This window comes from Atractosteus spatula, chromosome 1 (assembly GCF_055471065.1).
Source record: "Atractosteus spatula isolate fAtrSpa1 chromosome 1, fAtrSpa1.hap1, whole genome shotgun sequence".
NCBI classification, from domain to species: Eukaryota; Metazoa; Chordata; class Actinopteri; order Semionotiformes; family Lepisosteidae; genus Atractosteus; species Atractosteus spatula.
The window spans coordinates 2400627-2544805 of record NC_142706.1 but is presented as its reverse complement, the minus strand read 5'-3'; the positions used below and the strand labels follow the sequence as shown (position 1 = coordinate 2544805).

General features: G+C 39.9%; 4 protein-coding genes across 21 annotated transcripts; 3 read left to right on the top strand and 1 right to left on the bottom strand.

The window, feature by feature from the left end:
* The first annotated feature begins 81633 nt into the window (after positions 1 to 81633).
* On the top strand, positions 81634 to 89927 carry frg1 (FSHD region gene 1). 2 transcript variants are annotated; one of them, XM_088919845.1, is made up of 9 exons: positions 81634 to 81763; positions 82821 to 82885; positions 83080 to 83202; positions 85594 to 85651; positions 85901 to 86015; positions 87283 to 87387; positions 87782 to 87873; positions 89412 to 89522; positions 89774 to 89927. In XM_088919845.1, the coding sequence occupies exons 1-9, from the start codon at positions 81702 to 81704 to the stop codon at positions 89808 to 89810; spliced, it is 768 nt and encodes a 255-aa protein (XP_088775971.1). In that variant the 5' UTR covers positions 81634 to 81701; the 3' UTR covers positions 89811 to 89927. The 2 variants fall into 2 exon arrangements, with proteins under 2 accessions (XP_088775971.1, XP_088775972.1); XM_088919846.1 differs by having other exon boundaries at positions 81640 to 81763; positions 83080 to 85476.
* Positions 89928 to 93123: 3196 nt separating this feature from the next.
* Positions 93124 to 100251, top strand: asah1b (N-acylsphingosine amidohydrolase 1b). Its single transcript, XM_088924893.1, has 14 exons — positions 93124 to 93267; positions 93694 to 93740; positions 94021 to 94111; positions 94458 to 94544; positions 94866 to 94944; positions 95045 to 95119; positions 96465 to 96510; positions 97072 to 97216; positions 97368 to 97422; positions 97801 to 97882; positions 98225 to 98356; positions 98554 to 98677; positions 99386 to 99442; positions 99686 to 100251. The coding sequence occupies exons 1-14, from the start codon at positions 93190 to 93192 to the stop codon at positions 99773 to 99775; spliced, it is 1188 nt and encodes a 395-aa protein (XP_088781019.1). The 5' UTR covers positions 93124 to 93189; the 3' UTR covers positions 99776 to 100251.
* Positions 100252 to 101353: 1102 nt separating this feature from the next.
* pcm1 (pericentriolar material 1) lies at positions 101354 to 133093 on the bottom strand. Of its 17 annotated transcripts, none has more exons than XM_088915796.1 (41): positions 132875 to 133091; positions 130754 to 130878; positions 129032 to 129274; positions 128536 to 128805; positions 125159 to 125329; positions 124544 to 124660; positions 123978 to 124145; positions 123086 to 123365; positions 121941 to 122050; positions 121127 to 121340; positions 120729 to 120924; positions 120217 to 120408; positions 119977 to 120128; positions 119412 to 119641; positions 118470 to 118603; positions 118171 to 118300; positions 117014 to 117151; positions 115970 to 116142; positions 115449 to 115640; positions 114635 to 114860; positions 113319 to 113464; positions 112964 to 113145; positions 112160 to 112337; positions 111390 to 111748; positions 110696 to 110854; positions 110075 to 110131; positions 109475 to 109647; positions 108847 to 108978; positions 107975 to 108110; positions 107734 to 107868; positions 107481 to 107608; positions 106680 to 106814; positions 106367 to 106564; positions 106031 to 106084; positions 104692 to 104845; positions 104309 to 104460; positions 103814 to 103886; positions 103240 to 103454; positions 102679 to 102771; positions 102305 to 102428; positions 101354 to 102119 (listed from the first exon to the last, which is right to left on the bottom strand). In XM_088915796.1, the coding sequence occupies exons 2-41, from the start codon at positions 130853 to 130855 to the stop codon at positions 102094 to 102096; spliced, it is 6447 nt and encodes a 2148-aa protein (XP_088771922.1). In that variant the 5' UTR covers positions 130856 to 130878; positions 132875 to 133091; the 3' UTR covers positions 101354 to 102093. The 17 variants fall into 17 exon arrangements, with proteins under 17 accessions (XP_088771922.1, XP_088771999.1, XP_088772263.1 ...); XM_088915873.1 differs by having other exon boundaries at positions 114635 to 114857; XM_088916137.1 differs by having other exon boundaries at positions 123188 to 123365.
* Positions 133094 to 134838: 1745 nt separating this feature from the next.
* Positions 134839 to 142948, top strand: fgl1 (fibrinogen-like 1). Its single transcript, XM_088912577.1, has 7 exons — positions 134839 to 135083; positions 136877 to 137042; positions 138112 to 138271; positions 138507 to 138604; positions 140084 to 140172; positions 141791 to 141978; positions 142546 to 142948. Exons 1-7 carry the CDS (start codon positions 135024 to 135026, stop codon positions 142703 to 142705), a joined length of 921 nt encoding a protein of 306 aa, XP_088768703.1. The 5' UTR covers positions 134839 to 135023; the 3' UTR covers positions 142706 to 142948.
* Positions 142949 to 144179: the final 1231 nt, after the last annotated feature.

The window sequence follows — 144179 nt, the reverse complement described above, 5'->3', positions numbered from 1 at the left end:
AACAGAACATACTGCAATTATATCTTCTGGTTTATGCTGGACTGGGGTGTGTCAGTCAAAAAATATTAGAAATGTAGCACAGGCATTCATGTGGTCCAGAAAATCAAGCCCAATATTGTATTCTAAAAGCTTCCTACACACAAAACTAGCACAAGGCTTTTGAATTGATCCAAGACACGTCAACCTCTAAAATCAATTTCCAATTAATTGAAATTAGGAATGTTCACCATATTCTTGTACAAAGATGCTACAAAGTCAAAACCTGTCTGTTTCTCAATGCTATTTCTGAACAGTATTTTTTCACCACATATTAACTTCAGTAACTTTAGAAGGACGTGAAATTCAACAGGAACATTCATGTGGAATGGAATGTGCACAAACCAGCAGATTGTTAAATACCTAAGGCAAAACTGAGCAAGACAGATGACCAACACCTCTGAATAAACACTCCCTGTCAATGCATAACTTCAAGAAGTTAACATCATGCATTCCTGTTTTATAAAGATTTTGCTGTAATGTGTTAAAAGATACTCAAGAACAATAGCTACAGTAGATTACTACTGTTATCTCAATTGAAGGAAAAAAACATCTCAGATATATGTGCTGACTTGGAAATCATTTTTAGTTTCATGTTCTGATTCATTTCAAGGGTTGAACTTGACTGCCCCATACCCAGTATGAATTGTCCCTTTGGACTTCTGTTTTAGGTTCTGGGAAATTTTAAATTACAAATAGTTTTTGAGAAATGAATTTTTGAAAATTGAGGGATGGGTGTGTACTGCATGTTCTAAGTTGTAGGGCTCTTGGCTTAGTATAAACTCTGACTGAGGGACTTGTAACAGCAGAAAAATAGCCTGTGATGATCAGTGAGAGGCAGCTCAGGTCTAGTTTCATTATGAGAAACTGTTTTTAACTGAACAGAATTGGTCAAATGTATGAACAAAACACTGAAAATGCAGACCTTTTTTTGCTAGCTGTCAGCGATATAAAAACAGGAAACATCTACAACTGCTGCTCTTGCTCTTTGGCAACAGCTACCTGTACAAATCAAATATGTAAGTTTTCCATTTATTTTTCTACAAAGAAATAAACATTACAACAATCCTTATGAACCACAAGATTTGGTTTTTCATTTCTTAGATACAATAATTGCAAAGACCTTACTATAGTGTTCCAAAACCTCCTTTTGAGATAATAAAAATAAAATAAAATATAGTTACAATGAGACCAATGGTGGTCCTGCACACAAGTCATTTTTTATCACCTTATTTGTGCCAAGACATACCACTTGGACCTGTGACATCATCAAACTGGAGAACTGTGATTGGACAGAGGCAAAGAACCACAGGGTGCACTTGCTTTCAAGTGGACCAAACTAACAGGCTGAGGTTGAGAGTTAAGAGCAGCATTTTCAATTAACCATGGGTATGAATACTAACTCATTCTTTGTCCAATGACAACATTGCTTTAGATAAGAAACTTAAGACAGTTCTGTCTCCTGTGGTATCTAGAACAAAGAGCTAATTAATATTAATTATTTTATCAATTCATCTAGATAGATATGAAATGCATAATTAAATACAATATTTGCAGAATACAGACACCTGAGGTAACAGAATTCTGTCTTTAGTATTACCCAGAGGGGGGACACAACAACACCTACCAGTTAAGGAAAAAGACTTTCTTTTTCAATTGTATTAATCATTCTATAGTTTGATCTTTTCACCTTTAGTTAGTGTACAGCCATATCCAGTGGCTTTTACTGATATCTTCTTCTGTATGACATACTGATAATTCTTTTCCAAGACAAGGATTGCGTAGTTAGTACCATTAATCCACAGCTGAGGACGTGAATCTTCTCATTAGCTGTTTTTATCTGTGCCCTTTAATCCATAACCGTGGCTCTTAGCTGACAGAAAATTACAGTCCAGCACTTCTAAAGATAGCAAATGGATCCATACATCTACAGTATATATATATACAGTATAAAACGTGAGCAGAAAAACACAAGCATATTTTTAAAGGATACTTAATCAGTATAGTGCTTATAAAGGGTGTTACTGTGTACCTGGTATCTGTATTGCTCTGAGGCACCAGCTTTGTAGCTAAATTTGCAATATTATTGGTAGTACTGTATGTCTCCAACACTGGCAAAATGACGATTTTTAATTGTCAATCCAAACAAGTTGACATTGCTGATGTTATGAGAGCCCTTCTCTAGACCTTACATTTGGATAAATATCCATTTTTTTCGCACCAACGTGGACCCCAACATTCTTTTAGGTGTGGCAAAGATATGACGATAACTGAATAAAGTAATTTAAAAAAATGTCAAATAGATCTGAAACAAAGAAATGCACATGAAATGGTATGTGTGGATTAATCAGTCTTCTCCAAAGAAAATGCACCATTCCCCTCCTGTGAGAAGTCCCAGCTGCATTTGCTATAGGCATTGTGTCACACAGGTTCAGTAGTCTGTTGCTGCCCACTGCCCAGTCAGTTGTGACCATCTCCCAGATTGTACCAGTCGCCAACTTCTGACTGGACTGCTGTTTGCAATCAGACACACACCAGCCTGTCCTTCCAAATGCTCTGTCCTGAGGCTGTTGGCACTACATGAGGGAGAGCAGAGTAGTACTGAGCTTCCACATCCTGCCTGTCTATGAATATTGCTCCGCTCAGCCCTGTATGGGTGAGTAAAACACGGAGTGACTTGTGTTCATAAAAGCTGACATTTATGTATATTTGTAAAAAAATATATAAATAGACCTTTAGGGACTCTTGGAAGTTACAAAAGAGCCATGATAAGACATAAGGTTTTCAAATTCATTTTGTTTTAGCAAATGAATAAACCATATAGCTGGACATCTAATCATATGGGTATGCCACTTACACAACACTACTTCAGGAAATGGAATGAGGATTTTACCGGTAATGATCTGAACTTGGGTAGATGCATCTCATTTTGACATGTCAACATGCCCATGCCATGCAAGGAACAGTCAAAGCAAATCCTCTATAAAATGTTTTCCACTGCGTTTACAAGCATCAGTGATCACACACAATACATCTCTATCCATCTTTAGCGATAGAATGTGTTGGTCACTGTTTTGTGCAGAATGTCAGTCTTCCATTCATAGCAGCTCTTGCAGTTTCTCTCCTGGGCGAAAGATGTCGGCAACAGAAATGATTGATTTTGACATTGCACAAAAAAAGAGATAAACTGGGAAACCACCTAATGGTCACTGGATAGACACAATATGATCAGTAAATTAAAGGTTTCTAGGTCATGGTCATGTCACAACAGTCCGTTGTGAGTCAGTCAGTGTTTAGAGTCTGTTCCATTCTTAAAGATTTACTACATTTGTAAGCATGAAGGATATGTGTCAACCTGACAGGGGAATTCTTCTGGGTTTAAAAGAGGATAATTCCCCTGTTTTTGCTTATTACTGTTATTACTATTTTTGCTTGTTACTGTACTTGTTGTTTTATTGTTATTTATACTGAAGCTAAAAAACGACTTTGATGTTATTTCGGCATTAATACCATTTTTATCAATACATTTTTGGCATAAATACAATTTTTTTATTTTTTGAAACTTAATTGTTTTAAAAATAAAATATTTTTAAAACAAATTACCTTAATGTTGGTAGTGTGTATGTAAAACTCGGTTGTAAAAATCTTTAGGTCAAATGAATGATCAAAAAACATATATATATCTATACAGTATATATAATAAACAACATATATACAGTATATATAAGACATTCCCAAGGCTTCTAAATGTACTGTGACAGCCCATTTTAATTTCCATTTTTTAAATAGATCAATAGAAAAAAAACTCATTTGTATCACCAAGCCTTTGAGATAAACATGTCCATCCAAATGAAAATTAATGGTCTAAGGAAAAGAAAGTGATTTTTATTATCAAGATCTTTCCCAAGTTTAGTCATCATTGATTGACGTCTGAAACGTGGGAATAGTGGAGAAGAAGCTTTTTGGACAGGTGACGACACTTTACAGCACATTATCCAAGCTGGTATCAATCAGGCACCTTTATATTTAGCTTTGTGGGGAAAAAATGAGTGTAACTGATGGGCTTTCATGAAAACATTAAGGAACATTACAGATTTGCTGTGCTGAACTGCTGTGTTTGAAAACAAGATTCAAGACCGCCAAGAAGGAAGCAGTTCAAGGAGTTGCCATGGAAACTGGTTCTGGGAATATTTTTCAAGTCTTTAAGACCTAGGATAAATTCATTCAAATGAACTCTATCAGGAAATTGTACTCTTATTTTTTTTCACGAAGTAAAAAATTCAGTGATGGAATAGTGCATCACAGGAAATGCAAACTTTTATTTTGACATCAAGGCCTTTGGATTTTGACCTCCTTCTCTGGTGGTGTTAAAGGTCATTTTACCTGCTGCCTTACTTAGCAGGACTGTGCACTGTGCTTCAGTGTCTGTGGGTTAAGAATACAACTCGTCAGTCAATTCTGTCAGTCCTTCTTAAGTGATTCCTAAGGCAGAGCACACTAGCTTGTCTGAATGTGTATTTTAATATGAGCACCATACCATCCTTTTTTAAACACTGCATGGCAACAAGATTTAATGTGCAGAAGGTGTGGTGGAAAGCTTTGCTTGTGCAACTTGAAACAAACTTGACGTTTTCTCAAAAACATTCAGTTCAAGTTTTATCAAGGCTGAACGGACAAAACCCAATGAGAATACCCATCTAAAGCAAAGACAATAACCCTTATTCGAGGCTGATAAACTACCGATGTCTTGTTGCTGTTGTTGATTTGATGTATTCAAATTGTTACGACAGTGGTCCTGTGCATATCATCACTCACTTAAGGAAAGGTGTTTGAAGACCTGCCAGTTCGAGGCTGTCAAGAAATATTTATTGGGTCAACCCATGTGTTATATTTCAAATTCAGACATTTCCAAGGTCCCATTTTTTACTCAAGCCAAAATCCCTGACAGCATTACCCTATGCTGATAATACTAGATTTATTATGGCTGGGTTATTGCTGAGCACTTGTAATAAATAAGCAACACTGAGAGATCTGGTATAAAAATAACAAATAATAACAAATGGCAAATTTGCCAATAGTGGGCATAATGTGTGATGGGAAGATGACAAAAGACTTTTAAGTTATAGTCAGGATTTAAAACTCCTCTCTTATTGATTTAGAAGAATACGATACCAAAGCAGGCTGGATGCTTGCTGTGTATGGAGATGAGTATAGAGCCCTTAAGGACTGGGAAAAAAGACATGCAAAACTATTAGATTTGTCAGGGCTGTAAAACATGATTTAATTCTCTCTATCTGCAGAATATATACCTAACAGGGTCCAAAGCTGTGTTCTTCAAAGTACACTTGGATGAGACAGATTACAATGGGTGTTGTATTTAACATGCCCTGACAATCAAGACAGCTTGCTTGGCAGATATAAATCCAATTAATTGAATATTATTTGTCAGTGGGTTCAGAAGGGCAGGTTTCCTTCTGCTTTCGATTTCAAGCACTGGAAATTTTCCATGAAATGTGCCGTATAAAATTAAGGGAGACTTTGTTTTAGCTTTAAAAAAGACAGTCTCAGCTGAAAAAATGAGCAGCAGAAGCAGTTGGAATTCTGAGAAATTAGCCAAACATTGCCAAATCTTTCTGTGAACAACACAGTCAGTACTTTTCTTAATGGCTCCAAACCAGAGGATGTAGGGTATCTGTGTTGTATATTTATTCCTTACAGTATGAAGACACATAGACTAAGGCTTAGATCAACAATTTATGCATCAAAGAACTAAAAATATCAGATCTGTTTCATAGTTTTACAAATTAGTGGGCAGGAAATAACCAAGCTTTACACAAAGCTTTTTTCCCCCGGCACAGCAGTGATATTAGAACCCAAACCTAGACAAAGCAAACAAATATTTATTAACAAATAACAGAAGTACACAACAATTACAATACAGACAGATGTTTGGTATTAATGGGTCCCAGGGTCCCAATTCTTATAGACATAGAACAAACAGAATTCTGCCCCTGTGATCTGAATACCCACCACTCCAAAAACACAATAACCACGTGTTTGACCAGATAGAGAAATTACCGTAGACGAGGAAAATTGATTCTACCTGGGACTAAATACCCTTCTCCAAAATATGGACACTCGTAAGTGAGCATGACAGCAATGCTCAGACTAGCTAGCCAAAACATGGTTCCAAGACTGATGAGGAGAAATATCTTCCCCACAGCTCAAGATTTGGATAAAGGGGAGGTGGTGGATAATGATGATGATTTTCTCTTGTCCTCTATCTTTGTTACTGTACTTATCTATGGTCCATTTCTATGGAGAATGGTTTAAAGACCGCCCTAGGAATGGTTAGTCATCGTTGAATGTTTATTCTTCAATATAGTGGTCTTCATGAATTGTCACGATGAAACTGTAGATTAGATTGTAAGGATCAACCTTTGATCATCTGTGTCTTCTCCTATGTATACTCGCCTCTTTGCCCCAGGACAGCTAGATAAATACCACCACACAATACTTCTTGATCTCAGCCTTCTGTGTATGGCATTCAAGCTGGAAAGTGTGATCACCAGCTTCAGCTTTAATTCAGCCTCCTCCACCAGTCACAGCAGTAGTATTTTTGCTGCACTGGGAGAAGGAAGAAACACTTGTCTTTAGCGGTTTCCTATATATTAACTTAATTAGTGTACACATTTATTACTTTTTGGACACTTTAGTATCAATTTCATAGATTTATATGCCCAGATTCTTGTAGTGATCATTATGCAAGAAACCAAATATCAATTTCAATTGGAAGAGGTAAAGGTTTATTCCCTGCTGAGAGGAAAAGAAAAGAGACACAATGTTTAGGCATGGGAGCCCTCTTTACCTGAGGTACCTGTTCCTTTGCAGCCCACAAATGCTAACACAGCTACCTATTTCAATTTTAAACATTTGGATAGAAAAAGAAACAGAACTGTGAATGACTTTACTGTGATATGCTGTTGGTGTTAAAAACTCTGGTGCCTTATATAGGGTATAACCAGTATAATAAATGTGAAATGGATTGAATCTCTCTCTAAACTCTACCCAAATATCAGCTCCTGTGCATGGCTTTGTGTGTGAATAGGTGTGTACGTTTGGTGTTTGCTTTGGGACTGTTAGTGTCTTCATTGTGTATTGAAATTATCCTATCTTCTGTGTAACATACAGAGTATTTTGAGGATTAGTTATTTCAATACACATTTTACTGCATTGAGGATACAGTACATAGTGTGACCAGAGAGAAAATGTGATTATCAGACTCGGAAAGAATAATGTCGCTGTTAGGGAGGCACTTACAGGAATTGATTTCTGCTTTCCCTTATAAGTACTCAGACAATTGGTAAAGGGAAGCCTTTTTTGTATGCACAGGAACAAATAAAGGTTTCTATGCAGAAAGTAGAAAGAAGAAAAATAGGAGGGCTGGCTTTGGAGGCTTCTGCAGGCATGTATGTATCTATTTTTGTCCTTCATCTCTGTGCACCTTGAAGCTTGCCCTCCACATAACTTTAAAATATGTGTATTGAAATGTTATTCACCGCACCGTAAGCTTGGATTGGTGTGGTTGGACAACATTCAACAACAAGTGACTGCATTAAGCCAGCGCTCAGACACAAATTGAAATGTTTGCAGATGACACACAGGCCCTGTTGACAAACTGAGAAAAGGATTAAGGAATTTATACAGCAAACTTTGTGCAATAGTGCTCTAATATTTGTGTGGTTGTGTTTAAAAAGTGTACGAATTTCAGACACAGATGTCAAAATTATTGCAGAGTATCTAGTATCTACAGTATGTACTGTACAGTTACAATGTCCTCCAAAAGTTATGACAACGAAGTCAAAACTGCTCTTTTTTGTTTTACAGTCAAGCAATTTGAATTTGTGATAAGGAGATTAAGGTGAATTGTGAGCACAATGTAATATACTTTCTTTGAGGTTATTCCATGCACACATTTGATCAGTTTATTCCAAAAACATCCTCAGTAATTTCAAGTGACCAAAACGATTGGGACAGATTTCCTATAAGTAAATTTCAGAGTGTAAAAGTCAGTATTTGGTTGAATATCCCTTTGAGGCAATAGCTGCATGAAGTCTGTGACACATTTTGCTCACTAGATTCTTTGTGTGATCATTTGAGACATTTTGCTGCACTTTGAGGCCCTGCCTGTTCTTGGGATGTTCTGATTTAAATCTTTCCTCAGCATGTAAGATGCATTCTCAATTACATTCAGATCTGAAGAATGACTTGGCCAGACTATGAGTTTCCACTTCTCTTCCTGATAAGAAAATATTCTCCTCGGTTGTGTTGTGTTTCGGTTCCCTGCCATGCTGCACAGCAATGCTCCATCCAATCAGTACGGAAGTGATTTCTTCGACAAAATGTTCCTGTAAACCTTAGAATTCATTCTGCTGCTGCCATCTTTAGTCACATCATCAATCAAGATGAGTTCCAGCCATGTGGGCCAAGGCCAGGCCAGGCTTCCCAGACTTTACTTCTTCGGCCACAGTTGAACATTCCCACCACTTTGGTAAAGGTTATCTTGGTCTCCTCTGTCCATAAAACTTTGCTCCAAAACTTGTATTCCTGACTTAATTGTGAAGCATGAAAGAGGCAACGACATGGTATGAGCATTCCTATTGAATTTTCCTTAATATTATAAAAAATGAGAGAAATTATCATACAAATCGATACATTGTACAGCGAGCAGGTTTACACCGCCAGCCTTTATTAAAAAACAAATCCCTAGAATACAACAGGAGAACATGCAGACACAGCATTCACGTCTTTTGCAATATACTTCTGAAATCCCTGCTTTTTGTACTCCTGCCTTCAGTAGCATAACTAAAAGCTCCTGGGCTTTTAAAGTTAACAGCCAAATTCTGGAAAACAGATGGTTCACATAAAATGTCAGTCTTCCTTCATGCAAAGGACAGCCAAAAAAAAACTGACCTTGCTATCTTAAGTTTATTTTTCTTTCTTAGCATATACTCTATGTGATATTTCTTGTCCAGCTCAAAGCAAGTAAGTGCAGTATAAGATGCCTATCTGTATTACTTTTTTAAGTTAAAAAAGAACACATTGAAATTCATGCACAGTACCTTTAAACAAAAAAAAATCAGGAGTTGTTTATCAACAGAATGTTATCAAAGCCATTAAGAAAAGTCAATGTTTTGGGCAGGACTGGTTTAGAAACAATGCATGTATTTCTTTTTACTTCGATCTCAGAAAGGTCAGATTAAATACCAATAACATTCAGAACATCAAATGACTCCAGCTTCACATCACTTCAGGCAGTGTTATGGCCTGATCTGTCTTGCCCTTTCAGATTAAAGATAAAATTGTACTTTTCTTTCATATTTTAGCCTTGCAATATAATTCAACACATTCATGATATTCTTTAGGATTGCACTTTAAAGAATACCTTTCAAATCAAAGAAATGTCGATTACAAATGTACTGACATGCATGCTGTTTCATAAAATGGATTAAATACAAAAAAGAGCTTGTGTTTTCTCTTACTTACTTTTAAGAAGATACAAAGTTATATGTGTTGGCTAACTGTAACTTTGACATAATTGTACTTTTTAGAATACAGTTTTAGGAACTTAACCTAACAAACGAATTGAGAGAAGTGTTAAAAATGCACCAAGCTGTCAATATTCAAAGTAGGGAAAAATTAGAGCAAGATTTGGGAAGTCTTTGGGAAAGCTTGTTCACTCCTTTGATATCAGATTATAATGTGTTATCACGGTATTTGTCTTTAATTTGGCAATATAAGTTGCGGAATACGTTCCCGGTCAGAGGAACAGAAAAAAAAAAGATTTAAATGTGAAATACAGAATTATTATTATTAATTTATTAAACTAGAAAATTGTGCACTTTGGGTGTATTTGCTGGACATCTGTGTGCTTTGTTTTTTCAAGACAATATTGTACACCTAGCTGAGGAGTCCTCATGTCATTAAGCCCTGTTATTATAAACTTCAGTAACATGTGAGTCATGACATTTCGCAAACTATTGAAGACATACGACGCTCTATTTCTATTTATACAGTAGGTCTCTTCCTCCACATTTAAAAAGTCTCATTGTGTGTGCATATTTTACAACTGACAGCAAAGGAAGCTTTTTGAAACCCACAGATTAAATGGATCTTTGAGGGCCTGCTGCGAAATTATATATTGACCGTTTTTTGCTGTTAGATGAAGAGTAAATGGTTTGCAGTCTGGAGATAACCAGGTATCTGTTGCGAGGAACCTCTTAATGTATCCCCCAAGAATAGTGGGAATAACATAAGTCCTTGGCACAGACCTTCAGGTGATCGCTGGTGGAGCCACTGAAGTCCCCGCTGACTTTCTCATTGTGTGAGTGCGAGTGGGGAGCCACAGAGCCACATTCCTGTCAGAACACGTTACGTTTGGGAAGAGGCTAAAGTAATGCAGACAAGCACACTATAAAACATTTCAAGGATTTCTCATTGTCAGCTGTTTGAAAGACTTAACAATCATCAGCAGGCTCCATTGTTTAAGTCCTTCTTTTAACCCTCCATGCTAAATTGTTTGTTTGTGATTATATTTTCAACTTGGAAATAATTCGCTTCGGAGATTTACCTACATTATACAGTAAGTTTTATTTTATTTAAACACCTGTTACCTATTTTTCTCAAAGCAAACTCTATCCATTATTTTTAAGAAATTACATATCAAATAATTTCAACCTCAGACCTCATGACATAGACGGGATTTGCTCAACATTAAAATCTGTTCAAAAGCTTCTGTATCGACGTGGAATGTTAAGCTTTCTTGTTCTCTGAAGAACACCTTTCTTAGTGTCAAGAAGCATGATAGAAATTGCATATTATATTACAGCAAATATAGTAAATGAACTAACACAACTTCACATGTGCAAGACTAAGTGAGCGATGCATCTATAAATTGCATAATTACTGACTAGCCGGCAGAAGCTTTAAACCTATTTATTACTGGCTCTTGTGCTCAGAATTACGTAGCACGGTAAAAATTCCCAAGGAATGTCTTTTGCTGTTTAGAAGTTACAGCACAATATAATAAATTGAAGTCTCAAGTGAAGACAGAGAGTTAGATGTTCCTGTAGCTGTCAGAGCGAGGTTTACAGATACAGATTTGTATTTTTCAAGCAGAAGAGTTTAACATTTTGATTCCACTGCAGCTTTGAGACAGGCGAGTGTAAGATTTTTAACACCCCATCTACGAAGTCTTGATGTTTTCATCCCTCTATTCTAATTTTTACCTTTTACAACAAAGCTACGCTCTAATGTAGTGCAAACTACCTATTGTAAAATTAAACATTTACACCGCATCTGAATTTCCATTCGGGACATTTTTGAAAAAGACGGGAATCTCAATGAATTCTTTGATCTGCAACTGCATCAACATAAATGTTGATTTTGTGGAACAGCCTGGGGCTAGACTTCACTTAAGACAGAAATTAATATTGTCTTATTATAACTTAAAGGATCCTGGGGAATTCTCATTGTAATAAAATTAAAAAATAAAATGTGCCACAATGTCAGTAGTAGTTGAGGTCCCAAAAGAACTTTGATATCAATATTATACCTGTCACTCTGCTTTGAGAAACTATCATGTAAATACAAAAAAGACAGTTTCAGCTCTCTAGTAAATTGGCAGAAGCCTGAACCAAAGACACGAAGCAACGATTGTGCTGCCAGCTACAGAACTCTCTCTGTAAAGACACAGCAGGGCATCACTTTTTGTGTTTGAGGTTTTTTTTCTAGGAAATCTCCTACATTGATACTTTGCGTTTTAGATTTATATAACCTACTTTTAAAATTTTTTTTCAATGGCCGGAAAGTTTGTCTTGAAACTGTATTTTTCAAACCAGTGGTTCCCAAACTGCAGGGCACACCCCCTGCACAAGAAGTGTTTGAGATGGATCATGGAGGGGCCCAAATTTTAGGGAGGAAGCATCGCAGATTTGACCGACAGTAACAGCTAGAAATTCAGAGTGGATTTTATTACCGGTGGCTCCAGAGATGTACTGTAGATAGTGATGTGCAATGTGACAGATTTCTTTTCAAGTTCAGCTACTATTTCTGTACGTCCTTGAATCAGTTCATGAGATCTACTACGTGGTGAGCACGTGACTTGTCTATCTGTACTCATCGCTCACCATCGACCGTTTATTTTTAGCTTTCTTCAGTTAAAAATGGGTGGCTGGTTCAGTCGGGGGTGACAGTCAGAAAAGACAGAAAAAGCCCAAACAGAGACGGCAATAAGCCTGCTTCATTCCTGAAGCGGGCATGGATTGTCAGGAGGAGACACGGAAAAGCACGTCACACTTGCAGTGAAGTGGAAAAGAAAGGTCTTGACGCAGCAAGCTGTGAAACAGGGGAGGCATCAAGAAGAAGACATACAGTATGGTCTGCCTGCTTGACTGCTGAAGGTGAGCATCACCCACAGTGCGTTTTATGCTCAGAAGTGTTTGTGCAAGATAGCATGAAACAGTAAAACTGAAGAGGCATCTGCAGACTATGCAATCAACACACATCGAAGTAGAGTTTTTGAAGCCATAGGAAAAGTCAGTGGGATGTTATAAGTTGACAAATAGTAAATCCTTTGAAAAACACTTTGCATTTCCGATGATCTTTCAGATCTAATTGCTAAAGGCAAGAAAAACATAGTACAGCTGGAAAACACTGTTCTTTCTGCAGCAGTAGCAGTGTGCTATACTGTGCATGGAGATTTTGAAAGCCCACTTTGATGAAGGTACGTCATTGTCCATTGCCAGTTGTACAATACATTGATGATATTGCTTGTGTAACCTTCAAAAGGGTTCTGCTAATTGAACATGTGAAACAGAGCCCTATGTCGGCCTTGCAACTTGATGAGTCTGTTTGCATATAGTATGTGAGACACTGCTTTGGGAGGAAGCTACAAGATTTGATTTGCATCTAAAAAAAAGTGAAAGAAAGCAGTCAATAACTATTTTGATAGCTATATCATCATGATATATAATCAAATCTAAAAAAGGTCATCAATTTAATGTGCAAAACAGGGCTTCAGTGGGCATGCTGACCCACAGCCTTGACAAACACAAACTTCAATGCTGTTCTGCAAAATACAATAAATATGATGAAGTGTGTGTGATCTCGTCCCACAGGTTTAAACATTTTTGATTTTCACTATGTAAGATTTTCCAGTCTTGTAAAAGGAAATGGATGCAGAGCATGCACTGCTGCTTTTAAACACAGAAATGGAGTTATTTTCTTCAGGTAAACTCCTGACATGCTTGTTCGGGCCGAGACTTGAACTAGGACCTGATGAAATTGATCCTTCTTGACTCAGGATCACCGTACATGGTACATTACATCAACCTTAGTGTCATTAGCAGGCATTTCTGTAAAAATAAATGCACTGATTATCCTGCTTTAAGTTTCTGCCAGTAAGTAATACAACTGACGACTCTTAAAGAAACCAGTTTGATGCCTGGGAGGTAATTACTTGGAAATGTTTCCAGCATTTAATTGTTACAAGAAAATGAACTTCAGCTTGAAATATTGAAAATAATAGTCACCCTTTAATAGGCACCTGATAACAGTCACCCACATCACAGCCCTTGAACCTATTTTAAGAAATGCTTTGAGGATTTAACTCTTGATACAAATGATTTGATAACCTTTTGTAACTGCTTCAGCCATACAATACATCTGTTATCTGAAGCATCCTTGGACATGTTAAAATTATCTTGGTAAACTGGAAAATACTGTTTGAATCCTCCTTTGGATAAAGACAATATTAGTTAATTGTACTTTGAAGATATCCACATCCAAAATGGAGGGTATACTGGATTTTTAACTTTGGACTAAGTGTTTCAGGTTACAGCAAATGACACTAGTTTCAAATAGAGTTTATATTGCAAGATTTATTACAATAATGTTTATATACAGGTATGTTTAACATTACATAATTATAATTTGCTAGAATTTGCCATTTATATGAAACTAGCTGTGAATTAAAATAAATAGCTTTTATGTACTTCTTTCATGTTTCAATTATTTCAGAATGTATGTATCTTTATAATCTGTAAATTGAAAGTAATTCTGTAATACAGTACCTCCTGTAAAAATGTAATTTAAAACAAAATGCACTAGGGGATCTTGATGATGAATCATTTTTTGCTTCCACCTCCCTGAGTGAGTTCTGGTTGTGAAATGCTGGGGAGTATCCTATACAGTACTATCTGAAGAGGAACATCTTAATTTCCTTTGCCTCTACCTCTACCAGAAAGCAAGAACGCCCTTCGTGCTAAACTGTAAGATCTAAGACGTGTGGTGTTTAGATTTTACACACGGTGTCACACAGTGCTCGGGGTTGCTGGGAAGTTTGCGTTGCCCGTGATTTAGAAGGGGATGGGGGGTCAACTATTACAGAACAGCTGAAAAGGGGGGTACAGTCTGAACTGTTTGCAAGCCACTGTTTCACACACCTCATAAGAGTGGGTGGAATCCATGTGCTGGGAAAAATTCCAGATAAGGATGGCATATCAATCTCATCTCATAATCGCACTGTATGTCAAACACTGCAGAAACTTTTCCATTAACCAATTGATTAATTGATTCAATATTATTTAGAGTATCTTTTTTAAATATCATTATGAAATCCATTGTTCTGCTCCATTGTCATGGAGTGCCCATCCTCTGATTCTTCGACCATCTTCAAATCTAAACTCAAAACCCACCTTTTTACTAGGTCTGATTGCTCCACAGTTTATCCTGTGTATTCTTGTGTATTTTTGTTCTTTAACTTTATAAATCTTTATCCATGTAGGTTTGGAAATGTGTTTTATAAATAAAAGCTGTTGTTGTTGTTGTTGTTGTTGTTGTTGTTGTTGTTGTTAAAAATCAAAGCTTTACTACCTGTCACATTTTTTAATAGTCTACATTTTGATAACGTGTTCACCAAGAAATTAACAGTGCGCTTCATGTCTTGCTGTAATTAAATGGGAATTTAATGGGAATAAGTGATCTATACATCATTAACCTAGAAGAAGAAACAGAATTCTTCTTTATTGATATTTGTTATCAGTAACAAATAAAGTGGATTTTACACTTTATTGACCAAGCTTCCCGGAAAGAATGTCTAAACATACCAAACGGAGTACAGAGTCCCTTCAGAATAGATGGTAATTAATTCTCTGGCATGTACTTTCTCTTACTTTTCATACATCACCTCTTTAAAAAGAGCTGTCCAAAAGAATAGAAACAGGGATTGGAGTTTTTGTAGCATGTCTTGATGATCCTTTAAGACTTCAAAGGATGGAAATTCAAAGGCAATAGAGATGGACTTGCGTTTCAAGTCCAGAACTTTTTTTATTTTCTTTATCTTGTGAACAAGTGACCAAGATGGTCTGTTGCAGTCAGTGTATGACTGATAACATCTGTCCAGTAACAAGGCAGGTCTTGCAGGATGGACCATGGGACTTCAGGATCATTTTGTGGTGTTAGAGGCCTCATGTACTGTTACCCAGTTGAGAAACTCCAAAATGCCATAAGTGTCTGTGTCTCAGAAATTACAGATCATATCTTGAGAAGAGTCAGAGAGACAGGTCCGTAGAGAAGTCAGTTATTGTGTATAATGAGAATGCCTTGGAAATCACATGCAAAACAGACCTGTATGTCGAAAAAATGGTCAGTGAACAGGTATGAGATACAGTGTAGAGAGAAAATCCTTGTATATGTTTTGTGATCTTCTGCAGGTGCTATAGATGCCAAGGAGAATAGTCCATCGGCAGGCTGAACATGCTTTTAAAGTCCTCTAGAAACTGCTAAAATGGAGGGTATACTGGATCCAATAGCACTTAGTCCTCTAGTGGCTATTGAACATGTTGGCAGCATATTTAATTATCCATATCCATCGTTAGTTGATATGGTCCATCCATGTTCTTTGGATGAGCTCCATATTTCACCAAAAGAGGAGTGGAGGAGGCAGTGTTACACCCTTTTCTTCATTTTGAGTTTCAAGGATAATGGATGAGATTGTATGGGCAATATATAATCTCAATACTCATGCAATGTCTTGCCAAAACACTCTGTCCTGCTAAGTGGATTTATCTGCATCTCACCTCCTGCTTTTACTGTGCTTCTGCACAGTTTTAATTCCCTTCTGGACTCAGGTCATTCACACTACAGAGTGTATTGCTTTGTGTTTATTTCACCTGGCATTTTTCAATCACAGCACAGTGATTGCAATCAAAATACAGTAGCCAGCTAAGTAAGCCAATAGCATAAAGCAAGATCACAAAATCATCAAATAGACTTGTTTTAAATTTTCTCCTAAACACGGATTACAGTATCACAAAACATACTACTATCAAGAGGAAAAATGTTTTTAGCCGTGGCTCACAGTAACATCTGAAACTAATATTTCAACTGGTAGTGTTACATTTGTTTTCTAACCTGTTCAAATATATAATGAAGCTGAGCTCATGAAACATGTCACCTTCGACTTCATCTTTTGTTTTTCTCCTTTGGGACAGAGCCCAGCCAGCAGCTTGTATCATGTACGAGCACTGTCAAAGCATTATCAAAAACTGGGTGGCAGTGTTTTTGTTGTTGCTGTTGTAATTGTTCTTTGCTTTGTCTAAACCTGCTGAGTTTTCATTTATGAAGCAAATTCTGACATTTATTCCCTTGTACTACAGCATCAAGGATTAAGACAAAACAGTGGGGTTCACTCTATGTGAAAGGGTTTAGTCTAAGGCTGCCAAAGAAAAACTTAAGGTTTTTTTTTCAACCAGTCATGATTTGAACCATGCTTTTATTTCACGGTTTGCAAGATGGTTGACATGGAGACTAGCACCTCTTCCTATATCTACAGTATATGGGTTTCCTCCATATATTCCTCTATGATATATTTAAATTACAGATTAAACTGTTTTGTGTGTCTAACAAATAATTATGAAATTAATAAATACAATTTTTTTTCTTTCATTATGTAGATATAACATTCGATTGTAAACACTTCCAGAAGAGACTTCACAGCCCAGTTTTTCTTTGAAGCTCTCTGATGTTCCCCACCAACAAAAATAGATTAGTACCACAGAACAGTTATGTGCTATCTTGAAAATACCATGGAGAGATTGAAAGGACTTTAAACTGACAAAAAAATCAATAACAAGACAGTTATTAAATTTCAAGGGAAATTAAAAGTGGGACGTGTAAGTTGAATGTCCAGCAGGGAGTAGGGGATGGACACCCATTGAGGTTTTGCTGCGGCCAGCAGTTTCTCCCAGTCCAATAAAACATCCTTGGAAGCTGATTGACAACTTTATCAACAGCAGACAACCATAACTGGGCAACCACCATCAGCCGACTGCAGCAGTACAGGACAGGTGAAGGAAGATTGCATTGCTGTCCTTCCAGGTTGAGATCATGTCATGTCTGTCAACACTGCCAGGATTGTGTTAATGCATAGGGAGAGAAACACCAACTCTGTAAAATTGTCATTCCATAAACCTGGCACACTTCATACTGAAAATTATCTTGATTATTTCATTTATATGTTTTTCAAGTATTTCTGTGGTTTTATTTGATACCTGTGATTGCGACACTTGGTTAAAGCCATTAGATGTGATGTTTCATTCTGTGAGCCTGCAATTCATTTAAATATATCAGACACCGCTATGCACTGAAGCTTTGAGATTCAGACGAATAGAAATATTGAAAAACAATTACCATATGTTTCACAGCCCGCAGCAACTAACACCTCTGCAAAACCTCAAAGAACAATTAACTGTAAAGTAAATTAGAAATCCATTCTTTAATTGGAAAAGGCAGAGCTATGGATTAAGCTGCTGATTCATTGCAGATGTAAAATTGCCAAGGCTCAAGTTCCAAACTAATCACTGCTTAATTGACTGCTTGAGAATTTCATTGTGACCACTGAAAAGCTTAATAATTCTGTATGGTATTTTTACAGTGCATATAATGTGAAATTTGTAACTAAAAATTCATTTAAAGTTTCATGTACTGATAGTTTATGTTACTGAAGAGTAAAACATTAACGTCCTGGGAGAATATCCCATATCTGATCTACAGCACAGGATGTCAGCAGAAGTGTTACCTCTTGATGCAATTTTTGTGTTAATTATGACCAGAATGAGCTTGCTAACATTGCTAACATTGTTCGCACTGTTTTCTCAGTTACTAAAGTCCAATTACTTATAGAAGTGAAACAGTTCTCACACCAATCAATACAAACACCAAAACACCTTCCCAAATTGTCAACATACAGAAATATGGCACACACTGAAACACTAAAACTCTCTGATCCGACTGTGTTAAGCGGAGAGCCTTGTTTTGAAAACACTTTTCCGGAAGCTGTGGTTCACATCATGTGTTTCAAGTGTTAAAATGAAAAATCTACAAAACGAGCACAAAAAGCTGTGTCAGTATTCAAGCCACAATGGCTGATTGGTCCAGCTCTTATCCTAGTTTCAATGACATTCAGCAAACATGACTCGCGCGATGACTCCAGTCCATCACAGAGCCTGCTCCAGCAATGTGGGTCCCCTCTTCTACCGCTGGGTTGACTACAACAACTAGAGTAGAGGCAGGGACTTGAACCCACAACTGGTTAGGAAACCAGAGACCTACCCACTCATGCTACTCTGCTCTCATGCAGTATTATACTGTACTTCTGAAGTAATCGTGTAACCATCTGTAAATATGAAATTTTCTGAAAAAGAATTTCACAGATTTATTAACGACATAAAAAGTCCGAACAAATGCCATGTGCTGTCCGTTTTTGTCTAAGTCACTTTCTTGTTTTTAACTCTCAGGTACGTGCCAAGAAGGGAAATGAGGCAGAGTACACAATAATGTACACTCCCAAATGTACACTTCTTAATGTTTGTTTAAATGAACACAACCAATGTCACTAACAACCGTGTGATCCCCCACAAATTCTTTTTTTTGTCCGTAAATAAATTACAGGTTTTCAGTCTTCAGAAAACACTCTTCCTTGAGGGTAAGCAATATAGTAGAAATGTTTAGAAAAATAAAAACCTCAGGATTTCTGTAATTGCTGGCATTGTTTTTTATTCTCCCAAAATGGTGATCAAAGGGGATGGCTTATTCAAATCACAACACCTGGACAGTTCCTGGACAGAAACTGAGTTCTCAACAGAACATATTATGGGTGAAAGAAGTTAAATGTGATAGAGAGCTACAAAGGAAAATCAAAAACTATGTTATAAATAAATATATAAAAAGTATATTGGGTGAATATTTTTCCAAGCTACTGCACTGTATGTCACAACGTTTCATGAAAAATACACTTGAATCACATTTTTTTTAATTTTACATGTACTTTTAATATGGCATTAAAGCTCTCAACCTAATTACAATGCCTTTTTTTCAGTATTTCTGACAAAATGGAAAAATACATATATAAAAAGTCACACTGCATTCAGAGTTTTTATACCTGGTTTTGTCTTCGCTTCCATAAAAATTCACTCGTATCAAAAACTATAACTATTTCACTTGTATCAAAAACTAATATACTGTAAAAGCAGTTTGGGGAGCTGTGGCAGCATGTGAGCCTATAAGGAATAATTAGGAGTTAACTTATTGTGAAAAGTTCAAAGACGCTACCAGTTCTGGAAACAGAACAGTCTGAAGACAACTCCACAGCCTAAACCTCACTCAGGTACAACAGCAGTGTGCGTGACAGTGACTTGAGCCCCCAACTGCTTCTTTCTTAAATTTACCTCTTGAGATTCTAACACAAAATAATACAGTAAAAAAGTCTTTATTTATCAATTACTGGTCTCTTTGACTGTTTCTCCTACCCATGTCTGACCACAGTATTTTTCCCCATGTTTCCCACCGTGCTCCTGGGGAAGATGTCTGTGCCAATGATTTCACCAACCATAGGCTTCTGCCTCAATATCTCTGCAGGATCGAACCTCAACATGAGTGAGAGTGACCACTTCACAAGACACAGGAGTCGATCAGGCCGCCGTCCACCCCCCTCTGGGAGCAAAACCCGCGGCTTTAATCAGACAAGGAGGACTGAGAGGAGGAAAAAGCCATCAAAAATCCACCACAGCACCAGTTCTTCACGGTGAAAACGGGCTTTGTCCCGCTCCCTAACGAAGCCCATGGCGTTCCTTCCTGCACTGCTTCCCTGGCTGTCTGTTTCAGCCTGAAGAAGCCCCGTGCGAAGCTGCTTTCTCTGAGTTGGACCAGCCTGGAAATAAACCCCAGCTGTGGGTTATAAATGCACACACGCATCGCTCCTTCCACCTGGTGTGTCCAAAATAGCAGGATGCCAAATTATGGTCCTCTGACCTGCCTCATCATGGCAACCATATTTTGCAGGTTGCACGGAAGCGTGTAGCTCCATTGTTCCCTCTAGTAAATAGCCGAGATGAGATGACACACAAAATCACAACATGGGTCTCATAGAAAAAGCTCTCAAGAACAAACAGAAAAGCTGAACCCCAGGAATGCCCCCCTGAACGCTGAAGTATTATGTCAGGCGGGTCAAATGAGGGCACAGTGATATTATGGATCAATTGGAGCATACAGTGTGTTTCGAAGCATGCACATGTTCAACTATATAAGATATTTTATTTGACTTTAGCATATTAGTAACACAACTTCTTTTACTCTTGACTATTTCTTTCAAAGAGGATCGCACATGTGTTTTTCCTTGCTGGGTGTGCTTCATCAGAATTCTGGTCATGGCTAAGAAACCCTCATAGTGGTGTGATGTCAGAAAGCTGAAAAACAACTCCATAAGCCCGAAGAAGCCCCGTGGTGAAATTGTCCTTTATCGACAGGGTGACAAAAAAAATGCAGAAATTTCAAAACCAAAAACTACGGAGGCTTCCTAAACCGGGGAAATAGAGGCACACTTCAGAGGTGGTATGGAACTATTGAAATATAAAACAAACACAAAATATTAACCCATTGCCTTCAATAGTCAGCACAGGGTTTAAAAATTAACAGGTTTCTACAAGCTATTTTCTGTCTTGCTAAACAGTATATAATATAATATATAGTATATAATACTTCAACCTGTAACGCAGGTCATAGACTTCACTTTTAAAGAATTCAAGGTTCCTCCTACTTGTTCAGGACAATTACTTCTTGCTCTTTAAACCTGATGAAAACATGATGAGGCCCTGAAACAGCCGACAACACCAAGACAAACAACATTCACAGGCACTCCTGATCAGGATACAAACACGCAGGAAAACAACACAGAATTTGAACTGTGTTTACATAAGGCTCAGTTACAATAATTACAGTTTTGCGAGGATTTGTGTCCACGTATGTCCGTTTTGAGGTTTTGCTGCTAATTTTGATTGTGCCCCCCCCTTCTTCATCTACACTCCTTGTGTCGCAGAAATGAACACTGTAATGACAGTATAAGATTCTGGTTTCAAGTGAGCATGTTTTGCACGTGTCTGATGTTGTGTATGAGTAATGTTCTGTAGTTTTCTCCTTGACTCCATTGTCCCAGGCGGATTTGCTCACCTCCATTGTCACTTGACTTCTCTCAGGCAGACATCATTCCTAGCCTGCACCACAGGAGCAGTGGCGATCACCTGCAAACAGAACCTCAGACCATTGAGGTACAATATTATATTATACTAATCCTTACACTTACTGTATATAGCGCTTTTTTTCTGGACACTTCACTCAAAGCACTTTACGGGTAATGGGGATCCCCTCCACCAGCACCAGTGTGCAGCCCCACCTGGATGATGCACCAGTACTCTCCCCACACACCAGCTCTCATTGGGGAGGAGAGCAGGGTGATGAAGCCAGTTCAGAGATGGGGGTTATTAGGAGGCCGTGATGGGTAAAGGGCGGGGGGAAATTTGGCCACAATCGATGCAACGGATTAGTATTGTGCATGTGGTACAACTACAAGCCACAGACTCGTTCTTCGTCAAATCCCAGATTTTGCCCCAAACCCAGGTGAAAGATGTGAATGTTGAAAAATCTCCAATCTTCACTTCCCCCACTGTCCCTGCTAATCACATATGTTGCAACAGGAGCTGATAGTTGCCTTATAGTTGGCCCCCTAGGTGTCAGGGTCCTTTAAAGTGCTTTAGGATGGATGAATAGGCTCCCCTGTGCGTCCCTTTTGTTTGTGTCAACAAACAGGGACTGATTGTGATGGCGGAGGGATACCAGCACATGAAAGAGTCTGTCAGACATGTGTGTGTTTTCAGTTAGTTCGGTCAAGCACTAATCAAGACGGAGAGGAGCTGCGAATTCCTTGCTAGAAAGCTGCTGCAAGTGCTGCGAGAGAGAATTGGGGTGGAGGCAGGGATGGCGAAATGAAACTACAAGCTACTGTGCAAGGGTGATATTCACATGCTGGGAGGCAGCAGCCATAACTGTAAAGTGGGCAAGATGAGCATTTAACCTCCACAAACTATCATCTTAAACTTCATAATGAAATAGGATTTAGATCAATATAGAGTTTGTTACAGAGCTGTTTCCCTTGTTGGGAAACATTAGCTGGAGAAATCTGGGCCTACGGTAAGAGATGGCTTTCTGGTCAATGAGTGTGAGCAATTCTGTTAGAGAAGAAGCTCCTTCTGGGTCTGTGAATCGATTTCGCAACTCAGAAACTCCACACAGCACTGCATCTACTCTTGGTGTCTGGTCTGGTCAAAATTTTAAAACTGTAGCTGGAATACAAAAAATGTAGAAAAAATAAAGAAGAAAGTAAAACAGAAAGAATAGTGCGATAATGCTTTAGTGTCAAGGTCCAATAGTGTCAGAAAGGTTGTGTGAACAGCTGAGACATGGAGCAGACACGCAATGGGACACAGATGCAACACAATCAGCTGTTTCCGGTCTTTACAATGCACCATAGCAATGGTTGTCTACTGAAGGAGCCTTTCTGGAAAATGAAATGTGTTTTGAAAATACTGATACTCCTTTTTTCCCATCCTTGTTTATTTCTCATTTATTTGAATGAGTTTCACACTAGCAAACAGTACATTTGATCATGAACACACAATGCCCTGTTAGTCCTTGTTTGTAAAACAGAAGAAATCATTGCGTAAAGCAGGAAATTACAGCATCTACGTGTACAACTTGCAAATCACTTAGTGTTAAACAAAAACAAATTACTCGTCATTAAAACAAAGAGGTTTTGAATTTGCTGCCACAATACATGTGAAAGGTACCTTATATGTAATTAAGCAGTCTAATAATTCATCAATATGTAATTTTTGCTAATACGTTTCCTAATTCAAGTGCAAATGGTTTCCAGTCTTTTTCATTCACACTTATTTAATCTGCTCAAGCAGTTCAGGCACAGTCCCCTGTCTGAAAGTTAGAATCACACATTACCTCCATATCAGCTTCCTATCATTATATAAGTCCAGAACTTTCTTTAGTCAGTTTTTAAAATTCCGGACACGTGTCTTTCTAAAAGAAGAGTCTCAACTGTGAAGGAGAGAGAATCATTAAAAACAATAGCACAGTACATTCAAACAGAAGTTAAAGTACTTTCAAATATTCTAAAGATCATATTAAAAATCATTTCCTAAAATCCAATTGATACATCCATCACTTTATTTACTTTTGCTTATCGATCCAAAAAACACAGATTACCAAAATGCAGATTGCACAAGTAGAATTATCAGTCTCTGTAAGTAAATACATTTTGTGATTAGTAATTGCCAGAACATAATTCAAAGCATTAGAGTCTAAAACTTCATCTTCAGACTTCAAACATGTATATAATTACTGAATCTGGTATGCCATCTGTTTGCTGTTAAGAGTCATCTCTGTATTGCTTCATGCATTCTGCCTTTGAAATACAAATGTAAGAAGGCTAATGCACCAGAGAGAAGCATTAAAATTCTTTAGGAAGAAAAAACACATTTTCTGGCTAAAGCAGTGCATTAAGTGGGCTTTACAAATGTCCTCTCCTGATGTAATTAACCAGGTTTTAATGGCAGGAAGTGGGGTTAAACACCAAACAGATTACTTTTCTGAATTTTAGTGGTTTCTCAGTTAAATTGATTATGCGGGCATCCATATACAGTATAGACCTACAGTATATATAATATATCAAAATATGTATAGATTTTTTTCAGCTTCAGCATAAATTAATGTACTGTAGCATATAAAATCCTTAGTGTGAAAAATAAAGTTTCATCCAAGATTTTTTTTAGAAAGAAAGTCGAATGCATACTTAGGAAAGTTTCACTGCAAACTTTAATATGTTTTGTTTATGGGTGTGATTTTGCTGAGTTTTTTGTATTTAAAAAATCCTAAAATCCTAAAATTTCAATGACAACTGATCCAAAGATCTTAAGGAGCTGTTTTAAATGAAGCCAGGACATCAATTTCAACAACATGGCCTGAAATCCTGTTCGAAACTCTCATGTATCTTTGAGTAAAGAAGTGCTTCCTGATCTCAGGCCTTTTACAGGAAAGCCAAAAGATCTACGTCACCATATGCTGGATGCGTGCTGCCGTTTGGTGAATCCAAATCATAATCAGCTAATGACATAGCCCGCTTTCCAACCTGCAACCATGCGAATCATGAGCTGCTTAAGAGCTGCCCTTCCATAACACCTTCTGATAATCAGTGTGCTTTCTTTTTGGAGCTACACAACCCCTTGATCAGCTTAGCGGAGGAAAAAGAGATTTGAAAACTTGTCGTTTCTGAGGGGTGTGTGTTAAAGGAGTTGCTTCAGACGGCGCTGTCAGGTGTCACAAGGGCAGAAGGAGAGAATAAGACAAAGATCAAGGATTTTGATTGTTTTTGGTTGGCTCTAATCCCATGAAAATGTGCAAAAGTCTTTACAAATCTTTTCAATGCACTGCTCTTTCTTGTCCTGCAATTCAGTAAGAAACAGAACTGTAGAAACTGAATATATTTTTGGTTAATAATACAAATTGATTGTATGAGATATGCACATACTTAAAGGTAAAGCTGTGTTTACAGATCACATCAAAGACTGCACTTAAGCATTTTCCACATCAAAAGTGGAAAAGAGTTCCAGAGCTAACTTAGATTTCAGTTTGCAAATAATATACAGACCCTACTTCTGCCCTTCATCTTTGAAAAATATATTCTAGCAGTTGCACGTCCCCTGATGCATCACTGTTTCGTCAGCTTGTTATGGTACACTTATGCCTGTGAAGATGTGTCAGAGCAACTTTTAGGAAGTCATACCATATGATACAGCTAGTCTCTTAGAAATGCAAACAAGACTTCCAATTTACAGTAATGCATGCATACTGTAGCTACCCCCCTGAACTTAAAAAAAATCACAAGTAATATTTATGGCGTTCACATGCGTTTATTCTGACGTTCCATCTGCTTTCAACTGTAAAAGTATACCAATTAAAAGCTTTTCCATTTAAAAGTCTCTCTTTTTCCTTTAGTTAATTGGTTGCATGTGGGCAGAAGATGATAAGGAGGTGTGCTTCTCATAGAACAGCTCCCTTTTCCAGCTTTGGAACTAACATGAAAGAGGAAGTCTCATCTCGGCAAACAAGCCACGATAGCCTGTTGTAGGGATCACCAGGAAATTTAAATGGCACTGACATGAAATGTGAAATGAACAAAGATGCTGCGTAATAAATGTGAAAACAAAATCTGTCTTAAAAGAATAATATAAACACTTTCCAATGAAGCAATATGGTACATCCTTTTTAATATGATGTACAGACAAAAGTATTCACACATATAGTAGAACCCAAAGTGATGCACAGACAACATTATTAATGTGCAACGAACTAAGACCATGCTCCACTGTTTTTTTTATTGGGTGGCGTGAACATCTTTCTGTTGCTGCAAGTGAATATTGGCATTCGTCAAACTCTTTCCCGTTCTTGGATGTAAGCAAGTTTAGCGTCTTCAACGTGGCAGGTTTGCCGGAAACCAGTTTCCTCCAGATCCCCTGGTAAAATGATGGTTTTACAGTCAAGACTGCACCTGCAGACTAGCTTCTCCGAAAAGCCTGCTTATCAGACGTATCCAGCTAACAAGAAGTCTCCGCAGTGCCTTACAGGAGAGTTAGCTCTGATCGGTGAAGTGACACATATTTTAAAATGCCTAAAGATTAGTTTAATATCTTTTTTTTCTTAGAGTCAATTTCAGTGCATTGAGGCAGTTGTCTTTGTTGGCATGCAAAGAACGTGATTCATGAAACCCTCCCTAATGTGAGAAAGGACCCATAAAACCTAAAGGCTTTAACCTACTGTGGGTCCTGGAAAACAGCTGAGTCAGCAGTGAGGTCCTGCTCAGCCCTCAACCCCAGGATACGACTATGTTCTCTGTAGCGTAGAGCTGTGACAGAACAGGTGCAGAACAGATTAAGGTCCAGGAGAACATCCCACTCTTAGAGAATTTCTGGACTCTTATTGTCCTTATGAAAACATCAGTAAAATGTTCTATTATTGATACTGTAGCTCTGTGTTCAGTTAACATTTGCACATAGTAGATTGTTGATGTGCTTATACGATGTGAAACTGAAACATCATTCCTGAATTAGTTTTTTGATAAATCTGCTTATTAAACCAAAGATAGTGAAAACTGATCAGCAAGATTCTACTTTTTATGCATAAAACATGAATGCTCAGATTTAGGGATGGTATCTTTAATCATTTCTACCATCCCGCTAACTGAGCTAATTTCAAATGCATATAAAGTTGTTGTTTTTCCAAGTCTCGTTATAAAATTTCCACAAAAGTAAATAACTGAAAGTACTTTATCCATGATTTGAGTTTATCTTTGTCCTTCACGTTGCTTGAAAGTTGAAATATTAAACAATAAACTTTTTCCTTTGTAATTATACTTGTTTCACAGCAAAAAAATGAAGAACAAGCAAGAGCTGATTATGAAATTTTGTTCCTCCGTGTCATCACAGTTGCACGAATTACAAACCATGCATGGAATGTGCAGATGCAGCCATTCAAAATTACCCGCAGTTTACCGCGTTGTACTGCAGTACGTGATTGGCTGGCCAAAATGACCGACAGGGGCACTCATGGTGCATTGGCTGTTAGTGAAACGATCGTTTCATTTAATCTCTTTACTGTGCATGTTTTAATCCGTTTAAGATTGAATATTAATATGGAATTTTACAATTAAAGGGAAATTTTAGTAGCTGAGCATAAAAAGAAGGGGAGCATAACGTGTCTGAAGGTCATAAACGATATTAATTTAGGAACATAAACATATTATGCAAACTGTATATGGCTGGAATTGGTAGTTTAAATAAAAAATACACATCAGTATTCCACTTTCTTCATAAACATTGTAAGCATCAAAGTCTTTCATTCGGTTACATACTGTGGTTATTTTGGAAAAGTTTTTACGTGCTCCTTTTGACTATATTAAGTTTATATATCTCATAAAAAGTTATAATGTTTTAACCTTTTCTATGAATATTTGCGCTCGTTATCGCAGTAAAAAATGCATACCTTTTAGAATTTTATAAATAGGGAATATAATATGGAATCGCGTATCTAAATAAATTAATAACGATATAATTATATTCATACAGTATAGCTCAAAGTTATCACAGTAGTACACTTTCTTTGTAAACATCTGCATCAATTAGACTCATTCACTCGCGATTAGTTGGAAACGTTTTGCCTGCCCTGTTCAGTTATAGCTCAAGTTGAATGGCTGGATCTGTATATCTGAGCCTCTCTGTGCATCAGATTTTGCCATGTTCCCCAAACCTAAAGGTACGAGGGGGAAACAATCAAGAATGTTGATCAAAGCTCTTGCAATTAAATAAGTTTCAATAATGCTTGGTGACGACTTTTGATCCACTGACTCAATTTAGGGATACAACTACCGCGTGGTGCACCACGCCACCTGGGCCCCACAGAGTTTCTGAAAAAATAATTTCAGATAATACTACAAAACCACCAGTCCTAAACTTGACTTGGGCCCCAAAGTCATTTTTACGCGCTGAGCTTAAAAGTTGTCCAAGTAGTGTGTAAATGCTAACCCTAACCCTACCCGGGGTGTCGACTGAGCTTTTCCGTGATCTATATCTGAGCCTTTCTGGGCATTGGATTTTGACATGTTCCCCAAATCTATAGGTACTGCACCCAAATTACCCTCACACTGCCATAGTTTAACCTTAAACTAGCATTAGGGTCAGGGTTACAGCTGGTTAGGGTTGGTTACTATTATCATGGTTTCTAAAACCCAAGTTTGTTGTCAGATGCACAGAAACATTTACTTGGACCAATGGGTCTCAGAGGTACCTGCAATCATTTGGACAATGCATGTCCACCAAGAAATACTGTAATTGAGGTATCTGTACAGAATCAATACGGTTTATTTTTCGTATTAAGACTACTGCAATTAAGAAGAGTGTTTAAACTCCACCATAATAAGAAGAATAGCAAACAATGGAAACAAAAATTATTGCTGTACAGCTGGAATCTCTCATGACTCAAAATTAAAAATGTTATTGCTTTAATGCTGAAGGTCATTCAGTTGTGCTGAATGTTTCAGATAAGGTGCACAGCATCATATTTGTATGATTCAAACTCTCCAGCTGTTGTCATAATTATAATAAAAGTAATTTACTACCATACCACAGAGAGTACAAAAAAAGCTACATCATGATGAAAATTGTTAATACTGCAATCTGTAATAATTTTTGTGAACATTATTTTTTTATTGTTTAATAACATAATACAAATCAGAATACAGCAAGAGCATCTACCTGTAATACCAATGGAAAATTTTCAGATCCCAAGCCTCCCACACCAACCGTCCTCACACTGAACAGATGTACTAAAACCTAGCATAAACGAAAATAGATAACAGTAAGAAAGGTAGCCAAAGAAAGTTAGAGAAAGAGAGAGGAAAAATGATAAAACGTTACAGCATAACCCTGGTCATTATTATGGCAGATTCCCAACCTCTGGCCCCATGTTGTGAGGCCAAGGGGAGCGTCATCCCACATCAAGGCTGTGTCTCCAAAAAGCACAACATCCAAGAGCGAAAGATCCAGCTGATACAGGGGAGGAACAGCAGGAGATCTCCAGTGGAAGGTTTTCCATCTCCCAGGCTGCTGTAGTACCACAAATTGTTTTCTGTAGTATAGTCCCAGTAAGGTGTCATCATTCAACAGAAGTAACTGTGGAGACAAGGGATATTTTTCTCTCAAGTCTCATAGATAAAGTAGAACATTTTTTTTCTCCAAAACAAACTAACCTCTGTGCATTCCCAAACCTGATAGAATGAAGTTCCCTTCACGCCTCAGGGACAAAACACATACAGTATCATGGGGAATCTCTAAGTTTCATTAAAAACTAAGTTTCATTTTGTGTGGGGTCCTGGTAATAAAACTGTAATGGATCATTGCTGACGTTTTGAGGCAAACTTTACATTGTTCCTTATTCCTAACTTCCCATGAAATATTGTTCTCTTGAAGAGAGAGCTCTCTTGGACAAAGAGACGTAAGAGGTGTTTTATGAGAGTGACTAAGAAACTGAACCCAATGGAATACTTATTACAGATGAATATGTACATACACAGATTGCTTATTACAATGAACCACTTCTATAAAGAATGGCAAATGAGTAGTGTACCCCAGAGAACCCCAACTTCTCGCATAGTCACTTGTAGGATCCATATATAAAAGAAAAGGGAAGAGCAACTAAATGGAATGTCATACAACTTAATATTTTGTAATTAATGTGTGTAGCTTTCCACTATATCAAACATCGACAGCAGTATGTATCCCCCCTGATCCCCTATTATTGTGGGTGTACAAGCTAAACATGGCTGGGCTTGGTCTGTACTGGGATGGGTGTCCTCAGCCACAACAATTTTAAACAGCAACTGCTATTCAGCCTTTTTGTTTTCAAAAGAATCTCCCTGTGTGTGCGTGGGCTTCCTCTAAATGTTATACTAGTAGTTTAATTGGATTCTGGGAAGATTGCCCCTGGTGTAAGTAAGTGTGTGTGTGTGTGTGTGTGTGTGTGCCCTGTGATGGACTGGTGTCCCATCCAGGCTGTACCCTGCCTCATGTCCATTGCTTGCCGGGATAGACTCTGGCTCCCTAGCGAAGTTAGAAAGTGGCTGGAAGGATAGATGGAAGAATGTATTTCCTTATTGTCCATCTGGAGATATACTGTACGTATTACTCTTTAAACAGGTCTCACTTTGATCACATCTGATTTCTTTCAATAAATGACCACTCATTCCCAAGAAAGGAAAGCAGTACTGATCCTTATCACAACATAAACATTCTGCTTTCAAGTGAAACTAGCAGGGAAAGTTTACAGATGATTTCTTTTACCCTTTTCTTACCATTGTACTGCACTCTGTGGAGACTATGCTGTTTGGAAAACATGCAGAATACAAACTAAGCTGATCTTGGCTTACAGGAACACATCGACCTCATGAATTGTGAGGTCATTCTGTTACATTACTGCAAGGCAAGAAGTCTTTGTTCATTATTTTGTGACACCTTTTGAAAAAAGCTCAAGTGTTAATGCAAAATTGTAACAGCCTGTTTTATGTTTTTTTTCAAAAACTCCTCACCTTCTGAATCAATATTCAATATCAATTGAAAAAAAATCTCCTATTATCAAATAAAATAAAATGTGAAATATTTTTCTACTGATTCAAACACATTTTATTTGCTTGACAATTTGTCAATTTACCTCAGAGCATGTCATACTGAGGATTACATACTTTCACCAGAGAACTACAGCAAACATATACATTTGAAAATCAAGCCAAAATACAATACTTTTCAGTTTGAAATATACATTTTTCTGTTTTCAAATTTGTATGGAGGAACCAATCAACCCAAAGCCATATGATTTTTTTTTTCAGAAACATACAGTTGATGTTCTACTTCTTCCGATACTGTAAATGGAGAAATGGGACTATTTATCTTGCTAACAGAAAAGACTAACCTGACATTTTGTTACTGTAGGACTATATTACAAGGCAAAAAATTGCCTTGAAAATCCAATTTTGGTTATGTAAAACTGAATAAAAATGTAAAAAAAAAACACCTGTACAATAACTTTTAGACTAAAATAATCTACAAGGATTTAATCTCTTCTAAAGTTGGTAAGTGTTTTCTTGTTAATTGTGCTTTCTTTTGCTTTCTCTTAAATTATTTTTCTTCGTGCGATGATTCAGGTTCCACAGCTTTCAAGTATCCTCTCCTTACAGTCTCGTTTAGAGCAAAGCCTGTGCTCAGTTATAAGCTGTCTGTGACTGCACATATCAGGAAATATACAAGCATAGTGGCCAGGCCTTCAGGCCTTTGTTCCCTTCATTGCCAACTAGGTTTGTTTTAATAATGTCTCTGAAATGAACACTATAGAGTCTCTGACTGTAATTTGAATTCACTGAACTTGAAATGACCTTTTGGCATGAGTGTGCTGTTAGGTCAGATCACTGCTCCACAAGACAGGACCAGGAATTAAAATATATGTTTTTCTTTCTCATAAATAGGTAACGCAGAAGCCTCCTAAAAGCACTTCTTATTTTAAGAACCATTTAAACCAAGGTAGTCTGGCTTTATAATGGAATATGCCTTCATAATTTAAAATCTTTTCAAACATTCAGATTTGAGAAAAATCCTTAGATATTTACGCGTCAACCACGCCGCTGGGCAGAGTCCAGAAGGTCCAAGACAAAACAAACGTTGGAGCAACCCAGCCATGTTTAATGGAGTGTTCAGCTGGCTGAATAGAAACCCCATTCTGGTGCAGGCACCAGTCCAGAAACAAATCTGAACCAAAACAAGACTGTCGATTTGGAAGGACTTTAGAAATTGGAGCTACAGTAACAGGCAAAAAGCTACACATCTGAGAGAAACGCAGTATAACTTTAAATAAACAGCACTGATGGCATTCTCAATGCAGAGAATGTATCAGTTCGCAGTCATAGCTGATATTAGGCAGCACTGTAAGAGGAAAAGCAAAAGGAGCCTTGTGAGGCCTGTCTGGTTCAGTTTATAGTAGATAATAAAGAGCTCATCCGGACCTTTCTTGAAAAAAAAATTGTATTAACTACAACAGCATGACTGGGTAGTACTTTGGATAAAAATGAAATGACTCCTGTTTTCAGCAAGTAGAGATGCAATACTGTTCTCTCTGCTTTGTTTTTAGTTTTCAAGATGATACCGCATTCATTTGAAACCATTGTCGGAAGGGAGTAACACTCACAAGCCTGTCAAAAAGCTCCTGAGTTCAAAATGGTATTTTCCTGCCTGCAGTCTAACTGCAATCTTCTTAAGCATCTGTCTCTCCGGACCTCGCAAATTCCAATGGTCTGGGCTTACAAAGACATGTGCTGTGTGTTGTGTGATTGACAAATGTATGACTCTGCGTGGAGGCTGAGATAACATTAGCAACTTTTTTACTCTCCTGGAATACCTAATGGTATTAGCATACAGTATTACCAGCATTAATTGTCTACAGTATCAGTAGTACTTTCTGTGTGGTTTTCAGCAGGAGGGAAGAATTTTGCAATGAACGCCGGCAGAGAGATGACTGACAAAAAACAGCTACGATACTGTGCTTTTATATAATCCTTGTCTGAATATGAACTGCATATTTTAAAATTGTGTGGGGGGTCTTAACTGTTTAACCTTAGTGGAAAAAAGGCAGCCAAGGTTTGAAATGGAAAAATAAACCTAGTCTGTGTGGCCATCACCAGATGGAAAATTCCTTGTTGGAAAAATCTTGCATAAAGTGAGAGAACATGCTACTCTCTCTCACTCTAAAGTTTTTTTTTATCTTCTTGGATATCACACAACACAATTAATTAATAGACCCATGGAGATTCGACTGCCACATTATTCAGTCTGCTAATTTTCAAACTCTTCTCATAAGCATTTACTAGACAAAATAAATTAAAAAGGTCATTTCCTGTAATTAATTTTTTTTGATGGGCAGATCATGTGTCTTTTCTCATGAGTAAAAGGAAACATTTCATGTGTAAAAATCCAAGTTAATTTCTGTCGTCAAAGTACAGATCATTTAGTAAAAATAAGAACAAAAAAATGCAACCTTCAGGTATAATAGATTTGACCAGATTTGTTAAACATACTATACATAGCAAATAAAATCACAGAAAAACACAGGTCAAAGAATCAAAGAATCATAATATATTTACTGAATGAAAATGAAAAAGTTTACAGAGTTAATACTGAGTGAGACCTCCCTGAATATTATCTCTGTCCTGGCAGCTCTGATTCAGAAATGTGACGTACTGTAGACCACTGGGGGATGTTCCAATGTGTATCAGTGAGCAAAGGCTAACAAGTTCCAGTCGCCTCCAGTAGGTGGCGTTAGTGAGTTAGAACATAAGAACATAGGAAAGCTTACAGACGAGAGGAGGGCATTTGGTCCATCGAGCCTGTTGGGCAGTTAGTAGTTCGCTTACCCAGGGATCTCGGCCAGCCGGGTCTTGATGAAAGGAGCCGAGGTGTCGGCTTGAGCAACATGGCAGGTCCGCTGACGTTCCAGTCGGGAGCTGCGTCAGCGTGCGCAGGCTGCAAAGGAACAAGTTAAGATTTAATCCATTCTGCAAAGTAAAGAGGCACAAAGAGGTGTCTCTTTTCTTTTCAGCATGAAATAAACCCTTACTTGTTCCTTAGCTGGTCAGCTGTTTCGTGGTCCCAAAACCCTTTGGACTTTTAAATGCGGTTGAACTAAATTTGGTACCATTGATGCTCTACTGGACACAGGTTTGGGATACAAAAGCTGGATGGACCAAGATATCTCACCATAATTTTCTTGCCTTAATACCACTGTAATCCTAGCATTTCGCTGGTCTTGCTTTTCTGTGCCAGAAGAATCAAGATTTTCTGATGCGTCTCTGCAGGTTATTGCCCGTGCTGTGGCCACTGCGATCTGAGAAACGATCACGCAGATGAATCAGATGGCTGAGATGATCCTGTGATGGTGTGGCGGCCTTCTGCTTCCCACACTTGCCTATTTGTTCTCTGAGCTGGCCTGCCGATTGCTGCAGCAGAGCTGCGTCTCATTCTTGAAGCATCGGATCTTGGCCACCTCTAACTGTACTCCACTCGCAGATTCTGTTTATTTCCTTGCCGTTTCACACCACCATCCCAAACACTCGACATCGTCTCATGTGCTAGGGAAGTGGGAAAAAAACCCACGCCTGATGTAAAGGTATTGGAAGAAGGAATTTATTTTCATTTCAAGCCATAATGGCCATGATCTTTTAGTGAGCTTTCTCTACCCTCAAAATACAGGGTGAACAAGAAAGAAAGAAGGGTGTGGTTCCATTACTCTTAGAAGTCCAAAAGAAAAATGTTGCTACACAATGATTTGTAATTATGAGACACTTGGCACAGTACCATTTGGGACTGGTGAAGTGGAATCTTAATTAATCTGCCTAAAGCTTTGCAATTCTTGAGGTCTGGGTTTTAATCCTGTTCAGGCACACGTCTGAGGAAGTACTTAATTCCAATTACATAACCACCACACGTTCTGACAATTTTAACCATCTTTAGAGGTAAAAGAAAAAGAATGAGCAGGGAGGTAATCAATCTCTCTCTCTCTCTCTCTCTCTCTCTCTCTCTCTGTTTACAGTCACTCCTTGGGCGAGACTATTTCTGTCATACTCACATGAGGAGTGTCAAACTGTGGTCAGTTTAATTTCCTGGAAGGTCAAGCAACAGTCTGTTACCCATTCAAGCACTAACACCTTTATGGCAGTTAAAAGCTGTAAAAAATTATAAAAATGTACACAAGCAATTCTTTAGAAAAATGTGTTTTAATTATAATAAACTGAAAAATTATAATTAGCTGCATTACCTTGTGTCTGATTACAATTCTGCTGAATATAATCTGCTGAACAAAACAAAAAAAGCTAATGGACTTGAATCAATGTGATTTCAAGGTATCCTTTTATAATGAAGCCAGTTTCACTAATTTGTTCCTTTTGTTGAAGGCTCCACTTCTCAAGCCTGTGTACTGCAGCAGTCCGATTCAGAGTCCATCTCAGTTTTCGAAAGAAATGTTGGAAGAGCAGAATGATCATTTCTTCAGTACGGTGTGAATATGTTGCTTGCAATACATTGAAATACAAAAAAACAAAGAAAAGACGGAGCTGAAAAAGTAGAAGAAAATCGCAGAGAGGAGGCCTTGGCTCCAGTCTGAGGATGCTGATGAGGTCTGCTGGATGTTACTGTGCAGCAAAAGATCCTTTCCCCTTTCTCCCCTTCCAGTTTCCTCAATAATACCCTATTCGTTATACTTTGTAAGGTATATTAACTCTGGAAGTCAGCCTCAACGGACCAATTTAGAGGTTTAAATGGTGTCCATTCAGCTGTCTAATAGTGTAAGCATCCTTGTCAGACGCTGTTCTATTGCAGATCTATTGCCGTACCGTACAAAGCCAACTTAAAGGGCACTCACAATGGCTCGCAATCCCCTGTGAAAAGCATCTCTTTGAAACTGGTCACATTTTAGGTAAAGTTGTATTACGAAGCGTGATCTGAAAGTCTGACCCTGAGATAATTCTCAGAGACAGATTCTCCGCAATAGACTTTATAGTTTGTGTTCTTCTGTCATTTTTGGGATTGTTGGAAAGATCCTTGACAACGATGTATTATTAAAGGCACTATATAGTGAAGATTTCCTCCATTGCCACGTTCCTTTCCCCATGTGCCCCCTGTGTATTTCAAGTGAGATCAATGGATGGTTACAGATGCATTCCTCTCAACAGCACAAAGCACCCTTTATGCTCTTTATTTTATTTTGAATACGTTTATGCAGCTTTCGTGCCCAGTATCTCATGGTGGAAATCTCATAAGTGGAAAATGTGATGTGATTCCTGAATATGATGCATTGTGATTGTGTGCATTTTAATCAAGGTTTTGTTCTCCGTCACCTTGGTGAATTCCCTGTAACATTAGTGGTATGCGGACCACTATAACAAGAGCCATAGATTAAGTGTTCAGTTATGACTGACAGCAGCAAATGTTCATATGATCTTGATATCAAATATTTTTTTCAAGCACTTTTAAAGGTCTGAAAGCAGTGTATGCGTGGTGTATCAGTTTTAATGTCAGAAGACTAATAAAAGCACGAAGCTGGGTAGAAAATGAGCAATAACATTTTAGAGCCCTCATTACATTTTATGTATCCACAGCAAATGGAGAAATCAGCTCGAAACTGTTTCGTCCAGAAGCTTCGCTCGTGACTTACTGAAGTGGTTTCAGACCTGGGTTTTTATGATTAGCAATAATTATTGAGAAGAAAAGTGCCTTCATTTCAATAGCTGTTCCTATTTAAAAACGTCAGTCTCTTTAATTGGATTCAAGTAGAAAAAAATGCAAGAAACAATTTTACCACACAGCCTGAAGTCTTCAATAAAGGCTAATACAGAGAAGCCTTTTAAGCACTGTGTCTCACATCCATTTCTAAAGATATGGAAGGATTTTTGTGTTTATTTGGTTTACATGCAGTCACATACAAGAGAAACTTTCCTTTGAAGTGATTTTTCTGAGTTAAGAGAAATGGCAATTAGATAAACTTTGTACCTTTTCCTTTTGGTACAAATAGGAGCTGAAAATTATGCAGTTTAGAAGCCTGAAAGCATATGTGTTGAAAACATATTTCAAAGTTTGCTGTTTACTCTTGAGTTATTTCCACTTTAGAGAGGAATGTGTTGTAGATATTTGTCATGCTGAAATCTGAAGCTGTATTCAATCAGATCTTAACCACAAGGTACACTTTCATATTGTTGAAATATTAAGAATAGATTATCATATCACTGTAGTTTTATTTTTAATTTAAAATGATTTGCTTGTTTACTTTCTAAAATCAAAAACTTCAGTCCTTATTCGCCTGTTTCAGGGAGAGCTGTGATGATTATATTGTTCTTTAGCAAGTGGTTTGTTAGAGATCAGCCCAGAAGCTTAAGGACAGAGACACTTAATCATATGAAACACTATGTGGCAATACGACTTCTACTGAAAGTTGAAAGGTTCTTCCATGCACATTGCTGTGTAAATGCCGTCCCACTCCCACATTTCCATGCCCTGTCTCTTTAGATGCCTTATACTGTAAATCACCAGCCGTGAAGTTGATATTGTCTAGTATTGACTTTTAAAAAGGAAATTCATGCATGTTTTGCATACAAATAACCAGAAACGGTTTGGAAACATTAATTATTTCCTTGTTTTTTAAAAGAACAAAACGATTATGGGTTGTCTTGTTTGGGATACATTCTGTCTTTCTCCAGTGTTATACTGTACGTAGGTTGACCATCTGTCTCTGATCATCAGGAATCTCTGCAACAATACAGGGTTTTGAATTTGTTTTTGTAAACCATAAGAAACCATTAACATGCAAATTAAGCACTACTTCTTTGCAAACCGATATTGCAGCTTAATTACTGAGCACAATTAATGAGTAAAACTGATCATGAGCACCAGTGTTGCACATATCCCTGTATGCCACCCCTGATCAAGGTAATTAAAGTAATTAATAAGCTGATGTACCTACAGATGGACTGAAACCATGAGGTAAACAGGTACAGTATAACAAAAATCAATCATCAAGCCAGTGACTGACATCACAGGAGATCCGCAGTTAATAAAGAGTAATAGTACTTGTCCAAAACATTATGCTTACCAGCATGCCTAAAGATTGGTAATTATGAGATACAAGAACATAAAGACTTTAAAAAATCAGAGGAGGGTATTTGGCTTCTCTTGCCCTCGTATTTGGCCTCGCTCTCCTTATCTTCCAGCCCGGACCCCGAAAAAAATAGAGAATAGTCCAAGTGGGATAACGCAGTTTCTTTTTTCCCCAGACTGGACCCCATTAGATAGGGCCGGTCACGTCTGGACGCCGCTGTGCAAAACGGTGTGCTTTTTCTTTTGCCTTTTTTTTTTTGTTCGGTTTTCGCTAACCTCACGTCGGTGCCTACTCCCCCTCAGATGGGACATCGACTTTTATCACTAACTCACCGCGGTTCCTCCCACTCCCACACTGTTACCTTTACTAATGTGTTAGCTTTTGATTGAAATTATTAAATCCTGCCCTAAGAGTAGAATTTCCTTGCTGCTATTTTATCCCAAATTTCATGCCAAACATTTTCCAGCAAACATCACCTTCACGTACAGTAACCCCTCGGTTTCCAGTCTCTGTACCAACTTGCATTTAATCACTGACTGTTGATCAGTTTGTTAAAATTCGTCAGACACAATTTTCATAGCCCAGATAGTAAGGAGGTAATCACAAGCTCAGATCTACTTTAGGCAAAACAGATGGTTTAGTACTCGGTGCCTGTATTTTCTGTGCATGGAGGAATAATAGCATTGTCAGGGTTCTAACTCTCATAAATAGCTGAACCTTGAAGTTCTGCTTGCAGATGCTTGCCATAAAAGAGACGAGGGTAGAACAGAGATCACATCCTATTTCAATTCAAACAGTTTAGGTAAAGCAGGCATGACAGATGCCTGGGTGACAAAGGCTCGATATGGACTCTGATTCTGTAAATATTTTCTCTGGGAGATGACAAGATGAGTTGAATTTAAATGAGCACATTTAAGTCTCCACTAAATCCAGTGAAGAGACACAAAGGGCACCTGGGTGTGAAACACAAACACTAATATATTCAGTGATCTTCCAGTTTATTCATCTTAAAAAAATACATATACTGTAGTGTTAGCTTTTATCAATCTAAATGAATACAAAACAAAACAAAACCTTAGAATAATTAAGGCAGAATTAATTATAAGGCAGAATATTTCAAAACCTATAGTGAACTGAATGTTTTCTTGGTACTTCATCCATCCACTTCATCAATCCACTTTCAGTAATTGCTTGATTCTTAGTGTCATGGTGAACTGATACCTAACCCATCTGAGGCACCATCCTGGACAGGACACCAGTCCATCACAGGACACAAGACAGGACTACACCCTGGACAGGACACTTGTCCATCACAGGACTCATACATGTTTCTGGATAAATTTAAAAATGGCAATTAGGCTGAACACTATGTCTTTCGACGGCAGCACACAGTGTTCCACTAACATGCTTCTCCACTCTGGTACCTTAAAACTCTTTACTGTGGAACAAATCCAGAAGAAAAAAGTTGAAAATCTTCTCAGCTGTATAAATGTAAATTCTAATGCCATTTAATAACACAATGTCATTTGAAGTATAAGGTCTAAGAATGTTACACACAAGTGAGAAATAACCTCAAAGTGTTTCTGTAATAACCTGCAGTGTGGAGATGCTCTTGACAATGCTGGTGCATTCAGTCTTTCATCAGTGAGCACCTGTGGCCTCCTCTGGGCCCTGTGTTCTCCTGCCGCAGGTAGCCTGTCCCTCAAAAACTGTTCTGAAGTGTTTGACTTGTGAAGTGAAGTGCACTCCAAGCAGGATGTCAATTTGTAACGCCCAAGCAGTTCTCTGACTACTCCTGGGGGGCCAGGTTATCTGAGAGACATCCGTTTGAATCCACATCCTAGTCTGGGTGTTGATACCTTTCCATAACGCTGCCGCTTGCCCTCACCCTATGCCCTTCCTCTGTCTGTGTGACCCCAGGTCCACCTCCTCTCCAACCATTTTAATCAGCTGCTTGGGGAGGACAAGGAGATGTGTGGGACTTCTAGTGAGTGGTAGAGAATTTCTCTATTTCTGCCAGTCCTAGGTACTGGGTACAGGTGGGCCATACTGAACTATACCAGCTTTGACCTTGTTACACTGCTACCAAAATGGATATTAGATTTGAAGAGGATGATCATTATACCTTTAGGTTTAGGAACTAGCCTCTTGCTAGATATTTTTACCAAATCCTCCTTCTCTGTGTGTCTTCTGTTTTGGGGCTGTTTGTCTTGTTTACTCCCAGTTCTATTTTTGGTTATGCCAAAGAGAACAAAGCCATTGGCCCACTGGGGATACACAATACCATATTTATCTCGGCAGGAAACAAAACTCAGCTGATCTTGTCTGCTGCCCGACTTTTGATCCAAATCTGAATATTTGGATCTTTTGGTGAACAGCTAGCCTCAAGCGGTCACTATGATCTAAACATGAGGCTCATGCATTGCATTTACTTTCACTAGATTATTTTTGAACCCCATCGTCATGTTTACCGCCTTTCCTCTATTTTAGGGATTTTCAGCTCATGCAAGGCTGCTAGAAAACTCACAAAAACAAGTTGTCAGACCCTTCTTTTTTTGTTCTTTGACAAGGAAATGCATGCTTTCGCAAAATGATCTGGTTTATTTCAAAAGTCACTTCTTTGATTAAATTAAAGCCCAGCTGGAGAGCAGGGGAGTGTTCCTGAATAACTCGCTGAAAGACGACATGATGTCTAATTTAAGTTCTGAAAAAGCAAGAACAATACATAGGATCTGACTGTGGTAGAATGCTGACAGTGAAGCTGAAATAGACAGAAAACATGAATTCCGACTTAGGTGAAAAATCCTTGCCCAAGATACACTGAAAAACATTAAAAATGCAACACTTAACCTGTCTGAGCAGAATGTTACAGGATGTCATTTGCCTGCAGACCACAACTGTTGTTTGCAGTTTGTCCCGAAGACAAAATCACAAAAGTCCCAGCATTTGCAGATGTGAGAATGATTTACAAATGATTTACACAGAATGATTTACTCATGAAATGCAGTCTTGCAGCTTTTAATCACATTGCTACAAGGCCAAAGTTGAGTAATAGAGTAAATGTGACTTGGGAATGATACTGGCAGTTTCTATAATACCTGTCTATCCACCAGCATCTCTACTGAACAGTAAAAAACACGTGACCTGACCTGGTCAACTGTGTGTAATGATCCAGGAGGGACAAAATAAGGAACAGCTCTGGCACACAGCCAGGCATCATGCATTATGATTTCTGCCAGCTCAAGCCCCTAAAAGGCAAGGTATTGACTCAACCCCATCAGGCTGTATGGCAGCAGTTTGCAGACCAACATGGACGAGCTCTCTGAACGTTGGCAAAGCATGCTGTTTTCCAAAGAATCCTTGTTCTGTATCTTATTTGGAAATGATAGAGATCATGTGGACCACATCTGAGCACCCAAACCCCCTGCATCTATTAGATTCAGTAAACTGTCCGTATTTTGTGGCTCCATCCAGCAGAGCAATGATTTTGCTTGTGTTACTTAAGAGGCAGTAACACGAAATGTTCTTCCACAAGGTGATAAAAGATGACTACTGCTAATCTTCTTATCTCCTTTTTGCTTTCCCGCTTCTGTCAAAGGAAAAAATTATCAAAGCTGAGATATTAATGCCCATTATTTTTTTTTTTTAATTTTGTAAAGAAAGCTGGTTTTATATATAATAGGATTTGTGTTCTATTAAGCACTTCAAGTTCCATACTTGCTCACAAGTGTGAACTTGCTGTCTGACTGTCATGAAATTCATGTTTTGATGTACTAAAATCCTCTTTGTCATTTACAGCTCCTGTACAAGTCACCCCTCCTGAATGAACAGCTTCACTCACTGATACATACGTAGGAGAGCTCTAATTTTACATTTCATTAGAAACAGGTCTGTCGTGCTCCAGCCCTAGAATGTCTGGCACTGTGATTAACACTGTATCCTATTACAAACCTGTTTTTCTAAGTATGAAATATAAGTATTATATCATATAATAAGCAACACATAATATGATATCAGGAAAAAGCAGGAACATAATCTTTATCTGCACAGCCTATTTTTCACCATACCATATTCCTAAGAAAAAAATATGTATATTTGATTTTAGCTTTATATTCCCATTAAGGATATTAATCACAGCTAAATTGTTTATATTAGTGTAATCCTTTCCGTTTAATCTTATCTGAGCAAGTCTGTGCCTGTGGACATTGTGCCAGGGAACAGTGATACAGACCTGGTAACAATCTCAAGAAATTGAAAAAATAGCTACACTGAGTTTGAAAGAGAAATGTGATTAAAGGGTCATGACTGATGACCTATATTTGTAACTATACATTATGGGAATGAATATGAATTAGCATTTGTCCCACTGATTAGCCTTAATAAAGGAGAAACAGCTGTTCACAGTGGCAAAGTTACACAAAAGGTGGAATTAGAATTCTAATTCCAGCCTCCTCAGTATTGTGAGATGGCAAGAGTTAATTAATATTCATTCGCACGATTCACAGAAACTGTACGCTCTTAAAAAAGCCATCAAAATCTGGAAACCCACAGTGCCACGCATGTTCCTTGTAATACATGTGGAATTTTCACTGATGCTGTGCTTGCATGTCACCTGTTTAAAAACAGAATAAAAGTGCTCGTTATACTGGTATTTATTTATGTTGTGTCCAAAGCATGTATTTTAAGTGATAAATAACAATGAATAAATTATATTAAAAGTAAAAGAGCAAGAGAGAAAGAAATGTAACTCACCTGCATTATTTATAAGACAAATTGCATTATTGATGTGCATGGAGAACAGAAAACACTGTAATTTTGTCTGTGCTATTCTGTGTGTTCAATTAATGAACCAGCACTAATTTCACATCTTCCTTACACTAGGAATATCATTATATTCATTTGCATTGATTCATAATCATCATATTCTTCTCTATCTCACAGAAGGTCCTTTGCATCAAGGATTCATCTTCTTACTATGTGATCCATCTCATGCCTGCACTGTTAAAAATTAATACAATTGTAGTGCATTTGAATGTCTTTCTTACTTATACTACAATGGAGTTAATTCCTACGTTGGAGATCCAGGATGCTCTGTACTGGTGCTGCACACACTGGGAAGGGCAGTTCCTAGCCTGTTGGTGGCCCATGCTTTCAACCGCAAGAAGTATTTCCGAATTACTTCTACCACTTCAACCATGTGTGCCGATCCTGCTTTTTGATATCAACTGCGAACCTGACTAGATTATTCCAGTAACTATCATATCATGATACGACAGTAGTACTGCCTTGCGGGTACACCGCAGTTTGCAGTAGCAACCGACGGTAACCAATAAGTAACCACAGGTATCCAACAGTTACTATAGGAACGGACGCTTTCAACCAATGGTGTAATTCCTTTCATACAGTTCAATAAAACTAACTTGACGTTTACTTTCCCCAAATGGGCATTCGGTCATTTAACATGCCACTACCAGAGTCTTGCTCATTGATATGAACTGGGGCAATCGGTGGGTCTATTATACACACACACTAGTACTCCACTAATTAAAGTTTTCCAGCTGTTAAATACAGTAGTTCTCAGTCTAAAATGCATGCATTATTTTGAATCCCTTCCAACCGCATTTTGAGCATTAGTATATTATGGGGAGCTTCATCTCAAGCCTTCTGAAAATCTGTATACGTCATGTCATTTTCTCTGTAGCTGGTAGCTGGTTTGAAGATCTCTAACCAGGTAGTGAAGCAAAACCTATCTTTCCTGTTGCCTGTTCCTGTTTTCCTGTTGACTGCTCTGTAGGATCTTATTTCCAATGTTAGGCCCAATTAGCAGGCCCTGGGGATTTGTGTCTCTTAAGTTCTTTTCATGACCAGAACACTACTGATTCTTTGGCACTAATACTGTTTAATATTGAAAGCTGCCTTTGCTTAACCTGAGGCATATTGTAAGTTTCTTCTTTAGTAAAAAAAGGGGTGAAATATCCATTATATTAGCCATTTCCCTTTCATCATCCAAAACCCTTCCCATTATTATCTTTGAGACAATTTAATTCCTCTTTTACTGGTATTTTGCCTTTGCAGTGCTGAAAGAAAGCTTTTCTTATTTATTTTAGCCTGCAGTGCCATGTTCCTTTAGCAAGAAAAACAGTCAGAAAGCAAAAATAACTCATTGGTTCACTGAACAGCGATTTCAGAGCAAGATTCCCACTGGATTAAAAAAGTTTTGGACTGTGGTTTCCATGCTAAGCTGACCTCAGCAATCAGTCATCAGATCTTTAAACTAAGTAAAGCCACAAATGGGCTTCCTCTGGTACTGATCACTTCACAATTGGAAACACACAATGGAGTGGAAATAATACCATATCTTTAAAATCTAAGAAGCACAGCTTGTTTTCATTTAAACCAATTACATGAATTTGAAGAAAATTATTTTTATGAATATTTACTGCTTTCTTGTGATTGGACCTTTTCAGTACAAATAAGAAAAGTGTCTTGCATTAACTATTCCAATCAATGTGGAATCTCCCTTGAACTATGAGTTAAAGGTCATAAAATGCAGCTATTTTTAGCTCAATATTGATGTCATGTTTCACAGAGAGATGAAATGTTTTAAGTCTTTGATGTGAATAAGTATTTATTTGTCACACATTTTAAGCCAAAGTATTATTTACTGAATTATCGGAATTGATATGTTGTCAGTGAGAAAATAATGTACACTCTGCATTGCACTGAGGAATTAGAAAAAGTATTATTAGATCAATATTGCTTCCATTTCTACTCATTTGACCATTTCAAATTCAAAGGCATCTCTATTAAATTTATTTCCACTGTAACTATAGAAGTAGAATCATAAATGTTTCTTAATAATTAAAAAAGATTAATCTGAATTTCCATCTTAATTTAAATAATGACACTGTTGCATAAAATTATAAGTAGATTCATCACACAAAAAACACAGAAAAGCATGCACTGTATTTACAGTACTTGACACACAACCATCAAGCAGTCCCAAATATGCTAGCAAGTTCAGAAATGTGAAATGTGCTCACAGGTCCTAACTTTATAAAGTTACTGTATATGAGAAGCAAGATAATTGCAGGGCAATTTTCCATTAAGTTCTCATCTCCTGGCCAACACATTCGATGACTGTTAAGGTCACAAAGTCGTAACACAAAACCCTCATAGGACAACTCAAATGTATTATTGAATGCTGTTCTACTACAGTAGTTAAAACCCATATTGGAGAAAGCTGTAGGGAAAAATCAATAAAACAATTTTACAGAGGTAGATAGAAAAATTAATATGAACAATACAAGTTTTTTTATGTAATCCTGAATTCATCTTATCTGCCCTGTGAGGTTTATAGTGCATGTGAATTTTAGACAAATGTTTTCCAAAGGTCACTTTGCCTTTTACTTAACTCAGATGAGCTGCGTCCTTAACTGCACAAAGAATTGCAATATGAGAATTTTGTTGTAGGATGCTGAGTCATTGTTCTGCAGCAAATACTAGTGGTTGTACAAGTCTAAGAATTTTATTTTGTAAAACCAAAATTATTGCCCTTTGATTTCATGTTATATTAACATTCAGTTCATATATGAATACATTACATGTTTCTGTGGTGCACACATCTAGACTGTGTAATATTAACCTATAGCTATAATTCTATACATTGTTTCATTTCTGGAGACTATATTTTATTATAGATTGTGTTTTTGTGGCATTAATATATTAGAATCAATGGGCTCTAGCAAGTAAGAGTTTATACAACTTTTATGGATCTGTTTCCAGGTGTCCTCCGTCTCCTGTAAATCATTCCCTGCAGCCGGTATTGAACCCAGGGGCTGTGAGTTACAGAATAAGCTATTAACACTTTGTGGTGGGCAGCAGAAGACACTGCAGAGACCTGGAGAGAGTAGCCTGAGGTGAACTATGCTGACGCAGAAGTAGTTGTCACTTGATAACGTTTGCTAGAACTTAACTGATATGGATGGATTCTGAGCAAACCCCTCAAGATAAGAAGGAATAACAGCTGCGTTCATTGGTGGAAGCTCTGGGAGGGGAAAATTGGAGGGCCAACACCACACCAGTTGGACACCCATGGAAGGGTGGAAGTGGAGGGATAAAGCTTGGGAGGAAATCTGTTGACATAGCAGTAAGGCCCATGACTGGGGCAAGGACACCAGGGACATTGAGTGCTGTGAATGAGGAGGCCCAGAACCAGTGCTGACTAACACTGTGCACTCGCACCCTCAGTTTGCATTGAGTGTCAAAGACCAGGGGGCTCCAACGGGAACAGCCATTTGGAGGACTGGGGAAAGGGGCAGAGACAAAACAATGATAATAGGCTGGGGCTGTAGGTGCAGAGGGTTGGGTACTCATCCAAAAACAGAGACAAAAGGGGGGAAAGAGAGACAAAACAGCCACAGTTGCTCAGAGTTACGGGGAAGGTTGACGACAACAGGAAAACTGAACAGAAAGAGCAGAGAGCATGGCAGGTGCAGAGAACCAGTTGTTCTCCAGGGAGAAACTGAGGTTAAAGAGCTGCTTGTTCAGGAGGCAGCCACCAGAGAAAGCAACTCTGGTCTTACCTTAACACCACCGAGTGTGAGAGACATCTTTGTCTGCCAAGACCAAAGATCCAAGAGCTTTAAAAATATGCTTTAAAAAAGCTGTGTGCAGCCATTGAGTGTTTTTATGTAGGAGAAAGGAATTGCAAGATTAGATTCAGACCTCCTCCTGAACTTTGGTTAAACACCACCATTTCTGATCATTTATGGATGTATAAATGTTTAGAACAGAATGTTGTATAAATTGGAAATTGCTATATTTTACACATTTCACAAGTGCAATTACTATAGTGTATAATGGGCTGCAGACGTCATGTTTATCCAGCATGAGTGTTTGGCTGATATTTGTGAGTTTAAAATTGCTGCTCAATTTAATCATAAAAATGTACAGGTTAATTGTCACATTCCTTGGGCATGCTGTGTGTAATTAAAGTTGTTTCATTATTTATTAACAGAAATAGAGGGCTTTAAAATGCTAATGCCTTATACAGGGAGGCTTGTAAATATTAAGAGAAACTTTTGCAGCTCCTTTCATTTCGAAATCCTGTTAATCTGCAGCATGACAATGGTGCTGCAGAGGCTGTCAACGCAGACAAGAGAAATATTCATTTATTCATCTGTTAATGCAAGGGAAATGATTCGACTTGTTCTTTAAGTGGATACATGCAGTTTGTTTGTTTTTTCTATTTTTATAGAAATTATGTTTTGCTTATGCCACTGCAGCCAGAAACCAGAAAGACACAGTATTATAGTGAAGGGTATTTTTTATAGATTTTTGGTCATACATTCATTTGATTTTGAAAGATAATTATAATACTCCTTGCGTGTTCGTTGTCTGGTTGTTTCAGGCCAAGCTGTCTGAGACAACGCTGCTTGTCTGGGAGCTACAAACAGTGAGCCTGCATGTGGTGGTCATCTCAAACAAAGATGCTACAAGAAGGAAAGGCACATGCAGGGCATTATCATTATTTAAACTACATGGAGCCGGGGCACAAGATGAGCTGCGTCCTTAACTGCATGAAAGTAAATGCCAGCGAATAGCAAAACATTCAGTTTGGCACAATAAAAATATTCCTCCAGGGGATGACATGCTCTCCGTCATTCCAGTCAGCAGTCACAGGACAGGATTGGCGCCACTTTCATAATAATCATTTGGCAAGGAATCCATCCATAAAACCCAGGCTATCTAAAGAACTATCCACACAAAGCTCTTTTTTTTTCCTGTCAGGAAATGGAAGTTGTTCAAACGCAGTCATTAGGAAGATGTTGGATTTTAAACACATAGAAAAGATTGCATCCTATTGGTGTCCACTGCAGTGCTTGTTAGTCGTGTGTAACCATCCATAAAGAGAGCTAAATTCTGGAGAAAAAAAAATTGTCTGCAGCGCAGCTTTATCACACAACTTTATGGAATATTGCAAATGATTCATGATTCATGATTCAGAAATGATTCATTCTGCAAATTAAGTTTTTTAAGCCACTGCTGGTTGGCCTTTGTGTGTTTTGAAATATTTCCTTTCTGGAAATATTTGCTGGTGAGCCTAAGGTATAGAAATTAAATACTATATAGTATGACTGGTACATTTTACAGAGCAAAGTCCATTACTGCTCTTTGATAAAGAGTTAAGTAGTGGTATATACTTTCAAACCATGTTGGATTTCAGAGTAAATGAAGTGGAAACTAAAGACGAATGGTGCGATTTCTAACTGTGTCTTATGTATATTACATTGCACAAGCACAGATTATATATCGAGATCTAAAATGTTTCTCTCAGTCTGCTGACAGTTTCATTCTTCATCTAGATCACTTTTTGAGTTTTTTTCTGTTTGTTTTCAGTGCCTCGCTGGAAGTGGAAAATTTTGATGTACCGGTTGTTATCAACCACCACGCCAATGCAATTTTGTTCTTAAATTCTTGAACAGGCTGCCTGTGTTTTGTGAAGGGAGTCATCAAAGGATTATTTGAGCAGCTGGAGGTACTTATCTCTCAAAATTTTTTTAATTGTCTGTTTTTTTTTTTACCTTGCAATGAATTGTTAGTCCTTACAAATACTAGATCAACAGTCCAAAAGTCATCCATCTTGATTCCATACATCAATTGATTGCATACAATTAAGATGATTATTTTTCTTCTTGTTCCTATTAATACACTGTACATTAATGCACTGTACATTGTATAATACTAGTGCGTTTCTGAGCACTGTTGTAGTACAGTCCATTTGAGAAAAAACTAAAATTTGTAATTAATTTGAGTACATGGAGCAATAATTACTTGCTAATAAGCAAAGCTTATCTGTACTGTCAATCTCCATCAAAAGGAATACAAGAAATAAATGAAACAACAGTTTCTTTCGGTGTTCAGATGTGACAGAACGTGTAACTCCTTCTGGATTCATCCACATCCCTTCCGGCCCTTTCGAGTCTGTCTTTCTATCTGCCCAAGATTTCAACGCGAAGCCAGATCTCGTACCCAACCCCTACTATAGCTGTCATCGTAGTACAGATATATAACCGTCTGCATCTAAAGCTTACAGACTACAGAATCCATAAGAATCTGTCATTTACCATGTTTTTTTAAGGGGATAGATCAGTAATCTACACTACGAACAGTAGAAAAAGGGAAATTTCTGTATATGCGTTTTCACTTCGCTTATTAAACACTGTGCGTAGACCTCTCCTTACGCCAGGGGTCAGGGAAGCTTGCCTTTATACCGGCAATATCACGAGGCAAATGTACATGTTCTGTCTGGCTGACCTTTCTACCTGCAGTTTCATTGAAACCCTTTTAATTGATCAGAGAAAAGATACATAGAAAACAATTAGCACCTCTTTTCCAAAGCAGTGTGTACATACTGTACAAGTGCCAACAGTGTGGAAACTAAAGGAGAGAACAAAACAATCCAGCACACTCCAGCAATGCTGAAAAGGTCACCTTCTGGCAGATATACTGTAAGCAGACAATAAAATACAAAATGACTAATATACATTGGAGTTAGGGGGTGACATTCCTTTCTCTGCTGTTTTAATTGCCCTCAGATGTGTTTTTCCTTGTATTAGATGGGCAGAATCACAGACCTCTGGTCCAAGCCTCTGAGATAGATGGCTCTACTTCATGTCAGTGTCACCCATTAGTAGAAAAGTGATTAAAATATATCATAGCCATCTGCCTAAGACTGTGGATTCCCATAATGTAGATTTAAGTGATCTGTGCTGACAGTTCTTGTAAGCCATTTCAATAATATTAAGATGTGGTTTACATAGTTTCTGTTGTCTACATTTCAATTCCTGTGCTTGAAGCAATAGTGCAGTTTAACCTTTTATACTCCATTGTGGAGTGTAAAATGAATTAAAAGTATACACAAAGGTTCTCACAATTGTATTTCTTTTTAAAAATGGTGCCTTGGAGGTTATTGCTACAGTTTCCTGTGTTCAGTTCTGGCTTGGGTTGCCTATAAGTGTAGAGTTTGCATTTTCTCCCTATTTCCACAAGGGTGTTTGCTGAGTGCTGTGTAGCAAGCATGCTAGATTTGATTTGCTGCTTTTTCTGTCCCTTTCAGTGGATATTGGTTCCCAGTATGATCACTGCTGTCTATGTGACCAAAGCAGAATCAAAAGTTCATGACAGATAGAATGCACTCCTCTTTCTGGGGCTGTTCAGATATTCTTGAAGCCATGCAAATACAGAGGAAATGTTGAAGGTGCTGCTTTGGCCTTCTTTGCACACTGCAAATTTCAGCAGGTGTTCAATACAAGAAAAGTGGGTACTGAAATTAACTTTTCGTTGATTCGAGTTTAATTGTTGACTGAGAACAAAATACCATTATTCATGATGTCTTAGTGCACAGATACAGTATATCAGAGACGAGATGCGATTTCTCGCAACAAAAACAGATGGATGCAAATACTACCTTCAGCAATACTCTGGACACTCGCTGCTGCCCCTAGAGGAACATCCCAGTGTCTTCTCCAGTATGTACTGTGAAACTACCTGAATCATTACCTAAACTGCACAGCACCTTCAAATATGACTGGTTCTGCAAAGTGAATATATTACCTAAATAGTACTGATGTATCTATTTCCTTTTTCAGAAAACAATCAAAGGAAAAATACTTTTTTATGTTTTTCAGTATCATGAAACCTACTGTCATCTGTGCAAAAATAACAGAAACTACCACAATTTTAGAAAAATAGTCATACACAGTGGTTAGCACAATAAATGTTCATCATAATTTATGGAAAATAGATACCACAAATTATATTTTATACCAATGCAGTAGAATATATTTTTGCTCTTCATTCAATTCTTCATTCTTTCTGTGTTTTTGTGTCTCATGCAAGGACGCCCATAATCGTCATACAGGAACTGCAGTAAGCATGTAGATGAAGGCAAATCAAAAATAGCTCTTCTGCTTCTAGAGTCAAAACCCCTAGCGCTGTGGATGTAAAAATGGTTTAGTGGACTGTCTGTAGTCAAGGGGATGTTGTCCGAAGCGAGAGTATTCTAAGTGTAAAGTTAATCTGAGAATGAAAGCTGTTTTGTTTGTTATCATGTTACCATGTTAAAAATCATTAAGAACAAAGATGCTTAATACTCCACCACCTTCTATAAAAGCATCGATGTAGCACTTCCTGACACCTGTGTCACCAAATACGACATGTTCTTATTGATCTGTCTGTCATTAAGATCTCCAGAGTGCAGAGTGAGTACGTCTGCAGGGAAACCCTTAATAACTGAGGTGCACATCAAACAGGCTTTTCCATTTTCAGCATTTTTTGTTTCTTATCCTTTTATTTTTTTAGATTTAAACAAAACTGGTGTGTAGTCGTAAACATTATGGTGTTGGCATGCAGTTAATTTCCATATCAGTGAGCCTATCCCGGATTCAATGGCATTGAGTAGACAAGAGTCTTTTCCCACCCTGGAGGCAATGCCTATACCTGGATACTGGTAATTGTACAAATCTTAAATGTATGTTTCATTAAATAAAACTAAATCGTGATTGAAAACAGACTCCTCAATCATGTCAGCCTGTGTCATTCTCAGAAATGTCCGGACGTGACTTTACGCCCGCGATTTGGCCAGTAGCCATGTCTCCCATCCATCGCCGCCAACAGCTCACAGAGGAAATCCCACCCCCCACCAGCGAGTCAGAAATCCACCTGCAGGGCGCAAGACAAAACAGAGAAAAATACAAATTCACTGAGAGAGAGGAGAAATTTCCCCAAATTGGAACCACGTCGGTGGTCTGACCTTTAATCCGAAACCCTTTGGAAATCCCCATCACTTTCCACCATGCCTAGCAACTCTTTTAGGAGTAGAGGACTAATCCACAAAAACTGTCATTTAGAATTTGTTATCCCTAAATATTAGGCATCACTATTCAATTTGCTCTTTGCACACTTGATGAGATGTTGCTAACAGGTTTAATTGATAAAAAAACATGTTTTGAACCAGAGTGCGCAGGTGTCGTACTGTTTTCTCTGGTTCCAGGCATCAGCTGTTTTGTTTTATAGCAAGTTGTGCTCTCAGGCATTCTCAAATAAAAGATATGTTGCACAGTAAGGCTGAAAACGTAATTAAATTGCAAGCTTTTTCAGGACTACATCCTGGTAAACAAAGCAGAAGATGACGAAGTACTCTCTGTGTTTAATGGAGATTTTCATCTGTAAACATCGGCTCAAATGGGGTATCTTGACTTAGAAATAGCAACTGGAACAAGAAAGTTTAATGTTCGCATGTCTCACAGAAGAGCTACAAGGCAGCTCCCAGTGAGAGCTGTATGACAATCTCCCCAAGCCTTAAAGGATATCCTGGATAGTGGCGCGTGAAATTGGAGCTGGAGGTTCTTCCAGATTGAAAATTGGCTTCCCCTTTGTAACTGCCAAACACTATCAGTTCCTTATGTATCATTGTATGGAAAAGCTGCATTCGACTGGGATGGATCTTTCACAGCTTTAATGGAGTGGCCATTGTTCAATGGCTTAACCTCTGATACAGCCTGAATTATCACCAGAGAGAGGAAGCCAGAGATTCCGTTAATGTGATTTATTCATTGTAATCTTGTATTACTGCACAGCAATGAAAAAGTTTGGAATATTTTATTGTAGAACATTTTATTAAAGTATTTTTTTTTAAATAGGTCGACCATTATATTTGCTGGATAAATGGGATCACTATAACATTGAAAATGGCCATTCATTTTTCAATCATTAAAAAGTTAACTGTAGTAGTTTGGTCGAATTCTAATAATGACTATACAAGCTGATACATAAAAGAATAGAATGCTTAATACTTTAGATAAAAACCTATAGCAGTTACCTCCTCCACACAAGTGAATGTTAATGCAAATCATCTCAGAATGGACTACAGAGATGGTGACTGCCTTTGTTCAGCAGGGTTATCATAAAACAGGTTATGCTAAGACATATCAGGTTATGCTAAGACAGAGAAACTGGCTCGATACTAGTAAATGCCTAGAAATATCCTGTTTTTCTGAAGAGCTGTCTGGGGTAAAAGCAAAAATAATAAGCCAACAGGCCAATTAATAATTCTGTGAATTGCATTTACAACTGCATTTATGTCTTGCTTTTTAGAACATCTTGTTACAAACAAGAAGAGGCCATTGGGTTGTTTGGTAGTTAGTAGCTACATGTAATTGATCCAAAGATCCTATGTAGCCATTCCTAGAATGAACCCAGGGTATCTGCTTCAACAACAGGGCTGAAATCCCAAAGGCTCCCAGAATGTTTTACATGTACAGGAAGGGACCCACTTCGTTTATCACTCAGCCACACCAATTGGGTGACACGCAGCATCCCCACCTGGGAGACGCACAGGGGCCATTCTGTACCAGCAGCCCCACCTGGGAGACACACAGCAGCCATTCTGCACCAGCAGGCCCACCTGGGAGACGCACAGGGGCCATTCTGCACGAGCAGCCCCACCTGGGAGACGCACAGGGGCCATTCTGCACCAGCAGCCCCACCTGGGAGACACACAGCAGCCATTCTGCACCAGCAGACCCACCTGGGAGACGCACAGGGGCCATTCTGCACCAGCAGCCCCACCTGGGAGACACACAGCAGCCATTCTGCACCAGCAGACCCACCTGGGAGACGCACAGGGGCCATTCTGTACCAGCAGCCCCACCTGGGAGACACACAGCAGCCATTCTGCACCAGCAGACCCACCAAGGAGACGCACAGGGGCCATTCTGCACCAGCAACCCTAACATAGTGGACCAGGAAGAGAAGTGAGAAAATATTTCACCGTTGAATTAAGGAGGACTTTAGGTAGTTCAGGTTGTGCAAGCCCACAGTTCACAGAGTGGAGTTCAGCCAGGACACCAGGGTTGACACCCCTACCCTTCCAAGCTCTTTTGAACTTGCAGAATAAACTGGAAAACAAAAGGAATATTAGCAGGATGGACACATATATTGCATTACAGAACTGGAACTGGAGCCCCTTTGATGTGGTTGTCTGAACTCATGCAGAAAGCTGAAAGGTGACTGTTTCTGGGGATGTACTGTATGGGGGAATTCCATCTAAAGGTTGAATTAATTTACAAAGGCAGTGAATAAACAGCTAGTTCCAGTGTGGGGTTATCCTAGCCCGAGTGAGCAGCCACAGGTGGGATTCATTAAAGGTCAAACTCATAGGTCACTTTTTGGGGGTATCTCTGGCGTTTTTTTTCAGAAAGAGAAGCCGGCTCCTGCACTATAAAAACAACACCAGAGGGATGTGACCTCTTCCGAGCAGAGCACAGCAGATGTCATGCAAGTAGTCTTGCAGTGTTTAAAACTGTAGGGGGAAGAAAAAGCAGTCAAAACTGAAAGACATGATCGGAAGAACAGAGTGGAAGGCACTTGAGAGCCCTTCAGAGCAACTTGCAGAATTTACTCTCTTGACAATACAAAAATATATCTGAGGGCTGATTAGTCTATATTAATCCTACGAAGTGATTTAAATGAATGGGTATTAATTTTAGATTGTGATAGTTCCATGGTAGCTATTATGATAATTGGCTTCCCAGCCCACATTAACCTCCACCATCACTGACAGTTGTTCAAGATCCGTCTGCAGAGAGTTGGGGTTTCAACAACATGTCATGTGCTATCAGGGGCATCTTTCTAATTTGTCACCTACATGGGGAGGCATCTGTTCCCCTCCAGATCTGGCTTTTTTTCCGGGAAACAACATGGGCTCACAACTCCCCCCAACACATGGCGTTTCGTCTTTTTCTAAAGCTCAGATGCCAAACATCGGCATGGTTCTCTCCACGAAAACAAACCCCTCCAAATTCTTGTGGGCTGTGTGTACAAATGTGTACAGAAAAGCTGAATGTTTGATATGGCGTGTGGCTCCCCAAGTGATATACATGTAATCAGCTGCTGAAAGAATCCACATTTACTTTAGATTTGCAGTATTATGCTGGAAACGAAGCCAGTTGCTTTTTTTCCCCAGCATCGGATATACATGCCTGTGTACTATACAACCCAGGGTTCATAACGGCTCGATTTCTCAGTTTGACTTTAAAACTCTGTTAACAGCCTGAAGCTGAAGCAAAGGCAAGAGTCTTGCTAAAGACACAGCTGCTCTCTGGTGATATCGTGTTAATACAGAAGCTGATGCTTTAGGGGTAATGCTTTTTATTGCTTTTTACACAAATCCTCCTCTTTTTACTTCTTTGTAATTAAAAAAATGGGTGTATTTTGCCAAATTCGCTGCTTTGTGGATAGTTTTCATTTATTTACCTTTCTGCTCTGTTATTCATGGTTTGAATTTTATTAAATGGATCACAAATGTATATTAAATGTGAAGCACTGAGCTAAAAGGAGTAATCTATGAAAAAGCTTGAAGTTTCATTGATGATACATTATTTTTATTATTTATACATTTTTGAGAAAGTAATTGAAAAGGCAAACACGATATATACAGTTAAATGTGTAGAATTGAAATCAAGGGATGTTATGTTAGAATTGTAAAATGCACTAGTGATACAACATTTAGAACAATGAGCATAATTTTGTTCACTACTTTACATAACAGATATTATTGCTCTGGATTTGGCCCAGCGAAGAGCAGGTGCAATCCCAGGCTCGAAGGGATAATCTACTCCACTCCATTAGCAAAAAAGAGGTGACTAAAAGGGCACCTGACTCAAATATACATAATACTCAAGTGTATCTACAGTACCTTATAGGTGTAGGCAACACAGCAAACTTCTTCAGAATGAACAGTGAAAGACCAAGCAGACCATACCACTGGAAACAGCAACAGGGAATTGGATTTAAAACTGAAAACAGGTGGCTTTTTTATCGAGATGTAAAAAGGCATGAGGGGGTCTAGCACACACTTACAAGTTTTCAGAGCTGACTACTTGTTCGCTACCGAGACACAGCTGCATGAGAGCCCCCAGATCACTCAGCTACTAGCAACCAAGTGAGCAAGAGGAACCACATTGCCTTTTCCCATTCCTTATCTTCAGTTTTTGATTTTTAGATTATTTGTTTTTCTTTAAACTGTGTCTTTAACAGTCCTTTGAGTACCATGTAAGGTTCTTCCAGTAGGATGTCTCACAAAGTGTGATTCTGTATAGGAATGAATTTCAGCTCTGCTTTTTTCCCCCATCTGCAAGTAAGACCATAAAAAACCCACAGAATATGACATAAACAATATAATACCGACTTATGACTAAGAAGAAGCCTTATCAAGACAGCCAGCATTGGATCCTAGCCAATCAAGACTCCGTCACTGGCTGCCAGACAGACATGACAGGACACTGACGTGATGTCTGGGTTACACATTAAGATTAAAAAACAACACTGAAAGGCACCAGTTCCTAGAAAACAAACACTGGAAGAATTTAAATATCAAGAAAACAACATTCATGTTCTTCTTTCGTGAAATGAAATGTAAGATTATCGTCATTCAGCATCCTCAGATATATGAAAAAGATTATATGCACCTTATGGGGATACAAGAGAGATGTTGACATCTTCATTTTGGTTTGTAAATCAAAAGGAGCCTGCATTTCAAATCCCGTTCCATAATTCTTGGGTTCCAATATTTAGTATCTTAAAACTAACACATACACAGCCTTCCTCAGCTCTATGCAGGAGGGCAAGAGAACTGCAGAACGTGCTGCAGACATACCTCACATTTAAGACATGAATTACTGGTTGACCACAATGACGCATGCTTTTGAGAACTAATGTGTGTTGCTGTTTATTTTCTGTCTTATCATATTAATCCCTGTTGTGTGTGCCTGTGCAACATTACACGAAGAAAAGTCTCTGCGAGAGACAGTACACCGTGGTCTCAAGGTCAAACACAAAGTATGATGAAATAATAAGAAACATGGAAACAAACTATGGTGTGAACATTGTTAGACTGTGACGAGACATTCAAAACTCCCACTCTGAATTTGCCAAGGTAAACTTCCACGAGGGACTGAAAAAGCGTAATAAGAAATAAACTCAATGATGGAAAAAGCCCTTTACTTAACTGGAGGCTGTGATACAAATGTTAGGTCCCATCTTGAAACTGCGGTGGGAATTCACAGTGGGAATAACTGCATAACTAAGGAAAAAGTTTCTGGCAGCTCAGAAATTGCTACCTGCTTATACAGATTCATTCTTTTAAGAAACAATACACAGAACAGATTCAATACCTAACATTACAATACTGCAGAAAAAGTCAGAAAACTAAAACACTGCATCAGCTAAACAGCTAAGTTCATCTAATGTAGCTTACACCTGTCCCATTACAACACTTCCCCTCTAAGGTATGACCAGTATTTTGTACCTTGTCTTTTACACATTGCACAGCACAAGTAAGTTTCTGAACCTAAAACGTATTTTTGGTTTTAGGTAGATAAAAAAGGGTATCTAACCTAGAAACACCAGAGGGGAAACATTCTGACACTACCTGGCATGCCTATTGATGTACAGTAGATAATACTAAGTTCCTGTATAAAAAGATTTTTGGTGTAGAGATATGCAAATGTGTATCAAAATGCCAACTGCCAGAAGGCCTAAAGGCCAGTTAGTCTATTACATGTATGCTTTTATGAGCCTATAGCACAAACTGAAAAAAGTCCTGACACTTGCAGCAGGAACTAACACAGTGCCAATGTTATGGGATTCTCAGACAGTCACTGGGAAAAGAAGCTTCACTCAAGTGTGTGGTGTGTGGCTGCCGTTGAACAGCTTATGTCTGCAGCATCCAAAACAACCCCCTCACAGGAGTGAAAGAAAGATCTGACTTGAAAATCTGATGGAAACAACCTCTGATATCTGTTAACCGTGCTGGAACAAATCCTTACTCGAGGATGCAAGCGAACTCCGGCAGCTGTGGGGAAAGTCAGACTCCTAATTAGCAGAACCAGAATGCACTGAACATTCCTGCAAAGGAAACATACAAGGTGAAGCTCAAAGTCTTTCAGTTGTTCGTTCACAATGCCAAATCTTGCTGTGCTCCAGATTTGGTTTTCTCTTTTTTTTCTCATTTCTTATTCCACTTCCTCAGTTGGTATCACAGGTGAAATTCCAAAACTGGGATTTGAATCTACCTGTGTCTGTAGATGCTCATCTAAATCTGGCTACTATCTTTTTGGTAAGATATTAAAAGAAACATATTGGGCAATTAGAAAACTTCGGTCAGTTGTTGGATCGTGCCACTCACAGCTTCCAGAACAAAGTGCTCCAACTCAAATGGATATTAAAACCATTAAAAACACAGAATGATTTCTTCTTCTTCCCTAATAATAATGAAATCTAAACATCTCTGATCTTTCTCCTACATCTTGCTATTCTATTCCTGGTGATCCTTGAGTTGCTGTGAATTTCTTACATGAATTATAGCTGCCTTACTCTTATTTAATATGGAAAGAGCATAACCTGAGAATAAATACTGAATTCTTTAGAATCATACCTCAAACAGACATTTGATTGACAGTAAAGATGAAGTGCCTTACTTCTAAGTTACACACATACACACAAAAAAGAGATGAATCTAAACTCAGATGTTTGTTAAGGGACTGAAATGTGCTCTACCCAGACTTTCCAGGTTAGATTTCAATCTTTATCTGATGGTTTGAATAGGGCAAGAAAAACGCATCAGAAAAATAATTAGGTTCCCCTGGGTATTCGTTGCTCCAGAGAAGTCAATTTATTGATCAATCTCAAACAAATGTCAAGGTGCAAAACTTTCAGAACCATTTTACTTGTTTGTCTTTCACTTTGATTTTTTTGTACGTCTCTGCAGAACTCTACGTGAACAGTAAATGTTTAGTCAGAAAAGGCAGCTCTTCTCTTGATCAAACATATTCAGGTCTTGTCTTAAATACAGTCTTAGTACAAAATTCATCTTGCTTTCGTATTTTCTTGCTCTTTGCTTTTTCTCTTTTAATCTCCCTTTCACGTCATCTATCATATCATCGATTTGGAATCCGATTCATCAATATACCAAATTATACATCAAAGTCATCAACCAGTCAGCAAGTAGTACCTAAATAGAATCTGATTTAAGAGTAAAAAAAACATTCTGTGCCACACAAGGAAAACTGACATCATTGCATGTACATTCTTTGAGGGCTTGAATACACATCACTAAAGGGCTGTTTACCACTGGAAATGCATGAACAGCTTGTTAATATAATATTAATGACACTAAAATGTAAATGAAACTGCACTGAACATTTATCGATGCCCTCTGAAGATCAATTGCAAATGTGACCGTGCTTCGCTTGACAAAAAACTCATTTGCCAACCAGAATGACAGAAAATCTCAAACTATGAAAATATTAACATCACTGACATGGCTGTCAGACTGAGCATGCAATTTTATAAACCTCCTCTTGGTGATGGAGTTATCTCACGGAAGGCTGGGCGCCCTCAGTTCAGTGATAACCGTTCTTTATAACATTTCAAGCAGATTAAAAAGGAAAAGAAAAATAGAGAAATGTTATGCTGACTTTAACTTGAATTTACTTTATTTTTGCAAAATCATATCCAGGGAAAGAATAACAAGAACTGTCCTGACGGAAGACTAAAGTCACACATTTGTTATTCTGTATTTCACAAAGCCGCACTCTCATTTTCTGGTAGTTCGGTTAGATCTTAATGGATGTGATAGAGGATGAGACTGACAGAACTCTCCCCTCACTTTTGCAAGGAATGAGCCAGGGAGCTGCTACAGGGGTGTAGATGTGGTGGCAGGAGGGGTCCAGGAGGGGAGATATAATGTATGTACAAAAGAGAGTGGAAGGGGGCAAGATTAGAATATAACCTGGAGTTATAGTCTACATTTATGGCACTGAGCATTTTAAATTATATTTTCAACAGATATTTCATGTTTATTTTTGCTGACCACATACAGCAAATGTGAGTAATTTTCTGAAAAGAGGGCAAGGATTTGTCAATTTTCAAAGCAAGTTTTGAACTTGTTAAAAAGGAATGTTGCTAAAACAGAGCTGAGGATCTCAACAGGACACCTTTCCAGGTTCTTGGCGTAATCTTAACAGGGGGAGTGCCAAAAATTAATCCTTTAGTTTAACAGGGGAAAAGTTTCGTTGCATATTGTTTTAGGATAAAGAGGTTGGGGTTGTTTTTTGGCAAACATCAGACAAGATTTAACAAATGCATATTTTAGACCATGTTGAAACCGAATGTCGAGTACTTACAGGTCCCCATGGGTTCTCTAGGAGAATCTGTTGCAACAATAGAGGCTGCTCATTAGACAAAACAGCTGTTTGCTGATGCGAGCAGAATTAACAAAGACCCAGCAGGGGACGTCCAGCTATGTAGAGTTTCAGATTGATCTATAGCGTGCTGAAGATTTCCTAATTATGGGTGGCTGTTTCACAATGTTTGGTGCAATTGATTACATTTTACAAAACATCGTAAAAGAAAAGGTTCTGATATTACAAAAAGTGATGTTGAGCTTTTTAGATATTAAGTCCAGTGGAATGGCTAAGCTTAATTTTCCTTGCATGTGTTTGTTTGCCTTTTAGAGCTCCAAAACCTTTAATCGAAAAGTGGAGATAAAGGAATGCAATTGTAATAACCCATTTGCTGAAATATAGACATTTAATTGATACGATTTCAGGAACTGATATTAAATTTGCATATGACCTTAAAACAAAATCTGAAATTTTGACAGCACAGGAAAACATTTCAATTTCTCCCATTTGACAAAAGGTAAAGCGCTTGCCTGCTTCAGGTTTCTTCTACTTATCTATCAAAGTTTTGACAGAAGCACTCTGAATGAACTTCACACGCGGGCTGCGTTCTGAATGAACACAGGCGACTAGCTCAGATGCTAAGTGGCTATCCATGCTGTGTGATAATAACCATTTCCTCATTCATCGTCTGACATGTCATAATTCTGACAACCACGCTTCTTTTTTTTCTTGTCGGCCTAAGTTCTTTAGTATTCCAGAGATTATTTAAGGATGAATATTAATATCGAAACTGTGCTGGCAATTTAACCTAGACAAGCACTGCAGACTTGTAATTAGGCCTTAATTGGTCTCCTTGACTGGCTCATCCTCTTTCTTCAAAAAATTCCACTAGACCCCAAACAATCCCACCATGCAATGCAGTTCTGGCTTTGGAAAAATGTGGCTTTTCCCCATACTGAAGCATACTGGGGATTCCAGGGGAAAGGATCAGTGCCTGTTGGTCCTTACAAAATGGTAATAAAGCGGTATTTTTTCTTTATTTGTCAAGCACTTAACCATGTGTATAAGCATTTTTGGCATGGTGCTGCTGTCAGCACAGAAACAGGAAGTCAGATTTTGAATGCTGATTTGTGGCATTCGAAAAAATACCGCCAGTATCCCACATACTGAAATTTGGATCCAAATGAAAAAAGAAAAGCAAACCTCATTTTTAAAAATCCATGCCCTACTGTGAATCAGCTTAAATAAGCTCATCGTGAAGACCATTCATCACCATGCTTCCAGCATTTTTCCATGGTTCACAGACAATTAACTGAAAAAGTACTAATTGTAAAGTATATTCTATATTTCCAACTTTAGGAAGCAACAGCAGAATTTTTAATTTTATCCATCCATCTATTTTATAACCACTTCTTCCAGTTCAGGGTTGTGGGAGAGCGAGAGTCTATCCCAGCATGCAACAGGTGCAAAGTAGGGTACACCCTGGATGTGACACCAGTCCATCACAGGGCCCACACAGACACGCACACACACTTTCAGGCCAATTTTCCCAGAAGCCAAATAACCTACCAGTACGTTTTCAAGCTGTGTGAGGAAAACAGAGCACATGGAGGAAACATGCGCGAACATGGAGAAAATATACAGCTTGTATACTTTCAATGTCTCAATTGTAAAATGACACTAGACTCACCATTCCCATTAACTAATAAATTACAAAGCAGCTCTTCCAGCTTCACCCTCTTAAACAATCCTCTTTTTCCAGTACTAGGTGAGGCCGGGGATAGATTGCCTGAGGTTGACTCTTTTTATTGGGTTTGGCTTAACTCTCTCAAGTTAACCAGTTTGCCAGACCAACATTAAGTCCAACCATGGTCATGGAGAGCTTGTAGTGAAAGTCTTCAGTTTTTATTATCCTCTTAATGACCTAAGTCAGCCTGTTATTGGCTTAACTGGACAAATAAACAGCTTTTCCCAGCTCTTCAGTTGCCGGTGCTTTTGAAGAGACCTATAAAATTTGCAAACAAACTACCCATCTGGGCTCAGGAGTGGACAGATCTGCACTAAGGCAAAGTAGCTACGAAACACTAACATTTGGGAGCAAGAGGGAAGGGTCTTCTTAACTGACCAGCCTTGCTTTGGAGAAAGAAAGAGAGAGAAAGCAAGAAAGCAATGTTTTGTCAAGTCACCAAAATCGTTAAAGTGAACAAATCTAATGCCATAATGGATGTCCCAAAGGGACAGAGAAACGCAGCACTGACGGTTTATTTCAATTTGGGTCATTCACATTTTGTAGACCTTGCAGTGAGGTATACCTTTCAGCTTAAAGAATTAATGGAACTGCTCTTGTGTGGGGAAAAAAAGACACAATACCTACACCACACATCATCTTGGGTATTCCTCACATTTCCTTTGCAACTAAATCCTGTTCTGTGAATTTCACCATTCACTTTCTTGCCTGTCCCCGAGTGTGTGCGTGTGTTCGTGTGAATCGAGTGCAGGGGGCTGAATGTGTCGTGATGTCCTAGCCCAGTTAATCACATACAGTAACTCCAAGGAAGGTTCAAAAACATTTTATGGCTAACATGTGATACATAAATCCATTTACCACATATGTAGCTGTCTGTGGGATGAAGGCTCCCTCATATTGCATATTGCAGTTTTTACTAGTGTTGACTGCTAAATCGAAAATGAAAATGAAAACAGCTGCCCATGTCCAAAAGGATGTCCCTGGAGGTAATATATAAAGTATATTCATCATCCCTGATGTGAAACGGAAGTGTGATCTCTCCCTTCCTTCGATACCATCAAGCCGCAGTGGAACACAATCACAAGGCTGGAAGTGCTGGCTATGCCAGGGACAAAAATATCCCAAAAGCTGTACTTTCATGTCAGGATGAACTTTGTATCGGTTTTTGGCTTATTAATGTCCTAAAAAAAAACATAAAGTCCCAAGGTGGAATATTTGAAATCTCTTTGGAAATCATGTCGCAGTGCTGTGATGGTGGTCTGCCAGGTCAGTCCTTTGGTAATGAAGCTCAGAGAGAGGTCTAGGAGGCCTTTCAGCCCATTTAGCTTGTGTGTTGGCCAGTAGCTTCTCCTTGCTTTCCATCTGGTTCGTGTTTCACTGTTCATACTGAAGTCCACTGGGTTGTCCTTGTCTATGTGATTGAGGGTTTTGAAGACCTGAATCATGTCCCCCTTGTAGTCTTCGTTTTTCAAGACTAACAGAGGTTCAAGTTCATTTAGATTGTCGGTATATGTTACGACGTTCCTTTAAGCTCTGCAATCTATCTGGTCTTCTTCAAACTCAGGCTTTCCTCATTTCACATTCATAATTTACATTTTTGCCGTTTGTATATAATTCTCTATTCGTGTGTTAGATGTTACCTGCAAGGTGTTTTGCCGAGTCTGGAATTTTATCTAAGTACTTTAGAATTTCCTTTGCAGCTTCTATGTGCTTGCTAATCCTCTTCTTTTGGCAGTGGTTCTAATACGGATCCCTGTGGTACCCCACTAATATGATTAACCCCAATTTGAGCATTCACTTCAAAGAGCAAGTAAGCACAATCTGTGACTTTAGACATGGACATTTTGGTTTCAATTTAAAACATTGCTTGCTTATTTTTTACCTGACCCTGCTTGTTTTCTTTAACCCTGTGTGTATTAAGCTCCAGTACATAAGTGGTTAAGAACCCCCTTATTCTCTAATAAATAAACACATGCATTGAAATCGAGTATGTCTCTTGCAATTGCAGAGCTTCTGTCTTAAATCTGACAAGCTACCATATCTACTGTGATTCAAAGTTTAAAGGGCATTTACATATAAGAAATCATGACATCTGTTTATGAAGCAATATGTCTTCAGATCTGACTATTAACTGAATTGCACACATTTTTTTAATTAATTAAGCCGAACATAGCAAAGCTGATAAATGAATTCTGAAATGACAGATTCTTGAAAACTAAAATAGAAAACTAGCTTGTGGAACATTGTGAATGCATGGGAACGTTTAAAAACAAATATAGTTTAAAATATTTAACTCTAATGCTTTGTTTTTGACAAAAAACAACCTTGAAAATGGCTTTACCTTTATCAACAAATGACATACAGTACACAACTGACCATCTTTCTGTCTTTTAACCACTTACCAAATATCACATTCCAAAACACTGTCGTCTCCTCTGGCAGCCAGTCCTGGACAGTGGTTGAAGCTGCTGGGAGGCAGGGTGTCTTTATGAACTGAGTGCTGTGAAAACAGACAGCCGTAATAAGTCAACCTTACTTTTAAAGCAACATATCAGATACTTTCATGTCTCCTGAAGGTGTTTGTTTTTTGGGGTAAATATTTGTATTTTTGTATTTTTCATTGCTTCAATGAGAACTGTAAAGCCCTACAAATTAGAATAGTTTTTTTTTTGCTTTCAGGTATGTGTCATTACATATTTAGTAGGTGTTGACAGCTCTTGAATTTTAGCAGATGTGAGCTGATCTCAGAGGCAAAAAGTCAAACCATTTTTTCCTTTTTTTAAATAAACATATTGCTGTTTTAGACTGTTAATCACGCTTCAGTCAAAACTCGTGTTTTGAAGGCTGTTGTTTTATTGCAGCAAAAAATGTTCTTTTAGTTTACCCTGGTAAAAAAATAACAACATAACAACATCTTCGATGTAACAATAAAGTGAGACAATTAAAAGTCATCATAATGGAAGAAAAAATATGCACAAAAGTGTGGGTATATGGATGTGATATGTGGTATTTTTGTTTTATGAGTACATATCTCCCTCTTCTGGACGTGATGAAATACTGCGTCTAAGGTGTAGAAGAGGACATACTGTGCAGGGAATGATTCAGGGGTTTCTCTTGTGCATGGCCCATTGGAGTTGGAGAAAAACATGTGCAATTTATGTGATAAATGAGGATACGTTAATATATGCCACTGAGGGGACACAGCAAAATAGCCTGAGGTTGCTTGTGTAATGCTGTTCTTTAGATTTCAAGCTTCAGTAACATCAGCACAAGAGTTTTGTACCGCATTAGCCAAGGGAAAGGGACTTCACTGGAACATTTAGACCTATTTTGCATTATTTGTTGTATGTTTGGCACGATCTGCGAGGTCAAGTCAGCTTCCCTGTTGTTAAAATTGATTTGATTTCTTTTTCCCTGTAGCTCCTGGAGCATGAAACTAGGAATTCTTTGACATTGTGATCCTTTGCTTTGGCTAAGACAGCATACGGATGAAGAATGCACCCTAAGAACTGGAAAATACAGACACTGTTAAACCACTCTATTAAATTGGACAAGGGGAGAGTCTGTGGCTCATATGTCTTTCTCTCTGTCAGAAGATTGCACGCAAATTCACATACGACAACTGTCACCCCACTGGGTATTACTGGGCTCAAACCTGATACCATGATAGAACTGACTAATATAGGGCGATATCTGTAAAGTGAACGCAGTGTAATTTAAAGCATTTTTTTTAAATTAAATCTTGAAGTTGTTGCAAAACATGGTAGCACAGCAAGATCCAAATGAACCTTTGAACTCCTAACAAGTGGGTTGTGGGTTTGAGGCCCTGCTGTGGGCACTGCTGTTGTACCATGAGTCAGCTGCACACCAGTGGCTCCAGTCCCACAGCTGTACAGGTGGGGACCAGTATTGCAGTGTCCCATCCAGAGACATGGGAATCGCATTCCCTCAAGTCCGTGTATCACTACAGAAACCGGGATGAGCCATGGAGCAGTTATGGAAACTATGACAACACAATTAGAATGAGCTGAGAGAGGTCTAGTGTGCACTGCTCTATGTTATTTCTGGTGCCAAATGAGTCCCTTTGAGTTTGATGGATACAGTGATGAGCGCAGGAACAACCATCCTTCCTTATTCAGTGTCTGAAATTTTCTATCTGCAGGTAAAAGCCAAAAGAAAAGGCCATTTGTCATGACTGTAATGTTGCTTTAAGCCAGAATTTAGAATTCTGTGATTGTTTTCCATTGTTTAATTACTTTGAAGGCCTTGGAAGCATTATCAAAGCAATTCTGGTAAGAGCTGTACATTAACCTCCTGTAGAGAGTTAATTTCACAGGAGAGGAAAAAAACTGCACTCTGCTAAGCTTCAGCTGCAGGTGTGTTTGTTGCTATGTCTCCTGTTTTTTTTTTTGGCCTAATTTAGTGACTGTTTTTAATTATGCGCGTGTTGCCTCTGGTATGTACAAAAGAACGACCTGGGCAAGTTATCGCATAATTAGATATGTTCGCATAGCAAGCCTGCCAGTCAAACATTTGGGCAACAGAAGTGTTTCTTTTAGCAGAAGGGTTTGAGTTTAAACCTGGTAACTGGAAATCTGCAGCCAGATTAAAATTAAAGGTCGCCAAAGCGGTCCTCCTTTTACTCGGCGGACTTTGGTTTTATTGAAAATAAAAAGCACAAAGGGAAACTAGCTATCCTGTTCCATTAAACTCTTTATGGCAAGGAAACCGCTATTTTAGCAATAAATGAGAGTTAATATTAACTTCTGGTATGAAAGGAAAAAGTGCCTTTTCAGAAAGCTATCTAAAAATACATCTGTTTTCATAAACCTCTCTAATGAGTAGTTTCTCTGTTACTGACAGCACATAATTACATTATAGTGCACATTATGTTTAACTTAGCCTTTAAAAATAATTCAGCGTCATAACCCTATCGTTGACATGTGTTTGGACCTATTTCCCTGATGCCATTGGAGAAAAGGCTCATTTTAGCTGCTTATATGTTTTTATTCCATTTTAGTTCTTTGGAGAGGGTCATTTTTGTATATTCCAAACAGCTATAGTTTGCATTAGAGCCGTTTAGCAATAGTACTAAATAATGTTATGCTGAGAGCCTCAGGTCGATAAAAAAAACTTTCTCTGCCAGTAAATGGCTCAAAAGTCACAAGTATGGCACAGCCTGTCCTGTCGTTATGGGGGAACTGAGCAGCCTGTCTATTTCTATTCCTCCGGATTCTCTGGCAAAGTGACAGTGTGCAGAGAAACGAGACAGGCCATGATAATCAACAGTGCACAGAAGGGAGTGAACGTTTTCTTCTTAAATTGGTGCAGAATGGAGCTCCTTGGTAGTGCATAGAGAAAACTTTGGAAGCCAAAGATCTTAAAGAAAATTAAAGAGACGTTTGAGTTTTCAAACTCCATAGTTATGAATTTCTGGTTAACGCATAGATGGACTTCAGAGAGCATTAATAATGAGGAGTGACAGTCTGGTCATGTTTTTGCTTTAACACCCACCGTTTCTCAACACAGAAAAGAATAGAAATAATGAGAAATAATGAATTCTGAAAAAAAAAAAGACGAGCAGCCGTGTTCTCAAAAAAAGCCCTTAAGTTACTTTTCTCTTCCAGTCCCTACTGATTCCTCTGTGCCAAAAGACTCGGCACATTGAGTTCCAGGAAACTCCAACCCTATCCAGGCTCCTGGGGGCAGAAGTCACCTTCTGCAGCAGCTGAAGTGCCAGATGAGTCCTGTTACACAAGCAGCTAAAGCCTGATGGGCTGGGAGAGATCTGGGAGAGCCTGTGTGCATAACACTACAGGAAAATAGGTGCTGCAGCCCTGTCAGGAAATAACCACGTTTGGACACTGTTGGATGTTGTCTCTAATTGCAGTGGGGGGGGGGGGGGATTAGTAAAGATGCTACAAGTACGGGGTATTTCATTATAAGAGTCATGACCCCAGATTCCTGGAGTCAAATCTCAGCCATCTCATTAGCAATATGAGATAGTGGAGCCAGCACGGTTAATGATACATCCCATCCTGTTACTGATGCTATGTGTTATAAGTAAAATGAACTCTTTGAGCCTAGAGTGTAACCGACATCAGCGAAGGGTGTATTTGTGTGTTTTAAATTGTCCCCCTGAGTCAATTTAATGAGTTTCATACACACACTTGTGGTTTGCTGAGCTTTGCAGCGGTAGCTGTTTTCCGCTGTTTGTTAGCAGAATAAACACCATAATGGACAGATTGGACCTGGGGCTGGAATCTGAGTTGCTGTTGACTCATTAATGAACATGTCTGCATAGTGTGGAAAAGGTTTTGGGATGCATTGGACTGATCATGGAATTTAGTTCACCTTGTGTTATGATCTTAGATCTTAGGTTAAAACTTTCAAATGCACACCAAATGCACAAAATCTGACATCATTGGAAGGAGCTGAATACTTTTGCAAGGTGCTGTATATTTTGCCTCTAGAATTCAGTAGGCCTCTTCCCACTCTGGGCATTGCTGATGTTGTAGGAACTGGTCCACCACCTTGTTTACCTCCCTCAGGACTCCCGCTGCATTCTCGCATCTGGGAAAAGCATACCAAGCACAAACAAGACTTGATCTATCTCGGCACTGTGGTGGTGATTCACTCATGTGACATTCCAGCAAACTAATAAGAGCAATGTCTGTCCTCTCTTCCTGTGTCAGTGCACGTCTCTTCAAAACATTTCTGATCTTGGGTGCCGACTGTTGCACTGGTTAGTAGTAAACTCTTTACTGACTTCTCTCGGTCTTTGTGCTGTGGCAGGAGACTCTGTCACGCGAAGTGTTGTGAGAATATGGAACAAGCTACCCGGCCATGTGGCTGAAGCCAGTACTCTGGCTTATTTCAGAAACAGCTGGATGGGATCCTGGGCTCGTGACAGGCAGACACTATTTCATTCAAAGTGTTGTGAGAATATGGAACAAGCTGTCCAGCCATGTTGTTGAAACTGATAATTTCTGCAGCAGGCTGAGCTAATAGATGTGAGGGTCTCAGCACCAGTTCCTTCTTTCTCAAGCATCTGTTGCTCCCTTGATAATTTCTGAGACGGAGCCAGATCCAGAGGATGTTCTTCAGCGCTTGCTCGTTCTCCAGATGGATTTCTATTTTAGTACCAATTTTCCTTTTCCACCAGTCAGTGTCACGCTTCAGCTCTAATAGGGAAGGAAGTCATTACTTTTTTTTCCACAAATGCTTTTTTTTCCCCCCTTGTAACTCAGAAACACCGAACCAGAATCCGTGACCTTTGCTTCAAGTCACCCCTCTTCTCTTCTGAGGCTGCTTCTGCGATTTGGCCGTTGTGTGGTCAGCGCCCCCCCCAGATAAAACCTGCCAGCCACTCTGGCAGCTTCATTTCTTTTTACTAGTCATAACACAGAGTGTTCCAGCTGCTCAGGGACAATTAAAAAAAGAAGCATGAATGAATGAATTGTTTCTTTGCCGCTTTTTTATTACTGAAACTAATTTACTCGTTAATGGAACTGCTGGTGATGAAATGTTGTAAAACTGCTCCCATGGCACTGGAGGAGATTTTGAATCGCACGTCCAACGGTACATTCACGAAATACCAAGGCAGCATTTCATTCACGAGTCACATCATTTTTTTTAGAATTCCTGCCGAGAACTTTTAGATGTTAGGAAAAAATATTGGGATGGTCAATGATTGCCATTCTAATAAAAAAAAACCAAATGGTATATGTCACCGTTTTTAAAGCGCACCTTTAGGGGAAAACCACTCCAGGCCGATTTAAAAGATAAACCTAAGAACTGCTATCCTCTGCTGCTGTTGCAAACTCTTGTCATTAATGGCGGTTTAAAAGCCCCCAGAGTCTTAACCTCTAAAATAGAATACATCCGACTCTGTAGCCAAGGAGCCCTGCTGGGTTTATAATGCATGCTAACAGCTTATTTACAGTAGGTAAATTTGCACCATTTATCAATGCATTTCCACCTGTGCAGCAGAATTTAGTTTTGCAGGTTAATTGTATGGATTCGATCGAGAATCTAGGGAAATAACACAGAGAGATCGATAAAAGGATGTGTTACAGTTTAAAAACGGACATTGGGCTGAGAAGCACCAGAAAATAAAAACGGTTACGCAGAAGAGGAGACAGCCTAGGCTGTGTGGTTTCTAGTAGCTAATTGATCTCAGGAGCTCATCCAGCTGTTTCGTGAAGGAAGCCAGATAATCATTTTCACCCACATGGCTGGGCAGCATGTTGCAGACTCCCACTATTCTTTGTGCAAAGAAGTGCCTCCCGTTTTCAGTTCCAACTGCACTTCCACCAGAACCGCCCCTGCTGGACTGAGCATGTGGGGGACGTGATGTCGATATGCAATTGTCTCTGCATGAATGTTAATCTCCACTTACATTTGTTAGCAACAAGTGCAAAGAACACTGAATAGCAAAAGGTGTTTGTTTTGTGTTAAATTAAAAATATTACAACTGTTTTCAGATTGTTAGAATCATTATATTTATTTTAAACACCACCTCCTCAAGCTGTTTCCTCGGGGGAGTCTAATGACAGAGCTAACATGCAAAAAACTGAAGCTGTGGTGAAGAGAGCTTCTTCGTAGAAACAAAACTCAGAATCCTGGGCTGCTTCTTCCTGGTTTTTTTTAATTTGGGAATAAGTCCAAGGTTTATCTGTCCATCAGACCCCCCCCAACCCCACTTCATTGTTTTCTTCAAACATGAAAAGACACGGGTCTCTTAAGCTAATTAATGTAGTGACACTCGCTCCTTTTAGAACAGAAATCAATCAAAATTCTGTGATCAGAAATTGTCTGCCAAGGAGACCCAAAGGATCCCACAGCATTGTTCTGAACATTTAGGAGGGGACCCACTCCGTTCACCATTAAACTGCAGCCCCACAACTGTTTCACCAGTTAAATTAGGGGGATCTGTATGGGAAGCCAGATTGTCCAGAGTGGAATTTATCCAGGACACAACGGGTTGTTTACTCTTTGTAAAAGTGACTGGGGATATTTAATGAGCCTGTAGTCAGGCCTTCAATTCAACACCTCATTCAAAAGACGAAAACTTGGTAGACAGAAAATTAGATCTTGGACTGGTTAGGAGAGCCAGATAATTAGGTGTTTGTACACCCCCTTTAAACCAACTCAGATTTACTAATTTATTGCAAAACATGTAGGTTCTGTAGTTACCATCTTCAGGCAATTAAAAATTTGAATCATATAAAGTTTTTCTTTTATACTGTCTTCTGAAACATGTTGACAATACTCTTTCATACGGTGCACGAAATGATGGGCATGCAGAAAATATAAAGGCTTATGAGAAAGAATATATTATCTTTTATCTTTTAATATCCAGCTACTACAAAGACTCTCTTCCATTTTTCAGCTCTGAGGACTCTGCAGGACAGCCTGGGAATTCAAGCCCTGACACAATCCACAGAAAGCAAGTTTGGACGTGTGGAGGTGAACCATCAGTATTGAGTCCCACAAGATACTAAGAGCATAGTGCAAAACTGCAATTACATTGGATCACATTGCATTTCACATAAACAAAATCATAGTGTTTTGTTATTTGGTAATACAGAAAATGCTAAACCTTATAATACACTAAATATGTATACTTTCTTTCGGTCAGGGAACATGTGAGTATTGAAATACTTATTACTTTGAACTTAAACCCTATGTTTAATTTAGGTCAGTTAACTATCTACTGTACCTTATAAATTAATCTTAATTTGTTGATAATAATCAGGAACACATTTTATAATTTGCAGTGTTCCTTAGCTTTACCAAGTTTGATTTTATTATTTACTGTTTGTTGTTACCCTTGAGCTTGCTTTTGAGAACATTGGACGTACACAAAATTATTCTGTTTTTATAGCTTTCCTACCCTATCAAAAGCTTTCTCTGTAATTAAGATCTCTTCAATAGCACTTCAAACACCAAACACATTTACTTTACTGAGAAAAAAAGCACAAAGGAATTTTCTTTTCTTATCATTTACTTGTTTCCATTTGCAGACAAATCCAGTTTGTTTTGTGTGAGCACAGTGGGGATTATATATGGTTCAGCCTTTTGAAAATATTAGTAGATGAATTATTTTCCATCTAAATTCAGCAAGGATATTATCCTGTACCTGAAACGTTCTTCTGTGTCTTTATCTGTCTTTAAAAATGATGCCAGAGAGCGATAACTGATTCTCGTGTATACTGTATGTGTGAAGTATCTGCTGTGATGCATTTCTGTTGCATCAAAGAATCTCTGCCTGCAACTATCTGAAACTGTTATATGCTCTTGCCATTAAGTCTTGTCTGGGATTTAAGCATTTTAAATAAGATTAATCTCCAAAACGCAAAAAGACCTCTGTTAACCATGATGTTTCAACAAAAACAAACCAGGCTTTGTTGGGGTTCAGACCCTTTTCAGTGCTGAACAAGTATTAACAACAGAAAGAGTGAGTCATCTGAAACTTACTTTGCCAAAGGCTATATCCTACACTGCACGAAGTGTCATTTAAAATCTCAAGTACTGTAGAGCTTCTTGGTTAATTTATCTCGCCTGGAGTAATGGTAATGTTTTTTCCATTTTTTAGGACTGTAATATTTTCATTCGGTTTTGATGTTGCTTCAGCAGTTTTTTCACTTGTCTTTCATCTTCTTATTTCAAGTTCTTTTCAAATGTTTTACCTCATCAGAAGAGGCTTGACATTTTTTTCCTTAAAAGCTTGACCTGACACTGGGCTCTTTGATATTCAAATGACTCTCTTTACTTACTCATACCTCTTTATGAAATCATCAAATTTACTTTCATTCATCACTTCTTATCATCAAAGCTTAGATTCAGGAAGGAAGACCTCTTAAAAAAAAGAGGGGGGCGGAGCGGTGGCTCTGTGGATAAGGATCTGTGCCTGTGACTGGAAGGCTGCCAGTTCGTATCCCGCGGCCGGCAGAGGAATCCTACTCCGTTGGGCCCCTGAGCAAGGCCCTTAACCCCAACTGCTCCAGGGGTGCTGTACAATGGTTGACCCTGCGCTCTGACCCCAGGCTCTCTCCCTGTCTGTGTGTCTCATGAAGAGCAAGCTGGGGTATGTGAAAAGACAAATTCCTATTGCAAGAAATTGTATATGGCTAATAAAGTGATCTTATCTTATCTTGCCTGACTAAGGTATTTTTAATTAGTTCTTGGTGTTTCGTTCTACTCTTTTGTGAGCTGGTACATTTTTTTATTATTTCCTTTGCTATATCTGTAACCAGATTACCATGGGTGACATTCCAAACTCTCAGGTCGAAATTCAGTTCTGTAGACAAACCATACACAACTCTATTGTTCCTTTCCAGCTAAGAAATCTGTACACCTCACCCGCCAGCACCCTCTCAAAATTCACTTTTCCATACTGCACCTTGTCTATCCTGACACCTACGATTCATCCCCTACACTGTACTGCAAGTCCTGATATAATCTTGTGTGGATTCTTGTGATTCTTGATTATGTTTGAATGAGGGCACATACAGACAAATTGGATTTGTCTGCAAATGGCAACAAGTAAATGATAAGAGAAAAAAAATCCTTTGTGGTGTTTTTTTTTCAGTGAAGTAAATGTGTTCGGCATTTGAAAGTGCTATTGAAGTGATATTGATTGCAGAGAAATCTTTTGATAAGGTAGAAAAGCTGTAAAAATAGAATAATTTTGTGCAGGTCCAATGTTCTGAAAAGCAAGCTCAAGGGTAACAACATACAGTATATAATAAAATAGTACTAAAACTTAGTAAAGCCAAGGAACACTGCACATTTTATCTTGCTCTTTATTCTTCCCCTTGCAGTGCATAACTCACTTAGGTGCCTGTACATGATTTTCTGTAGATGACATGATGTTTGTGTGTCTGCTGCCTTGGAGCAGCCCTGGGCTGGCCTAATGAATGTTGAAAGAACTGAATGTGCAGGTGGTCTCCAGACTATCAGAAGCTGCACAACACATTAACACCATAGAGATTTCAAGTGGATGCAGAACTGGGAAAATAGTTTGTCTTTGAGCATGACTCCGTTTTCTGTTTCGTTCCATGCTCCTCTCATATCCTGTAATGACAATTCATCGCCGGCTGTTTTGCTAGAAATCTTCAATCCTTCATTTGTAACAATATTAAATTCCGCAGCCTGGATTTAAGTCAGACATGTTTCAGTGAGCCCGTTACCTTGTTTTTAAGTAATCTTCACTGGTTCCTGGTTTCTTGCAGCATTGATTTAAGGTCCTTTTATTGATACACATAAGCCCTGAAAAGTCTTTTGTGATATGATACAGTATTTCCGGATTTACAGTGGGTATATATTCCTACTTGAGCTTTCAGCTCTGCTGATTCTGCATTATTAAATATTCCATCTTTAAGACAGACAGTTGTTGAGTGTAGGGATGTTCAGTTATTAGGCAGTCGATTTGAGAACCCTCTCAAACTATCTATTAGAAATTCCTGTTCTGTGTCTGGTTTTAATTAAATTACTTTGAAAACAAATGATTTGAACCAGCATGTCCATCTCTGCTATCTGCATTAAGAGCATAAGAGAAAAAAAGAAAGGCCACAGGCAAATGAATCTCCTCAGCCCTTCTGACTCATTTTGCTGCTAGTAGCTGCTGTACCCGATGTACAGGTCTCACCCAGCTGTCTCTAGAAAGAAGCCAGGGAGCTGGCTTACACAGCATGGCTGGGTTGCTTGAGCAATGCGCCCGCAGATCTCTGTGTAAAAAGTGGCTCATGAGTTCAGTTTGAGATGCAGTTCCCCATAGCTGTTGCACTTCCTGTTTGTCAAAGCTTTTGTGGATTTTGAACACTTTCATCAGGTCCATTCTGGTCTTCTCTGTTTAGGACTGAAAAGGTTCAGGCTCTTGCAGCCTGTTAGAGTGGGACATTCTATATTCAACGGACTGATCCTGGAGGAGCAATAGCATTTTCTATCATGTGGTGAACAAAAGTATACACTGTATTCTAAAGGAGGTCTTACTCTGGGGTCCTGCTTGACTTTAATCCATATATTGTGTGCAGTAAAATTGCATGACATCTTGTTTTGCTTCACACCTCCGAAACGTTCTAGGAACTGCTATGTGATTACTGCTGGAGGTGAAACATCTGCTCTGATCAGAGGGTTTAATTGTGTTTTCGTTTTCACAACACCTTTAACTGCAGCCTCCTGGGCTTAAACTGAAATAAAAGGTCGGTTTCACATTCGCATCTTGGGAGGCAAGTGTAGATCATGAGGAAGTAACTCCAGTAACTATTAATGGGCAACACCAAGTTTAACATTTTCTTTCTTGATATTCTTATGCTGCAGAGATAGAGCACCAGAGCCTAAAACCAATTTCATCAACTTCAGCAAAGCCTTAAAACTAAATATACTGAATTTGCTGGAACTTAATGTGATAATTACTTTTACTTAACCGTACATACAAAAGGTTCATATACAGGCATTGACAAACACCCCTGCAAGCAAAGCAGCAAACCCCTGTGATCAGACATTAAAGCAGAGTCGAGTTTGAAATTGCAGTTTTCGATTACAAAAGTGCACATTCTCCAATGCTCTTCTGCTGGAATTTTAAAAACACCTTAGACATGATGAATTAACTTTCATTGATGTCTCTCAGTCCCCTAATTCTATAGCTCCTCATTACAGTCCTGTAACCACGCAGGATTGATGAAGACAACCTTCTGTAAATGGCCCTCTACTGCTGCCTCCACTTCTTGGAGAGGGGTGAAGCACCACCTGGTGGCAGAACGGCATACAGCAGCTCTTACAGGCCGCACAGCCAGCTCTTAGACAGCCAGGAGGGGGTGGTCAACCCTGGCAGATCTCGACCAATTCTGAGACTCTGTTGCACAAAACCTGGCTACTCCACTCAGCAGTAAGCAAGCGTGCGTAAGTTTGTTTAACACTACATTTACTTCTTACCTGTAAGAAATACAACTAAGTAATGAAGGAACAAAACTAAAGTTTCATCTCTTTGAACAAGTGCTGATTGTTAAGATCTGTGTGCAAGTGTGTGTACATTGAAATTCAGGCCAGTGTTCTTCGGGGGGGCTGTAAAATTCAGAATACAAAATGTGCTGTTCAGCGATCTAGCAATGTTTTGGACTTTTTAACAATTATTTTGTACATTTCGACTTTGCACTGGGCTTCTGTCAATCAGCTTACACGAGACTGGTTTTCAGATGGCCAGCACAACACTGTTTTTCTCAGACAGCCCACAAAAAGACATACAGCAGCTTTTGGCATTTCTTTCCACAATGAAGTGAGTTGCCAGGAGAGATTTTAGCTTAGCGTCAGAGGTAGCGAGTGAGGTTTGAACGGGTAATTTTCTGGTTCAAAAGTAGACACAGTGTCTCCCGAAAAAGGAGCCAAGCTGAATGAGCTCACCCAGCACACACACTCTTAAATGTCTAGCAACCCCAGGCTTAAAGGGTTTACAGTGCCACACCCTGGGGCTGAGCGGCCACAAAGAGAAACCTTTCAACCTGCCAGCCAGCACATGTGCGAAAGACATCAGGACAGGAAAACAGGGCAAAACGCTTGAATGACAAAGCGCTTCAGATCCAGTTACAGTCAAATACATTCCTTTGTTGATGGCACAATTAAGGCACAAGGCCTTGGTCGCAATAAGTCAACATTGATAATCAATATTGTAAATGAGCTTGGTTGTATTTTGTCCACATTGTTATTTTGAAATAATAGGGCACAATTGTGTGTAGAATCGGGTTCAAGATTGGAGATACAATTAGCTGTGATTGAGAATGTGAGTTTTTCTAGAAGTTCTGAAGTTTGCGAACAGTGGAAATAATACACAGTAATAATTTAATTATATCCAGTAATAAAATTTCATCCATAATATACAGCATCATTTTTTTCATTTTTTCATTGAACACTGAGATTTAGCAAGAAAGTGCCAGTTGTCATTTTCTCATTACAGTTCTGCAAACTTAGTCAGTTCATTTGGAAAACATATGGTTTTATTTAATTGAAAAATTAGAAGATAGTTAATGTAACTGTATATCTTGTATTTGACTTTGGAGTCTGGAGATCTTCATTTCAGCTATTATAAATAAGTGCCTTGATTTCAGCACCTGACCTCACTGTCCCTTCATTCACCATTTCTTAACCTCAGTTACAGAATGTAACATAGAATATGATGCATAATACAGCTATTGACTGTGACTTCCTGCAGACACGTGTCCTAAGATCTTTGCAATGATGACCATACTCTAAACACACTGCCAAAAAGGTTTTAGGATATTAAAACTACAATTCAGACAGATACAGTCTGTTGCAGAATGATATTATGGTTCCTGAGCTGACGTTTTATAGATCAAACACACAGATGACTCCTGAGTGGCTTGGCCCCGCCCCAGAAATTGCACTCACCCAATCACTGGCTGAGCTCTATGAACCTGGGTTTGAGCCTGAGCCAAGTCACTAGCTGACTGTGACTGGGATTCCTGCCAGGGACAGGCTTGAATTAGTTGGCCGGGGATCTCTCCAATCTTGGTAACTCATTGCCCCCTGCAGTCTCTGGTATGAGGCTGTGCTGCCTGTGACATGTTAAAAGCCAATTGACTGAAAGATAGGAGGGCTGGAGGAGTTGGCCTCCACATTGTCTCCCCTGTGTGCAGTCAGGAGGATTGCAGCTGGAAGTCAAGGTGTGTCAACACATATGACCGACTATTCCAGACTGGATGGGTCTATCAAAAATACTTCTAGATTCTAATTTCTTTTTTTAAAAAAAGAACTTAACACCTGTCGTTTTACAGTGCCATTCTCACTTTTGTTATCACAACCATATTAGCACTATAAAACAAGCAGAGAGTACATCAGATGTCATACGTAATTCTCAATATTTTCATCATGTCGCTCCAGGTGGCACTACATTTAATTAAATTCATGCAGCAGCTATTAAATTTACACGTGTTGCACGATCAAATGATGAATGTGTGATTGCAGAGTATGAATCTATTCGGGATGTTATTTCTCCAGGGAACACATACAGAAATCTCCCTGGTGCTTTCAAACAACATGTTTCTAAAGGCTGCATCTTCTAAATCTTCTCTCAAAAAATACATTCGTCTTTTTGTACTTAGAAGAAGCCTGTTCTTTCAGCCAAATTCCCTCTTAACAGTTATTGGCTTTTTATCCATCAGTTTTTAGAGAGCACGGTTTGAGTTAAAAATTAATTTGTCATTTTTTAACAAGCACATTGGAATTAGGGGAAAGACGCTACTTTCCAGTATAAATGCAAAACAATATATGACATTCAATATATATTTCATATGGATACCATAATAAACAAGAAATATATGCCATGTATACCATAGGAAATGTATAGGAAGAAGTAATAGGTTTATTCCATGCTGAAAAAAAGAAGAAAGAGAACACAACGTTTCAGCCGTGGAGCCTTCTTCAGGTGTCAAGGCTCCAAGGCCGAAAAGTTGTGTTCTCTTTCTTCTTTTTTTCAGCATGGAATAAACCTATTACTTGTTCATTTGCAGACTACGCATGCTGACGCAGCTACCCACCTGAACTACTATAGTAAATGTATATGTGTATACAATAGTAAACAAGAAAATGTGTAGTATGCAATGCAAAAATGCCACAATTGAACTGCCGGTTTTAGTGGCTTGATGTCATTCAGTTTGCAGTTAGCTATTAGCCATTTAAGACACACACTGCTGGGGGAGAAAAGCTGTTCCTGAACCAGGATGTCTGTGTTTTGATGCTGCCAGGCCTTAGAGGTGAGAACAGTTTGTCTCCAGGGCGGTCATAGTCCTGTGTTTTGGGAGAGGCTCTATTCAATGGTTGATATAGATCTCATCAATGGATGGTAAGTCAGATCCTATGAGTTTCTGTTGCAGATGTCACGGTGCTCTGTATGCCCTTCCTGTCCTTTGTGGTTATGACGCTGTTCCAGGGAGGTACAGGGAGTCAGAACACCCTCCATGGTGAGGCGATAAAAACTCAAGACCATTTGCTTACTCTTTCCAAAATTCCTCCGATGGCCATAACCAAAGGGGAAGTCTGAAAAAGTGAAGGCACTTCACTTGGGCTGGTGGTTTCTACAATAACACCTTAGCAGGAAGGCAGAGTTATTCAACTAATATCAACCAAGGTGACGATACTCTTTTTTGTGTGAGTTGTGTGAATTGTGCTGCAATGTTTTTTTATATTTACTTCAAAGGTTTGTTACTACCAGTCTGACTGTACAGTATGTGTAATGGATGCTGTGTCCATGAGGTAGAGGTAGGACCCAGTGCGTTGTTCTGAGAGCTTCAGGAGGTCGTTGGCTACTTTTCCAAATCGCTGGGCTGAAGTTGGAGTCGAGGGACGAAGGTAGGATGTCGAAGACCAGTGTCACGGATGTCTGAAGAAGGGACGAACCGTGGAGAGGCAGGAGAGCGGAAAAAGACCCATGTGCGTAGCGGCGAGACGGGGGTTAGCCCGGGCTCAGCAGTTCAGGAGTCGTATAGAAACCTATGCCCTCAGGCAGCGGACGTGGGGCGACCTGGTGCTAGGCAGGTCTCAGGACATCTGAACGTCAATACTGAGCGAAGCAGAATAAGTGACCCGGAAAAATATAGCCCCAGGGACAGAGAGACACCAGAAGGACAGCAAAGCACAGGAAACTAGGGACAGGACAGAGTAGGAGCACCCTCTGGCTGCAGAGGGCGCGACAACCAGGGTTTCAGTAAGAGGGGGTCGAAGGCTAGATATCCAAATCGCGGGGCTGAAGTCAGAGTCGAGGGACGAAGGAAGAATATTCAAAGAGCTGAGTATCAATCCGAAAGAGAATGTCTCAATAGCAATGTTGAGGTAGGAGCTCCAAGGATAGAGGCCAGTGAGGGTTTAAACATCCCGGGAAGTGGAGGGTTTGGTTACTACTGTGGTGACGTGATGGGATAATTGATCGGTGCGCTGGTGCTTGCTGGAATTACCCATAGCTGTGGACGTGACAGTACGCTACCTTTACATTAAATCAGCATGACTACTGATAGTGAGCCTGACTGAATGAAAAGTGCTTTTGATATGTGTTTCTAGGTTCTGGGGTTAAATGTAACAGCAAGTAATATCCACAGTACAGACCTTCAACGAAATATAACTGAATTAACAATTTGTTTTATATGTGATTAAGTTCTAATGTACCTGTTGAATTCTTCCTTTGCCTATCAGGGGTCAGAACCCAGTCAAGGTTTTACACTATAGTGTCTTCCTGAATATCTATCTCAAGGTCGGAATTTCTTAGAACAGTGAGCATTGGGATGAGAAGATATCAGTTTCAGCTAAGAGGATTTCCTCCAAACCAGCTAAAGAAATGTGGTTTGCCATCATCTCTTAAGAAGCATAATCATCTGGACCCAGACCTTTTGTCAGCATAGTACAGGGATCAAAGAATCCAATGTTTTGTCTTTTGTTGTTTATCACTAAAAGTAATACTCAGTTATTGCAGACCTTGAAAATATATTATTTATATATTTTACTAGAGACTAAGGCTAATACACTAAAACCAGTTCAGTGCACTCCTAGACAGTATACAGGGCTCTTAAGAAAAGCCTGCAGCTTAGGCTTATATTGCTAGTGAGGTCATTGCTGATTGGAATTATCTACCTCCTCACATTGTTACCGGTTTAAAGACCCAGATTAGACTAACTAACCTACAATCCCAACATGGAGTTTCCACAATCTCGTTAGCAAATGCCAGATGCAGGTTTATGAGGTACGTCCCTGACCTACATTGTGCATTCACAACTTACCAACCTTCCAGGTCTTTCAAGACGTCCTAAAACCAGTTTACTGTCTGGCCATCCGGATCATCCACCAGTAACCACCTCCATGAACACAGTATAGAGACTGGAGGACTTTCACTGATGGAATATTCGTTTTTTTACATAAACTTCTAATTTTCTTACAGTCATATATTAATACCATTGTTAGCTCTGGGGTCTCTGCATTGGGGCATTTTAGAACAGAATGCAATACAAACACTGACAGAAGAAATCGGCTTTACCAGGAGACCTCCTGGCTTCCCTTAATCACAAAAGATGACCATCTTTTTTTGCAGCAGGTGCACTATCTCTGCTTGCTACTGTAAGGAAATTAATTTGGCTTTTTAAGGTGGATCAGTCATTGGTGTTTCGGACTTGTAACTTCAAGGCTGTGGGATCAAATCCTAAGCGAGATTATTGTTTTTAACTTATTGCAAAGTAAACCAGTAATAACCTTTGCACGCAACAGGGCTGTTTTTGATGAAAGCCACAAGCTAGCAGTGTGTGGGGTTATGGCTGGAAGCCCTACAACACGCACGTTAGCAGAGGCCTATGTACCACCTGTTGTCTGAGCTCGTCCCTGACATGGTCAGTGGAGCTCAGGTCTAGAGCAGGGCACCTGAAAAAAGATACCAAAAGATTTACTCAACATCCAAAATTCGTAGACTTTATATTTCTAAAAACATGCATGCTCACTATATATTCACTATCAGGAGTGTTTGCTGAGTGAAGCCCTCAGGGAACTCGGTTCAGAATAAGAACGTAATTATTTGCTTTTCAGGTGTTATTGAGCGTCACAAACACAGCTGTTATCCTTGTGATAGCTCTGCAGTGCCCTTCTTGCCCGAAGAAATGTGTGTTGAAACACACACCTTTGCTGTTTTCTATGGACGTTAGTCCCGTAAAACAAACAGAGCACTTGAAACTCCACAAAGCAAAGCAAATGTTTGCTTTTGAAATAAATCACAGTCTCAGTGTACTGCGAGACTTGGCGAGTAATTCTTTGCCTTATGGCGACCTCCAAACACTTGGGGGCGCTTTTGCGCATTTGACTAACCAGAGGGTTCAGTCGCCCAGAAACTAGTTTGTCCCTATTCGGCACCCGTAACGTCCTGTAGTGGGTTTCATCTGGTTTGTTGGTTTTTTTTTTCCGTGTGTTTGCTCCCGTTTGTAAACATGGCAGAGTATTCGCGTGTAAAATCTACCAAATTGGTCCTGAAAGGCGTTAAGGATAAAAGGTGAGCTGGAGAGCCATACTGTGAAGTCACAGTATTGCAGGGGAGACTGGAGTCTTACCTGGAAAGCGTGCTCCTACGTAGGCCTCTTGCTTCTTACATTGATCAGATGATTCCTCACATTTTCAGCCCAAGGACTGCTCCTCGTCTGCAGTCTGTAGGTGTGCGGTAGTGAATCCAGCGCTATGAAATGTGGACATTTTTGCTGACCCGCTCCGACTGTTCGCTGTAACTAACTATTCCCGGTGTGGGACCGTAGCTCTTCAGTTGCTTTGTCTAATCTTCCTAAATTAATCCTTTTTTTTTGCATCTTATGTAAGATGTTTGAATGGTGTTAAAATGCATTTCGATCTTTGCGCCTCATGTACCTTTTGTTCATCTTACTCGGGTGATGAGAGTATGGCGCACAAAACAGCAGACACGGTAGAAACAGATTCGTGGTACTGTGGCACTGTTAAGGGCTTTTCATTATTATTTTTAAATCGTTCATTATTCACTACATCCCTTTTTGTTACTCTCGGTGTGAGAACAAAGTTTTGAGAAAATGCTCTCATAGGCATCGTAATCCCTCACTGAGATGATGTTGTGTCATCCCCACGCTGGAAATAACTGTTTTTTGAAACTAAATGCCGTCTTTCTATAAATGTAGTACATTAGCAACATTTTTTGGGGGTGGGGGGGTCTTTTTTTGGTCCATATAGAGTGTCATTAAAGTGAATTGTGGAATGGTAAATAAAAAAATAAATAAGAGTTTCAAGCCTCCTCACTCCCAAATACAGGAATACAAATCGTGTGCATGCATTCTCACTTGAGGTGAATTATTTGCTAGATGCAGACTGCACATCTCAATAGTTTAATTTTATGCTTATGTTTTTTTTTTAATGAACTAAAAGTTGAAATAGTTGTTTCAGTAATCAAAGTGTAAGGTTTTCGTAAACGAAATTAAATATTTGTTTGCTGTAAACGATACTGAGAGAAGGCATTGGGCAGTCTGCCGTGGGCATGTAGTTTTCCTGTTTTTGACATTTGTACAGTAATTGTGCATTTGTTTCACCTGCAGCAAGAAGAAACACAAAGACAAGAAGAGAAAGCGAGAGGATGAGAAGGAAAAAGATGACATTGTTGGTAAGACTGGTTTAAATGACAGCCTGTTTGTAGATTAACAGGATATTAACTATTTCTGTTTCTTTCAGGGTGGTAGTTAGATCTCATAAATATATCACATAAGAACTAATTATTTATTTTAAGACTTCCCTATTCAGCATCTTCAAAAGCCATTACTCTTAACCTCTGATGTATTTCAAACTCTTTGTTTGCAGGAGGCTGGTGGGCCATCAGTAACTTCGGGGAGATCACAGGATCAGTGGCCATTGAGATGGACAAGAACGCCTACATCCATGCCTTAGATACCGGGCTGTTTACTCTCGGCGCACCACATAAAGGTACAGAAAAACCTGAATGACTTGATTGGTCAGCACTGTTCTAGATACAGCTGATATATAATTATATGACGGGGAAAAAATACAGTACAAAAACAGGTGAAGCGCTGTGCCTTCTTTCCCTTTTAACACTTTCAGGCTGAAGCCTGACAAACAAATATTTCTTTGCACCTGTCAAAGAACATAAGGGCTTTTTAGACATTTTTATTATTCTTTTTTCTAACGTTTAACTTTAAGGTCCACAACAATCTGAAACATGAATATGAAACAATCATACTTAACTTGGGACCCTACAGTGTGTTTATTCAACTCCCAAGTGTTAGGTACAGATTTGAATGTTTGTATCAGTGTGAAATTTAGTGGTTTACCTGTGTATCCCTTTGAAGACTGAGTAGTGTTTTTTTTAATGATGTCTATAGAATGTAAGACAGTGTATAAGTGTCTCCTGTACCTGTCTTGCCATTTTCTTTCCTACCCTCATTAAGCTGCAGTAACAATACCAATGTGCTTGTTGCATCCCATAATTCAGTACAAGAGAAATGAGCTTTTCTCTTAGAGCACATTTGTGTATGTAGAAGCTGCTGAATGAATCTAACCCAGGATCATTTTTTAATATTACCTCTTTTTTTCCATTCTTTTAAACTCAATAAAATCTACACTGCTCCTGTTCGTCTGTCAAAGAATATTAATTCTGCAATTTCTCAAATAAGACACTTGTTGACAGGTTCTCTTTCTCAGATTGAGCAAGAAAATGGGATGGCAGTAATTGTTTCTTTTGAATAAATAGGAGGTCTCTTTGGAGTGGTATTTCTGTCATATCCTGGCCTGTGGTTTACATTCACTAATTTGCAGGATGTTATGAACTGTACAGTCACAGAAGGTGTTGCAGAATGCTACACAATTTTCAGCTCTATTGACTCTGAAGAACTTGGGCTAATCCCTGATTCCTTACTGTTCCACATGACGAGTTTGCTGAGTTAAGCAGTTTGCTGTATTCTCTAAGCAGGCAGTATAATTGGTTTGTGTATTGGGAAGAACACCATTACAAAAAAGGTTAACTTAAACATAGAATGCATTAAGTTTTGTATATAATCAATTTGCAATCTGAATTCAGGCAATAGTAATGGGAAAAAGATACTGTTTTGCAGCCAGTGTGAATTCACATAGAATATGCCTAGTTTCAACATGAGCTAGTAACAGCTTATTTCTAGAATATTTTATATTACAGCATCATAATAGTATTTATGCAAATATACTTAATCTCTTTCTCTATTATTTCAGAATTTCAATGTATCGCATAAACTTACAGAGGTATAAAACACATGCAGGCCTGTTACCGTCTGAAATCCACAATGATTTGAAGTCTTAAATGTATCTGTCACTGTTAAAAGTGGCACATGTGCAGATTCTGATTTTGATATTTCTGCATTATCCAACCCTGTGTACCTGTCAGGTTTACAATTTTGCAGTAAAGTTGGACCAGCCTTTATTTCCAAAATAGTAATGGTGTTAAAAAATAACAAATAGTTTATTAAAATAAGTAGGAAGGAATAGAGAGGAAGACAACTCCCAAGACAGACACGGGGATACAGAAAAAGTCAACTTTAATTACTGCAGCTGTTGTAGAGGCCACATAACTGTCTTTCCCTGGTCAATGTGTCGACACCTGGGACTACTTGCTTCTGGTGTCCACCTGCAGTGCTGCTTTGTTCTCTCATTCCCTGGCCAGTCATAGTTCACATGGCTGACGGTACTGACTCAGTAGGCGAATGATGAAGACACAAAGACCAATGAAAGTCCAAGCTGCAGAAATATAGCAGCGCTAAGACAGGCCATGGGCATTTACAAGACAAGCTGGCTCGTAAACGTGTCCTTTCACTCAGACTGCCTCCCTGCATTCGCATAGATGTTTTCCAGTACCTTGTTAGGTGCTTATCAATTAACTAATCATAAACACATAATGTCACACAGGCGTGTAATTAGAGAAATAATCGCTGCTTATGCATTTTAAAATGATGAACTTTGATCACTGCTCATTAGTTCTCCAAGGAGGATGACAAGTCGCGATCAGCACTTTTCAGTGACAGCCAGCCAGCGGGGAATTTTGTTGCTGTGGTGATGATATCACTTTTAAAATCTGAAGTATTACCACAATTCATATACACCGAATGTGCGTGTATTTATGCAGATACATTGAAAACTCTATTTTCTGTTTTACTTGGAAACCGGACCCGACTTCTTACATGGACTTTGCATCGTTCATCATCACACTCTCAGGTAAGTACAGCTTAAGGTTTCGGCCTTCCCACGCAGGGATGTACTGGCAGTGGATGGAGTCAGGACCTTCTCAGCATCTTTAGCCCAGATTTCTAAGGCGTCCGTTTTCTTTTGCAGAGGATGAGGGTCCTCACCCGCCTGAGCAGTTCACAGCCATCAAGCTGTCGGATTCCAGGTGAGTTTAAACATGAGGAGAACGTTTCATTTATGTTTTCCTACAGATTGTTTTTGACTTCCTCTAGCTCTGCCATTGGTGTCTGTTAAGGTGATGATAAGGGTTCCAGTTTTTTTCCATGGCTGTTTGCTTCCCTCAGAGGAATGTCACGGCCGTGTCGTTCGGGTGAGGTTAGCTTCCTGTGCCGGAATCATTGGTTTGGCCGTCGTGGCCCGAGTTTTTATTCTGTGTGTCTTTGTGCTCTGTGAGGATCGCCCTGAAATCGGGTTACGGCAAGTACCTGGGGATCAACTCGGAGGGGCTTGTCGTGGGCCGCTCCGACGCCATCGGTTCTCGGGAACAGTGGGAACCCGTCTTTCAGGATGTGAGTCGTTCCCCACAACTTCCTTTCCTTTCGTTCTCTTGACTGTTATCCCACATTTTCTTAATGAAACGTATCCCCGTGAAGCTGTAGGCAAACAAGGCAAATGTTTGTAGGTTCCATGCAAATGCATGCCTGTTAGATTCAGATTTTATATCAGTTAAGTGCTAGTCAAGTCCCCGAGAGATGAAGAGGATCCAAACCGAGTATAAGAAAGCTTCCTCTGTCTGAATGTTACCCAGCACTTTCTTGCGTCCTGTGCATTTTCACAGATTGCGACAGCGGTGTTCAAAAAGACATTGATTGTCGTAGACGTAACTGCAATGCCCTCTGAATACTTTCAGGGTGTCATAAACCGGCAGTATCCCTGGGTGTCCCTGGGTGCTGTTGCATCCAACTCAAGTTCAAGTTTATTGTCAGACTTACCTGAGTACAATGAAATATTTACTTGCGGGTTTTCCTCACGTGACAGATGACATAACGTCGAAAATGACACAACACATTACTTCACAATTCTTAGATACAGGAACAGGGTTGCAACTATGAAATTAGCCCGCATTTAGAAAGCAGTAGCAGTAGCAATTCAGCGGTAGCAGTATTTTCGGCTGCTTCTCAGCAGCTGTGTCCAACGGCGCAGTGGTGCAGTTGAGAACAACTCCTGCAGCTCAACCCAAATTGCAGTCCGAAGGATGTGAGATTCAAGCAGAAAAGCCCAGTGGTCCCAGGTGTGAAACAGCTTGCCGCAGGATGTGAAGACCCACGTTATAAGTATTCATTTTTGCCAGGCAGCCGCATGAGGCAAGCGCACACAGAATCTGACTATTAGCACTTGCGTCAAGGCAGATCAGTTCACTGTCTTCACCACTGTTGTCATCATATTATTAAGCTCTGACTTCGAAATCTTGGAACAAAGACTTTCATCATGATTAATATAATGAAGATTGACCATTGGGTGGGCATTTTGATCCCAAAGTCCTTGCCGATCTTTACAAATCCCTTCCATTTTCAAACTACAGTAGAGGCACCTTTAGTTGTTGACAAACCTCGGTGTGTCATTTATATCCACGCTGTCATCAGTCACGAAGCACTAAATGCACTGCTCTGGTGTTTATTGATGTTTTCTGCCGCTTTGCTTATATGTCTCTCCACTGATCGAGCCTCGGAAATGTGTCTTGACGTTACCGTGATGTTGCCCTTAATGAGTGTCGGTGCTTGTTTGCTCAGTGAGCGGTAGTAGATGCTTTTCTTGTGCTTTCGTGTTTTATTACAGGGTAAAATGGCACTGATGGCTGCGAATAGCTGTTTTGTTTCTTACAATGACGAAGGCGATATAGTAGCGAAGAACAGGGCCGCAGGAGAAGGTGAGATGATCAAGGTAAGAACGTAACAATAAGAGAGAGGTTGCAAATATGAGGGGGTCGGTTCAGCCCATTTACTCCAGTAGCTGTTTGATCATTAAAGTTTAAACACAGGATCTTATTCAGCTTTTTGGGGAAGATCCGATAATTGTCCGCTTGGCCGGGAGCTTTGTTCCACTCTTCATGGGAAGCAGGGCTTACTCTTCCCTATCCTAAATGCTCTGCCTCTTGACATCCGCTAGTATCCCTGGCCACTTGTGTTGTAAAGTGGGGCTTAAAAAGGCTTTAAAGGTCAACTCAAGATTTAAGGTCTGTATTCTTAAGATACTTTTTCCCCTTGCTAGCCTTGAACTTTGAAGTTTGCAAATTGCTCTAAAAACTTTTTTTTTCAATCTCATTAATTTCTTCAAGTTCCGATCGTGTGCAGAACGGGAAACCACAAAGAAAGAAGACATTGCAGATGAAGACAGAGGAAATGTCAAGCACTGTGAGATCAATTACGTGTATGTATTTCATTTTAATCAGCATTTAAGGACATAAAATGTGCCTTGCATTGACGTATGGATTCACTTCCTAAGAACCACAGTGTGCTTTAGGTGCATGAGGCTGCTGCACTGCAGATACTATAGAAAAGTTCAGATTACTAAGCTTAATTAACCTCCTAGAGCAGGAATGATTAAAACTGGGTCCCTTGCTGAATTTCCTATTCAGACTTTCTCAAAGTGTCCTCCTGTCGCCCATGTTGGGGCATTGGCTTTGGATTTCCAAAAGGGAAAAGTGCAACCTACTACTTTATCCGTGACAGAGCTTATAATGTCCAAGGCTCCAAGGCAGGACCTACAAGGGCAGTATTTTTAAGGTGCCATCTTCTAAAACACAGCTGATCTTTTTTAAGGGATCTCCCATTCAAGTACTGACCAGGTGCTTAGCTTCCACAATATATTAAGACCCAGCTTCAAGTTAGTATAGCCAATGGCAAATCTCTACATCAATCTTATATGGAATATCCATCCATCCATTTTTACTCCTCTTTTTCTGGTGAGGGTCAAGGTTATATGGATTATATCTCATTAAATTAGTTTTTAATGAATTGTATTCCAGTGAAGCTGTTGGCAGATGAGGCCAATGTTTGTAGGTTCCATGCAAATGCATGCCCGTTAGATTCAGATCTGAACTGCTCTCTATTTTCTTAAACAGGGTATTGAGTTGTCTTATATATGTGATAGATTCTATATCAATAAGTGTCAGTCAAGTCCCTGAGAAATGAAGAGGATCTACAGTGCATATAATAAGAAAGCTTCCTCTGTCTGAATCCGTCATGCTTACCAGAAACCAGAGTGTGATGAGAGCAGGAGCCCAGAAGCCTGATAGCAAAATCAGGATCAGGCTTAATTTTAATATCAAGTGCATCTGTCAGCAGTGAAGAACGGCATGCCATTAGGGAGCTGAGAGGTCATTGATTTTCTCAGTTTTCTAAACTGCAGCCATTTCACACCTGCAAGGATCTGACATGCGAAATCATGGCTTGTATATGTAGATGATGGACTGAGGAGCACATAAATCTATATCGTAACGGTGGATTGATGGGCCATTGAAGCTGAACTGCAAGGCGCGAGATGAAATGCCCCTGCAGTCCACTGTTTATGGATCATTAATTGCCAGACAGTAAAGATGAAGCTTTCTGCGTGCCATTGTTTTCTTCTAAAAAAAACTGTAACGCTACCCTCACTTTTCAAGGTGTCGGACAGAAGCAGAAATAAGTATGGAAACTGTTTTGTTCTTGCCTTCCTGCTAAAAGAGTCCCAACAAAGAGTAGAACAACAAATTCAGTTTTTCCCCACGTTTCATTCATCTTGTATGCATTGAAGGGAAATACTGAATATGTTTTTTATGCTTTTGAGTTCTAAAGGATTGCCTTAGCTACCTTCAAAGTCTGTGTGGTCAGGTGTATTTAATGTTGGACCCTTAGTTGAGTAATTTGCATTATTTAATCTTTATAAATGTTTTGTTTTAAAAATACATGCATCAAACTTTTTTTCAGAAAAAAGTTCCAGAGCTTCCAAGATCGCAAGCTGAGGGTCAACAGTGATGACAGCAGTTCGCTGAAGAAAGCCAGAGAGGAAGGAAATTTCCATGAAACTTTGTTAGATCGGTATGAAGATTAAAACATCTTTTTTCCTCTGAATGCAACAGTCAGTCCGGCAGCTATAGAACTGTGCAATCATATTAAACTCTCCTAATTTTCAGTACAATTTTGTTCAGTTTATATCAAAAACAGATCTTAAACTGAAGGAAATAATTCAGAAAACAAAACTGTCTTTTGGCTCTTAACACAAACTTTGTTTCTAATTGTTAAAATCTTGTTGCCTGTGTAATAACCAAACATCCTTCTGTCTGTTACAGGAGAGCCAAGATGAAGGCAGACAGATACTGCAAATGAAGATAGAAGAAACAGATCTTTTTTTCTTTTTTTTAGATTGAGTGTTGTAATTTTGTTAACAATTTGAAGTTCACTCTGATGAAAATTTAAAATTAAATTTAATGTTTTATAAGAAAAGGGTTATTTTCTGTGTTTTTTTTTAGTTTTTAAGTTATGAAAAGAAAATGTTCAGATATCTGAGAGATGTGTATTATTTAAATAATGATTCCACTATTTTTATTTAGTATTATATTGGCTGGATATGTTCAGGTATTTTCAGTTATATTTTTATGTAATGTTAAAGAAGCAGAAAAGCATCATATTTGGTACCTTGCATGTCATGGATATGTTAAGTATAATAATTGAAACTAATCTTATTAAATTCAAAATCTAGCACATATTACATATTTAATAATTACTTGTTTTAAAGAAATGTATTAAAAGCATTTTTAACTGTTGAAGGTATTTGTAGAAATAATTGTCAAGCTTAAAACAGCCAGTACAAAATGTAGTGTTGGAAATGATTTTCCGTTTTCTGTGCGTGGTGAAAATTTTAACGAGTGGAAATAAAAAGCGATCACTACTATTTCTTACAGGTCGGCTTCTAGAACCCAGCTTTTTATTTTACAAATGGTAATTCATCCATTTTCTAAGCACTTATTCTAAATCAGGGTCTCGAGAGAGCCAGAGCCTATCTCGGCAAAACACAAAAGGTAATCCTATACCTTATTAATGCAGTGCTTCGGAGAAACAGGAGCACACCATCACACGTCGATTTCTCTTTCTCTTTGCTCTATAAGTAATCTGCAGTCTAAAACTAATTTAATGGCATGGTTTTAAATGTCTGGAAAAGATGATTAGCTTGTGTTTAATGAGCCGGTGTCTATTCTGGAAGTAAAACCATCTATCTCTGCCTCCGCGTGTGCCTGCTGCAGCTTAAGACCATCTCTGCTGCAGGTCGCTAGATCCACAGCATATAAACGTGTCTCTCGCTGACATTTGTTTGAACTTTCGCTCCTCCGCCCTCGTGTCCCATTTAACCGCACTGTTACCCCCTTTCAGGCGTAGAGAAGCAAATTGCTTTACTGTTACAGCAATTTAATAAGTGCTGTAACGAATTCAAACTTTTGTCATGGTAAGGATTTTTAAAAAATAAATTAACCATGAAGAAGTGCATTTTAAGCTCACAGGTGTCTGACAGGAGATAAGCGTTTGCTTTCAGTAGCTTACATTTGCTTTTTATGCATTGCATGGCAGTCACTATTTTTTCTGGAAGGTAAAGTCTGTCCGCCTTTTCATTCTTTTCCTACCTTGTCTCTTCAGTTTTATATTTATATTTGTGCCTGGTGGAAGGCAGCTTCTGTATGCCACAATCGAGTTTCAAACTAGAAATCACTCCGTTTGTGTTGCAGACACCCCGGTGGTGTGGAGGTCAGCACTGCTCTCTCACGGGTCTCGGATCTCCGGTTCCGTTCTGCCCTGGGGCACATTTTGTCTGGACTGTGCATGCTCTCCCCAAGTCTTCCCGGGTTTCCTGCCGGTGCTCCACAGGCCAGAGACTTGCTCTGCTTGTCCTGCGGTAGACTCGTCCAGTCCAGGTTCTCCCCAGGCTGCCCTGTACCCGCTGTCCACCGGCTCAGGCTCCGGGTTCGGCCGCTCTGTGTTGGAGTCGCTGGTTTGTGAGCAAAGAATTGTGAAGCCACAACACAAAGGCCTGCTCCTCTGGTGCCTGTGGGTGGTGTGGGGGCATGGAGGGTAATTCTGGAGAACCCGAAGCACAATCATTTTAGAACTGAACTATCAGAGACTGTGGTGATAAATGAGCACTCCCCTCTCCCCCCAAAAACGTTAAATGATGGTATCTAAATTGCATTGATTTAGGGGTGTAAACAACTGCAGGATTGTAGGCATATTGTGTCTTGAGTTAACTTGACCACCTTAATGATATCACTCAATGATCAACACTGTGCAGTAAGCATAGATGGCGCATTTATAAAACATAAGTGCCAGCCTATGTTTCCCCCTTTCACGATGAACGTTTGCCTCGGATACAGAACACCAACGTCATCATGTCTGAAACCCTCAGGATTGTGTGGTGCTCTTTATTTTTATTCAGTATATGTTTTGCCGTTATACAAATCAGAACACAAAAGTGAAATCGTTTTCACTGAACGTCTGCTCGATCCGGCCTAGCAGCTACTTGACTCCGTCCAGGCCGCCGGGAGTCTCAGCTTGTCGCGGAGAGTCCGCCGCTCGTACCTGCGATCTCATCCTGTCAGTCACTGCCCAGACCCTGCGTGACCACAGCTGAGGATGGGGACGCAGATCAACCCGAAAGCCTCTACCTGCGCCAGTCCGCTGCCCAAACACCAGCTCTCAGTGGGGATGATGAAGCCAGTTCAGCGATGGGGATTATTAGGAGGCCACTGTTAAGGGCAGGGGGAAATTTTGCCAGGACACCGGGGTAACACCCCTACTCTTTTCGAGAAACGCCCTGGGATTTTTAATGACCACTGAGAAATCAGGACCTCGGTTTTACGTCTCATTCGAAGGACGGCGCCTGTTTACAGTATAGTGTCCCCGTCACTATACTGGGGCATTAGGACCCACACAGACCACAGGGTGAGCGCCCCCTGCTGGCCCCACTAACACCTCTTCCAGCAGCTGCCTCAGCTTTCCCAGGAGTCTCCCATCCAGGCTCACACCTGCTGGGCTTCAGTGGGCTGATCGTTAAAACGTTCAATTGAAAAGAAGCGGCCCGAGCATCTCTCAGTCGGGCACTTGTAGCGGCAGATATTCCCTCTTCCCAGAAGAGGGCACCTGAGCTAACTGGAGTTACAAGCTGCAGCAGGCAACATCTCAGCTATGTTTTGTGTTCTAGATCAGCGATCATGAAACTCGGGGAACTCAAACCGAATGAATATATCGGACAATCGAGAGAAAAAAAAACTGTTGTTTTTTTTTTAAAAATCAGATTCGCCCGTTCTCACGACCTTGATTTCATAACTATCAGATCAGCACCCAGCTTGCAGACAACAGCTCTTCACTTCCTCGTCAGGAAAACACAGCACACGTGCACCTGTTTATCCGCCTGCGGGCGGGGGGATGCGTGGAATGGGGAAAAGTATTTTTTTTATATAACCCACGAAACGTCGTGGGTTAACTCGTGCGTGGCCTCTGTGGATAACGCTACAAGACTGCAAATATTTAAAACTGTGCACCAGGGTGCGAATCTAGGCGAATCCCCAGCAGGTGAGACGCTAGTACCCCCCCCTCCCCCTCCTTCGCCGACTTGGTACAGCCTGCGACGCCTGTCACGAGGAGGCAGGGCACTTCCTGGTCTCAGCGCCCTGGGCAACAGCAGCAGCAGCAGCTGAGCTGGGCAGAGGCTGTGTCGGACATGGGGTCGCTGGGGCTTCTCTGTGGGCTCTTCCTGGCCCTCCAGGGCGCTCTTGTATCGACGCAATTTGTGCCCCCGGTAAGTGGACAGGAGGACTGAGATTTAGTGGAGATCTAGTGGCCTTTAAAGGTACCTTTCCGATCTCGCCTCCCATCTGATCTGATCTGATCTGATCCGATCCGGGCAGGTTGTGAAAGTCCCCGAGCTTCACCGATGGTAGAATGCTGTTTCTTTCCTGTGTACATCTTAACATATGATATAAAAAGACGAATAAAGCTCATCGGCTTCACGGTGACCACACGCACACCTGGCCTTTTTAATTGTAAACTAGTTACCCGTTGTCGTTTACTGGTGCCTTGTGATTCGCGTTACGAAATTCCAATCACGAGATTACAGAAGGCTGCGACGATCAGTTTTCAAAGCATTTACAGTTTAAAGATGTCCAAAGACCAGTAAAGACGTCAATGATGTATCCGTGTTCCATCTTCCTTTTATTCTCTGCAGTACACCGAAGATTGCAGGAGCGGCATGTATCCTCCAAACGGCCCGACGTAAGTCCTAGTGCTTAATTTTTATTACACGGTGATCCCTGCTACAGTGTAGTTATCGTCAAATAGCATGCTGCATAGAACAGACTCCTTGGTTATCGTAAAGGTGTAGTAAAAAAAAAAACAACAAAAAATTGATTTCTTTGTGAACAGCATCGTCCGTTTCATCGAGACTCCAAAATCTTCCCCGAGAGAGGTTATGCCATCATCAGGCTGTTTTGCAGTAAGGCACGTCGTTACTTAAGCGATAGAATAACAGTGCTGTCTGCGATGATTGTTCCAGGTTTAGAGGTAACGTCACTTGGTACACTATAAATCTGGATTTACCACCGCGGCAAAGATGGACCCAGGCGATCAGCGACAAAAAGACTGAGGTAAAGTCTGCAGTTAATCTGTTTTAGTTAAGTTTCACCCTTTCATCCATGTATTTGAACTCTTCTGTCAATTCGTTTTGTTCCTTTAATTACATTGAAAGCAAAGTCATGGTGGAGGTTAGAGCACATTTTACCCAGTGTTGTCTGTATTGGGGTTTTTTTCTGTAGAAAACAACAGTTCATTTCCTTGTAATGAAATCTTTTCTAAACAAACGTTGCTTTGCTTTGAGTTCATTCTCTTCAATCAGATTGTGCTCGAAGTGGCCTTACCAAGGCATAAAGTTGAAATGTTAATTAGGGCTGATGCACTGCATTTTTTCAATTCTAACTTGTTTTGTTGCTCCAGCTGGGTGCGATGATCCAGGTGATTAAGGACTTCGCTAATGCCTTTGTTCCGAGTGGAAAACTAATTGAACTCGTGGATAAGGATTTGGTAAGCATGTACAGATACAATACATACAACATGACAGTCTTCTGTGTTGTTTGATGCGCTTGAAGATGGAAAGTTGGACATCAAGCCAGTTCAGCTTGGTGTGCCTGGAGGTGGAAGGCAGAAGTGTCTAGTTGGAGGATTATCTGGCTGTTGTTGTTAACACTAGTCACACTTCTGGGCTGAATGACTCATCTGCAGTGTGAAATCTCTGGTACTCGTTTAAATAAAAACCCAGCTGAACTAACCTTGCTTCATCCTGCCGGATGAGTTTGGGTGAAGTGGTTTGTTCCGCACACTTCTGAGAAGACTTCTCTTTTGCAGCCTCTTATACTGGATACACTCCCCTCCCCTTTCAATGAGGAGATGAAGGGGATCGCAGATGCCTCAGGCCTTCCCTTAGGTAGAGCTGAATTTTCCATCTATTTGAATGAATCCAGCAGAATGTCAACCAGTTAATTTATTCTGTTTTCAATTGTTTTTTTGTTCGTTTGTTTTCCCAGGAGAGGTCATACTTTTTAATGTTTTCTATGAGGTGTTTACCGCGTGCACATCACTAATAGCAGAAGACACCTCAGGTAAGAGACTCCAGACTGTGCAGGAGCACATGTTGCCTCATCATCACAGTTAACAGAAAAGCAGCAGGTTACAGCACAGCAGTCAGGCTACTCAGTGGGCTAGAGGCCTCAATGGCCTCCTCTCGTTTGCAGCTGTTCTTATGACTTATTTCAGCTTGTGCTGGTGTGACAGAAGCCTGTCCTCACTAACAGACACATTAACCCCTTTCCTATTGAGGCTGTTAGCTGAACATCTGAATAGTTTAAAATGACAAGACATGATGGCACATTTTGTGCAAGTGTAGCTTGTCTTGTGCCAGTTTGATTGGTAAAGTACCTCAAAAATGCGATTTACTAGTCTTTTGCAGACTTGCGCACTTAAAATGTTTTAATGTGATGGAGGCATCACACAGGCTTTAAAAAGGGTTTCCTCCCCCTGCTGCTTTATTTCTATGAACAGATTAGATGAGGAATTCCAGGAGTGTCGGGTTGAACTGGGGTTTGAACACGGGTTTGAGTGCTTAGCGTGAGTAAACCTCGGTGTCAGCCGCTGGGTTTGATGAAGCTGGCATCAGGGCTCGGAAAGCCCGTGGGCAGTGTTTGAGTTAAAGGGAAAGCGCTGAGCTCAGCTCGGACGGGAGCAGCAACCTGCCGAAGCGGTCAGGCAGGTAACGTTAACATGTTGGGATTCAGGTTTGTGTCTTCACATTGAACAGGTTGCATAAATCCTTTGGAACGCTTGACTGTTCGTACACAAAGCATTTGTCAGCCCTGCATACTTAAAGTATCTTTTTTTTTTGCATTTCAGTGGAAACATAGGTGATTGTCGGTTCCCTTTTTTGACTAAGGCTATATACCTTCCAGAAGTATTGGGACAGCAAAGTCAAAAAATATTAATTAATTGTCAAGCAATTTTTATTTTTGATAATGAGATTAATATGAATGATGAGTGTTTTATTTTAGGGTAATTCAATGCATAAATTTGATTGTATTAGAACAGAATAATTCTGTGCAACCCTGTTATTTCAAGTGACCATAAGTATTATGACACATTCCCTCTAAGTAAATTTCAGAGTATATTTCACCACGTCAGTATGTGGCTGCATAAAGTGTGCAACCTATTCATCCATAAGCAAACGCAATGTTCCTGTTAACTTCAGAACTCATTCTGTTGCGGCCATCATTAGTTACATTAAGATGGGTGAGCCACTTCCAGAGGCAGCACTGCAGACCCAGTATATTAATGTGATCTCAGACAGAAGGGGATTAAGAACAGCTCACTCCTTTTGGTCACTAATAACATCTCTTTTCTCTCCATGAAGCACCGATAATGCAATCATTGTCCTGATTGTGGTTTTCTCTTTAGGCAATTTGTATCATGGAAGGAATTTAGATTTTGGATTATTTCTTGGGTAAGTGCAATCGGCATTTGTCACACGACTCGGTCCCATCGTATATTAGCAAAGCTTCAGGTTATGATGGGGGCAAAGTGAGATTAAAGTCGTTTCATATCAATGATACAGCTGCTGTCATTGTAAATTTAACTTCAGTTTTGCTTTCATTACAGCGTAGGTTTTAGTTGAACTCCTTACCCAGACCTGAACTGTTAGGGTTAGGGTTTTGAGTAGCAGGAGTTTTAACCTCTCTTTTGGCTCTGCCATCTTAAATGCCATGGCAGGGCGAGAGTACTGTAGGAGGATGAAGGGAGGCCTGACCTGTGACTATGAATAGATCCAGTATCATAGTTTGCATTTTTTATAATGTTAGATATCCAAGAATCTCTTATCCGTTGGTTTATCTTTTCAGAAGTATAGTTTAAGAGGAATTAATATTTACAATATACAATTTCATCAGTGTATATACAGTCTAGCAAACTGATTTCACAGTGAACTTGCCAGACCCGTGCAAATATCCCAGCAACCCATCTGCTGGATGTTGTCTGTAAGGCAAAAGTATGTTCTTTCTGACTGCAGATGGGACATGAAGAATAAATCCTGGGCAGTAACTGAAAGACTAAGGCCACTCGTGGTGAATTTGGACTTTCAGAGGAACAAGAAAACCATTTTCAAATCAACCAATTTTGCTGGATATGTTGGCATGCTCACAGGAATCAAACCAGTAAGGATCCTTTTATGAATGACATTAAAATGAGTTCCTGAAATTTCAGAAAATCGTTGCATTGATGTTATTAAGTGTTGAATAGTGAATGCTGCTTTTATTTTCCTTACCGAACGATTAATGTTTTTGATGTTTGGTATCCTTTCTTCAGAACACATTCACACTTACCATGAATGAGCGCTTCAGCCTTGATGGAGGCTTTATTGGTAAGCAGATACTTTGCCTGTTTAAACTTCATCCTTTGTTTTAGGCAACTTTGAATTAGGGTCCCCGATGTAACTAATGAAACTATAAAAAAACATGACAATATACTGTCATTTGCGCTCCTAGGAATAGAATTGTTCTTCTCCTTTCTTTCCTTTGTAACTTAAAATAGCCAACCTAAATAAGTATTTAGCCAAGAAATGGCTACAATATCAATTATTAGTGGACTTCTTAAAATTTCACTAAACCCAAATCGGCTGGCGACTTAATACATCAATGAATCTGAAATGTTTTAGCAGCATCTGGCATGATTTCCTTCTTAACTCAGTCCTGTGAATTCAGTGACTGTATCTGAGCAGAATCCTGCTCTCTCTCGGCAGGCATTCTGGAGTGGATCCTTGGCAGGAGAGACGGCGTGTGGATGAGTTTCCTGACGAGATCAGTGCTGGAAAACGCCACAAAGTAACCAGACTCATTCATTCAATTGCTCCTGCTTCCTGCAGAAATTTTAAATATACTCCGGTTTATTTGTTTGGGCCATTGTACTTTTTTTCTGACTTTCAATATGTTTGTTTTTAACTGTTCAGCTGCACTCATTTTCTAAAGACCCAGCATTTACCAAAAGCTGGCAATGTAGTATTTCCAATGTACGGTAAAGGCAGATTTGCCACTAAAAGTCCTAACTATTGGTATTTTTTCATTATTGTCTCTCTGTTGCAATATTACACTGTTATACTAGCTTCTTTCAAGTAAATGTTTGTAAAGAGGTAGTCAGGTTTAAAACATTTTTTGTTTCTGATAAAGTTATGATGATGCCAAGAACCAGCTGTCAAAAACCAAAATGCTAGCTCCGGCCTACTTCATCCTCGGAGGGAACAAGTCTGGACAAGGCTGCGTTATAACGAGATCAAGACGGGCTAGTTTGGATATTTGGGAGTAAGTATACTGGGCTAAAATGCAAACTCCTCCTGTTGCAGAAGTGTGTTCCCAAGAGAACACAGCAATACACTCTGGTTGCTGTCGGCCACACACAGCTGTAAAACGCCGTTTCCTGTCCGCCAAACACAGCTGTAATGTGTCCTTTCCTGTCCTCCCAACACAACCGTAACTTGCTGTGTCCCGTCTGCCGGAAGGATTGACCTTGAAAAGGGCAGGTGGTACGTGTTGGAGACAAACTACGATCACTGGAAAAAGCCACTCTTTCTGGACGACCGCAGGACTCCAGCCATGAAGTGTATGAATCAGACAACACAAGCTGTGAGTACACACGTCTTCATCAGTCTCACAGTGTTGGTCCTGCTCTGTGAATATTGTTTGAAAAAAGTTTTTGTTTAACATAGGGTATCCTGTAATATCCTATGTATAAGTAGAAATTGTGGTCTCATTCCAGCCATAGTCCAAGTATGTCTATTTAGTTGGCTTCTGGGAAAATTGGCTCTTGGTGTGAGTGTCTGTCTGCCCTGCGATGGCCTGGCGTCTGGTCCATGGTGGACTCTGTGTGGCACCTGGTGCTTGCTGGGATAGGCTCCAGCTCCCTGTGCCCGAACAAACATTCATGGCTTTAACAAATGTTTTTGTTCACAGTGGAACTCAAAATTTAGCCTTCAAAATACCATTAATCCTAGGCCAATATGCCAGCTACCAAGTTAAATTTATTGTAATTTTCTTTGTGATACACATTTCCACTTTTCAAATCAATATGTAGTTACACTTATAGAACAGGTCAGTATGCATGACATTTTTCCAAAACCCTATTTTACTTCAACATCGATGCTTAGTTTATCTGGGTATCCTGTCCTGTATCCAGTATTTCCTGTGATAGGCTCCAGGACACTGTTCCCCTGAATTGGATAAGAAGTTATTGAAAGTGATCATGTTTATCAAATAGAAAGATTCTTGCACTCTTTATACTGCTTCACATTATCCAATCCATATTTTTGTGATAAAGATTGCTTTTTATTCCAGAAAATTGCACCAGCAACCATTTACAATGTCCTGTCAACAAAACCAGTCCTCAACAAGGTAACACCTTCAGAAATCATACAGTATTCATTTAATTAATTTTCTCTGTTACAGTAGCTTATTTCTGTAGCTTTGTTCAGGATGTCACATTTTGTGATGAGCAATTTTTTTATATATGGTATAAATGAAGAACTGCAATCTAAAATGTACTCCTTAAAAGTATTAATTGAAATGTGAAGCCATTTTATTTTGTGGTTGGTACTTCTCAACAAGTACATCTAAAACTATATTTGTGTTTTTTAGCTGACTACATACACCACTCTTATGGACGTTTCCAAAGGCAAGCTGGAGTCTTATATCCGCGAATGCCCGGATCCCTGTATGCCCTGGTAAAATCCAGCATGATTCTTTCCCACTGAAGACTTGCTACTAATCTAATCTATTGAAGATGCACAAACAAGATCTACATCACTCTGTAGTGCTTAATATTGTAATGATCATTGCTAATCTTTTAACTTTGGAATGTTATTAAAAAGAAAAATACAGCATATCTGTCATTTCAGAAACTTTAAGACTTACATTTTTAGTGGGCAGTTAGTCTGCTTTTTAAAAATGTGATCTGTATATTTTACAGTGTAGTATTTAAATCCATTAAAAATAATTTCTCATTAACACCCAGCAACTTATCTGTAATATCAGTGCAAATTATGTTCTAATATTCATCTGTAAAAGATTTTGCTGCTGTAAAAGAGAGCCATTTCTTGTTTAATGACTTACTGTGGGATGGAAAATGATAGAGTATATTTTGGGAGTGCTCATTTGAATTAAATTTGAGAACTTAATTGAATTAAAGTTTTTTAGCCATCATAGAATACTGTACTTTGTGGTCCCTTGAGTGTTTTGAGTTCTATGGGGATTGTCCAGATTGCTTATTACAATGAACATATGGCCATACATGCAAGAGGAACAATGAGTAAGACTGGTCTCATCCTTCCTCAAAGCCACAGGGGAACTGAACATTTTAAAGACAATCAGCAAACCACTCTGAGGAGATGTGAAGCACCTGCATAACCAAAATGGGACATTTCAAGAAATCATGAGAACTTCGACACTTCCACTTCCACTTCTCAGGTCTATGTAATGATTAATCTAGTATGCATAAAATTGGTTGAGACAAATCCAAACAAACCCATTGTTCTTAAACAGTGAACATTGTTCCTTTTAAAAATGTGCTTAAATATTTCCATACCCAAAGATGTTCATGTGAGAAAACAGAAGGGTCCTTCCTGACAGCGAGGAGAAACTTTTGAAATGTTAAGTGAAAAAGGCAAGAGGTGCAAAACTGCCAAGTCTGAAAACTAGTTTTAGGGGAGAAGCTTGAAAACCAATTAGTCTCCTGCTGATACAGGAACAGTTCCAGGTGGTCGTTGCCCAGGCCAGCATGATTTCTGGACTGTTTTGTAGCCACCAGTAAATCCTCAGGAGTCACTGTTAAAAAGTGAACCCTTGACTGAACTGCCATATTGCTTAGTTCTATGGCTAGGTTTTAAATGTTTAATTGCCAACTGCAATGGAAAAACACTGAGGGAGCACACAGCTCTGAACAGTTTAAATAAAAATTGACTAATTTGAATTTAAATCCATTTACTTCCATTTCAGTACAAGACATTCCAGAATAAAGATGGAACAGTCAAATGTACTTCAATGATACTGCAGAGATGCTTTAACACTTGAAAGCATTCCAAAACACAAACTGTTTACACAGTACTCAAATCATTTGTAAGATACGGGTCTTGGGACATTGACTCAAGAGATTGATGTATTATATTACATGCAAGAATTCTATGTTCAGACTAAAATGGAAGATCAGCAGGATGATGTACCAGTATACTGTACCTTCAGTAATCAGCATCCTTGTACCTTTTTTTTAATCTTATCCTCATTACAAACTCAGACAGCAACCATCTTCAGTTTTGATTAACACTGTTTATTCGTAAGATGGTAATCACATTTTGTAAATCTACATCCGGAACAATAAAAAAAATAATTCAAAGTACTTTTAGATTTTAGAGGTCATTTCTAACAATCTAAGTGCTAGCCAAATTTAGATCAAAAGGTCCACTAGTGAGCTATTATTCAAACAAAACTGACAAGCAGATTTATGGGAACCTACCTTAACAGTCAAAGAAACAGCAGGTAAAAGGGGCTTATGTTTAATTTTGTATTTTGTAACGGGTGCCAACATTCTTTAACAACACTCAAGATAAAAACAGAATAAAATTGTAACAGTTAAAAGGTGACTTGAGAATTTCAGATTTAACGGTCAATTTATTAAAATGTTTTGAAACTCAATTTATTAACAGCTTTACAGGGAGAAGAATAAATCTTAAGTCAAGAAGTTTAGAAATTTGAAAAACTGCAATTTAATTTATTACTGCATAGTAAACATTTTAAAACTTCAGAAAACAATTAAACATTACAACATGCCTAAAGGTCAATAATGAAAGAAAACAGTGCAGTAAGTACTTTGCATATCTAAGTCTGCAACATCTGCAGTGCTCAAACACCACAGCTACTCTAAAAGGCAGTGTCCAAAAATTGTATAATTTACAGGTTATTACAGTTTAATCAAATGTGGAATAAAATGTGTACATAGTGCTAACTTACATGTACAGTAGTTGCTTAAAACTATACATTAAGGAGAAGAACCATCATGCACTTTGGGCTCCAATGGTTTCTAAAAAAGGGAGGAAAAAACATTAAAAGACATGGCAACAGAACTAGAGTGTAAAACAGTCTTTTATGTAGTTCTCATGTTTGTAACTGGCAAGCTTTAATTAAAAATGCCTCTCTAACAAAAGACAAATGCATAGAAGCATGCACTGTGTAATTATGTAAATTTAACAAATACTGAAGAATTACCAGGTTCTTTTAAAGTCTGTGCGTTTCCAACAAGCTCTACAAGTCCATCCCCACCTCCCTGAATGATTTCTGATGACAAGCTATTACTCTCTTGTTCTTCTGCAATTCTTTTTTGGAGTTCATCCTACGCAGATAAAAATAAACCTCATGAAGTACTTGGAACAGAACACTGATACATGTTACATTACAAACTAAGAATCAGGAAGTCTAAAAACAATTGTTTACAGTAGTAACCAGCTTCTAAATCAGACAAACAGCCTAACAATGACAGGTCTCAAACTACTTGGTGTAACTCAAGGACAGTGCACAACAACCCATATACATATTTTTATGTTATCTTCGCTAATTACAACAATGACACGCATAATACATACCTCACACAACACTGAAAGCTGCAATGGCAGATCTTCAACTTTCACAAAATCATCTTCATCAGATTTTTGACTTAAATTTCCAGACCCAGCTTCCTAAGAGATGGAATGAAAATACTTCATGAAATGTCCGACCTAAGCGATTACTGAAACTCAAGGTAAAAAGTACAAGTTCTATTAAAAAAAAAGCTTTTTTTCCCCTCCGATTTTCCTAATGTAAAAGAAAGCAATTCAAGACCTTAATATGAGAACTTACGAGTACTTTCTTCAGAAAAACTGAGATCAACTCAAGAGTCTGGACTGGACGCGACAACTGCAGTTTATTGCAGTTTCATTATAAAAAGTGAAAAGGGAGTTAGTGACACTCTAGCATGAATTTAACATTGATCAGCAGTACTGGTCCAGAAAGCCAGATAACTAGAAATACAGATGCATTGTTTGTAGGTCTGTCAATTTGACTCCACTTTCAGTTTACCTCTATTTTGTCCCCCATATCAATTGGTATGAATATAAATCACAGCTTACTGCTTACAATTTCTAGACAGAAGTGTATCTGTCACTCACATAGTCATTAATCAAGACAGGAGAGTCAGTATCAGGGCTGCATGCCACGGAGCTCTCTGGTGTTAAAGTAGTTGATCCAGATTCCAGCTGAGCTTCTCCTGTATCTGCAGCAGTTCCCTCATTCTTGGGTGGGGGAGGGACCGATTCATCTTTAGTGTTCACAGCGTCTTCTTTTGCCTCTCTCGAATCGGCCAACTTCAAGGCTTCGGACTTATCTTTAGGGGAGAAGAATAAAATGCCGGGATACCATTTCTCACTTATACATTCCAGTCCCACGTCTCCAGAACTGGGTCCCAAGCTCTCATGTGGACCTTGACTTTGTACATGCTAGTGTTAAAGATATTTTACTTAACCAAAAAAAGTTATTCAATTTTAAAAAGCTGCTTTTTGCAAAGATCATCTCGTTTTAAAAATATGAAGTGTCTCTTGAAAACAGGTTTTGAAAAAGAAAATGCTTGGCATGATGCTATTGAATCTTTTATGCTAGTTCCATTTTTAAAGTTGAATTTAAACAATTATAACAATAGGTAATGCCTCTTCTAAAACGACTGCAGGATCTGCCGAGAGAACTTACCTTCAGGGCTTTCAACAGACTCTTGATCAGACTTGACTTCTTGACTTGCATTCCAGGAAATCACATCTGTAACCTGAAAAAAAAGTTAAGACTAATTTTTCCAATTCAGCATACATTGAAAATTTATAGTTTACAAGGTGACCCTCCATGAAATCTAGGGTCATATCCTCAAAGAAAACAGGAAGGCTCCAGCACTCCTATTTAACATAATTCATATATAACAGTATATTAAACATAGCTGGGCAGTCTAAAACAATCTTCTATTCAGTCATAATTGTGTAAACTTAAAACCTAGTTTTGTACTAATCTGCACACCAGCAAAAGGAGGGAAAGCAGTACAAGGGTATTAACAAGGTTTGTGCGCAGACAACAGGAACTATGTCAAACAAAGCCAAATGTTTATCTAATGCCTTTCCTATTCACCTATATGCTGTATGATACGATTCATGTCCAATCCAGCCAGCTCAGGATACATGCTGGTGCCAAAAAGATTACCTGCTCATGTTCACAGCCAGCGTCGCTGCTAGCCTGAAGAGAGGTCTGAACATCAACAGGGCCAGCTTCAAACTCCTCAAGCTCTTCATCTTCATTCTCATCCTCACCACTGCCATAGTTAGTCAAAGCCTGGGTCTCTGCTTTTGACAGGCCTTTTAAAAGCAAGAATAGCAATACAGCCAGTGCATTGTGGAAATAATCTAATCTGAAATGCAATTCAACTATAAAAACAAAGGGGCTTATAAGGAGGAGAAAAGCTGATTTCTTCACTTGTATTTAAAATAATTACTTCATTACGTGTAAATAACGACTGAAATGCAGTGATGGAAGAAAAAAACCATCATCACACACACACACGTGACAAGACAAGTCGGCATACTAACTTATAGACAAAGGCAATCTCCCACTGTCTTCATCATCATCCTCATCCTCTCGGTCAGATCCATCACAGCTCATGCTCTCCTTCACTTCAACTTGATTGCTTTCTTTTATTTCAGGCTCATCCACATCAAGACCTTGCTGAGGGTCGACTTTGTCCTACAAGTGAAGCCCATAGCCAAACGGTCAATATCAGTAAACTGGTACATGCTCACCTAATCTATGTATATGAGAGAAAGGGAACTGATTTTCAGTAAAGTGTAGTTCACCAGAATAAGAATGTCAAACTACTATAGGGGATGAAACCAATTCTTGTACTGCTGAAGGGTTTTGGTGTGGTGTCATGGTTTGGGCATGTATGGCTGCCAGTGGACCTGATGTGACTGCAGACGGCAGCAGCAGGGTGAATCCTGAAGTGTACCGAAGCATCTTATCTTCTCACTGGACAGCACATCACCTTGCAGCAGGACAATGACCCCAAACATACTGCCAAAGCAAGTATGGAGCTTTTCAGGGCCAAAAAGTAGAATGTTCTTGACTGGCCAAGTCAATCACCTGATGTGATGTGATGTTTCTTTATTAGCCCTATACAATTTCTTGCATTAGGAATTCATCTTTTCGCATACCCCAGCTTTTCTCCATGAGACACAGATACACAGACAGGGAGAGAAGCTGGGGGTCAGAGCACAGGGTCAGCCATCATACGGCGCCCCTGGAGCAGCTGGGGTTAAGGGCCTTGCTCAGGGGCCCAACAGAGTAGGATTCCTCTGCCGACCGCGGGATTTGAACCGGCAACCTTCCAGCCACAGGCGCAGATCCTTAGCCACAGAGCACCTGACCTGAACCCCACTGAGCATGCATTTCACTTACTGAAGACAAGAAAGCATAAAGCCCCCAAAACAAGGAGGAACTGAAAATGGCTGAATCACAGGCCTGGCAGAGCATCAGCAGGAAAGATACCAGTCTGGTGATGTCTATGGGTCACAGACTTCCGGCAGTCAGCAATTGCAAAGGATTTGCACACATAGAAAATTAAGATTGTGACCCATTACTTTTGGTCCCCTGAAATGGGGGGGGCTATGTATAAAAAGGGCTGTGATTCCTATATGGTTCACCCAATATAGACGTAAATAACCTCAAATTAAAGCTGACATTCTGCACTTTAACCTCATGGTCATTTTTTATTTCAAATCCCATGTGCTGGAGTTCAGAGCCAAAACAACAAAAATTGTTTCACTGTCCAAATACTTATGGACTACACTGTAACTAAATTAAAGCAGTAATGTATTTAATTAGAACCCCCAAGTCCTACCTTTTTTAAAGATTGTGGAAAACAGCACTTACCTGATCAAGGAATACTCCTGACAATGACTGTTCACTACCAGGTGTTTTCCTTTCCTGAAAATAGATTCCAAACTATATTAGAGTAAAAAAAAAACAAAGTTGAAAAATAACATGTGATTGATCAGTCTCTCTTATCTTTTTAAAGCTTACTATATATATATAGAGAGAGAGAGAGGGGAAAAAAATATGGAGAAATGAACTACTCAGTTCCTTAGCATCAACAATTTCAAATGCTATTTGTATTTTATTTTCACACAGTTAAACTACATTGCTGTAACTAGTAATGACTTCTCTGGTTGCACACGCAGCCCGTCTAGATGTATAAGAAAACACCACCTCTGGCTTAAGTGTTTGTTTTGAAGAAGTAGTGTCACTTTTCTTTCTCTCTTTCTGTTTTACTGCAGCACTGGTGTTATCCAGATCTTGCATCAGCCTGAAGAAAGCCAGTTCATTAAAGAGGATTTCAGAAATTTCCACAAGCAGATCCTCTCCACATTCCTTCAGTGTTCTACCAGCAAATTTTGACAATGAATCCTGAAAAGAAAAATCAACAACATTACGTAGCACTTGGCAACAACCTCAAAACTAATTAAGGCATATTCTTAATACAAAATACATTTAAAATAATACTGAAGAAAACACTACAAACCTGCAAGATACCTCCAAGCTGTTTATGGAAAAACCTGACAAATTCCTTGCTCTCATCATTCTGCTGTGTCAGCGTTAGGACCATACGCCTAATTGATATCAGAAGCTGTGAAGAGCATATATCGTCCATATGTTCCTAAAACAAAGTATGGTAATACATTATCAAGGTTTGTAACAGTTTAGGAACGATGTAGAAATGTCCTGATGAAAGTAGTTTGTTTAATTCAAGTCTAAAAATCCACTCTCACTCAAAAACATCATGCACTATGGGCAAAAGAGTAGCAAATTGTTCAGCTACCTCAAGACATTCTTGTGATTTTCAGACTGCATTTGGCAGTCTCTTAGTTACCATTTTTGACTACGAAACTGATGGGTAAATCTGAAAACTGCTCTATCTGGAATTTCAGTGCAAACATAAAAATACCACAAAATGCATTATTTCAAACTATACAGGTATTTTCTTACAAATATCACCCTGATAAATAGCCCGATATTTAGTAATGTTAATTTTTTAAACAGTTAACAGAATAACATCTATAAGCCAAAAGTATAAAACATCAACCCATTTAAACTCCAATCACAAGATACAACAGCTCTCAATACAAGGTTTTTTTATCATCTATATATTACATTAAACTTTCTTCAGTTTTATTGGAGTGGCAATGCCTTTTCTCACTGTGTACAAAGGAAGTATCTTCAGATTGTTTAGTTTCAAATCAACTTGATGTCATTACTTCAAAACTTTAATTACTTGAAATTAACCCAAACGTACTAGCCAGATACACCTCATCTTAGGTCTCACCTTAAGGAAGGGTATGACTTCTCTCATGATGGCCTTAATCTGCCTATCCAGTTGCTGTGTATCAATTCGCGGGCAAGGGATATCTGAAGAGATCTGCCCCGTTAGGCCAGGAGGGGTTGCAGAAGCACCTTCAAATGGAATATTAAAATAAAACTTAAAATTAGGAATTTAAACATGCATATATGAATACTTTAAAAGTCAGAATTGAATTGAAAGCATGGTAGATAAAAGCAAAGCCTTTAGTGCAAAGTACCTTCTAAGCCGTCAGCCACACCTTGTTCAACAGCAGAAGAGTCAGCAGCATTTTCGTTATATTCAGCTCTGAGCTTCATGCGCTCATATTCCCTTATCCTAGCCAGCGCTTTATCTAAATGAATCACAGTGTTCCCTGCACCAAAAGAAGCATGCACATGTGAAACAACCAGTTAGGCTCTGCACCAAGGGGTTACGCATTAGCAGATGAACAAGTATCCTGAAGGAACCGATGACGTTACCTAGATCATCATTTGCAAATGGCTCAAGGTTTGAAGAGGTAGACAGGGTACTTTCATTATCCATAAATTCAGTATCGCCACCATTATGTTTCCTGCTCAGATTAAGTTTGTTTTCAGTATTCTTCTCAGAAACTTCCTAAAAAACATTAATGCAAGATAAATACTCTGAAAGCATGCACGAAACTATACCCTCATTTATAAGAATGCCAATATAATTTCTCTTTTTTTAGTTACTACAGGCTCCGACATTAGTGGTACTAATCGTTCCCTTTAAATCTTTTGAGCATTCAGGCTTAATTCGCTTCAGAATCTTTAGTACTGACAAGCATCATTACAAACCCATTAAAATGTGGTGATAACCAGATAAAATCAAATGGCACCATCAACAAACCATTACAGCAGTCAACAAAATTACGTCTCTGTGTATTTTACACATTGTGTAAAAAATTGGACGAGTGGTTACTAAGATAATGGTGCCACTAATACACATCTGAAGTGAAAAACTAAGTAATTGATAACAATGGTGATGTTATGACACTGACCCTTTACCTTTATCAGAGTAAGGGTTAGGTATTGTATGTAGATCACATGGCAGTATCTTTTTTTTTTACTTTATACATTTCAATACGGCTGCTGCCGTTAAACCAGTACATGCTGGTGTAATGCTTTATGTTAGAAACGCATAAAAAAGAAGTTTTTAAAAAGGGAATTGTTGATACCCCATGTTTTTGATAATGCATTTTCTTTTAGACTAGGTCACGTAATTCACTTAAACACGATTTGCTATCTGAGCCACAACTGGAAAGCACAAATTTAAACAAATTACAAGGTACCCTGATTACAAGAACAGAGTAAAACGACAAATGACTTACTCCATCGCTCGTAGCGAGACTTTCACTGGGAGTTAGTTCTGAATTTGATGCTGCCCAGGCGGCTGAGCTCAGAGATGCTGCCTGCTCCTCATTAGTGTCTTTCTTCTCTGTCAGGTGCCTGGTCACAATGTCCTGTAGTTGTAAAAAGATCTTAAAATTAGCTTAAAATGTTCCAAAAACCCAGTAATGACCATATCTGAAAAAGCTCAGTAAATGCCTTTCTTGTAGGTATGGCTTATTCACAAAAATAAGGATACGAGATCAACATCCTTTTACTGACACCAAATCAGAAGGAAACTAAGCTACACTCTTGGCAAGAATGGAGCCATGAGTATTTACATTCCCTACAAATGTTGTAATTATTGCAATAAATGAAAGTCACAATTATTCTGGTGTGGCTCGGCTAAAATATGACATTTAAAATTTAAGAACAAAAATAGTGAATACAAATAAAACGCCATAATTTGCCAGTTGGATTTAAACACCACTTTGAGAAAAGGCTTTCAACATCGGCTTCCACCTTCTAGCAACTGACTAAGCCAGGAGACAAACGTATAACTGTGCATAATTCAACTGGTCACTCAATTTAGGTCTGGCTCAAGTTCAATCGGCTTTACAGCAGAAATACCTGTAAGGCATAAAGTGCTCTCTGCCGCAAATAATCAGTGTTGAGCATCTGAAGTTCATGGAAAAGTTCAATGAGGAAATGTGGCCTGGATTCATTCTGTGAAATTAACGTGGCCACTTCAGAATATATCGTCTCTCGCAAGGTTTCAAACAGGGAAAAGTCGCTACTAGTATCTGCAAATAAAGAAAACATTCTTAGCTCAAAGTCTTTAAAACATCCCCCCCCCCCCACACACACACACACCAAGAAGTGATAATTGAATTTAAAATCAATGAAGGAATTATGTTCAGATCATTTTTACATTCCCTTCCACCCCATCTCATGGTGACTTAAAATTGGTGAAACTGGATTGGGTGCAAACTCTCCATAATCAAAAATCACTGAAAACATTAAGGTGTCAAAAATGTCTTTAGAAAAGTTATCTTGATTATGCATATCCAGTGAGAGATCTGACTGATATTCATGCTTGTGACATACAGCAAGGTGAGAAGGGTTAGGCCTACACAACTTCTAAACACTGACAAACAAAAAAAAATTTGAAAAACAAAAGCACATTTTGCCAAACCGTAGAGTTAAACATGCAGGACTGAATTTTATTACCTGGTGCTTCAGTGCATGCATTTCTGTTAGAGTGGAAGGAAGCTCTCCAAACATTTGCTGTGGGTAAAAGCAATACAAAATGTGCACAGACAGAAAAGATGAGGGACAAAAACAGAAAAGAAACAAACCAAGGAAAACGCCAACCAAACACTCACATGTTCACCCAGTCCAATATACATTAAAAAGCCCCACATCAAATAAGCCTTCCAATACATCACAGAATTTCCTCTAAAAGAGTTTTAACATTTTGAAATTTGGGTGGAGCTATTTCAACTAAACCTGATAGTTTATTGCAGTTGTGCAAAAGGGTAATTTACGTATAGAGGATAATGCAGATTTGGGCTCAGGACATGCGAAGTGTCTAGTTTATAAATAAAGATAAAGTTTTATTGAAGCATTCTTGTTTAAAGACAGCTACACTGCAGTTCTTTAAACCAGCAACTACTAGAACTCTCCACTTGAGGGCCAAACCTAAACTGCCTTATTCTATGCCGCAGAACCCAACAACCTAGACTTAAATAATTTTGGACCAGATCATTAAGTAGAACGTGTATTTTTTTTTACTAACAGATTCATGCTTACACCGTGCTAAGAAAAAGGTCTGCTAAAGTTCAAGCTCACCAGAAGAGAGGTCATTGGATTTGCTGCATGTTAATTTAGTGTCCAGCTGATCCTGTGTTCGTTTGTCGAGGATCTTCTCAGATTCTTCTTTTTGCTTGGAGTGAGGACTTCTCACCCTGTTGTATTCGTTAGCACTAGAGACACTGTCGCTTTCTTGTCCTGAAGCAAAAGCCCAAAAACAGCTTTATGTTTCCTTTCACAACCATTATTAAAAGTACCTGTTACAGAGGTATTAAAGTACCTGTTACAATGACAACTAGGAGCAATATTTCACTTTACCTCTATCACTTGATAACTCTAGCACTCTGAAGGAATCAATTTCTCCTCAAACTCCACAAAATGGATCTTCTACTCAACTGCCAGTATAACACAGGCTTCTTGAGAACGATTAAATGTGCGATCACTAAATAGCTTTGAAATTTGTAACTAAATGGACTAAAGTTTCAATTTAATTCAGACACCAGTCCATTCCGATACATTCTGGACCAAGTATAGAGACCAAAAATTCAAACTATGTTCCAATGCATGCATGTGCGACAGTGGCCAACAAAGCAATGCTGAGCTGCAAGTCTTAACTTTCAGCAGAAATAACCAATAGCTAAGGAACGGATTGCCAACTGTGTACTGATCCCTTATATAGGTCTGCTGAAGAATTGGTTAATTTATCACAATTGGACAAATGTACAATACATACCCATGTTAACCCCTCCAAAGGGTTTGTTCTGTCCATTACTTCTCTTTCTCTTGTTCTTTGATTTGGGCGTTTTGTCTTTTGAAGCGAGGCTTGCCTGGGCAGCAGCTTTTCTTGATTTAAAGGTTTTAGTCACAGTAGTGGGATCTATGGGATCAGGCATACTGCTGAAGCTTTCTAAAGACTCTTCATCAAACTGCCTGCTTCTGCCGTTTCTGACCGGCTGCGCTTTACCCATCCTCTGGCTTTGAGTGGTCTTGTCCACGACGACAGAGGACGGACCTTCAGCTTTTTCATTATGAGCGCCACCATGCCAGAAAGCACCTTGTCGATCACCTTCGCCCTCCTTCGAATTCCTGTTACTGGTAAAAGCAAAGCACAAAATGTCATGAACACCAGAGTCTGCAAATTCAGTGTTCAGGCCCTGAGTTTTGCTGCAATTACCAATTACAGTGATTAATTCTAACTCAGCCTTGGAGGTCAAACTCCAAGAGCATCATGATTAATGAATTGTTAGAATCCTGTTGATAACAGAGTAACTGGACTTTAAAATTTAACAACCAGTTGCGCAAAGGAGGATGAGCCTGGAAACGAACTTTCCGCAAGCGTGCTCTGAACTCTCAAGTGGTTACAGCTCTAAAACAAAATAAGACTAAATGTAATTGTGAGCTGCCAGAAAACAAACTGCTCTACACCTAATAAGAAATAGCTCACAGACAAAAAGACTTCAATTGAAACGCTATTAGATCTAAATATAAACATAAGCAGAATACCTTTTCCTTTCCACCCCATTCAGAGAAGAGCTTTCAAACGGCTGTGGAAAGGCCATATACTCAGTTTTCACTGAAGTGTTGTGATCCACGGTTTGTGGCTGTTCAGTGCCGGCCTGCGGAGCAGAGCTCTGAGGAAATTCTCCAAAGACTGGTGGAAACACAGGATTGAAGCTAAACCCTGAAAAGAAAATAAGTCACATCTAACCATTTCTTTTGTGTTGCAAGAATTTATGCACCAGCATCATGAAATTAAGATAGAAAACTAATTTTATCCTTATGAGTGGATTTTCTTCCACAAATATTCAGGTAAATGGAAATATTTTAATAGAAAGTCTTTCTAAACGCATTATAAACGATTTACGAGAAACAGCTGACTAAATGTCCGACTTCAGCATTTTCTCAGAAAGGTTTATACAGGTGTTACACTTACTCCACAAGCATACAAATCATTTTTAAGCACTATTCTTTGCAACTGTCAAAAAGGAATGAAAGGAAATGAACTTCTGCAAATTTCATTTTGCCTTAAATGTGTAAAGTACAAATTCAAGAAAACAAAATTTTAAAACATTAATATGAATAAATTCTTGAGGAATGGAAATACATTGTAATACATAAAACATGGGAGAAAATTCTACAATACACTCATCAGGCATATTAAAGTGCTTTATTGTGTATTGCAGTTGTGTGGAAAATGAAAATATGAGCAGGAAATGTTTCCATAGGAACATGACCATAAACAGTAGCTCTAGTGACTATTGTGCAAGCAGACCTCAATTACAGGGACAAAGCCAGAAAGATACATACCAGCAGTGACAGGAGCGAAGTTTGCAAGCCCAGGCATGTTCAGTGAACTTAAATGGGGATGTAAATTGAAAGGAGAGAAAAGATTTGGAGACGCAGAGCAGACACCGGGGTCACGGTTAGCAGCTTGCTCCGGTTGCTGTGAATTTTCCTGGTTTAACAGGTCGTTTAACATTTTCTTCAGCCTGAAAGGAAAGATTTCAAAGAATGGATTAAAACCTACTCAAATGCAAGAAGACTTCACCCTAAACTAAATCCTAGAACACCATTTAAGAAAACGAATGGTGATAACCTTAAAAAGTTTCAAATTGGTTTTAAAAAAATCATTTCTAGGATAAATGTTGAGATCAATCCATACCGCTGAACGTTGTTCTGTTGCCAGGCCAGCTGAGCGTAGCACTGATTCAGCTGGTGCATGATCAGGTGCACCTGAGGAGATCCAACATTGTTTGGCAACACGCCGTAGGGGCTGGTGAGGAGAGTCTGAAGCATGTACGAAAGTGTCTGTCAAAACAAGAACAAACATCAATATCTACATCACAGATTTACACCAAAACAATGCATTTTACTTTTAGCCTATCAGGCGTCGGCTTTAGCCTAGGTTACATACGCCTGTGCTACAGCCGATTCTTACTGTAAATTCATTTGGATTTTTGTTGCCTACTGTGATTGGCTCAGTCACGCAAATGACGTTTAGTGTATGCCATCTTGTTTGAAAGATTCTTTGAAAGGTTGTAAAAGTTATAACAGACAAGAGGCTAACTAGGTTGCTCCTGCCATCTCAAAAAAAAGAGAAAGATTGATGCAGAGGGTCGAAAATTCAACGACAAATGGTCAGAAGAGTATTTTTGTGTCCCCTGGAAAGAAAAGATAATGCGCGTTATCTGTCTGGAAACAATCGCCGTGATTAAAGAATACACCATAAAAAGGCATTACGGGATAAAACATCAGGTTACATTTTCAGAATACACAAAATTATTTTAGTTGAAGTCGCTTCAGGGGCAGCAAAAACTGTTCAAGAGAAAATTCAAAGAATATGTTGCGGCTACCCGAGCTAGTTATCGAGTATCACAGCTTCTAGCAGCAGCTGGCCAACCCTTCACGGGCGGTGAATTCATTCAGCAGTGTGTGCAAGAGGTCGTGGAGGAGAAACAACCTATTCCAGTCACTGAGTTTAAATCGGCTAGATAGAGGATTTCACTCAGGTGGCCCAGCAAGGTTACTAAAACATTTTTAGTGGCCCTTGCTCTAAAAAGTTTGCCAACCCCTGTTATAATTCAACATGAAATTAACTGAAGATGTACTACTTTATCATATTGAACAAAAACCGTTTTGTGATGAAAGGGTTCATCAGATTTCCTCTTCTCAAACAGCCACACAAAATGAGTTGGGCAGAAGGACATTACCTTCACTCTTACAACTGAAAAATACTCCCTCTGCAACTCCCAAAAATTTTTTGCACTTGCCACAGAAAATCAGCAAAGATAAAACATTGCATAGAGCTTTCCTTTTGTGATAACCGTACATAGAAAGCTGCTTAATGGAACAAAAGCATTTCAAGAGGAAAAACCGACAATATACAAGGAGGGCATTATTAAGGGTGCAGGAGTAGAACCATGCACACTGTAGGCACTAATGTACTTATGCATTTATGTACAAGAAAAGGTCTCCAACCTGCTGGTCTTGCATTAAAGTCTGGCACATGGTAGTGCTGAAGTCAAGCTGTTTCTTCAGCTGGCTTATTTGCTCCTGCCAGTGTTGTTTTTCCTCCACAAAAGACAGCTCAGACGCCCACCGAAGATTCTCCTGGCGTCTCATGCTGATGTTCTGCTGTTGCCTTGAACTGGGAGACGGGCGCGCATTGCCATCCGTGGAAAGCGGGCGAGAGCTCTTCCAGCTGCTTTTATCAAAAACAAATATTTTTGAACGAACAGATAAGTTATAAGGAACAACCATTCAAGGACAGTTTCCTCACCCCTGTGGCTCCAGTAAAATCACACACAAGAATTTATTGGAGTCAGTGCACGCCACAAGAACTTTGAGGAAGCAAGAAAATCTCAGATCAAATCTTTTGCACTTTAAGACGGCTCCGATCCTCAAAGGCTCCAGTGTACTGTGCAATTCCATAAATTACAGACCTGAAGGGTCTAAAAGTCTTCAACCACTGATGATTTAAGGAGATGTTTATAGGTAAAGTTTTAGTATTATCCAATAGTTTTGTTTATTCTTAAGATTACTTATACTGAATACATGTACAACTTTCCCCAAAACCATCTATTACATTAAATGGTAATTCAAAGTAAATCTGTGAGATTAGTTACTGAACAAGAGCTTTAATATGTGGCTTGCAACAGCCTGGATTGTTTAATTATGGTCTTGCAGAATTCAAAAGTCACTTTCCAAAAGCAGGCAAAGCATTTAGAAAGTTGAATACAAACATGAAACAAAGTGAATAATTAAACAGTATTCAAAATGTAACAGAACAAACCTCTCTCTCTGTTTTCTTGTGCCGCGATGCCTGGTGTTCCTGCAAGAATAAGGAGCCGCATCCTCACATGAACTGGACTGTCCCTCCTCCTCTTCCTCCTCCTCTTCTTCTTGGGCTGTCTCTTCAGAGGGGTAGCCATCTTCATCCTCATCAAGTGCACACTGTGTAGAGCCGCCCCATGTCGCCATTGTCCTTGAAGAGAATTAAAGAATTCCAATCTCTTATACACTAGGCACATTTAAAGGGAACTTCTTAGAAAGTGTTTCACCATCTAAATCCTTGTGAATTTATGTGTGCCATGATTTAAACATTTGATTTTACAGATAAGAACAACCAACCACTACAAACTGCTCTGGAGAAACAGGGTGGCCAAGACAAAAACAGCTTTGCCTCCTTCAGCAAATCTTCAAATGACTGCCTTATCTAAACTTAGTATGACTGGGGGAGTCATCACATAAGCTGCAAATGTTGAAGACATTTACATCAGTACCAAACTGTTTTACACCATTTTTATGACAGACCTGTCATTTCTGCTTGGGTGCTGTGGATCCTGCATCTGTGCATCACCATTTTTGGAAGCGCTGTCATTCAATACTTTCCGTCTCTGATGCTCAGCCATTAACAACTCAAGTTGTTTTCTTCTTTGTCGCAGCTCCTCTCTCAGGATCTGATGTCGACGCATCTCGGACCAAAGCTGAAGTGTATGCAAGTTAGTCGTTAACCATACGGATGCATACAGACTAAACACGCATAAATGCTACATTGTGTAATACAGCCTTGTTATATTTTCTCACTAATTTTACTCTTTAGTCACGTTTCATAGATGTTGATCCTTTCACCGTTTCACAAATTCTTTCCTTGTCCTTTAATATAGTGGATAGTCAAATGAGAAAGGCCAAAATCTCATGCGATTGTCAATACTGATTTTCCATTTTCATGCTGCACTATTATGTTCACTTTCATTTCTAAAGCCACTGTCTTTTGCCACCAGAACACCCTTTTTTGCTTGCTAACAACCCAAACAATAACATGCGGCAGCACGGTGTCGCGCAGGCTGATGATGTCATCAATGTTAGACGTGTTCTGACCAAACGCCGGGACCCAAAAATAAGACAGTACTGTACGATTAAGGGGACAGCCGTCTTAAGTGCGAGTGGTCGCAAGTCACACACGTTGCAAGGTGAGGACTACCTGTATTTCTATTGGATTTAAAGAGATGTATTCGCAAGAAAGCTTGTTTACAATGTTGTAAAGCTGCACACGTCACAAGATGTTTTATTGTCTTGTTCTGAAGCAGAAATGGTCTATTTCTGGTGTAAATTGGAGGTTTTACAAGTTACTGTGTACATTTTACTTGTACATGCCCTCAATGCTGATTCTTTCTAACCCCAAAATACAAAAATAGCACTGCAGATCTATTTAAAAGATTTTCTAATAAGCATCAGATGAATATTAAAAAACTTCAAAGTGAATCAGTCGTTGACAAAACCACAATGCATACTGTGCAGTTCTCAGGTCTACTGTTAACTTACAGTTCATCCATCATGAACGTTAAGCAGTTATACCTCATTATCAGGGACAGAGACTGATCCAGGCTCCACTGTTGATTTTAAAACTGCATCATTGGTATTAACAGCAGGGGTTGAAGCTGCAGCAGGAAGTCTTTTGGATGTGGGTTGACTCATTGTGCTCGATACGGATAACTGGAACAAGCAAGTGCACTATAATCAATTTCATAACTTTATGGCTTGCAAAAATGAAGGATCATACTACATTATTCCAATTTAAATACATCTATCGGCGAGTTAAGGAAGACTACCATAACAAGAAATTATGGATCTCTACAACTGTGCAGTTCAAGAAGCGCAGAACAATTAACTAGTTAAAAGATGTTTCCAACTTCCAAGCTGCACCATTACAACCATTTCAGCATCCCCGTAGAACCACTTAATTTCTGCATTACTCATACTGCATTTCATTTTAACCACTTAACTGGTTATAATGGTGCTCAGCTCAAGAATTCTGCAGCTCCTTTTGCAAACATGTTACAAGCCAGAAGGTACAACATGCGCTGCACTTTTTCAAGGGTGGGACTAAGTGGTGTAGGTTACCGTACTTCTGATTTAACTCCATAGTTTCGGGGGGGAAAAAAATAATTCTGTGAGTGATTTCATTTTTCATTTTTGCAATGCTGAACAAGCCTTGGTCTGATGGCGGGGGGATATCAGACACTGGCACTCAAGAACTGGAAAGTGGTACTTAAAGAATATTTAGAAGGAAAAGATGGCAATTTAATTTAGTTACCAAGTTATGCAACCACCTCTGCCTTCAGCTTAGTCAAACCAAGAAACAAAAGCAACATCTACTTTCTAAAATTACAACTTGGTTTTTCTGAATGGTTCCCAGTTATAACCCAGATGTTTGTACTAAAAGTTTGTACTAAATCTTAGCCAGCTCCCAAGTTTCAATGAACAAGCGACTTCTGAATTCTACACAAAAGGCCTGTACATAGTAATCACCTTAGAGTGAGCAATAGCTATTCTAAGTAAAAGACCTTACTTTGGACACAGACTGTGATCCTGCAGCAATAACAAAAATGGTGCTACAAGCTCATGAGACAGTGCTCCCGTTTTGTGGTGGAGAATTAGTATAAGCTGATGCTTCTAGATACCAGTTAGTACATGGACTGCCCTGCACTTTCAATTTTGTGAACAGTACATACCTGCAAGTCAGGGCATGCCCACTGTAGGTCTTGGATCTTCTCTTGAATTTCCATCAACCGCTGTCTCTCATCTTGCAGCTGTTTAAGTTCCTTCTGCTGCTGCTTAAGTTTAGCTTCATAGAATTTCTCCCTGCCAAGAAGAGAAAAATTGAAATACAGCAACATTTTCCCTTTAGCCTTTCAACTGCTATATTAACACATCTGAACATGCAGAAACGGACTAACCAAAGAAAAACTGCTGATGTTCCACAATACGCAAGGCTGTTCTAAAAGTGATAAAATACAAACAATAGACGTACCTGGCCTTTTCTTTCAGAGCAATGTCTTTTTTCAGCTTAGAATCATTAGTTCTTGTGTTATTCGGTTGCTGGTTCAGGCCATCATCTTCAGTCACGCTTGATGCATTAGCAGTGGTTCCATCAGTATCATCACTCTGGGGGGGGGAAATAATTTAGAAACCAAGATCCACACTTGGCGATTCTTCAAGAAACTGACCAGCAATTTGGAAATACATTTCCACAAACTAGAACTTAAAATGCCCGCATACTATATAAAGGATAACCTAGCTATAAAAAAGTAAAAAAAACCTTAAATCAAAGATAAAACAGCTGGCTGACCACTACCAGGGCTTGAGTCATGGTTTTCCCTAGCTTGCTCTACATTGCGGCACCTCTGAACTTGTATATTTCTCCAAGAAAGCCGCATCACTCCTTCAAGCAATGCTAACTCCGCCAGGCACTGACCTGCAATGTGTCAAATAGCTATGGCAGGTTAGGATTTCAGGAAACAAAAAGCTTTGCAATATTACAACCGCCTCAGGTGAGAGTTAAAGTCCTTTATTCAAAGATAAACTCTTCTTTTGGGAAAAGGACTCTCAGGACTCTACCAACCACAACTTGCTGTGCCAGTTCTCCATTACTGACCCTTAGAGTAGAGTGGGGAAAAAGGGAACAAACTGCTGGCTGTCCCTGCATCCACCGCTTATCTGGACAAATACACGTCAAGATGAAAACTGTTTGGTCACTTTTGCCATCACCATTTTCCCCAGAACTCCATGTAAATGAAGAGTAAATTGAAGTTCAAAGTGAAAGAAGTGCCAATTCTTTTCCATAACCAAGAAAGAGGTACAGTAGATGCAGTCAAGTATCGTTTCCCAAAACAGCCTTAAGCTCGTACCACAGATTGACATACAGTACAGTTAGTCTTGGATGCTTGACAATTTGAAAATCTTTCCCCCCCACCTGCACCATTGCAACAAGCTCCTGCAGGTGTCTGAGTTTTTGTTTAGCTGTGTGAAGTCTGTGGATTTTCTGGACAAACTCAGGATCCTCCTCCTCCTCCAGGCTGCTTCTTCGGCTAGACCCAGAGCCCTCACTGCCATCTCTCTCCTGACCATCTTCATCCTCAAGCCACTCCTCATCTTTCGTATCTTTGACTTCATTGTAGGGCCGATCACGATTGTACTGGCATTCTGCCCCAGAACAAGAATACAACCAATGAAAATTCTGGAGAAAATGGCACTTGCATAAGGATTTTTCATGCAACAATCTCCCCCAGAATAATTTTGACATTACATTTAACATTTCTCACATTCACATTTTTTATAGCCAGAATTTTTAGCATAACTAAAATTACATTTCAAAAATAGTCTTGACCTTGAATTCAATAAGGGAAGAGGGAAAAGCATTTAAGTTTACTTCAGCATTGTGTACAGTAGATCACCTATGACGAAATATTAAAAATCAGTAATAAGTTGTTAAAAATTTCAGAAGTTTCAGAAGTCAATTTTATTCACGTGAGAAGTACCTATCACAGACGGGATGTTTAAACTTCTCAGATTTGCTGCTGATCTGTTGTTGATCTCGCAGTCGGTATTCAATCTTCCATCTCTATTATTTGTACTATGAGCATTGGTCAAACTATTCATGTCCAACCAATTTCCAGCTCTTTGTGGGTTCCTATAAAAACACAGACAACAGCATAAGACTACCACTTTTGCGTTTAGAGAGGAATGATATGTTTTAATTATATACTGTTGGCACTCACCTTATATTGGTAATTGGCTCTGGATTCTCATGGTCAGAATCAAAAAGAGACTCAAATAAGGAACCTTCAGTTTTCTCATCATCATCTTTAATGTTTTCATTTACGGTGTCCACCATCATATCGGAGGTCTGCTCATAGTAATGGACCAACTCACGCAGCTCATTCAGTCTCTTATGAACCTCTTTCAGTTTCCTTAAAATAAGTTAATTCAAAATGAAAAATCAAGTTTATTGAAAAGGAGCACAAATCCGCACAATGTTACTCAAAATCAACCAACAACATTTTTATGAATTCATGTCATAAATGTCTGCTTTTATTTTTTTACTTGTGGAATTTTAGCTATGGTTAAAGAACTGACAGAGTTTGGATTATATGGCTATTTCTCAAAATTAATTAATAAAATCTCATTCTGAAGGTTTGGTTCCCTTTATGAATTCCAATTCTTATCTTTAAAACAACTCATGTATCTTGGGGGGGGGGGGGGGGGGAGAAAACACAATGCTGTCGCCTACCTCAGCTTGTCAGTGGGGTTCACGTTGTCTTCTCCCTCACTCTCATTCGGGGAAGCCACCGAGTCCAGCCGAGCAGTCGAGGAGAGGCTGTTGGCCTCCACGTTGACCGCTGCGGACCTCCCCGGAGGGGCCGGCGGGACCGAGACCACGCCCCGCCGGTCCGCACCCCTCTGAGAGGAAACGGACGGAGCTGGAACTGAAAGGGGGACACGGACGTTTGCTCAACCATTACAGGACGTCCATTAACACATGGAAAGGAGTGGCATCACATTAGCACACTACGTTTCAAAGGATCATGCATTTAGGATCTTGAAAATCATGCTTCTTAAAAAAAACAATATTACATTGACTACACCCTAGTTGAAATGCATTTTTAGATCAGACTAGACCTCACGTACAGGACTTGTTATTCAGGGTCTGGTCTCTCAGCGAATGCAGCTCTTGCAAGATCTTGTCCATGGTGTGCTTTTTGTCTTGCAGCTCTTTAAGCTTGACGAGTTTAGCGTTTCCTGCAGAGGGGGGCTCCGATGCTGGGGCGTTTCTACTTCGAGAAACCTCCCTGCTGAGGGAAAGGCTTTCTGCTTGTCTTCTGTTATCTGGGACTGCTTTTGCCTGTAAAAATAAATTGTGCTTTGTAAACAGGTCTTCAATATTCTGCTGAGATTAACAACAAACTTGGTCAACTGGTACAAAGGAAAACACTTATTTAGAACTTTGGTTAAGTCAAAAAAGACCCATGAAGGATCCTTGAAAGGTAAAATATACTTCTCCCCCTCCCCCTTTGAATGACAGCACCACAATGACTTGGAATGCTGACAGGGGCATTCTTACAGCAAGTGAGTAATTATGTTTCTACTGCTTGTATCACAAAGACAAGCAGAATGCAAGAGCAATAGTGAATGGCTCTACAGCTTTAGAAAACAGTCAAGTACACTTCTTTTATTGTCCTAAGGTTGGCTTTTTCTCTATACAAAATATCCGTGTATACAAGCAAAATGCATTACTAAAAACACCTTTCTTGTAAATAACATTGAATGTGTCATTCTTATTTGTATTACAGTTATTGCTTGTGACATCTTTAGAAACGAAGCGCTGATCCATTTACAAAAAGTGAGTATATTCAACCTGATTTAGAAGCAGTGGAAATAGCAGCGATCTACCATGTCTCTTGCTACATTATGCTTAGTACTTGCTCTTAAAAGCATGATCTACCTGAGAGTCATGGAGCTGATTGTGGAACCGCTGAATTAAATCATTTAACTCATCATTGAGCTCAGAGGTGATACTCAGTCCAGAGACACTCCCAGTTGTTTCAGTTACAACTAGAATAGAAAAGGAAAAGACATTTCTGTTACTGTTGAGGAATAAATTGTTGGTTAAAAAATGTTCACTTCACACTGAACCACATAAAAATGTTCAGTATTTCTGCAAGATCAAGTCTTCTAAAAATGAATATATTTGGGAAAACAGACGTTTTCTAAAAATACAGCTATTTAAATTATTTATACCAACAATCAGGATATAAACAGATCTAAAATCAATTATTAACTCGCCTGCAATCCTCACTACTGAATAGGAAGAATGTGTTCACTAAACTGTCCTCTAAAAGACAGCACTGATAAAGGAGTACAGTTTAACAAACACTGAGGCCGTATCCCAAATGCCCCACTAAGCCCTAACCCCTTCCTCCACGTCCACACTTCCTGTGACCCAGCGCAACCGTCTACTTTACAGTGTGCGAAGACCCGAAGGTAATGGGACACCCTCACATGACTTCACTCCCTGGTTACTGCTCACGGTCTACATGGTTTCTGTTACCGTTTCCACGCTTCCTTTCCAGCACCTCAGCACAGAATTTTAAAGAACTGTTCATTCCCCACTCGCCGCTTGATGAAATTGAATGTCATCTTAACTGTCCCTCCACAGAAGTAGTGATATGACGCATTCATTCATGTTCAGCAGACAACTCAGAACGGCAAAGTAAACCAAGGAAAAGGTGGCAATAACACCAATACTGTTACTTAAGTTATTTTTTTACCTAGTGCATTGATCAGTCGAAATGGAGTTACAAAATACTAGCCTTATGGGAATACTTTGTACCTAGAATATATGAATCTAAAGCAGACTTAAGAAACCGGTTTTACATAAAATGAGTTAAAATATTACGAGCTCTGGGGGCACCCCTGAGCTCCCTTGTGAAACAAGTTTACCAATGGGACACCCTAAGCCCTTGCAGACCTGAGCACAAGACCGCAAGGATACCGACTGGGTGTTTGCCCTTGCACAAGAGAACGCAAGTCTACAGGCTACGCCGGCCGACCAGTCTCCCCCACCACTGGCGCTCCTGCATCACTAACCCTTGCGGTCAGGTGGAGGGCACTCTCCGGCGCAATTCAGACAGGACGCAGGGGAAGCCCTTTGAACGGACGGAGAAGGCACAGGGTGCCGCTGCCTCATACCGGCATCGTCCACGCCGGCGCCGGCTTGCTCGGCATTGTGCTGCATGGCCAGCAGGGCGGCCTGCCTCCCCTGCAGCGCCCTCAGCTGCTCCTGCTGCTGGAGCATCTTCTTCAGGAGGTCGTGCTGCCGCCGGAGGTTCTCCAGCTCCTCCTTCGCTTCGCCGTGAGGATCTCGACCCTACAAGCAAGGGGGGGGTCAAGAGCACATTTAAGCAAACCTGAAGTCATCCTGTATAGAGCTATCAATCAAATAAATTCATCACCACGCCCAAATATCCAAAACCCACTGTCTATGCATCACAGAAGACGAGCAAGCATTCAGTTACGTAGATTCATGGACGGCTGTGAATTGTATGCATAAATCCTACTTCTTACTGCACAAGGCGCGAGCATTTGAAAAAAAAACTTTTAAACAATCCAAAAGTACATAAAAAGTAAATTTACACTTTTCACAAACAGTTTTCTATCAGTCAGCAAAAGCAACGGCTTAGCGAGGTTAATACTTTTTAAAAAAAAATTCTAGGTGGTTACAGGTATACCCTTGGATGCGATATGAACAAGTCATCTTCCAACATGCTAACGTTATAATAAATTTAAGGCAACTGCAGCAGTATGAGCGGCAAGCCGATGTAAATCACACTTTCTCCACTTAAAAACTCCCCCCCCCAAAAAAAGCAGTGTAAACCAGTAATTCGTTTAGCTGAAGCCCAGAGTAAACAAAGATGTGAAATGAGAAGCAACTAAGAGGGGAAAGAAATTGTTACAATATCAAAGGCAATTGTTGGGGTACCTTTCCAAGATGATGGCTATTAATCCTATCAGGCCAACTGCCATTCAGAGCAGCTCTCTCTCTTTTTCGTGTTGCAGTAACATCAAAGTCTGAAACCTGGACTGGTGTGGCAGAACTCCCTAGATTGTCCTCAATGTGGGGTCGATATTTCAGTATTTGAGAGATCTCCTTTGCAATAGTTCAATCATGGTTAGATCATGAAGGTAATGTTACAAGTGTCACTAAAATACTTTAACTGCCGTCAATGAGTTAAATGCAGTTAAAAAATATTAAATGACTTTTCATCTGGACCGTGGCACACCACACCAGAGCACCGGTTTTAAAATTGGATCCTAAAATGCAGATTAACAAGATATTTAGGTCCACTCTTTACTAGCTCCACTAAAATGGCTAAAGGACAAAAACGGGATCCAAGAATTGTGTAACAATAAAGACCTTTAGTTTACATTTTTTATAAGCAACGATACAAGTCGAAAACATTGAAAAAATTTAAGTCAAAATATTCTCCATGAAAGTGCTATTCAAATGCTTTATTTCTATCTGCTGATTACATCTAAATAACTTACTGTGGCATCCGAAGCCTCAGAATGAAGTTCTATATTCAGAGACGTACTCTCGGCCACAGAGCCTGATCCCACTGCTGAATCAATGGTACAAATGTCCTCTTCGTCATTCTCTCTCGCCTGTAATGTTGGGTTCGAGATTTAAGTTTCTATAAACGCAACTTCATCAAAAGGTAGAGCTCATAAAATCCAAACGCACACGTTTGCAAAAGGGGCATTTGATCAGTTTTGGCACAGAAAGTTCATTTCTGAGGAGAACAGACTTGGATGGCAACAGCATCCACAACTGTTCATCGTGGAATAAAATTCTATGAAACTACACCACATTGACTTAAGTCATGAGTAAACACTGAAATTACACCCCCAGCAATTATAACTACTTTGGAGTTAAAAGGAAATACTAATCACTTTTCTGACAGCGATTTGAGAATTATATAAATTATCATAACATTTCAGGAGGGCTATTCAACGCCATACAAGACAAACTTATTTGCCATGATGAAATGACACACCATGTTCATAAAGCCTTTCTGAAGCAATTATAATGGGAAAAATAACAAAAAACTGCAGATTTCTCTTTTGCAAGTTGGAGAAGAAAAGCACTCTTGTTATACTAACCAATATCTTTTGTAGAAATCTCAAGTAGGATTTCTCCTGTTGCTTTAGGTGATCTATTAGATGTGATAAACGCTCAACATTTGCTGGTATTTCATTTTTTTCCACAAGGTCATCTCGCATGGAGCTGGCCTTAGCAATATATTCCCTAATTTGAACAAGCTTGCTGACAACCTGTAAAAAGCAAGGAAATATGTAGCATTACTGAACTTATGAAACAAATTCAAAATGGTAAACATAAGAACTGTGTTTCAAGTTATTGCAGTTTCTCCCCCAGTTTTAGTACTTAAAAGATTACCTGCAAAACCGATTTAATTCAGATGTTTTTAAAAGGTTGAGAACTATATACAGATAAATGCCGCAAGCTTTAAAAACTTTGCTTAGCATGAATTCCTGTGCTAGTGTGTGCTAAATGCAGATGAAAAAGATACTCACAATCTAATGACCTTTTTCTTAATGAAAATGTGTGAAAGTGGTACTACATATAATTTTGTCACATTTTCATGAACCTCAAAAACCTCCTGAAGACTGACTGGGTTCTCCTCACCCATTATGAAGGCACCTTGGCTACATCAGTACAGGTAGCAGACGTATTGCCTGCTTCACCAGAAACAAACCAAGTTCTCTGCAAGATAACCACACCCATACCAAGCACAATAACAAATAGAGTAGATATACAGATGCACAGCTAGCACAAAAATGTCAGGATTCAATATATGGATTCCACTAAAACCAACATTTCAATACCAAGATTTTCAATATCTTGGGACTATAACAGCACACGATACTTAATGTTTGAGATTTTTAGTTCAGCGTCAGCCAGATTACAAAAAGTAACTTCTTGCATAGTTCGCAAGATTTCACCAGCTCTGTAGCACCACTTAAGTTCTGTGCCTCATTTGTATTTGTAGATTTAGCATCCTCCACCCCACCTCCACAAATTGGCATATACCTTTCAAAACAAGACTTCAAATGTTATTGAAGAAGCAAGCACAGGAAAGTCATAACTGCTTTAAAATCCAAGTAGCTTCCTGCAAACAGGTCATTTCCTGCGTTAGGAGCAAGTTAAGAATTTCGCAGCGAAAAGTAAAATAAAGGTGGCTTTACAACAGAATCATTGGGCACTGCACGGTGTTCAATGTTACTAAACTTTTTTCCCCTTTTCCATTGTATGCTGATCGCTAAGTATGATCCTTATTTTCTACAATAACTTGCCTTTTTATATTTTCAAAATGATAAGTTACAGCATGGATACAATCTAGGCCACAAGTGCACAATTCCAGTCAGAGGATCAGAAGGGTTTCTTTCCACCTGTGCCCTTAGTCATCTACCTGAACTTCATATTTGCTTAACTGGACAAGTAGAAACTTTTCCTTGTTCCTAAAAGCCCCGCAGAACTGAGACCTAGAGGTGGTCACCAAAGATTTTTTTACTCTGCAATTATTGATAAGGCGTAGACTAATACATACTTACCCCCAAACTAATAGTACTCTAAGATACCGCTGAACAGCAAACATCAGCCGATTCCTCTCAAGTCTTTTTTAAAAGATATCAACAGTGGGCAATAATTGTTGCTTGACAAGACGTGGATGATTATAACCACAGAGACATTCCCCAATGTATTCATATTAGTCAATCTACATAAGCATGTACACGAGTCACATTTAAGCACAAATGCAGATCCCCTTTTGTCTGCAAAATGCTCAGTGACACTAGAATCACATCCTGCCTACAGCGCCAGCTCCACCAATACAACACAGCAGCCAGACATCTGAAGCTTTGCGTGAAGGAGCTTCCATTTTAATTGCCAAGAACATCACTTTGTTTTCTACTTGTAACCATGTTTCATGGCTCAGCTTGAAGCAGTATTTTAGGTAGATTTAAATAGTGAGAATTCGTGAATCAGGTCCTTCTCTATTCCAGTTGACCTTTAGTTTATGTTAAAATTTAAGAAACTGGCCACAAACTTTGTTCCAGGGCTTCACTATTATGTTTGCGAGGGGCTGACCACGTCTATATTTAATAAACAAGTGGTTACTACTACAGAACACTAAGTGCTCCTATCAGTACTCGTTACAAACCGACAGGTCAACGGTCCCGATCACACAATCAGAAGTTAACAATCAAGTACCAAAAAAAACAGGTATGCAGAAACTCGCAGCAGTACTACAACATTACCAGTTAGGTGTATACTATGCCTGTTACATCGAAGCAGAGCATAAACGTTTGTTTCTAAATGTTAGCAGGAAAAGATACCACTGGCCTCTCCAACTTGGTTTTTAACTTCACAAATGCAGACTTGTCCTTATGAATGTGGACAATTCAAAAACAATTTTAACATGAAGGGAGTCATTAGTCTATCTTAAGATGGGTATACTGTGACAGTTATGAATAAAGCCCAACAACCCAAGTAAAAGAAGCTGAAGCAGTTACTTTTAATTTTCCATCATACGCAAATATTCCTCTGAGTACCAATAAAATTTATCTGTGGCCAGTCAGTGTTTGTTTACATGAACACAAAACCAGCTTGGATTGCGTATAGTACCTTTGTTGCTAGAATATCACTTCTTTAGGAACAGCAACATTGAGCGTGGTAACAGACACAGCTTTTACTACAGCAAGCAATTGTTTTCTTGCCAGATCTTGTTACCACCAACAAAGGCTGGTCACACAATGAGACCTTAAAACTGCACTGAACCACTCCATACCAGATCAAAGGTCTGTTCTGCCCATAGGCCCAAGCCTAGGGCATCAAAACTTTCAATTTACACCAACCAAATTCCAAAACCAGTACTCAATTCCACTTTTTAAAAGACAGCCATTTTTAATTTGCAATTTGTGGGCAACAAGACTAGGACACTAATTTTAAGCAAATCTTTATAAAGAAGAGCACACCTACAACACACACTTTAAATTGAGCAGAACAAGATTTTGATGACTATTTTATTTTTGAACTCTGCCTGTCATGTGAATAATGGACTCAAGTAAATCTAAAGATATTAACACAGCCTTTCTTGTCACATTCCCCTCCATATGCATTACATCCTATAGATGTTCTATAGGGTATAGGTTTAAATTAATATATAGGCTATATGATTTAAAGGCTTAAATAAACTTTAAACATACAAGCACGCTGACATCTCTGAGCAATGACGTACTTAATGAACTCGGTTCCTCAAAAAGTTTAGAAATCCGTCATAACTGCCATTTTAAATACAACAGAATTTTGATTTAAAAAACTGAAGCTTTTTGCCTGGGTACCCATCTGAACTTCTATAAAATGAAAAAGTTCAATAAGGTGCCAAGTTCCTCTTTAGTCTTTTGTTAATTTAAAAAACATTTTTACAGAAACACTAAAAATCCAGTATGATAAAACTTACCTGACTACTGTCCATTCCAGGCTCTCCCCTGCCATCTTCCGCTTGAGATCCCTGGTCCCCCTGAAACGGATCTTTGCTCAGAACGGACGTAGACGGGTCTTTGCCTGGGGACTGCTTTTTGCTGTCTTTGCCAGCAGAGGCAGGTACTTCCTTGCTTTTGTTAGTGTTGACGTGCAGGGGCAAGAAGTTGAACGCTTTTTTGTTCTCGGCGACTTGCCTTTGGTTGTTTGCAGCTGTGGCTCGGCCTTGCGAGTCACTCCCGATGCTCCTCTGGAAACAAAAGCTCGTCGTTAGAATACTACTACAGAGCTACACACAAAAAAAATCTGAATCAACTCAAATTGTTCAAGTCTTTCAAAGCTGCCTTACCAGGACATTATGTCATGATGTAAACGAGTGCTTTTACTAATATCAAAATCGAACAATGGATTTCCTCCTCTTACAGTTACCAATCCTCCGATTTCCACACAGGGTGGAAAGATTCGGCTTCACCCACCTCATCCAAATCCGTGAAATTGATCCTTTGCTTGAGTCTCTCTAGCTCTGCTTGCTCAGGAACAGACATCTGGGTGGCATACTTCACATGGGAGAAGGAGTGAGGCGTTCTTGCCCGTCTCCGACTAGCACCAGGAGTAGACTCTGGCGAGATGTCGTTGGTTAACCGGCTTTCAGCAACACCCAACTTCTTCTTGTTCTTCTCTGAAGACCTGTTGGCTTTCTTCTGCTGCACACCCCAATCCTACAAGGAAAACACTGGTTTGAAATAAAGATGCAAGTAACAGGCTAAACAGAGCCATCCTAATCAACAGCAGCAACACACATCTTCACTTTTCACACGTAGACCTCCATTGTGGGTTGACTGCCTCCACTTCTACGACACATACAAATAGCACAAGCTCTATAAAACATTTAGAGCCTGAAAAAATTCATTACAGCTCATGATAGTTTTGTTCTGCAACAGCCCGTGAGGCTGCAGCCTTGTCAGTCAAGACCATTTTTGAACATTTGTTAAGAGTTGCTACAGTGGGTATATTTTAACCGTTAAAAAGTATCCAACGTCATTAGTGTCAGCTTCTAGATAACAGAACAAAGTTTGATTATTAACTGTTTTTATTAATATAAAGAACATATATGCAAGGTCTAAAAAAAGGCAAACTATGAAGTACTTCTGCTGCGCTACAAATGTTAGCCTTTGTCTGAATACAAGGCTCCTGCTGGAGCAGTTTTGTGGTCAGGTAGAATTAGAGAAAACAAAATGCTACTATCCTACCTTTCATTCACTTGTTTTGCCCTTTTAAATCAATGGACTAGACAAACATGTACAAAAACAAATCGAATTCTTATTTATAGAAGTATTCAATGTGATCATGGAATAAGCATCATAAAATTGGATATTGGAAAGAAATATCTTAATTTGTAACAACCATTAACTCTGCATTGCACAGAAATTTGCTGACACATTGTATAATATATAAATTAGAAGATTTACTCAGCAACACCAATCAATGAACAAAATCAGCAACTCCAGTTAGGAACAAAAGTAAATTCCATAGGTAACAATATTTTTAATGTTTTTTTGCATAATTACCAAATAGGTGGAAGAGAGTTATTTATATGGCAGTAAATGTGGTGGTGAACCCTAGAGAATGCCAAAATAGTTCCAATAACACAGACATTACAGGAACTAATAAATTATGAAATGTAACCCAACACTTCCACTTAGACGAGGTGAAGCCTTTGCAGGTGTATATGTAGCAGGTGCAGCGCATTCTTAAAAGAAAGCGAAGTAACATGAATGAAGATAAACTGTCTGGGCACTGTTAATAGTTATTTTACGTTAACTTTTACTATCCAGCAAAGCAAAACGCCTACAGCTTGTGTCACACGTGAATCGTAAACAGGCTTAAAGGCTGGATTCTAAACCATTTAACTGAAATGTCCTTTCAACATAAGTAATACATCACAGCCTAAACTACACACCCAACCTTCTTGTCCCTCACACACACCGGGCAGACACACTACAAGCACGGCTCCACAGAGCGAGAGCCATGACAAAAGGGACCGACTGAACCACCAAATGAGAACACCAGTACTCTGTACAACTGTGCTGAAGGAAAAACCTTTATAACGACACGGGTCAGCTCAGGCTGCAGTTTCCATGGCCAAGTCAGGCGCATGATAAATAAATCAACTGGCGAAATGCATTATTCAGGCTTACCATATTGTTCAGCCGGTCATCCAGGCTCCCGTTACTGATGCTCCAGTTGGGCAGCTCTTGGTCATCGACGCCGTCGTCAAAGGGGACCCCTCCTGTCGCCATGTCTCGCTCGCTCAAATGGCCACCTGCGCAGCACACAAGAACTCCAGCCCATTAGCCCCCAGAAGGAGAGTCCCAACAGCCCACAGCCACTGGGACCACAGGTGGGGGTTAACCACTGACACGCGGGTTGAGCGACAGGTGTCGATAAACTTCACTTTTACAGGTATTTCAGATGGCTGTTGGACTACATCACACACATCCTGGAGAGTACCCTACACCTTCGTAGGTGCAAGTGCTTTATATCCCCCCCAAAAAAAAACTCACGATAACAACGGCAGTTCCCACCTGTAAAAAACTAAGCTGATGACTACTAAACTCTCTGGTAACAGACTGCCCTGAACACAACAGCTATTTGGTGATTCTATACAGTACACATAATTCACAGTAACAGCCAGTGTTTCAAACCAGAAGGACAGGTGAAAAGCACACCTATTGCAAAGCAACGCACCTAAAAAGAGGGGGTTTGAATTTATGAACACGGGGCTAAGCCAGCTCTGCACGGGAACTACGCCAGAACACACGAATTGCAAGTCCAGCCCACTCAAGTGAAATCCGCCGAGACCGCACGCATTGGGCCCCACGAAACGGATCCAATACCGGCCGAGTCAAAAGCCAGGTGGGTTCACCTGTCGATACAGTTACCTACTTGCAGCCGATTTGGAACGATTCAGAACTTTTGACGGATTTCAAAAGGTAAAACTTAGAATATTTTTTTCTTTGGGGGGGGGGGGGGGGGGGTAGGTTTTAACCTCTCCGCCCTCGCATACGCCATACTCAGGTTGCGCTGCCAAGGGAAATGCACAGAAAACAGCCCACTAAGTCGTCGTCCCCCAAGAAGAGCAGGGATAAGCGGTAGGACCGCATCCCCGCTACAGCCCAGGTAACACAGTCCAGCCTACCTGCGGCTCCCCGGGGGCGCGCAGAGAGGAAAGGGTGCCGGCGAGGCGCTCAGCCCAGGTTTCTGGGGACACCTGCTCCCAGAGGCGCTGCTCTCTCCAGGCCGGGGGCGCACTGAGCCGCGGCAGTTTGCTCAGGGAGAAGAGGAGGAGGAGGAAGCTCCGCGCCGAAAAGACCCGCTACTTTTACCGGCAAAAACCGCAGCAGCAGCACCGCCCCCCTCCCTCTCCCACCTGCACACACACCCCCCGGCCCGCCCCTCCCCTGCCCTGCCCGCCACCAAGCGCCCCGGAGCCGCGTCCCGGTCCGGGCCCGGTTTCAGCGCCGGCTGGTGAACTCGCAGAGACCGTTTCTTTCCAACGCGCGGACCGCTGGGGTGTTTTAAAAAGCGATTTAAAAATAACCCTTAGCTTAGCCGCTGCCGTCCCAAACCCCAAACCCCAAACCCCTCCGGGCAACCGCCCCCCCCCGTCGCGGGCTTTTTCCGTTGTGTTGTGATTTCGACGGCGGGGGCCGGTTGCCGTGGAGACCCGGCGGGCACCAGAGAGACAGGCCGGAGACCTCTAAAGGCTCAACGGCAGCTGCAGCGACACACCGCCGGGCTGGGACACCGGGGGGGGGGGTCTGCCACACGGACCCAGGCGGCCTGTGTTGTGTCCGTCACTGGGAGCTCCCTCCCGGGGCGGTCCAGCCCCGTCCGGTCCGGTCCCGTCCAGTCCCGCAGGCCCGGCGCGTCTGCGGGTGTTCGGGGTCTCTTCTCAAGCAGCAGCAGCCGCCCGACGTGCCGGGGGCTGGGCAGCTGTCACCCTATCCCAGTTAAAGCCAGGAGCCAGGGCTGGCTCAGCGCACCGAGAGCCGAGGAGGACCGCAAGCCCGCAGAGACGCGCCGAACCCCCCCGGGGCAGCCCGGAGCCTGCCACCGCCAGAGCCCCGGTCCCCTCCTTCTCCCGCAGGAGCAAGCCTGCACAGCACTGCTACACAAACGCACACGGTCCTTGTATCACAAAGCCTTTGCGCACCGCTGCCTCGCCGTTTCCCCCCCCACTTCCATTCCTCAACAACACAACACAACACAACACAACACAACACAAGCCGAGCCGGAGTCCCGACAGGACGCCTTACCTCACGGACTCCTGATACCTTCGTCCGGACCTGAAACAATCTAATCCACGACGCGGAAGGCGGGAGGGCTCCTTTTCTATCCTTCCGTGGTGGTGGTGGGGGGGGGCACTAACGCTCGTTTTAAAACCCGCCTCGACTGAGCCGATTTACAATAGCAGCTCCCAGCGCCTCCAGGCCAGCAGTCGCACTGGCTCGGCCGCCATGTTTTCTTCTGTTTGAAGCGAGCCGGCGCAGGGATACACCGTTACCAATAGCGACCAGTTGGCCAACACGGGAGACTCGGGGCCGGTTATTCACTGCGCCTTCAGAGAGCTCCAGTAAACACCTCATGAGGCGTTCAAGTGATAAACACACACACACACAACGGCAATTCTGACGATACCAAGGTATCTGTGAACGGGTGGCCGGGCCTATTTGCTTGCTCGGATGGTGACGAGGGGTTGTGCGGGGTCACGTTGCTAGGCGCTGCGGGCCGGAACGCGCCGGGAAGAGCGCAGGAGGACGGTGGGAGCTGCTGGCTCCCGTACTCTTTAATCCCAGTTAGCCCTCCAGCTCCTCTCTTTGCTGTCCCGGTATGACGTGCACCAAACTTTCACCCCACCTCGGACTATCACCGCGGCGACCTCCTTGCGTAAAAGTCTAATTTAGGGGCTATTTTTTTTTCCTCCCTTTTTGGCTTTCACCCCGGAGTTAGCCGTTTCTCGTTATGCTAATCGAGAGGGTGGTATCTAAAAGACAAAAAAAAAATGACGAAGGGACGATACAACAGCTCCCCCTGCTCAGCGCCCCTCTCCCTGATTTATCGACATATTTAATTTTGCATGGAGATAAACTGCAATCCTGAGTTGCTGTTGTTGGGTCCCCCCCCCCCCCCCCCCCAGCCTTGACAAATTTCACAATATTGTAAATCTGGACATGTTTTTTTACGCCCTGAACCCCAGAGACTTTGTTTCGGGCAGGCGGGGCGCACTAGGAGTTGATAGTCCGTTGAACGGACACGCACAGGGCTCAAGGCAGGTCGCTGGCCTTGGATCAAGTCCGTCACAGAGGTCACAAGCACACAGGAGACACTTCTGTGACCCCTAATGACCAGGACAGCGCGGGGGAAATAGCGAAGCAGGCCCCGAGACTGCACTGTTAGAAAGCTCCCTTCCCGTTCCTCGTTTTTGTGTTCGGCATTGGCAAACAGATCGCACAGGTATCTGCGATTCACAGCGATGGTCAGTGTTTATAAAAGATGTTTATCACGGGGGGGAGGGAAAAACGACCCGACGCTCAGCCACCTCAGCAAAAGGCACAGACTCCCGGTGCCGGAGTCCAGAGTTTCTTTCTTGTGATTGCATAGTGTGACGTTTTTTAAACATGACTTACAGTAAGAGTGCTGAAGCCAGAAAAGATCTCCAGTCGATCTACTTGTTGAAGTGTTTTGACGTCTTTCGGGTGTTTTCTTTAATTCTCCTTTAACAAACAGTTGTTCTGCAACACCTAAACTTGCTTGACCGAGACTTGAATTCAGAAAGATGCGTGCTTCACCATGGTTGGTAGTGGCTTGTTCTGCTGCGTTCTTGAAGTGGTGCTTTTACTGTCAGCCCTGTGACAGAGCTGTCCTGTATCTACCTGGGGCTCTTCAGAGGCAGTGAGTGTCTTAGCAGTGTCCCTCAAAACAGGGAATAGGATGTCATAGGATCAAGAAAAGGCTAGCTTGAAAATATATGGTTTAATAACAACCTAGTGTTTCCTAAGTAATATACTGTATATTGTTTACTGGAGTAGACTGTGTACACTACACAGTAACTTCAGTTCATAGCAACATTTTCTGAGAGCTTTTCGGCTGTATAGTTGTACGGTATTTTCATGTTACACCTGTGTTTTGCTTGATTTCCTAAAGAGTGGCAGTACGATGGTGTTTATCCCGGCAGTCCCAGCATTCCTCCCCCCTGACTCACCCTCGTATCCACACTGCCAGAGTGGAGGGGTCAGAGCCTTCTGGACTCGGGGGAGAAGCCCGGCTGTTCTTCAGCCAGAGAGAAGAGCCGGGCAGCTGCAGAGAGGAACCCCTCGTCTTCAAAGCAGCTCAAGCAAGAGGGTTTTGTGAAACCGCCACGACCGAGAATTGCATTATTTCAAGAAGAACTGAAAGGGGGCAGAAATGAAAATATTTTGGCTCTTTGCGTTGGGAATGGTTTTCTTTGGGAATTTCTGTATGTCGGTAAGTAACAGACGTTAAAAAGTATAAATTATTCTCCAGACTATTATCAGTAGTCAGTTTTTTTTTCATTTTCAGATATTTTGGGTACATAAACCTCAGATTTGGCTTTGTCTAAATCTGTTTTTGGGAATATTTTTTTGCCTTATATTTTATGCTTGCCGTTCAGTTTTTAAATATACTTTGTACTGGCTTGTTCCCTTCAATATTGTGTCTGAATGTAATTCTGTCCAAGAGCATCTTAGGAAATGAGCTCTCTATTCATAATGCCATAAAGATCTCTTACATTTTGCCATAACCTTTTCATCTGCTCTTTTCCTTTCGTTTTTCATTTTCTTAATTGTATAGTTACTGAAAAGTTAGAAGACCATGTTTCACCCTTCAAACCCCTTTTCCGTGCGTACTCTTGGTGTCCTGTCATGACGTGTTCTTGGACTGTCTTGCAATAACGTATATATAATAATAGGTCATATGTGGCATTCCGTAGACACAAGTGTGTACAATATTGCTTAGGTCAAAATACTCAGTGTTCCCAAAGTGCATTTGTATGGTGGTTTAGTACAGGATTATTAAACGCTTCACGATAAGGAAACTGCGTGCAATGACCGGCAGTAGCCACCAGGTGGAGCGCTTTTGAAACGAACGGTACAGTACTGTTTTACTGACTGTCCTTGTGTGTGATGAAGTCGCCACCTTGTGTTTCCAGGGGGTAGAGGTCCCTCACAGAGCACATCCACAGGGCAGCTCGCTTGCTGTGGAATGAAAGAAGCGTCTCGCGGAGAAATGCAAGTTGCACGAAAGGAGGCTGTTACGTGCAAACAATAACATGCAGTTAGCACAGGCAGTCAAACAAGCCGAAACTGAAGCAGAAAAGGGTTCTGCTTACACGAGATGTTCTAATAAATCACACACTTTTTACCCATTTCCCTTTGCATTTGAACACATTACAGTGTAGCTGAAGTCTGTTTAAAAGTTACTGTGATTCCTCTTTTTTTTTATTATGATCTGTGTCGCAGTGCTCGCCGTTATTTGTAGTGGCAGCAGGGCGAGACTTTTGATTCTGGGGATGTTTGTGCTGTCGCCGCGGGTCCATGACTTCAAAATACAGTCGCAGTCCAGTAATAAGTTCAAGTTTATTGTCATTATACTCATATACAGGTATATGGTCTAACGAAATGCGATTTAGCTAGCTCTCAAACGATAAGTAGTGCAAAAACCAATACAATTGTATAATAAAAGAAAGAGACAACAGGCAGTGTGCAAAACAACAGAAGGTAACAGGTAATGTGCAAAACAACATCAGATGTGCAAAAACAGGCATCAACAGAGTCAAATAAAGGGATAGAAAATTATGGGGAGTGAGCTTTTTGGCATGTAAGGTAGAGGTAGATTTCAATGTGTGTTTGGGTTTTTGGTAAGAAAGAAAGAAGGCACTGTGAGGTTCAGATCATAGGTGAGAGGTGAGGTGAGAGTGAGAGAGGCTGGGAGTTTAATAGTTTGATAGTGCGGGGGTAAACACTGTCTCTGAGTCTGGTAGTCCGGGCCCGAATGCTCCGGTACCGTTTTCTACATGGCAGAGGGTCATACAGTCTGTAGCTGGGGTGTGTGGGGTCTTTGATGATGCTCAGAGCTTTCCTCTTAGCATCATCAGTTCAGTAATAAGTCGGCCGTAATAAGTCTCGCCTAATAAATACTCCGACCCACCCTCCCAGCGCTGGCGCCTAGCAATGGCCGGGTGAAAGCCCGGGTTTCAGTCGGTGCTGTCTGTCCTGTCTCTTCCCTCGCTGCGCCCCCAGGCTCCCGAGGACTGCCCCGACGAGCGGCGGAGGCTGAGAGCCCAGGTGCGGTCCCTGGAGCAGCGGGTCGGGCAGCAGCAGCTGCAGGTGGAGCAGCTCCGCAGCCAGCGGCAGTACAGGGCGGCCGACCACAGCCCGAACCCACCGGGACAGACGGACTTCGCAGGTCTGGGGCTCGACTTTTCCACGTCACGGCAGGGAGCAGAGATATCCCCTATCCGCTATCCGCTATCCGGATCTCAGTGTTGTTATTCTGGAGAAAACCAGAACACTCGCTGTCTGTTTAGACAGATAAGGGCGCAACCGCTGGAAAGATGTGGCTGCGTGTTGTTGTTTTGTTTTGCTTTGATTGTGCGGGGTTCTGCAAGAAACTGGTGTGATTCTCGCGTCAGCTTAGCTGGAATAATCGCCACCGAACTTCAGGAAAGGTCTAATCACGGAATAATGGCATATTAGGTGTGGTTTCCATGTTAAGAAATGACTGAAGTGCTGAAATGGGAATTATTTAATCACTCAGAAGATCTGCTTTACTGCAAAAAAAAATCTTATTCCATCTTTGTAAACATCAGTACGGATATGACTGCGTATGTGTACGAATTATAAATGCATCTTTTTGATATTGTTTTGTATAATAGAAGTTATCGTCAACTGCATTTAGAGTTGTCAAGGCGTGGTTTAAATCAATATTTTCACATACCTGGCCGTATTTAGCCTGTGGTTTTAGTAACCACAGACATGTGTGCGAATCTTCGCATCTGAAGATGTGTGTATTAAAACAGTGTTAGGTTTGATCATTTTTAAAATATGCCTTTTCATCTTATTCGAAGAATTAGCCTCATATTACACCACTATTGCTATCTAGGTTTAAATGTAATTACCAGTGGCTGTAAATTAATTCAGTCACCTGATTTTCTGGTATGTGTGAAACATTCATTATAACTTTTATTTATTTTTAAAGGTGATTAATTAGCCGCTTTAACAGATCTGATATACCATAAACCGTCTCTTAACAATTGCACGCACCTGCACATAACACAACCTTTTTAATCCGATAATGTTCTGCGTGTGCTGTTTTGTAAAATTCTTAAATGTACCAGCAATAGGGACTCCTTTACTCTACGCGTGCTGTATCCCTTCATTATTATAGCTTGTAATAAACCAATGAAGTCGTCTAATTTAGATGTTAGTGGGGTTTTTTATTATTGAAATGTGTTTTATTTAAAACCCGTGTTCAGACTGCGCCCAGGTCTTCAACGCCGGGAACAGGAGGAGTGGGTTCTACCGGATTAAACCCCTTCGGTCTCCGTCCGAGTTCCTGGTCTACTGCGACATGAGCGAAGGAGGCGGCTGGGCTGTGGTCCAGAGACGCACCGACGGCAGCGAGTCCTTCAACAGGTTGGAAACACCCTGAGCTTGAGCTGCTCTTCTCCATCAAACTGTGCTTTGGATCTCTCCGCTCACTGACAAAAACACGCACATCTCACACCTGGGCGAGAGTATCGCAATTACAAAAGAGCGGAAAATAAGGAATAATGTCTTTTCAATGTCTTTTTTTCCCATACTGTAGGCAGACAGATTTAAGATTGATTTCTGGTTTTGTGCTGACGCGATTGGCTGTGTTTTAACCTAGACCCTGGAAAGACTATAAAGAAGGCTTTGGAAACACGCTTTCTGCAGATGGAGAATTCTGGTTAGGAAACGACAAACTGCATTCCTTAACGTCCCAAGGTGAGTGCTCGCCTCAGTGCTCGCGCTGAGGTAACATTAAAGTTACCCCGTTAGTCTACAGTAACCACAGGTGGACACCTTACTCACCCCTTCGGTTCTGTTAGTAAACGATTTCCTTAGCTGGATTTGCAACATCTGGGGATTAAAGAATGTCGATGTCTATCATCAGACATGCTAATTATTTCCTGCGACCATACAGGTCATTAATATTGGTTTCAGCTAGAAGCCTTTTAACAGTTTTTCCCATTTGTTAAGGAAAATGTTTAGAATTTAAAAGAAAATTCCATTAAAATTATTAAAGCTTATAAAAAAAGATAACTTTGTATGATTGTTATATGAATTAAAAACTGCATTTTCTAAGAGAATGGGCCCTACTTGTTGGTAACTTGTTGTTCTGAGAATTTGACCCCTCTTGTTTCAAAGAGAATACATGTCCTGGACATTGTCTGTGTGTGTCTTCAACATCAAGAACAAAAGAGAAAAATTTAGCAACAGCTGGGCGCCTGGAGCATTGCTCAGAGCACCTACTGTATGTGTCCACAGCTCCCCCTTTCCAGCCTGTGCAATGAGGGTAGATTCCAGTTAGCCGTAATTCTAACCAGGAAAAAAGTGAGTGTCCAGTCAGGATGGGATGCAGGCAGAGTTATACATTAAAGACAAGACCAGTTTCATAACTTGCTTTTTTGCTTTCAGAACAGCTTGCGCACAAGTTACTTGGTAGTGGAACCTCCAGTCTCACCCTGTCTCTCCGCGATTTCGCAGTGTGTTTCTCTCTCAGGCGATCATTGTCCCAGTGCTGGTTAAGACAGCTTGTAAATGTTCATCTGGGCGAAATGTGACTCCGGCCTGGTTCCCTGCATGTCTCCTGCTGCCGAGTGACGTCGCGTGTTGTGAAAGGCCAGGTGTTTTGTAGAGTGCGTGCCTTCTTCACCCCCAACAGCTGCACGGGGCGCAGATCTGAACGAGCTAATTCCTCCTCCGTCTGACATCAACCAACAGGCCTCCACCGCAAGACACAGATTCACACTGATGCCAAGCTAAAACGAGACACATCGTTGTTCATAACCTCCTATTCTTGCCTTTGAATGTGCTTCCACGCAGTTGACTCTTCTGCCCTCTGGTTTGGGGTTCTCTGCTCTTGCTGGGCTAACATTGTCGATGCCCTTGAGGATATTGAGCGCTGGTATTGTCCCCACAGGGGATGAGGTTTCAGCTACCAGAGCAATGCACTCGATTATTGGACTTGCTTGGGTTCTTTGAAACTGTGACACAGTACGTGTTTGTTTTTTTCTGCCACAATAAGAAGTTCATTGTGCTTACAGTTGTCTTGTCCGGACTGCCTGTCCGAACACTGTGTCCTATTCCCACCTAAAGGAAAAGCGTGCCGTGATATGAGTATGCAGGTGCTGTTTTTTACATTCCCTCAGCTTCTTTTTTAAATGCACAGCAGTAAGACACCATCGTGTGCTTGTCTCCTAGGAAACTACAATCTGAGGATTAACATGATCGACTTTGAAGGTGACCAGAGGTTCGCCATCTATAGGAATTTTAAAGTCGGAGATGAACAGGTATGGAAAATTATACTTCTCTACTATTTAACCTCATTATAGATTAAAAAGATCATTTCTGGAGCAGGGAGAAACTGGAGCAGGGAGATGATTGGAATAGGCTGATAGCTTAAACCCAGTAGAATTCAGCAGAGAGTGAAAATTTAGAACAAATAATGGGAAAAAAAAGGTTCACAGCACTGATGCCTTTTCTATCCATGAGCCTAGTTATGTATTTCTTGGAGTGTAGTAAGATGACAAAGTGAAAAATGCTCGCTCACAGGACAGACACTTCACAAACATGAACCCTGTTGTATGGCTAGTTAAAATCTTGGGGGGGGGGAATCTTGAAAATGCTACATACAGTATATTCCTGGAAAAATATTTAATGTTCTGTATGGGAAGACAAAATATTTTAAAAAAGGCAAGTTGCAAACATAGAGAATATCTGTCACATGCCAGAAAGTTATTATAGGAGTGCGGGACAATGTCTGCGTTTCATGTAATGGGATACCAGAGACGTAGAAGGTGTCTCTCATGAAGGACTCTTCCGTTTTGTTTTGTCTTTGGTTCAAACATCTGTTAGTCCTGCTAGAAGGCTACAGCAAGGAACAGTGGTCAGGGCTCTGGAGCAGAGGGTTGTGGGTCCAGTTTCAGCTGGGCAGTGGCTGTTGTCCCCCAGAGCAAGGCCCTTCATTCGTGTCGCTCCAGTAGAGGCTGTGCAGACGGATCTTCGGGCTTTCAATAAATAAGGATATGTTCTCAAATGGCTTACCTAGGTAAACCCAGAATAAATGAGCACGGGAGGAGAAAAGCCTTACAGGTTTGCGTACGGCTCGCACTTCAAACCTTCAAGTCAGGATGGCCGGGCTCAGGGACTCGTGGGAGCACTTCAAGAGTCACCTCTTCAACTCCCGAGTCACTGGAAAAGCTCACATCCCAGTTATTAAAGATATTAAAGGCATCACCCTGCACTTTAGTGAATATTTAACCTAAGGGCGTCGCCCACGGATGAAACATCAGCACTCTGACTGCGGGAGAAAATGACACAAGAAGCAGAGCAACTCTGCAAACAGATGACAGGCAAATGTGATAAGACCTGTCATGGTGCGATGAAGTACATCGGGGTTTTCTTTTCCCTTGTATGTGGCTCTGCGTTCTGAGGGTATTACATACAATATTACATACAATTTTTATACAGTGTGATGATTTCCCAGTACAGTAAAGTAGCACCACTGGTTTTAGTCAATGACTTTAGCCAGGTGATATTTCTACCTCTCAATTAGCTTCTACTACCTGAACACCAGCAACGGATGCGTTTGTTTAATGAAAGTGGTGTTGTGTGTATTAAATGCTATTTGACATTCTCGGACTGGGAAAAGGCACCTAGGTTACTGAGATGGCTCAGCACCCTGTACGTGTTCATGCTTCAGAAACGAATAACCTGAAGTACGGTGAGGAAAGGGATCAAAGGGTATTTATATCCAGACACCAGCATGTCCCGTGCAGTGGCGAACAGCGGTGGTCTGAAGCTTTCGGTCCGCTGTCGCCGATAAGCCTCAGCACGATTTTGTTGCCATAAAGCCGTCCAGCCTTGTGCTCTGCGAAGCTTGTTGGATGTGCACGGCTGTTCCCTCAGAGCTCGTACCGGCTCAGTTTCGGGGAATACTCCGGGACGGCGGGGGACTCGCTGTCGGGCAGATACCACCCCGAGGTGCAGTGGTGGGCGGGTCACAACGGGATGAACTTCAGCACCTACGACAGGGACAACGACCGCTACGAGGGCAGCTGCGCTCAGGAGGACACGGCTGGCTGGTGGTTCAACAGGTATTTTGCACTGTGCAGTAGACGGTAGCTGGGGAGTTCTGTTGCATGACTGCTTTTTGTCAATAAGATCATAAAGCAAATACTAATATGATCAAAATTAAACTGGGAATGCAGTATCCCGCTTCAGGCATGAGTACACGGAATACAGTTCAGCAATGACATAAACAGGAAACTCAAGGATCACCCGCGGTGAAGACGGAGAATGGCTTTCGATTTTTTTTTTCACGCAGCTACAGTATATAATGAAACTATGGCTGATATTATTGTTCCATTTTAAACCTTGCTGTCTTCGAAGTTTGTTTCAATTGAAGTGCTGGATATGTATTTATTGGATATATTCCTCTAACATGCATGGTAAACAACATTCTGTTAAGGATGTTTTGATGTTTTAGATTTGATGGTGTTTTTTTGGAATACAAGATTGACCCAGTTGTATGGTTTAGGATTTTAAAGAAAAACGTTTTTGTTTTTTTTAAATCTAATATTAGGTTTGTTACGCTTGCACGTACAGTCACTGTGGGCTTGGCCAGCCTTTAACTGACGTGCTGTTCCACATGTTTCCTCTAGATGTCACTCTGTCAACCTGAATGGCTACTACTACAAGGGGCCCTACACGGCAGTCTCCGACAACGGGATTATCTGGTACACATGGCATGGATGGTGGTACTCTATCAGATCTGTTGTAATGAAGATCAGGCCTGCTGAGTTTGAACCCAATGAGGTGTAAATATGTAGAAAATACAACTTTCTCATGCCAGCTGCAAGCCAATAGAGTATTATTTTAAACTTCTTAAAACTATTTTGCAGCCTTATTTCTTCCGTGTTTCCTAGATTTTAGGGCAGTGTTATTTAAAGCCCTTTCATCGGCAGTACAGTATACTAATGTTTTCTAAGGCGTTTTGCTCTGTTTGATTATCCTGGTTATATTTAGACATTTTTTGTACATTTCTAATAAAGCTTAAAGCATTCATAGATGCCTGATTTAATCAATTTTTTTAACAAGCATAACATCTGAGATACTTATAATATCCATCTGTTATTAAAAGACACTTAAGAGCACAAGAAAAAGAGAGGAGGACTTCTTTTTGGTAGTTACTGTAGTAGCTCCAAGGTTCACAGTCAGCCCTTTCTTGAAAGAAGCCAGGGTACTGACTTCAACAAAATGACTGGGAAATTTGTTCCAGAATCCTGCAGATCTCTGTGTGAATAAATGCCCCCTAAATATTATTCCTGGTAAGTTTTCTGAATTTTTGCTTTTGTAAAAAGCAGAAAATATCAGGTTACCCTAATTCTCGTTCTTTACATTCAATGTAAGACCTGTAGGTGTTAGTACGCAGAGGATTTCAAATGAAACAGTTTGTACCAAGTTAGATAGAGAATTTGGAATCTGCTGGTCTTCCTGGCGGAGCTATTTTAATCCTGTTGCAGAATTTTTCTACAGATCTAAACTTGACTGTGATCTCCAGAAAAATCCAGTAGCTGCAGGACATAATCTTCACTTCAGCATTCTTAAACCCTTAATTTCACACACTGGGGAACAAAATAACTGTTAGCCCACCACCTCAGCTCCAGATTTAACCCTGGTGATTTGTTTTACAGTGCACTTCAGAACACCAAGCCCAACCACCTCAAAGTCAAACACAAAACACCGAGCAAGTGGCTGTAAACACTGAAGGAACCCATTCTTGTCCCTAGGGAAATTACAGCTGAGCTGAGACAGTATGGACTGTAAGGGAATTTTCAGTTGTGAATCTGAAAACTTTTTTTTCTGGTCTAAAACAAAAATCTAATTTAAATCATAAATATTTTAGTCTTCCTCGTAACGGTTGTAATGAACGGATATGTCTCTGGTCCTGGAGGATCGCAGACTGAGTGCTCCAGTATCTGTATTGAGCTAATTGATTTCTCCATTTTGGCGAGTGTAGGTTAAGTTGTCTTATTATGAAATAATGTTCAGGGTTGATGACTGAAAAGGCGGTGGTCCAACTCCGTGTGTGAAGGGCCAGCACGTCTGTAGGTTTTCTGGGTCTCTTTATTGCAGGAGTACCTGACAGCCTTGTAGAACTTGGTTAACTGGTTCCATTAGCAAGCTGACATTATTCACTTATAAGACAATCACATTGCCACTCTGGGGCATGATCTTGTCCCAGGATAAGCACCGTTGGGCTTATTCAGTGCTGGGATTGTAGAATTCTATGGAA

Bases quoted from the DNA above. Each gene is read 5' to 3' on its own strand.
- asah1b (XM_088924893.1), top strand. From the start codon at position 93,190: ATGGGGTCGCTGGGGCTTCTCTGTGGGCTCTTCCTGGCCCTCCAGGGC. The intron at 94,945-95,044 runs GTAGAGCTGAAT...TTGTTTTCCCAG, and splicing joins TGCCTCAGGCCTTCCCTTAG to GAGAGGTCATACTTTTTAAT. The intron at 97,883-98,224 runs GTAACCAGACTC...TTTCTGATAAAG, and splicing joins GTGCTGGAAAACGCCACAAA to TTATGATGATGCCAAGAACC.
- fgl1 (XM_088912577.1), top strand. From the start codon at position 135,024: ATGAAAATATTTTGGCTCTTTGCGTTGGGAATGGTTTTCTTTGGGAAT. The intron at 138,272-138,506 runs GTTGGAAACACC...GTTTTAACCTAG, and splicing joins GGCAGCGAGTCCTTCAACAG to ACCCTGGAAAGACTATAAAG. The intron at 141,979-142,545 runs GTATTTTGCACT...TGTTTCCTCTAG, and splicing joins GCTGGCTGGTGGTTCAACAG to ATGTCACTCTGTCAACCTGA.
- pcm1 (XM_088915796.1), bottom strand. From the start codon at position 130,855: ATGGCGACAGGAGGGGTCCCCTTTGACGACGGCGTCGATGACCAAGAG. The intron at 122,051-123,085 runs GTTAGTGATGCA...TTTCTATTCTAG, and splicing joins CCCTCCACCTGACCGCAAGG to TTGTAACTGAAACAACTGGG. The intron at 112,338-112,963 runs GTATGTATCTTT...TTTTCTTTTCAG, and splicing joins CTTCGCTCCTGTCACTGCTG to GGTTTAGCTTCAATCCTGTG.
- frg1 (XM_088919845.1), top strand. From the start codon at position 81,702: ATGGCAGAGTATTCGCGTGTAAAATCTACCAAATTGGTCCTGAAAGGC. The intron at 81,764-82,820 runs GTGAGCTGGAGA...TTTCACCTGCAG, and splicing joins AAAGGCGTTAAGGATAAAAG to CAAGAAGAAACACAAAGACA. The intron at 83,203-85,593 runs GTACAGAAAAAC...TTTCTTTTGCAG, and splicing joins TCTCGGCGCACCACATAAAG to AGGATGAGGGTCCTCACCCG.